The sequence below is a fragment of the Spermophilus citellus genome (assembly GCF_964194105.1).
Source record: "Spermophilus citellus genome assembly, chromosome: 3".
Classification (NCBI taxonomy): Eukaryota; Metazoa; Chordata; class Mammalia; order Rodentia; family Sciuridae; genus Spermophilus; species Spermophilus citellus.
This window is the reverse complement of record NC_138184.1, coordinates 34,921,893-35,066,071: the sequence shown is the minus strand read 5'-3', so window position 1 is coordinate 35,066,071 and position 144,179 is coordinate 34,921,893. Positions and strand designations below refer to the sequence as shown.

At 36.7% G+C, this 144,179-nt stretch overlaps 2 protein-coding genes across 19 annotated transcripts in view; both read right to left on the bottom strand.

Annotated features, from left to right (window-relative positions):
• Window positions 1-21,995, bottom strand: part of NEK10 (NIMA related kinase 10) — a 215,411-nt gene extending 193,416 nt beyond the window's left edge. For all 3 annotated transcript variants that reach the window (XM_081285043.1, XM_081285041.1, XM_081285042.1), the window contains exons 1-4: window positions 21,885-21,995; window positions 7,345-7,455; window positions 7,015-7,075; window positions 356-486 (exon numbers count right to left, since the gene is read on the bottom strand). In XM_081285043.1, coding sequence (XP_081141169.1) covers window positions 356-486; window positions 7,015-7,075; window positions 7,345-7,418 — 266 coding nt within the window. In that variant the 5' untranslated portion in view covers window positions 7,419-7,455; window positions 21,885-21,995. The remainder of the gene's footprint in view (window positions 1-355; window positions 487-7,014; window positions 7,076-7,344; window positions 7,456-21,884) is intronic.
• A 1,512-nt stretch (window positions 21,996-23,507) lies between these two features.
• On the bottom strand, window positions 23,508-135,879 carry SLC4A7 (solute carrier family 4 member 7). Of its 16 annotated transcripts, none has more exons than XM_081283587.1 (26): window positions 135,263-135,879; window positions 106,326-106,407; window positions 102,936-103,082; window positions 86,151-86,289; window positions 85,363-85,523; window positions 83,147-83,335; window positions 80,304-80,672; window positions 74,345-74,460; window positions 72,118-72,275; window positions 70,280-70,367; window positions 69,719-69,865; window positions 57,517-57,623; window positions 55,186-55,360; window positions 51,641-51,774; window positions 50,297-50,542; window positions 47,917-48,022; window positions 45,469-45,630; window positions 44,986-45,099; window positions 41,936-42,097; window positions 41,503-41,754; window positions 39,071-39,139; window positions 37,567-37,740; window positions 34,441-34,572; window positions 32,155-32,252; window positions 29,703-29,810; window positions 23,508-27,651 (listed from the first exon to the last, which is right to left on the bottom strand). In XM_081283587.1, exons 1-26 carry the CDS (start codon window positions 135,320-135,322, stop codon window positions 27,570-27,572), a joined length of 3,777 nt encoding a protein of 1,258 aa, XP_081139713.1. In that variant the 5' UTR covers window positions 135,323-135,879; the 3' UTR covers window positions 23,508-27,569. The 16 variants fall into 16 exon arrangements, with proteins under 16 accessions (XP_081139713.1, XP_081139723.1, XP_081139721.1 ...); XM_081283597.1 differs by having other exon boundaries at window positions 83,186-83,335; window positions 135,263-135,876; XM_081283595.1 differs by having other exon boundaries at window positions 135,275-135,871.
• Window positions 135,880-144,179: the final 8,300 nt, after the last annotated feature.

Sequence of the window (144,179 nt, the reverse complement as noted above, 5' to 3'; positions counted from 1 at the left end):
CACAGCAACTGATTCTTCTATTTCTTCTCATTACTGGAAAGATGTAGATTGACCAAAGACTCAGCAAAGCTCAGAATCAGCCTGGCCAGGTCACAACCTGGAACCACTTCCTCGTTGAGCAAATGCCAACTGTAAGTTAGCACAGTGTCCTGAAAGTCCCAGGTCAGTTCCACCTGTGACCATTAAGCCTGTTATTTATGCATTATTTCTGGGAATGGTTGAAGTTCTTAACTAAAAAGATTAAACCGAGGATCTCCATGGGAAATTTTGAAAACAGATTTTAAATGGTAGCTCCTGTCATACACATTAAGAAGCTATGGAGAACAGGTTGCTGGAGGCACAGGAGATTTCTTACCTAAAATTTTCAAGTTCAACAGCTTCTGTGGACTCGTGCCACTGACCTCGAGCTCTGTGTCCACCCGCCTTGATGGCGGGCTCAGACTTCGTCATGCTATTTTGGGCACTATCAAAGTTAATGGCTGGAAGCTACAGAAATAGAAGCACAGAGTACGTGCGTGAGGATCACAATTCAGCACAGGATAAAGAAAGTAACAAAATGGGGGGAGGCAGAGGGGAGGCCAAAGAGCACAAGGATTTTCCAGGTCAATAAGTAAGATGACAGCCCTGTTAACTGGAGGGGTTTTCTGAGAGTTGAGCATCTTTGACTTAAAACATTTACTCTCTACCTTACACTATTTTTAATTCATAGCTGACAATACTACTTGTCATATCTTATGGTTACTTATTATTTTCAGTCTCCTTTGCTTATCTTTTTTTTTTTTTTGGAGGGGCAGAGGTGGGGGCGGGGAGGATGCCAGGGAATGAACTCGGGTGCTCAACCACTGTAGCACATCCCCAGCTCAATTTTGTGTTTTATTTAGAAACAGGGTCTCAATGAGTTGCTTAGCGCCTCACCATTGCTCAGGCTGACTTTGAACTCGTGATCCTCCTTCCTCAGCCTCCTGAGCTGCTGGGATTACAGGCATAAACTACACCCCTGGCATTCCCTTGCTTATAATATCAGGAAACTTGTCCATTTTGGTTCAATGCTGTTTACCCAGCACTTGGTGCAATGCTGGGGACACAGGTCTGAGATGAGGCCTAGGCATCAGGGGATTTTGAAGCTTCTTGTGTGTTTTAGCTGCGGACCTGGAGAGTTTCTGGGTCCAGGGAGATCACTCTGGCATAGTGTGATGTGCCCAGACTGAGAAGGAGTCATCACATATGCATTCCATCTTCCACATTAGCCAAATATACACACCGCTTACCAGGTAGTGGGGATATGTTGATAAGTGAGAATCTATCACTTTTAATCAGTCTGAACATCCAATAGTATTTGTGAAAGACATTAAAATACTTATAAAAGTTCATCATAAGAAAAATAAAATTTAGCCAGGTGCAGTGACATCCAGAAACTTAGGAGGCTGAGGCAGGAGGATCGCAAATTCAAAGCCAGCCTCAGCAACTTAGCAAGACCCTGTATCAGTGGTGAAGCACCCTGGGTTAAAAACCTAGTATAAAAGAAAAAGAAAGAAAATCTGTTTAAATTAACCACAACAGCATGTCTCCATTTACCGAATGAACTGGAGAGTGACTCATATAATAAGTTGTCAAGTTATCAGTATTCAAATAGTTTCTCTTACCAATACTTACTATATCTGAGATAACCTGAGATTTATTTCTGATACCACATAAAATTAAGCATGGTATGGATAAATATCTTTTCCAAAGTACAAGTGAAGAGTGTTGTATAATTAATTATTACAAATGAGGTAAACAGAGGGTAATAGAACAAAAGAAAAGACACATTTTCAATAAATGATTACATTCTATATAATGACAAAATAAAGCACTTGTTGTCTTATTCCACTGAGATAGTTGATAGAAATCAACATGGAAACATTATTTCCATATCCAAAGAGAATATTCCTGACTCCCCAAAAGGTGCTCATCTTCTAGAAAAAAATACATTCTAAAAAGGACATTGTTTTATAGCTCACCAAAAAAAAAAAAAAAAAAAAAATCCTTCCTCATACACCAACCACGGTTGAATTTTCAAAATATTAATAAAAAGGGCTAGAGCGTGGCTCAGTGGTAGAGCACTTGCTTATCATTCAAGAAGCTCTGGGTTCAATCCCTGGCACTACACACACAAACATATCAAACATTCCATCAGGTAAAACTTACCTTTCTATTTCAGTTCAGTCAGTGAAACCACAATATGCCATGGACACTGGAGGCAGCACTGTTTAGTGGTTAGGAGAACAAACTCTCTGATCAGCTCTGTGGGAGTCAATCCACCATGAGCTAGCTGTATGATTTGGGGAAATTTTCTTAATCTCTCTGTGCCTTAGTTTTTACATCATTAAAATAGAAATGATAATAGTAGTAATAGGACTGGGGCTGGGGCTCCGTGGTAGAGCTTTTGCCTTGCATGTGTGAGGCTCTGGGTTCGATCCTTAACACCACATAAGAATAAATAAATAAAGATATTAAAATATATATATATATATATATTAAAAAATAGTAGTAGTACTAGTAGCAGAAGTAGTATGTATGTATGTCAGAGTCATCGTGAAAGTTAAATGAATTACTATTTATAAGGCACTTGCTTTGTGCCAGGTATACTTCTACCTCTTTGCCAATACTCTTTCAATCCTCATAATTATTCCCATTGTTCAGATGAATTTGCCAAATAAATCAAATGCGTCATTAGGTGATTTTCAGATCTGAACTGATGACCCAAATGATATTAGACACAAAGCCACAGCAACAAGCAAATTTTCCTGTGTTAACACGAAATGTTACAACAGAGAGAAAATAGGAAGCAGGTTTTCCAGATCCAAGGAATTTCAGATCCCCTTGCCACTGGCACGGTTCCTAGAATACTGTTTGCAAGAGAGAAAAGTAGCCAAGACAGAGAAAGCAAACTCAAGCCACCAAAGGAGAGGGCAGAAAGTTTCCATGTCCAGCGGTCATCGCCCTGGTGGGCAAAACAGGCAGCCAGTGTTGGGAATCAACTCATGGAGCTTCAGTGGATAAGATGAACTTGGCATCCATAGGTGCAACTTACACTTTTTTGTTGAACCCGGAACTCAATGGTATTGTTAATACTAGCACATATCAATTGTACAAATTAATGGGTTTCATTGTGACATTTCCATACATGCATATAATGTGCTTTGATCATATTCACCCTTTCTATGACCCTCTCTTACCCCCCTCCGCCCTGGAAAGACCACAGCTTAACAATAGGAACCTTGAAACAACCCATCCACTTCAGATGAAAGCAATGTGAGTTCAGAACCCTGGAGCATGTTCCCTTGCCTCCTCAATGCCTCAGACCTGCTGGTTATCTGACCTGTGGGTATCTGACCTCTCCATGCCTGGGCATGTGCAGCCTGTAACTGATCACGTTCCAGGGCTCAGTTCAAACAGCCTCCTGGTGAGCACTTATCCATGCCTTCCTGGGGAGAGCTTACCTCTCCTCTTACAACACTTATCACAGTCTAGTACAATGTCCAGTTTACAAATCAGCGTTCTGGCTTTGAATTCAGCCACCCTGTAGGGAGCGTCACCTCTAACAAATCCTGGCATATAGTAGATACTCAAATAGGAAGCGGCTGAATGAATGCCCATTTCGTTCCCAGACAACTAACTCATCTGAAACCACCTCCAGATGAGTTCACCCAATCAGCACACTTGTTGCAGACACATGGTGTGCCAGACATTGTATGAGAATCTGGATATACAGTCATCAGAACAGCCATGGCCTCTGCCATCAAGGATCTTATAGTCCCCCAGGTGGTGGGAAATTGCAGACAGTAAGCAGGCTTGAGAGACACACTGCAGAATTAGTGAACAGGGGTTTGTCGAGGTGGAAAATAAAGGAGGAAGCTCAGGCACTATGGACCAGAATGGAAAGTAGAAAAGAACAGCGAATGCATGCTCAGCTGGAAGGTACCTGTGTAGCTAACGTGGAGAGCAAGCTCTGCAGACACAGGGAGCATACAGTCAGGACAAAGAGCAAAGGCAGAGCCCAATAACACAACGAAACAATGAGGGACATGGCCTGGCTCATCAGAGATCCAGCTAGAGAAGCATTCAGTTCTCTACAACTCTGCCTGAACCCACAGGGTAGATTTCCTCTGTAACCAGCAATTGGTCATCTTGACCCATTTGCAAAAAGAAAGAAAGGGGGAAAAAAAAACCCAGGCCATATCATATCTTATTACAGCATAAATTCAGGTGAATGGGACTTAATCTCAAATTTCCTTTCCAAATTGACTGCTAAAAATCTCAGAGCCAAATTTGAGAACTACTCACATATTTTATTGGGCATTTCTGCCTTATCCCAACTCTACTGTGCTCCCAGCCTTTGTTTTACTTTTATTGTTGGTCCTGTTTTTAATTTGATTTAGGGTAACCCATCATACTTCATGCATATTGGACGGCAGGATCAAGTGAGCCAGCAGGGCTCACCATTGGACGGCTCTTCTTGGGGGATGGGGGAGTTAGTCTTTGGAGCCGGGGCCACTCCCAACACTTACAGACTCCTTACATTCTCTCTGGAACAAGCAAAGGTATAAATAAATTCTCGAGTTACCTTCTCCAGAATATTCCTTCTGCTATAAATCTCTCCACACTATTTTATGAAATAAGAATACGTACTCAGAATAACACTTATTAGTTCAGAATTACAAATGTGTGAAAGTTTTATAAACAGAATTAGGCATAAATCTTGTGAGCCTTGGGAACCTTCATCCAATTGAAGACAGTTATTTTCATTTTGTTTTCCTTATAGCTATCTACTTTCTGAATAATTCAAGCATTACAAATATGTGTTTCTGTTTGTGTGAAATATTTAACAAAAAGATATGCCATGTGAACGTGTCAGACAACGGATGGCCAATTCCAAAGATGGCTAAAAGGGAGAAATCGTTAAATTAACTTTAATTAAGCCTTCCAGGTGTCAAGAAGGAAGTGTAGAATGGGGACAAAATAGAACTATTAAGGATGAACTTCAAAGTTCATCCTTTGAGCTAAAAAACCAACAAGAACCAAGACACCACCATCATATTTCTTTTGCCTGGATCAGGGGCTTGTACATATTCATGGGGTGTCACAATTCAGTTAGGAAAAAAAAAATAACCCCAAACTCACTGAATTAGAGGATACAGTGAACCAGAGAGAGAAGTCAATATTGCTGGCACTGGGAAATGTCCATCTTGTTAGGAAATAAGATACGTGGACAAGACTTTCCAAAGTGAGAGGAAAAATAATGCTTTGCTGGTGAGAGAGCTGCCTTGGGAAGACAGTGGTCACTTTGGGCATGGCAGATATGCGGAGGTGGTATCATGAGATGTGGGTTTGGGAAATAGGTTAGAACTCATAGGGAAGAAATCTGGGAGAAGAGAATAGTAAAAAACAAAGAATAGAAGTCTTCGGTATTAGGATTACATCGCAGAAAGCACAATGGGAATCAATGAGAGCAACCAAAACAAAAATGTCCCACCAAAGTCTTAAAATTCTCTCCAAGGAAGCATGGGTTTCAGATTATTTTGGCAGTACAGAGACAGACAAAGGGCAGAGTGACTGCTGAAATAGGTACACAAGAAGAAAGTTTTTACCCAGGGCTGTAGCATTAATAACAGAGAAGAATGGGCTCACAGAGGAAAGGTATTTTTTTTTTTACTGCAAATCGATGCTCACCAACAATTTCTTTTAACTATAATTTTATTTTCCAACACATTTAAAAGATATCTCAGGGCTGGGGATGTGGCTCAAGCAGTAGCGTGCTCGCCTGGCATGTGTGTGGCCTGGGTTCGATCCTCAGCACCACATACAAACAAAGATGTTGTGTCCGCCAAAATAATAAAAAAAGAAAACTAAAAAATTAAAATTCAATAAATAAATAAATAAATGAAAGATATCTCAATGGTTAGAGACACGTGTTGCAAAGTGGGAGTGCCTGGTCCAGAACTATGACCTTTGGAAATCCTTTAATGTCTCTGTGCCTTAGTTTCCTCATCTGTAAAAAGGGTATTTGTAAATTATTAAGCAAGATAATGCAGGTAGAGCACAGGTACATAGTAAGTGTTCCCTAACTATATCATTATTCGGCCTTCATATGCCATCAAATCATTAGAAAATCAGTCTATAGTATAAATAGATACATAAAAATGCTATAGTTCTCTGATAAGTTTGGTTGATGAAACAAAAACCCTTAAGGTTGGCATTATTAACCACATGGGCTCTTAAACAAAATTGACCTAAACAATTATAATTTAATAGACTTTGGAGCCAGAAGACGAGGGTTGAAGTTCCATCCCTGCCATTTACTAGTTGTGAGCGCTACATAGCTGTAATTGTTGTTATTAGCATTGCTACTTTGTTCCCAAACCTCCTTGAACAGCTTCTAATATCTCATGACTTTCCAAAGTCTTCATAGAAACAAAACCAAAAAGAAAAGTTTCGAGATAAATTAAAGTGGGAGTACCATTCCTTCCTTTGCTGTTCAAAATAACCAAAGCTCACTCCTCTCTCCTTTTTGGTGGGATATGATTAGCCCCAAGCCCCAAAGCTGCACCATTAACAGCAAGGGCAGGAGCAGAGGGAGGAGGAGGAGGAGGAAAACGAGGTAACCATGCTTTGGAAAAACCAATTTCCATGAAGCTCTGAAGAGGCCGATTTGGGCATTCGATAAAAGAGTTTGCTGATTATAGAGTGAAGAGTAAAAGCTTTGCTCGAGAGGATCCGTGGGGATGAGCAGAGGAGAAAGGCAAGGCGCCCGCAGGAGAGGAGGATGAAAAAGCTGTAGATGCCAAGTCTTGGCAGGGCCTGAACCAGGAACGAGAGAAACAGCCAGATGAAGCAAGAGAAGACACGCTAAGAAAGAACAAAGAAACTGGACATATCGTGCTTGTAAAGATGTTAAATGGATCCCTTTGGAAACACCTGATTCTCTTTTATTAAATCATGCACATTCTTTGGAAAAAAAAAAAAAAAAACTACCTGTTGTTTGCTTGATTGAACGTTCAAAAGGCACCGGAGTCTTTTAAGATCTGAATAGTCCCTAGGAGAGAAAATACCATAACGTCAACCAACAGAAAGCGCCAGGTGAATGGGGTCATATTACCCACTGGTGACACTGCTACTTGCAGGCCTGCTTTATAGACCAACTCGGACACACCCACCATTTTTCCCTTGGAACTCCACAAAGGGTCAAATGTTTCAGTGGGCACTGTAACCGCAATAGCAGTTGTTAGGAGTCTACACTATTTCTCAAAAAGCTATTCAATCTGCTCAATAGTCACTGCCTCGGTAAAGAGCATATGGGGTTACCTGCTGGCGACTCCTTGCTGTTTTTTATCAGTTGATTTTTCTGTGGTCTTCACCTTTTTGTCTGGATCAGGCATTGTAAACCATCAATGCCCCAGAATTAACATCGCATTCCTTTCAAAGTAAAACGGAGGGAAAAATGTGAGTTGGTTTGGGTGAATCAGAACATTCTCGTTTAATACAGACAATCACTTACAACATCTATTTTAACATGCAAACACTCATATCTATTTCTAATACAAGAACAAAAGTGTTCACATGGATACCCTCTCTCTTCAAAGAGCTTTGGATATATTTAGGCCATAGGTTATAGTGGCCCCCTGAGCCTGTATTTTCTGGGTGTTCTTGATTTCAAGGATTCTGATCTAGTGCACCACAGGTGTTCTGCATGTCAGAAAACGTATGACCACTCTGGGTTTCCAAAATGTACGTCTTTGAACAAATATCTAAAGCTCAATTGATGCTTTTATGCTGTCTCACTTGCCTTTCTCAACAAGAATCCTTAATTATATGCTGCCAATCATAGGGTTCCTTTGTCATCATGGGTCATGTCCTTAATAGTCTCAGAGAAAGTCCCACCCACTCATAAATAACCGCTCAGAGTCAAGAGTAACATTCAGAAGCCTGGTGTATTTCCAAAATTCCTAAAGTTACCTGAAGAGCTTCACACGCCCTTCTGGAAAGCCTGGGCCAGTCCTACACTCACCCAAGCATCTGGCAGAGAGGCTGGCCAGCCTAGAAAGACAGTCCAATAGCCATTTCAACCTTCTGAATTAAGCTTTTTATGATGGTCATGGTCACTTTCCCTGGTATTAATTTTAATACTACTTCTCATCCCCACTCCAAAAGTAAGTATGCATTCATCAACAGAGAACAATTTGCTTTTTTTTCCTTTTTAACTAATTTCTATGGTCAATTGTTTTCATTTCCAGAATAGAAATCTAAAGATACAATACTTCTTATAATATAGCAAAATACCAAACTCGATATTATGTTGGTTTCATTCAATTAGATGCAAAAAAAAAAATTCAGTTGTGTTTCAATGCCACAGTTTAACTTCTATGTGTTGTTCAGGCATGAAAAAGCATGTATTATTGTCTTATAATTGCATGCCTCAATGTATTGTGAAATCTATGGTCAAACTCCAAGTGTTTCAGAGGTATTTAGAAGCAAAGCAATGTGCCAATGGGTGTTTCGCTGCAACAGAATCTAGTGAAATTTAATTTTCTGAAATGCACAAAGACACTTTAAGGATTTAAAAAGGATTTCCCCAATGTAGTCATACTTGTGACAAATCATTAACCAGAATTAAAAAGAGTTGGGAACCAAGATTCTCATCACTGGTGCAAAACAAAGCACAGTATTGATATTTTAAGATTGCGCCAAGGATATAAAACCACAGACCCATTCATTCAACAAATACTTATTGAATATTTACTATGCCTAATTTCAGACTGAGGCTGCTAAAGGTAAAAGAGGCTATCATAGGTATGCAAGTCTATCACTAGCAAAAGAAAAACCCCACTTATGAACTCTAGGACACGTTTTGTGAGTAGTTCAAGTAGAAATTTGATTTCGCATCTTCTTTACCCTTAAAGAAAGAGGGAAGAAACGAAAGGAAGAGGGAGGGCAGACAGTGAGGAAAATGGAGAGAATCTGTCAATTGATGTTTAAAAGCAAAAGACCCCAGTGGTTTTTGTATGTAGATATGAAAGTGTCCCCCCAAAGTCTTAAAATCAATGGACATCCAGTCAAAATGTGTAGAATCTAATTTTGGTTTTTCCTCAAGGAAAGAAAGAAAGAAAATGTCACCAGGATACACCAGCTGCTATTGGGCTTCCGGTTCCTGCTCAGCCCACAGCTACAGGCTGTTTGAGGAGTTGGAAATCGAGGACGCGACACTGTGTGCTTGAGAAGGTGTGGGAAGCTCACGGCCTCCCATTGGAGGGAGATCACGTTTACCACTATCAAACCCTGTTAAACATCCTGTCTTATTCTTGCTTAATCTCCATAATTTTATTGACTGGGTGTGTGAACAGGAAATAATCACCTAATAGTTTTATCTCTTTGAGATTTGCAAGTACTCTGTGAGCTGGAAGAGTGAATACAGATAACTCTCTGGAAAATGTTTCACTTAATTAAACAAGAAACAAATTCACCAGAATCAGTAGAAACAGACAATTGCCTTTAGGATCAAAAGCAAAATCCTTTCCACTTGATGGCTGCTAAAATGGAAACTATTCCCGCGCCCCCCCCCCCAAAAAAAAAAAAAACACTTTTTTTTTCAGAAGTTGGGAATGCTTTAAAATATTTAATTAAATTCCATTTTAAATTTTTTTAAAATGATGACACTATATTCACATTTATAATCCAGATGGGTAAAGGGGAAAGGAAGGGCAATTAAGTCACCCAGAGGCCAATAACATGTTAGCAGGGCAGGGGTGCAAAGGCAAAAAGTCCCAGGGGGTAGCTTCAGGCTCATGTCACAGAGGAGCTAGAGAGTTAAAACTATGTTCCTGTGTTATCTAGACCTGAGAGAAAGGAGCCTTCAGTTATGGGTTACAAACCCTTAGAGGAGGGCCCAAGGCATGCCTGTCTAGGGGTACACCTTTACCCCAGGCATACCTACGTAGAGCTAAAAAGATCAAGTGGCTTGTGGAATGTCCTTTAAATCACGAGCCCTAGGAACTACCTATAAGAAGGAAGAGAACAATAGAGCCAATACCTGGGACAGGCTAACAGTCACAAGAGATCACAGAGAATCTCTGGGCAGAGAGCCCATATTGTCCACGATGCTCACCGACTCTATGGGAAAGAGCTGTGGATGATGGGAGGAGTGTAAGAAACTTTGCTGTGGGTACAAGCTGAAGAGAACTTACTACAGTGGCTCTGGAATACTGAGTCAATTTCCCTCCTCCTGGGCTTGGGCGGTCCAGGTGCTAGAACACCCTGGGGCCTACCAGCAGAATTAGCCCTGCACCCTCTTCTCTGTCTAGCCCCTCTCCTTACCCATCTTTTGCAATCTCAAGGCTTTACATACCATCCATAATTTTAAATTTATATGTCCAGCCCTAGGCCTTCCCTGACTGCCTGGATTTGCAAAGTCACCATCGGGATGTCTAATAGGCACCCCAAATATAACATGTTCCAAACAGAACTCTGACGCCCGCTCCCAGCACCAAAAGTACTTAATGCTCGCCATTACAGAAAATGGCACCACACCACCTGGATACTCTAGGCAGAAGTTCAGAGGCCATTCTGGATCCTTCTCTTTCCTCCACCTCCTACATTCAGTCCAACCAGCAAAACTAGCCTGCATTCCCTGCTCCCCACTGCCATCGCCCCAATCCAGGCTGCCATTTTCTCTCACTGGATATTGCCAAAGCACCCTCTCATCTCCTTGTTACTATCCTTGCTCCTTTCTAGCAAGAATCCAAAGGATTCTTTCTGTGTAAATCAGATCATACTCTTCTGCGGCTCACAGTCTCTCTAGGCCCTTTTACAGTACTTGGCTTCTTATCCCGACTTCCGCCTCTCTGGTCTCTCCTGTCCTCTCCCTGTTTCTTACTCCACTTCAGCCATGCTGACTTTCTAGGGAGAAACATGAGCCCACAAACATGGCAACTGCTATGGCTGAACATTTGTTCCCTCCAAGACTCATGTGGAAATTTAATTGCCACTCTAACAGAGTTAAGAGGTGGGACCTAGGAGAGGTGGGTTTAGTGCCTTTGAAAAGGGGATTCTAGAGTGGCTCTTCCTCTCTCTGCCCTTCCTCTCCCCTGCCATGTCAAGAACAGAGCCCACGATGGATTCAAGGCATCATCTTGGAAAAGTAAAAGAATGGGCCTTCACCAGAATGGCACCTTGATCTTGGACTTCCTAGCCTTCAGAACCGTGAGAAACTAACTTTCTCTTCTTTATGTATTACCTGGTCTGTGCTGTTCTGCTATCGCAGCACAGAATGGACAGGTGCAGTTTGTACCCAGGGACATGCCAACCTTCATACTTGTGCTTGCTCATCCCTTCCCATGTTCTCAGCTATCCTCTAGGTCCTCTGAATTTGAGCTCAGGGTCCCTCCTAAGATTCGGCCCCTCTGATGAACTTCAGCAACATGTTCCTCCGTGCACACTAAGACTCACCACGGACCCTGCTTCATGTCCCCCGGGGGGTTGGTTCATCAACATTGGCACCGTCTCGGCTGTGCATGGGTTTCCTTGAACTAGGTCATGACAGAGACTGTCTGTTTCACCCACAAGTGTACCTCATATACAGAACAGTACATAGCATCATAGGAGCACAGCGTAAGCAGTCAAAAAAGATCTGTGTCATAATCTGTAAGGAGTGAACTGAGTTATTTTTACCATTTGTGAATTATTAGCTTTCCAACAACTCCTTAGTTTTAGACTTAGAGACTCTTCTGACCTCTCAAGCCTGCTGCTCCTCCCTGATGCCCCCTGAGCAGCCTGCCCTCCCTGCATTGCAAACTTAAGCATTCCACATTGCGACAGCCTCATTACCTCATAAGGCAGGGACTGGGCTGCTCTTACTCACAGACACATGATCGGCAGCAATGAAAATGTACTGAATCAAAGACCTAATAAAGGGATGAACAGATAAAAGGACTATTTTTAAATAGTAGTGTCACTACTCTTTTAGTTCAATGAATATCTCATAAAGCCCTTTATAAATCAAATTAATCGGTGTTTATTGTACTCCCGAATGCATTCAGGAATCATGTTGTTCGGTGGTTAGAAAGAAAATTAGAATTCCATACAACAGTGCTTCGGAAACTATCCATGATGGATAACTTTTTGTTTAAATTGCCAATCTATTACAGAATGATAAGTTTTGTTTCAAATCCTGTTCAGTAAGAAGTCCACTGATCATGTGTTTGGATGTCACAACAGCGTCACATTTCTGTAGAACTTCTGTAATCATCTCTTCGTGAACCAGTAACCCTAAAGACTACCTGAATAGCAGTGATCTAGTTCTGAAACCTATCTTCTTAAATAAGCAGGCTGTTTTCACAGTAACCCTAGATGATTCTCTGATGGAGATCCTGGGTCCCAAGTATAGAGCCTGAGAGGACTAACCCAGTAACTGTCAATTTTAAGACAACCAGGAGGGGGCGGGCATGAGCCCAGTATGCTGGGAGAACGGTGGCCAAGTAGTTGAGGTTGACCTTGAACCCCTCACTGAGATGGAAGCTCTTCCTTTTCTGCAGCTCTGGGTACCATTTTATCAGAGAAAAAGTTTCCACTGCTAAAAATAAAAACAGAAAACCACTGATTCTCTAACACTTATTTTGCAGACGAGATGAAGCTAAGGAAATTACAACACATAACACTTGTACCAACAAGGATTTTCTTTCCATTCCAATGGGAAAACCAAAATTTAGCTTTTGGTTGTTTGTTTTTTTTTTATTAACATTTATTTTTTAGTTGTAGGTAGACACAATACCTCTCTTTTATTTTTATGTGGTGCTGAGGATCGAACCCAGGGCCTCACGCACTCTAGGTGAGCGCTGTTCCTCTGAGCCCCAACCCCAGATTTTGGGTTTTTTTCACCTGAGGGAGTGGGGCCTCCTAGGAAAAGCAAATGCAGTTACTTTACAAACAAACTCTAAGGATCTTTGCTTGTCCACCTCAGTAATGGGACCCAAATACTATCTCCATTGGGAGAGAAAAGATCACCATACTCAAGGGCTAGCCAGGGGGGTTCATGTTTGCAGATGTGGCCACAGTTTTAACTCATTCTTAAATTTTTACATCCATTTTGAGAAAAAAAAATATCTCAGGAGTAATTCCTTTCTCTATTGTCATTTAAAATGTAGGTTAAAGCTAAAGAAGTCCCTGGAGATACCTTGTTTGCTTGTGATCTCTTGTTAATTGGCAGGGTAAACACCTTGACAGAGAAAGAAATCCATGCCACAGTAAAATCACCTAAATGATTGTAATTAATCTAGACTGTGAACATAAATCCACTAACTAAATAACCTAGTATTTGTAATATGGTTTTCAGATCCTTCCTCTGAAAATCCTTTTATTCCAGTAGTTGCGGTAACTACTCAAAAGATTGTTAAGTGGCCCCATCCTTAGTAAATATAAAGCAGAAAATCATTTAAGTCATTATGAGAAATAACTTCAAATCCCCAAATGCCTTTTTTTTTTTCCTATCAATGTTTAGGTTGCCTCTTTCTATATGCTCCATTTATTACATTGACCAGTGGTTAAAAAAAAAAAATAGGACTTGTTAAGTAATAACAGTAAAAAGTTCAGCATGACTAACATTAATCACTTTGGCTATAAACAGATTTATTATTTTTTAAAATTCACTAAAATAAACTGCTCTGAAACCTACCACAAAAGGAAGTTAGGACTTCCTTGTGGGGGTATAGCCCATTAGTAGAGCACTTGCCTCACATGAGCACAAGGCCTGGACTCAATCCACAGCAGCCAGAAAGATCTTCCTTGTATCCACGGTGTGGGGTCTCTATTCTTTCTGATGAACTGTGGTTAGCTTTTCTCATTAGGGGTAAAATTGCAGTTCTGTCTAAACTCAAGTGGACAGACTGAAGAATTTATAGAACATTCATCCCCATAACTTACTAGCAATGCAAAATTAAATATTTTTTTTCCAATTTCTTTACTGTATTTTTTCTTTAAATTTCTCTATCAATGTACTGGTCTTAAAAAAAAAAAAAAAAGTAGTAAAAATAGGCTGGGCCCAGTGGCCCACATCTGTAACCCCAGCAGCTCAGGAGGCTAAGGCAGGAGGATCACAATATGAGGCTAGCCTCAGAAACTTAGTGAGGTTCCTAAGTAACTTAGCAAGACCCTGTCTCAAAATAAAAAAATAAAAAGGGCTGGGAATGTGGTTCAGTGGTAAAGCGCTAATGGGTTCAATCCCTGGTACTAAAAAAAAAAAAAAAGTAATAAAGATAAGATAAAATTCATATAGAGCAGCCCAAAATAAAACAAACATGCTAAAATGCAATGATTAATTATCAACTTCTTAATTTTGATGACCATACCATGGTGATGCAAGATGTTAACAGAGGAAATGGAGTGAAGGGTAGGTGTACTATTTTTGCAGTTTTTACGTAAGTCCAGAATTCTTCCAAAATCAACGCTTAAAAATGCATCAGTCACTTGGGCAGTTTATTTAATTAAAGTGCTTTGAGAATACAGTCTTCTTTTTACAAAGAATATTTGCACTTAAAAGATCCACGATGCTTGGTCTTTCCAAATTGTTTGTGTTTTAGAACTGTATATCCTCTGGAGAAACTGTTGAGTTAAATTGATCAAATTGTTGGAAAATAACACAAATAAACACACACACACACACATACACACAGTGAGGCTCTCTAATCTACACGGTAGTTTACACCATGTTCTATGGTGCTATGGTGTGTTATTCCACATTGCTATTTTTTTCCAATGGGAAATCTGTGCAGAATTAACAGAACATAGATGGTTACTGCAAGAAAGAACCTTTGAGGGCATGCAGTGTCAGGGGCCTAACACCTCTAGGCTCAGGAACAGAATGTCAGTGAAGAGTAGACAACAGAGATTGGTGGCACTCAGTCAGACCTGAAAAGGGAGACATACCCTCCCCAAAGGGATTCCAAATTGCACTTAAAAAAAAATGAAGTAAAACAAGACAAAACACTCCCACAGGATAATAAAACAGATTTACTGGTCATCACTTATAAATCATGATTCGGCTCCTTTCATTTTCCAGGTGAGGAAACTAAGGCCCAGAGAGGTAGAATGTGTTCAAAGTCACACAGCACTTTTAGGACAAGAAGGGAACAGAACCTAGTTCACCTGTAGGGTCTAAGACTCCATAGACAACTCTAGGGTGATGGGACAGAGAGCTTACTGATATTGGCCCTTAGTCAAGGGCAAAGGGTAATACAATAACAATGGATGTATGTAGAAGTTCACCTCCTGGACCCTGAGCTGCTCACAAACATCCATTCATTTATCCTGGATCCTACGTGTGAAATACGTAGGTGGTGAATTTTAATATCATCATATGGGGAAGAACAAAGACGTAGCTGGTACAGAACCTTCAGCATCGGGAATGTGAAGCCACCTAAGGCAAGTATTATCATGGCCTCCCTCCTCCGTCATTACTCTTGATACCTTTCTTGTGCAAACACTTCATACTTTAAGCAATTTCAATTTTATATTAAAACAAGCACTTGGGAATAAAAAAAGCCCAAAAGTTTCTCTAGTAGAAATGGGACCCTCTCCCATTCATTCCTCCAGATAGGTACTGACCATGCACTGTGACGATAGATACTGTTTTAAGCACTGGTCTTCATTTGCTTGGCCAATACTAACCCAACTGGGTCTGAATGCTGCTCCAGAATTAACTGGAACATGTGAACAGATACCACTGTAATCTCCTTATTTTCATGGTTTATTTCCATTCAAATCCAATGGGAAATATTTGCATATAGATTCTGGAGATCCTCTCAACTCTCATTTAATAATATTTTCAATATTCCATATTTGTGGCTGCTAATCTGAGTCAACCTGCAACACACCTTATAATGGAACTATGTCAGAACAGATGAGCCCAAGACCCACATGTTAAGAAGCAGTATTGGGAAGGGGGGAAAAAAAACTAGATGATGTAAATGAAGAATTTATATTAACCAGTCAATAACAATAAGAAAGGTAGCATACTATATTTCTCTTTTATCATTAGTCCCAGGATTAATGTAGAATTATAGAATAATAAGACTACTTCCTATTCCCCATTTTTATAAGAAAGAGAAAGGTGACATTCATTCTTCCAATAAATATTCAGTGGTTTCCTAGCATATACACCAGGCACTGAGGATACAGCACTGAATAAGACATGGTCAAAACTAAATTCCAGAAAAAACAGTCAAACATCATCATAATAAGTCATAAAGTAAATACAAATCAAATTCCTAGAACTTCCACCGGTGAAGGGAACACTGAGTCAACGAATGGATATTCATAACATTTGGTGACACTGCAAAGACTAGAAGTACTTCCTGAGCTATAAAATAAAACTAAATTGCATCCAACAATATTACATGTTAATGTTACATTATTATTTACTTTGCTCTGACTATGCACAAAATACCACCGGGCACTACAAAACAAAAATCTATGCTCACAACTTCGTGTGTGGGGAAGTCATTAGAAAGGTAGGCTAACCCATAGGAAACTGCTGATAAGAACTCTTTCAAAAGGAACAGTTTTTATGGCTCAGGCTACTATGAGAAGTTACGTAAGAATAATAGAAATGTCAAAAAGCAGGAAAAAATAATTTCCAAATGACATTATAAATTAAATGAAATCAAAGGGAAGAAAGATCGCTGTAGGTTGAAGAGCTGTAGAATAGCAGAATGAACCGGGGACTTGAAGATGGTCCCTGAGGATGAACAGGGTGGGTGGACAACATTCCAGAGGGGTTAGCAAAAGGATGGAGGCAAGATCCAGAACGTGGTGCTGGGAGACAGGGAGTAGATGAGCTGAGCAGGAGCTGAGGAACTTGGCGTGAGGTGAAGGTTGGGGAAATGGATACGGGTGGCTTTCCACCAACTTACAGAACTTCTAATAAATGAGGAGTTTGGAAGCATTGGTATTCTTCTCTGAAATTTAAAAAAAAAAAATATCTACACGTGGATCATTCCATTTATTGTCACATTCCATTAACCTTTGACCAACTCATTTGGATAAAGAGGAATTTAACCGAAGTAATGATAAAACCTTGATGGAATTCAAATGAACTGCAGCTCGAAGCAGAAAGACTGAGGTCATTATATTAGGCAAGAAGAACAATATTACAGTGTCAAATAAGATAGTCTAATTAGAACAGAGCCCTTTGCATGGACCTCAGAAAACGGACACCTTCCTCTTCTTTACTCCCCATCTGACAGTCTTGGTTGTTTTTCTACTAAAGACAGTTCTTGTCTGTAAAGATAATGAAAACAATCAGGAAGTGAGAACTTTGCCCCAGAGGAGCACCAGTAACTACAGAATGTTGGTTTGAAAAAAAAAAAAAAAAAAAAAAAAAAAAAAACCTCTTTATAAATGCATAATATCAGGGCACAGTGGTGCACATCTATCATCCTAGTCTCAGGAGGCTGAGGCAGGGGGATCACAAGTTCAAAGCCAGCCTCAGCAACTTAGTGATGCTCTAAGCAACTTAGTAAGATCCTATCTCAAAATAAAATATAAAAAGGGCTAGGGATGTGGTCCAGTGTGTAAGCACCCATGGGTTCAATCCCTGATACAAAAATAAATAAATACAAGGAAGCCACAGAGAATATATTACATTTATGTTAACTACAGACCACCTCAAGTATCCTAAATAGGATAATTTCCTAAGAGAAGTATTCATGTTACCTCAAGTGTAGCATACACGTGAATACACATATGAATGACCTACTCTCCGCTGATATGAGTTTGTACATTTGGGAATATGAATTCTTATGGTTGGACCACTGGGATATGGTCAGAAGGAGCAACAGCTCAGAAAAGACCTGGTTTCCACTTGTCTACTGGGTGGCCTTGGGAATGTCCCCAGACCTCTCTGGTTATTAGTTTCCTCATTTACGAAAAGTTAAAAATAACACTATCCCTATGGCAAGCTGATAGTTGGGATTAAATACAGCAAAGCCCCTTTTAAAATTATCAATGGATATGGAAACTTAAGTTGTTATTATTATGATTCCTGGTATACATATTTTCATTATATTACCACTTCAATTTGTTTATGTTAAATCATGTCTCTCCTTCATTCTTTGAATCACTTATGAAAAATACTAGGCAGAAAATGAAGAATAAGTTTTGATTTCAATGTCAAATTCGTCATTTCCATTTTTAAGCCTATCAAGGCTTATTCTTTTTTAAAAAAATATTTTTAGATGTTGATGGACCTTTATTCTACTCATTTATTTATATGCAGTGCCTCACACATGCTAAGCAAGCAGCTCTACCCTTGAGCCACAACCCTAGCCCCTAAGAAGGCTTATGCTTAGCCTTTTTAGCACTTTTTAGTTAATCCTCAAAACAACCCTATGAGGTAGGTAGTACTGTATCTCTAAACTTACAGAGGAAGAAACTGAGGCATTAAAAATGTAAGCAAGTTGGCCAAGATCTTATATCTAGTAATAACAACCATAAAAGCAAACGCTTTCCTGATGGTTACCCTAGGTAGCACCATTCTGAGGACTTTCCATGCATTATCTAATACAGTAGTCCTAATACATCTGTAAGGTGGATACCATTACCATACCTGCTTGACAAATGAGGAAAATACAATGCAGAGAAATTAAGTCATTTGTCCGGATCACACAGCTGTTAAGTGGCAGAGATTTGAAGCCAAGCAGAGCCCTGCCTGTTCTTCTAATGCTATGCCAACCCCCTTTCATTGGTGGTATTTATCCAGCACTCTGTGTGTCTAAGTGAATTTTCTAGATAAATGTCAACTTCCTTAATACATACTGATACATACTTCTTTCAAATTAATTAACTTCCAATCTTTTGGCAAAATACACTAAATACTGTGTAACTTTCTCCTGATGGCCTAGGGTTCAATGTTCCAGTTGCTGAGCCTTATCTATTCTATTATCTATTATTTTTAATTTGTATAGAAGGTTTTTTTTACAGTCTCTTTTCTTGATACAAACCAGCCAGTTATTGTTTTGTCACTCTGACCCTGCTGACTACTTTGAAGCTAGAATATGCTATGTTGAATAAAAATAACCCGAATATGAGATTTAATAAGCTGAGTACATGACCTTTATTATAATAACTGTTATACTTTTAGCTGAGATAAGGAGAAAACATAAAAATATGAGCAATTGTTTTGCTAAATGAGAAATAATGCTAATACTGCTCATATACACGTTTTGGGTTTATTATTATTTTTTTTTAATCTTGATACCTGTCAGGCATATCATGAGTTCACTTTCCTCTGAAAGGTTGAATCTTCCAAAACTGGAAGACTCATTCCCAAGACCAAGCCACACACACCATCCCCAAACTAACATTTCCTATTCTCTCCTTCTGCTTTATTTTTCCCTGATTACTTATCTCTCTCCCCTAAGTAGAACATACTACAAATAATTAACTTTTACATGACACATCCTCTGTACCCACTAGTGTTCTAAGAATCCTATCTGTGTTAATTGATCCGGTGTTCACAACCACTACGTGAGGAAACAGGTGCAAAAATTAAGGAACTCATCAGAGGTCCCATATCTAATAGTGGAGGAGCTAGAATTTGAACCCAGGCGTTTTGGCTAAAGAATCTGGGCCCTGTGAACTCTGCTCCACTTCCCTGAGAACAGTGACGGGAATGATGCCTTTGTTCTGTTCACAAATGAAAACCCAAGTGCTAAATTTATTAACTGTCTGCAAGAACTTCTAGCTCCTCTCTGCTACCCAAGTGCTCAACTCAGTTCACTGTGCCTTCAAAGTCTGAGTAACTTCCAGACCCTTCATTCACTTTCTAAATTACTCTACTGGTTACACTTTCTTTTGACCCACCAGCTAAGGGGCTGGCATGGAGCCCTGGACCCACCCTATGGTCAATATATACTCAATGAATGAATGAGTATCTTACCTATATCAGAGCTGTTGCCATACACAAAAGTTCTTGGTCAAGTGGTATAATGACATGATGGGGTCCTAGAAATTGCTCTTGACAGAATCAAAAGATTTCTACTTTTTGTGAACTGACCATGGAAATAGCACAAATTCCCAACCTTCAGTGTTTTTAGTTTTGACTAGTATAAGGTACTATGCACCTGGCATAGATTATTCACATTTCATCTTTAAAACAATCCTATGAGGTAGGTGCTATGATCGGCCCATTGTACTCATGAAAAAAGATGACTAGAAACTAAGTAACTTGTTATGGGCCACAGCCGAAGGGGCCCCAGCACACTTCCAGGTCTTGGAAAGCATACTGCACTGTCATTCTCTCTTTAATAATCTTATGGTATGTATGATGGAATCTTACAGCTACCATCACATGTGTTATGGCATGAAACTATAGTCTGTGAATTGAAATGGTTTCCACCCACCAAGGGACTTGAAATTAGAGTAAAACCTATAAACAGATCATCCTTCTTTTGTAAGCAAAAGTTTCATTGGCCAGAAGTGATCCTGATTTTTCTGAAACTACCTGTCATGAGAAAACAACTCCTCATTTTTTGGAGATTCATTCATTTAGTGAGTATTTGTGGAGTACCTGTCACTTGCCTGGTGATACAACGATGGCAAGTAAGATTCACACAGTTCTGCCTTCACAGACATGGCTCAAAGGAAGAAGCAGAAAAGTAATTAGGCGACACACAGAAAATGCTTGGGGAATGAGAGAAGTAGGGAGTGGGGGGAAAAAGCCCTCGACGAATGGGGGGGTCCATTTCAGGCTGCTTGAATGACAGGTTAAAAAACGCAGCAGGAGAAAACATGGCATATTCTAGCAACAACCAAGCTAATGGAAGGCCTGAGGACTAGATTTAGGGTAATGGGGAATAACCGCATGACTTCAAGCAGGGAAGGGAGACACCCTGATTTTTTTGTTTTGCTTTTTGGTGCTGGGGATTGAACCCTGGGCCTTATGCATGCAAGGCAAGCACTCAGCCAACTGAGCTATATCATCAGCTCCTGACACCCTGATTTTTAAAATATCAGTCTAATGACGGGAAGAAAAATGAATTAGATAGGGACACACTAAAATCAGGGGAGACAGACAGTTGTCAAATACTGTAACCAATGGATTAGTGGAATTTGTTAGATAGGAAGAATGGAGATGCAGGAACTGATTCAACATCTATTAAGAAGGTATATCCTTTAAAATTGAGAGAGATGTCGAAGAAGAGGCATTGTCACAGATGCTGCCTAGGATGTGGTTTTAGGGAACTGAGCAGATGATGGGGTCAAAGATAGGGAATCCCAGGGCAGTAGCAGGCTGGTGGGGGGTGGGCCGAGATGCCATGTAGGTTGGTGGAGCTAACTGGCAGTCGGATCTTGAGTCTGGGGCATAGGAGAGCAGGCTAGGCTGGAGGCAGAGGCTTTCTAGTCATCAGCGGAGAGATGGTGCCTGAAGACACAGCAAGTGGAAGGGCTCGCCCAGACTGAGCAAAAAAGCCCAGGGGCAAAGAGCAGCAGCATGTGAAGGGAAGGCAGAAAAGGAATGTTCATAAAGGAGATCAGACTGAGCTTCCAGAGGCATGGGAGCAGATTGGAACAGACACACTCAGACTCCATTTAACCAGAGTAACTTCTTGATCCAGCGTTGTGGATGGCACTTTCCGCCCGTCCATCCGTCCAACACAGACCCATCTGCTTTGAGGAAACTGGCTATCATGGCTCCCCTTCCCAAGCCAGCCCGCATTCTCTTCCCCGCCCCCCGTGGAGTGAAGCTGGCTCCCGAGGTTGCCGGCCGCCGCTCCACCCGGACCTGAGAGTGACTCCCTGGAGACCCTGCTACGAACCGCACGCCCACACAGCAGAGCACCTGCTCCCGCCCCACTCACCACGCGGGAGGGACGGTCCCTCCTTCAGGACAATCTCCAAACCGTCGTCATCTTTGATGCTGCTGCTACCCGCTGCTTCGGGTCCCACCCTCCCCCTAGCTCTCTCCGGTTCCCCTCAACCTCTGGAGCACCTCAGCCCGCTGCACCGTTGGTTTTTCAATCAAATCCTCCTTCAGGCCACCAACCGGCGCTGGCTGAACCAATGCCGAGGCATCTTCCTCCACCTTGCCGAGCGCCTCAGCCAATCCGGAAGGGCCATGCTGCAACGTACAGAGCGCCATAGCGACGGGTGACGCCTGCCAGAGTTGCCCTAGCAGCCAGAGAACGCTCAGGATCCAGCCCCAAGCTGCAGGCACAAGAGGTGGCAAGAATTGCTTAGCACTCTACTGCAGTCTTTGCCTGGACATTAAACAATCTATGAACAGGTCTCCAGTCTTTGCCTGGACATTGAATAATCTATGAACAGGTCTCCCAATCTGTGCAGATTTTCCTAGACTTCTGATGCCTAATCTTTAGCAACTGAAATAAAATGGGTGGGAAAGAGCAATCTGGGGGTATTTCGGGAAATGCTGTGGACTCAAAATCAAATTGATTCTCTCCCCAAGCAAAGATCTAATTTGAAAAGGAAATCAATGCAACATGCTACTCATATGGCACAAAAACATTCTCAGTTGAGCATGCTGCATCTTGGGCAATGAGAAAATGGTGCTGTGAAAATAAATGACCTAGGATTCAAGAGGTCTTTACGATACAACTACCACTAGTTCATTTTATGTCCTTGGGCAAGTCACTTCGCCTTTTGAAATCTGCAGATTCTTAAAGAAAAATTCAACTGCATTAGATAAAGGAATAAAAGGATACAAACAGCATGGAGCTTTAAGTATCAAATTTATTGAGTGCTAAATTTTGTCCCAGATATATTCTGAGTTATTTCCTCATATTATTTCACCCACTCGTCACATCCTTTTTTCATCCTAGAATTGTAAACAAATTGCCTGAAGAGCCCAAAGTGACAGAGCTAGTAAGTGATGGAGACAGTAGAACCTATGCTGTGACTGTCTAGAGTCCTGTCTTAACCACAAGGATGCTCCCTTGACAATTTATTCAGGTATAGCCTTACCTCAATCCTACCTTAACATCCCTCAAAATGAACATTAAGTGTATCAGCACTTGACAAAATCTCCCAACCTTGATTTAAAATGAATATGGTGCACCCTTCCCTAAAATTTCTCTGATATGAATAATAAGTGAACCCAAAGATACATCAGTACTTCAGGTTGTGTATTGTGAAAGTATTCTTATTAAAGAAAATAAAAAGAAAAACAAAAGGAAAAAATCCTATTTCAGGAACACAGAAAAGGGATGAAAGCCAAATCCAGGTGAATATACCAGAACTAATTAAGCTTCAGGGGACATAAAACCATCAGGATTAATGCTGCTCTTCAAAAATGGGTACACTATTTATTTCAGTGTCTTTTCTGATTCTGCTTTTTCTCTTCATCTAAAGTATACTGGGAGGTAAGAGGCAGAAACCCCTCATTTTCCTTCCTCTCCTACCCCATATATCAAGCTGAGAAAGCTATGCCACTCTTGGAGTACAAAGTCAAGACAATAACCAACAACTAATTAAGTAGACTTTTATTGCTCTTTCAACTTCAATAACATCTACAAAAAAATAGTTTTCTTCTAACAATTATGAAACAAATTTGAAAGGCAGGATCATTCACATTATAGACTTGGGTAGAGACTTGTACTTCATAAAAATGAAATATAACAGTTCTACAATTTAATGTTTAATTTACTTTGGATTTTATTATAAAAGAAAATATCACTGTAATTATAAAAGTCATAAAAATTGTTAACTGTACTGTGAAATTACACCAAGGTATCAAATATTACACAAATGAACAATAAAATTCAATTTTTAAATGTAGTAAACACTGGAAGATGCCCTCCCTCCTGCAAAAACAAAAACTTTGATAAAGCAACAAAAAGCCACAGCACAAAAACCAATCAATGTGCAAAAAATTATGATTAAAAAAAAACTGGGGCTTAACGAGTACTCTAAATATGAGCTAATTAAATGTAATTTTAAAGATAATCTTTAGATGATTCCATTTCCAACTGTTTTCCTGTAATTGACACTTATTTTACTTTCTAAAGTTAGAAAAGAGACTTTCCATTAAAATTGCCAAATCTTAAAATTTGAACACCATTTTAAACCTTGAAATGTCTTTAAAGTCTTTTTAAATTTACTTTCTAAAAATAAATAATTGTTGGAATAAACAACAGGGCATTTCACATATTTGCACTGCATATGATAACAATGATGTGATATACATAAATAAATTTAAAATATTGCTATTTAATATAAACATTTTGAATTACAATGTTATATCCATGGCTTACATATCCAAAATCTGAGCACTTTAAAAACAGGATTCACCAACTGTTGAGCACATTTACAGAACTCATGTACATGACATAATCCTCTAACTAGCAAGCTCTGGTGGTATACCTCAATTTCAGAGACCATTTTTCTTCTTACAGAATTTTGAACCTGCCTTTGTGAAAGGAAAAAGTTAGAAAGCTATTTTATTCACACAGATACTCTGAGTATGTGGAAGAAACAGAAATGTTTTTTGGATGTAGAAAACAAAAGTTATTAAGTCTGAGTGGTAAACAAATCTTTATAAATACATGCATTAGCACATAAAAATTATATCCTACACATTTTACAGAAGACTTGGCAAATATGAACATTGGTACGCCACATCTTTAAACAACCTAAGAGATTAAGATTGATAATATCACACACATACACACACAACACACTCACTCAACACACTTTTGAAAGACTGTGCTTCATTTCGACATACCTAGTATTATTAAAAAATATATAGAATCATCCTTTTATCATAAGGAAGTTTCGTTCATTGTTTTCTCAAAAGCTGCTATTTTAGATTGAAACAGCCATCAGAAGAAAGTAAATTTCAAATGGTCAACATCAGAATTTATTATAGTCTTTGTAAACAGACATCTATAAATAAATAAAAATATGGTGGAGAAAAGAATATCCTGAGGCGGCTCTATGGCCAGGGTATTCAGTAGCACTAAGCTCTATTCTGAAAATCAAGGCATCTAAGAAAGTGCAGGGCTGTTTATTTGAATTTATTTTGTAAATGGAATATGTACAGGTTTAACTATTTTGCACCTTGAGGTAAATCAGTACATAGCAATTACCACTGCTCATATACACCTATTTAAGGCAACATTTAAAAATCAATATATATAGTAAATTATATCTTTCACTGTCTTGCAATGAATGCTATCCATGATTGTAATTTTCAAAAAGTGGAAGAAATACCATAATCACTTAAAACAAGCAGTCAATTACTTAAACATGAGTTTACCTTTGATCTTCAATGGAGGAGTAGTCATATCATATCATTTTGCAAGTCAAGTAGTCAAAAGCAAGCAGAAACCAATAAGGAATCAGAAACACCGTAAATATTTTGAATGCAGAGAATTTTGCAAGTCATGGTTTTTCTGGCACTGGACAATTACTATACATAGTTAAATAAAATCACAGAAACACTATATCCCAGGTAGTTTTCAGTTTAAATTTTAAAAATCACTTCCTGTAAAATAAGTACAGTTGCTAACCCTTTGATGTCCAAACACAAGGAAATGATGTGAGGAAATCCTCTAGTTTAGATACATCAGGGTATTTTTAAAAATAGCAGCAGATACCGGGACTTTGGAAATGACTATGCTGCTATGAATGAAAAGGAACCACTGAAATGGAAGCTCATAACAATAATCAGCACCATGGGTAATACTCTCCATCAATTGCCAAGAGTCTAAAACTCTTTTTAGGCAGTACCAAATGATGCCATCTACAATTTTCTAAAGAAAAAGCAGCTAGATTTCCAACATCTCATCTGAGGCAGAAGTTGAATCTATTATAAACTCTGACAAAACAGTCTCAGATGGGGAAATTACAATAGTTATTATTTAGTTCAGAATGGATCTAAACACCTCAGAATTGCTAAAATACCAGCTTTTGGCATTTCTCATGATCTTCTATAAGATCAATTACTCATACTTTTATACTTTCATTATAAATGAATAAAGGGAGCATTGGAATTACATTAAATTTTTCATCCTAATATTCATGTCACCATCTTCAGTATTTCTATGGCTTCTCAATATTTACTTGGATTTTGTAAATTATTCTCTTGCCAAATCAGTTTCACAACCCCATTCATCCAGTCCTACAGGCTTCACAAGAACATTTATTTATTTTGTGTGGAGCTAAGAGTATATAAAAGATAGCTAAAACAATTTTCTAGAAGTTAAAAAGGCAGCTCAGAAAAACTAAGTAACAAACACTAACACAAAAAAGGAAGAATGCCATCAATCTGAGCTATACATAAAATGTCTAATTTCCTTTTAAAATAGAAATATGGCAGTGCTTTATATCAAAGATGTAAAATCTATCAACTGCTTTTAGATAATAAACATAAATGCAAGTGAGCACCAAGTATTTACATTAATGATTTACTCTCTATGTATTACCTTTTCAAATGTTTTTATAATATTTAAGTATTGTATCAATTAAAATAAATAAAATATTTTTAAATGAAATTGTGTTTAACCACCTATTAAATACAATCTATGCAATAGAAAGAATTAACAGAAAGTAAAAGGTCAGCCTTAATAATTAATACTGATCACAAACCCATTCGAGAGAATTCTGACTCCTGATTATTAAATCATACTACTTATAAGCAAGAACTTGAACCTGATATAAACTAAACTACTTTAAGAGAGCAATGGTAAAGAACAGAGTGGAAATTGTGAATTTTTAAAAAGTACAGCTATTCAGAAAATAATTTCTACAAAGGTAGCAAAATTTAATTACTGCAAACTGGTATTTTATAGTTTCTAAAATTCATGAAGTTACCAATGGTGCAGGTGCTATTACAAATCATTTGCAATTTTACTTGACTGTCAGAAAGGAACCCTAGATATTAAATTTTAAGCTTTAAAAAAAATTCCTAAAATATAAAGGTTAAAAACTATAGCTTCCTTTCTAGAAAGTTCCCGCTTGACCTCTATGGTCAAGAAAATTCCATCACTTGTGAAACATGACGGGACTCTACATAATGAAATGCACGGAGAAGCCACGGCATAGTACTTTACCATAGCATGGGCATACTGACTCCCTGTTCTTCCTATAAAGCACTAACAAAAGTGAAATAGTCTGAAAATTTTTAGAAACTCAAGTAAAAATTATAAATATATGGACTAAGTACGTATCACTTGAGGTTGATATGAATTGCTGCTGTGAACAAAGAGATTTGAGAAAAGCAGATTGAATGCATTTCCCCACGTCTTTCTATTGCGGAACAGAAAAACTTTCCCCCAACAGAATAAATATTTGAATAAGAACCATGTACCTCACTTCCAAGAGACCATTTCATTATTACACACAATATCCATGGTGCCTACTACAAACTTCAGATTCTACTTCAAAACACCCAATGGTCATGCATAAATAGCATGACATACAATATTGTTATACATAGTGACATGACATACACACACACACACACATACACACACACATTATATATAGAGATATATATATATCTATATATAATTCCTGTTGGTTTAATTCTATAACGAAGTTTCAGCATCCATGTATTTCTTTGATGGTTCATCTTCAAAATTTATTGTCACACTCACAGGTTTTTCTGGACTGTTTAAAACAAAGAATGAGAAAAAAATGATTACTGAAAGAACAAAGACTGGATGTTGAAAACATCCAACAATAAGTATCTGTAATAAACCTTTTGAGATGCTCATTAACACTACTAATTTATGACTTCCTATTATAATTTTACTTTTTTTTAGTGTCAGTAAGTTGAATTAAAAAAGCACAGTAAAAATCCTCAAGTTTTTAAAAATTGCATGTTTTTGCTCGCAATTCATATTTTTCTTATAACTAAAGAGAAGTTATTTAAAGTGAGCCTGTATGTGACTACATTTGATTTATGTTTTACTTCATGTGTGAACACAGTTGTAGTACTGACTTTTACTTCACTGACAAATCCAGCAATATATAAACCTTTGTTAATATAAGCATCAATTTCTTACAATAGGTAACAAATTGACAAAACTGTTGCCCCTAAATCTGGTTTACAAATACAAGACCAACACGCCTACTTATATGCATATATATATGCTTTTTGTTTGTTTGTTTTTGGTACCGGGGATTAAACTCAGGGGTACTTAACCACTGAGCCACATCCCTAGCCTTTTTTTATATTTTACTTAGAGACAGAATGTCTCTGAGTTGCTTAGGGCCTCTCTAAGTTGTTGAGGCTGGCTTTGAACTCATGATCCTCCTGCTTCAGCCTCCAGAGCTGGACAGAATTATAGGCATGTGCCACCATGCCTACTTGGCTTATGTGTTCAAGTTAACATCAAACGCTCTGAGACTCCATGTATATGGATTCAATGATTGATTTTTATTCTAAGACAGGAATATCAGGATTCTGAAAAAAAATTTTACTGAAAAGTACAGAAATACACTATGGGTTGCTGCCTTATTCAAAAAGTCTGAAGGAAAGGAGGGCTCCCAAAGATTTTTCTGTTAAATGACATAGCCAAGACATTATTTTCATGAAGGGAGGAGCAATCCAAATGAAAGGCAAAAGTATAAAAGATATGTTAATATTATTATAAGGCCTTTATGTTTATCATAAAAAAAATTGCAATCTGGCCCAAAGGTGCTGACAGGAGTGTCAGTAAAAAGAATATGAGTTCGGGACGATCCAAAATGACAAAGAATTTAACTTTAAAACTTTACAAAAGAAAGAACCAGCTCAGCTTAGAAAGATAGGACTTGAGAAACAATGATTGAAAAGAAAGACATAAGATAGAGATAATTAGAACAAAGGTTCTAAAGAGAATAGAGAAAGAATGAGAAAAAGCTAATTAATTTTTATCACAAGACAAGAGTTCAGAAAGATAGCAACTAACCAGAAATAGCTACACTGCTTGCATGCCTGGAAATGTTTTGATCTGAAGCCCAGGCAGAATACTCCAACACCCAACACAGCAAGTTATACGAGAGACTTTCTGAATATGAGTAGGACAATGCCTCATTTCTCCAGAGACCTAAAGAATTCCTGAGGTCTCAGGCCTCCAAGTGAGAGCAAAAAGAGAAAAAAGTGTTCCGTAACAAGAAACAACATCAAGGGTTCTCTGAGTTTCAATACATGGTCCATTATGAAACTAAATGCTTTTATATCAATGAATTAATTTTCTTTCCAAATATCTTTAGGGAAAACATTTACCTCACCCGAAGAAATTATACACTTAAAAAAAAAAAACCAGCAGAGCAAAACAAAATGAAATCGTTTTTCTTTATTCTTGGACCATCACAAAACATGACTCAGGTGGTATTCAATTGGAATGTTTAATCTCTTGTAATTATCTTTCTTTATATAGTTTTGACCTACATATTTTTCCATATTTTACTATAAAATAGCTCAAATTAATTTCAAATGATACAACTATAAATTTAAAAAGGAAATTACAAAACACAATCATTATATACATCTGATTATTGTCACAACAAAATGATGGATGAAAGCAAAAAGGGAGAGAAGTAAAAAGGAAAGAAGAGTGGTTTTGATAAGCAAGAATATAAATTAGGTTAAATGTAATGGTTTTACTGCATCAATATCAACATGTTAAGTTGAAAACTGCCAAGTTTGAAAAGGCATAAATAATCATAACTACCTCGTGTTAGATCTGGTTACTTTGGCATTCTCAGTATTCATGGAAAGTGCCTTCCACTGTGCAGTTTTGGCCATTTCATCTGATATATTAACAACTGAGGGATCAACACTGAAGAACAAACACACTTTTCGGTTAGTATATGCAAAAGCATTAATATTGTCTTTCTTTTTTATCTATGTCATTATTTGCTTTCATCAACTTAAAATTGAGAAAATCCTTGCCATGCACTTAAACCAAGGCCTACGAAGATATCAGAATTTGGGGGTTCTATTACAAAGTTCCCATGGAGAATTACATCTTCCTTTATAATCAAAAGGAAGAGTAAGATGAATTTGGCTTCACAATTTGATTTGGGGCATCAGTAGTACTCCTGCAATGATGCCCTGCAAACATCTTGGTCACAAGTAAATTATTGAAATAATATAAAAGGATATATTAATGTGCTTAGGAGTTAAAAAAAACCATAAAATCAATTAGAAAGCCTTTATAATTGGTACAAATTTTAATATCAAATAAATATTACAATATGTAAGGAAAATAATTTTTAAAAACCCTTGTTTTTCATAGCCTTTACAAATCATTAAAAAAAATATTAGAAAAGGTGACACTTCACAATTAAAAATAAACCTCTGAAAATATTTTGACAAAGAAAAACAACTTTATAAATATCACTTTTAGCTGGCATTTACATTTTTGTGTCAAAGTGTTGTTTTATCAAATGTATCAAAATCAAAAGAATGCCCATTTATTATAAGGGACAAATGTAATCATATTCTATGTTTCTATGAGTTACTGCAAAAATGACTTCCCGACCCCAAATCCAATGATGATGATATCCATAAATAATTAATTTGAGGCTCAAGGATATCAGCACAAGTAATATGAAAGTATCATGAATCATGAAGTTATCAGAAATATATTTGCAAGTCCTTTTTTAATGAAAAGAAATGTTTCATGCAAAAAAAAGCTAAAAATGCAAATGTGAAATTAGATCATGTTAAATTAACAATGTGATGGCAGCTGGGTTACAAAAATAATAAATAGTAGTCACTTAAAAGATGTTATCTTTGTTTATACTTTAAATCAGAAAGTTGTTTCAAATTCAAGATTACAGAAAGTGTGACATGGTCACTGAGAAGTCTCTAGGAATGGCGGCTGTACTTTTTACCAAGACTTCTTTTTCAGAAGTACATAAAATGTAAGTGCCCAGTCACAATGGCAGAGCCATCCAATCTGAAACTTTTGCCTAGCTGAGCAAACAATTTATTCACTTGGTTGTGAATTTCAAATAATGAAAGAAAGGAATTCCTGAAGAAGTTTCCTCCTTCAAGTAAGAACTTTCCCATTAGATCAATCTTTTTCAATATAGCATACATTTTACTGAGCCTCAAAGTAAAACTAAATGGAAATTTTTTTCTATATAAATTTATTGTTATATATTTACATTGTTATATAAATTATTTTCATATTTTATAAGACTTTAGGTTTTCCAAATGCTTTCATATTATTATCTCATTTGATCTTCATGGCAAGTAATCCAGAACTATTTAAGATGTAAAACTCTGGCAAATAAACAGGTTAGCCATTTCTTGGCATTCTCAAGGTTCAATTTTTAAGCAAAGCAAAATTATGGTTCATCACTTAAAAGACAAAAGGAAAAACTCAGATATCCATTCTTTTGGTTAAATATCAGACAGTTAAAAATAAAAAAAAAAATTGAAGCAGGCTAATCAACTGGTCAGAGATGTGCATTCTAAAACTGAATTCTCTACAGATAGCTTATCAGAAATGGAACAGATATATGGGAAAAGGTATCGACTCCCCCCCAAAAAAGTACAAGTTTGCATTTCCCAAACTCTGCATCTTTTGTTCTTAAATTTAAATAAATAATGGTTCACCAAAATAAAAACTGATGAATTATACAAAAAAAAATCTATTAATACGTTTTCCATAATATGAGCCCTCAGACCTTTGAAAACTAGAGAGTGCTATAGGGTCTCAAAACATAGGTATATCTGGAAGGTTACCATATGGATTACAATCATTTTATTTTCCAGTGCACACTGACTCCAGTCCTGATAAAGGGTAGAAAGGAAAAAAGCAAAGCTTCCAAGAAAATGGAAATAGTCTGAAACTCGTGTACTGATTTAAAATTTCACCAGGATAGAAAGAATAATAGAAGACAAGTAAAATATATTAGCTTGACATGAGCTTTCATGTAAGGCTCTGGTCCAAGTCCAGCTTTTTCTTCGTTTCTGCCTGTAACCTGGTTGGGCAAGGACCAAGAGACTTCCTTTTCAAACTACAGGAAGCTTCCCTTTAGTTGATAAGATACAGATTTTATCATCTTTTTAAAAACAGATATCACTATTTTAAAGAAGCACTACATGACTTACTCATGGCACCTGACATGTGCATATAATAACTTTTACAAAACAAAGTTCCACCTCACCTGTATTTTAGGGCCTTGACTGGAATTTGCAGGAGACTTCCTCCTTCAAATGGAAGGTGCACAGTGTCGTCATCATCCTGAAGCATTCGTTCAGCTTCCTAAGAGCACACAAGAAGGGGTTACTTCTCCCAGAATACTCCCAGAAGGGGCAGCTACTAAAGAACACCTTAAAGACTTGGAAACCCAAGCTGAAAACATTATTTAAATACATCAACTGTAACTAAAGACTTCATTTTATAATTATGAACGCATACTTGTAGAATAAAGATTAATTTTAAACGGTATAACTTTCGTTTCTGAAAGTGAATCACTAATACTATTTGAAAATCGATTTAACTACTTAAGTTTGAGTGCCAGCTATTATATCGTTATATGATAAGTTAAAATTTTGTGAAATCTCATGTCTCTTATCATATTATGAGGTGAATAAAGCTTCATTTGTATACAGAAGGGTTTTTTAATCTCAGCAATATAGACATTTGAGGCCTAATAATATTTTTCTTATGGCAGGGGAGATAGGGGTGGGGAGATCTGTATCATATATTTTTCAGTCTCCTAGGCATCATCTACCCATTAGATGGCAGTTTGCAGCCCCTTCAGTTGTGACAACAGAGTATTACAAACACTGATAAATGTCTTCTGGAGGGGAAGCCATCCCAGGGTGAGGACCACCTGCACAGCACACATGGCATCAAATTATGGCATGCTAATAATGGAGGCAGGGGATAAGGCAGTAGGAGAGACTGAAAAAGCATTTATATTCTTCTTCCTTACACAGAAACCCCACTTATTTGGAGGTGGCAATATGCCCTGATTTTTAAAATGAAACAAAGAACTCCTACATTAAACTTCCCAGTAACTCAATGGGGCCACATAGTATAAGTAGGACTTACTGAATGAAATTTTTGGAAAGATTCCTTCCTTAAAACACAATTCCAGGGTAAAGTCTACTTTGCCTTTGGTCTTTCCTTCTTCCTGCTGCCTCTAATGCTAACATGATAGCTAGAGTTTAGGAGCCATATTGACCCATGAGGAAAACCTGAGGATGGAAACTACATGATGAGGATGAGAGGAAAGTAACAAGATATCCCTAATAACTGTGGAGCCATCACACTAGTTTGAGAGTTCTACGTGGGAGAATAAATCCTTGTTTTGTTTTATTTTCCCTATTTTGTGCCACTGGGCCTTATTCTAACTGAACAAAAGTAATAAACAGGCAATTTGGCCTAAGTATTTTATAAATAAATTATACAACATTTGGGGAAAAAAAAAATCACCAAAAGTTAATACATTCTCACATATATAACTTTAAAGAAAATAACTCTTAATTTTAAAATTTTGGAGCCTCATTCCAAGTAATATCCTACTTATAATTTTCGTTGAAAAGTAAAGAAAACCAGTAATTTTTCTAGTTCTACTTAAGAAAGACTAACTTTTAAAAAATGTATATCTTTCTTATCTTTGCTTCTCAAAACTCTGAAAAGGAAAACTGAGCAAGAAATTAGAATCAACAAAGCTATATGTTCTACATATACAATCTCTACTTCTTTTTATTAAAGTGACGACCACATTAATAAAAAATAAAACTCAGATTATTAATATTTAAATCTCAGTATACAAATCAACTAGTGGTACATAATAGTACATAGATAAAACCTTTAGTTGGATGTGATGGCACATGCCTATAATCCCAGCTACTTGGGAGGCTGGATCCCTTGAGCCCACAAGTTCTCAACCTGGATTACATAGCTGGGCACTACCTTAAACAAAACAAACAAACAAACAAAAAAAAAAAAGACTAAAGCTTTATTAAATTTTTTTAACAAAAAGATATTTATTTAAATCCCCTTTGATATATCAGATTATTAAAATGCCTTTAAACCTAAAATGTATGCTAAAAATAATATAGTTCATGTATTTAAGGTTAAATCAGATGATAGAGCGATATAGTATTATTTTCTGTTGTCTTATGTTTCAATATGTCTATGTTTCTTTCAAAAAATTCTAATTTTGCTTTTGTTAAATGCACATAGTATGTAACTTTTTAAAAGTATCCATGTGTCAGAGCAATGAGGGGCAAGAGGGTGAAATGAGTAAGAGCTAGCATTTGGGACACATTACTTAACTTCTCCTGCCTCATCGTTATTTACAAAATGGAGATAACAGTCCCTACTTTATAAGCTTCTTATGAGGATTAAAGATATTGATTCAAGTAAATAGTGCTCACTGTATGGTACAAAATATTAAAGAAAGGAATAATGTAAATCTATAATTATTGTTTTTTACCTCTTTTTCTTTTTTCTTTTTGTCATCTTCTTTCTTTTTCTTACTTTCTGGCATGAGATCATCAAGCCAACTAAGTTCTCTCTTTGTGAAACACAGGTCCATGAGCTTTCGTACAAACACCAATGCCAGAACCTTAAAAAAGTGGGGAGGAGAGAAAATAGTAACGTATAATATGAATTATATAATTTAGAGAGGAAAGAAGTATTTAATAAATCTTCTAAATGACAAGAAATATATTTTGTTTAAGATTATTTCATACATTGTCTTATTGCAAAGAAACTGAGTCATATATCTTTTTGAACTGTCTGCTCAAAATTTAAAAAGTACAAAGAAGAAAAAAAATTGACATTCTCCTGAATAAATCACTCACACTCTGCATAGAACTTATAAAGGTTAGTAAGCATTGTGAATATCATAATAAAAAGATGATTTTTATGACTTTACATGAAATTATGTATTAAAAAAAAAAAACTTGCAGTTCAGTGCAGCATGCCTGTAATCCCAGAGACTGAGGCCAAGGCAGGGGACTGCAAGTTCAATGTCAGCCTCTGCACCTTAGCAAGACCCTATATCAAAATAAAAATAAAAAGCAAAAAGGGCTGGGGATGTAGCTCAATGGTAAAGCACCCTTGGGTTCCATCCCCAGTACAGAAGAAGAAAAAAAAAAAAAAAACCCACCTCCTAAGCAACATGATGGTTAGAGTACCTATTGCCAGCACTAGGTTTTAATTTTTCAAACACACTGCAAAAAAGGACATAAAATTGCTTTTCTTTGACTGTGAATAAGCATTTAAACCGCTTGGTTTCTCTCACTTGTTATCTCCTTTCTTTTCCCTGTATTTTCCTATTGGTTTTTATACCTTCTGTTTATGAATTCATGAGTTCTGTGTAACTGGGATTCAAATCCTCTACCTGCCTTGTGTTACATATATTTCTCCCAGTTCACAATATCATTTTCCTGTTTATCATGCCTTTTATGATATAAAAAAACAATTATCTTTTAGGTATACAAATACTCTACTATAATTTTTTTTTTACCATTTAAATCCTGAATTCATTTATATACATGACAGATAGAGTACAAACAAACGTACTTCCAAGAATATACTTAACTCTTCCAACACCATGTATTAAATTTCACCTCTGAAATAATCTGCTTATGATACTCAAGTGATAGCACTGCCATATATTCAGGTAAATTTGTAGGTGTGTTAGTTATTAAGTATTCAAAACAAAGAACATGCTATACCTATTGGTTCAGGTCTTATTATTCTATATCCTTAAATAATGTTGTGAATTGAATTTTGTCCCATACTAAACAAGTTGAAATAATCCCAACTACTTAGGAGTCTGAAGCAGAAGAATTGCAAGTTTGAGGCCAACCTTGCCAATTTTTTGAGAGTCTCTTTCAAAATTAAAGGGAAAAAAATGGGCCAGGGACGTAATTCAGTTGTATAGTATTTGCCTAGCCTGTGCAAGGCCCTGGGTTTAATCTCCCCATCCCCACCCCCTGAAAAGGCAAGCTGAAGTCCTAACCCCCGTATCACAGAATATGACCTTATTTAGAAATAGGAATATTGCTTATGTAAGTAAGCTAAGGTCATACTGAAGTAAAGTGGGCTTCTAATACAATCCGAGTGGTGTCCTTGTAAGACAGTCGAGGGACAACGCAGACATACAGGAAGAACCATGTCACAACAAAGGCAGACAAGAGTTAATGTGGTTGCAAACCGAGGAATGCCAAAGATTGCCCGCAAACCACCAAAAGCCAGTTAATAGGCAGGTACCAACTCCCCTGGGTTTCCAGAAGGAGTAGGGGACTGCCCACACCCTGGACTCGGACATCTAGTCTCCAGAATTGTGAGACAATAAATTTTTGTTTTGAGCTATACAATTTGTAATACGTTGTTCCAGTGTCCTGAGGAAACTAATAGAAACACTATTGCAAAGCATCTTTTCTTTAAATTTCTTATTTTCTTTTTTTCATTTTAGTTTATTCTTAAATATTTCATGGATTTTAGTTATTATTATGAATAAGATGTTTTCTGTTTTTAGCCCTACTACAGAGATAGAAAATATCAACTCATTTTTGTCTTTTTAATTCTAGCCACCTTAATACAATTCTCATTAATTTTATTAAGAGTTTTTAGTCTTTTTAAATTCAATTTAAACCTGGCTATATTTATTTTACATCTTCTTGAATAATAAAAGCAATGCAGGATATACATCTTCCTTTGAATATAACAAACTATGTTCAAAGTTTTAGAGACACATTGTTATAAAAGTCTCCCTTTTGTTACTTTATATAGATTTTTAGCTCAATTTTCTATCCAAGGTCAAATTTCCAAATATGTAAGGTTATATTAATGCCTTTTTAACATGCAATTTAATTGCAATCAGGAAATATTACCTGGATAATTTCTATGGTTTAGTTTTTATAAGGATGTTTACAGCCATGTACATAACCAATTTTTACATGGTATTTATATAAGTCATCTACAGTCTTTATAACTTTTAAACTTCTACATCTGTCAATTTCTGATAAAGATACATTGAAATATCTTATTAAGGACTCATTCAGGGATGTAGCTCAGTGGCAGTATGGGAGGAGACCCTAGGTTCAATATCCAGCCAGAAAAAAAAATTTTTGTTTTAAAGGCTTCTGTCAGGCAAGATGGTACATGCTCTAAATCCCAATCAATTGAGAAGCTGAACCTGCAGGATCATGGGTTCAAGCCCAACCTCGAACACTTTGCCAACAAGGGAGACGGGGAGAAGGAGAGAAAAAACCTGTTGTTTTGAATGCTTTGCTTTTTACATCTGTCTATCTCATTTGTTCAACAAAAATGTTCTAAATTCTGAAATTGTTAAAAAAAATACCAAAGCAGAGCTCTACAGTACAGAGATTTAAAAGTCATTTTTTTTAACTGACCAGAAAATTCGCATTGGAAAACAACTGATTTATAGCTAGAAACAGTTAGTCCACATTGTCAGACATCCAAGAAGCATTAAATGGGCTATTCCTCTTTTCAATAGCAATTATAAATATAAAGAGAATTACAATGAAAATATACATAAACAATCATGTTATTAGACAGTGACCAAAAAAGTCTGAAAAAACCTTACCATCATGGGAAAAACTACTGCGGCAGCTGAAGCCTTTATCACCCATAAAAGAACCAGACAAGTAAGCTGAATGACTGTGAAAATATGGACCTTCCAGAGAGGCACATAGCGGAGGTAGATCAAATCAGGCTGATGCTTGGCAGGCATCCCAAATAACTTTATACGGTCAAAAAACTACATAGAGAATGGAGAAGAAAAAAGAAAGTTTAAACAAAATATCGTTTCTGGTATTTAGGAAATGAAATTCTACCCAATTTTAGAGTTTTCTGTATTAAATTTAAATGGTATGTTCTGATAATACCCGAGATTACTTTCTTTAGCCAAAAATCTCTGGATCCAAGTAGAGAGAGAAATAAATAAATAAAGGCACTGACTTCAACTACTACAATTAACTTAATCAGAAAATTCAAAGCAAAACATTTTAATTTGGGGGGATTAAAATAGATCAATTCACTGGTCATTTCATCTCTTTAACCTTGTTTTCTAATATGTATGATTAAAACAACAATCTGAATGACTTCTAAGGATCTTTCCATATATAACATGGCTTATTTTATAAAAACAACTCAAAGCAACAAGTACTAAATCTTCATTCACTGAAATGAAACTTTGAGCAAATTCATTGGTCTTTTTAAGCTTTAAATTCCTTAATCATAAATTGGAAATAAAATGAGCCCTACCACCTCAGAAAACTGTTGTGAAAATCAAGTGAGATAATTAGATTATTTCTTGACCAATGGGGAGAAGACCCAGGCTAAACTAAAAAAATAAAATAAAATGAAGCTGGTGTCTCTGAGAAGTCTTGCCAGCCACCAGCTGGCACCTTAGAACACAGCCTTGGCATGAGAAGAGGTGATCAGGTGAGGCTAACTATGCTGATCTAAATGTTTTCCATTACCATCTGTGCAAACCTGAGTAAGTTTTATGAGCTTGTTCTCCAGGAATTGTTATAAATAAGACAAGAGAAGGGAAATCACTGGCTACACTGCCTACTTCCTCAATCCCTCTATTTCTGTTACCTGAATTATGAAATTAGGATGTCTTCCTTTCTCCTTCACAACTATCATTTTGAGGATCACAGGAAATATTTTTTGTGCCAGGTCTTCAAATCACATTGTGCCATACAAATGGCAGGCATCACCATTTTTATAGGGAAATTAATACCTACCTTTTCTCCTTAAGTACTGAAACTGCCATTTTACATGTTAGAAACAACATTCCAATCCTTTTGATCCTCCCTCTCACTATAGTAGTCTTTAGTGAGTTTAATTAAAGACAGATGAGGATCACATCAATTCCTGATATCATTCTTTACAGAAAAAAAAATTCGTTGTAAGCAATAATCACTTGGCAAATGTGGATTCAAAGTCATCAGTTAGAAAAATAACCAGCTCTTAAAATACCAAAGAGTTGAGAATAAGTCAGTACCATAATGAAAACAGTCTCTTCAAATTTAATATAGGTTTAACTTTTTCTACAAATTCACTAAATACTTAAGACTTGCCTGAATTCCTTTCAATGAGGAAACTCCCATATAAAGGAAAACACCATACAGAACAGGCATTGGAATAAACTGTAAGTAAAAGGACCACAATTAGAACTCATGCTACAAAAACCATTTCACAGAAATGAATATATGGTGACAGAAGTAAAAGATCAGTGATAAGGATTAGAGCAATTTCACATTTTTACATGTAAGAAACTGCTAATAAACAACAGATCCTTGAAAAATTGCTCATCTTCTACAAAGCAACAGGTTCAGCAGTTAAGATCAAAAGTACGATAGAATACGTGGCTTAAAAGCCTAGGTAATTTTTTTAAAAAAATATTTCTGTAGTGTACTTTCTACATCAGATTGCTGTGAAAATTAAATTACTTCATATACATTTAAAAAACCTGAAAAGCACCTGAAACTCAAAGAGCATTTGTATTACTATGTGCATACCTCCCCTTCATTGCCAATACTGTACATAGCATTTACTAATTACAATAATTGAAATCCACCTCTGGAATAAAATCCTCATTACTCTGGTAGTTAGAGAGATCCCAAATCACCTATCTGGCCCATACCTAGGCATTTGTAGTGAAGCCTGGCTATTAACAGTCCCCATCAATTTACTAAAAAGCATAATGACCCAAGGGAGAGGCCTGTAAGAAAAAAAGATTCAGCAACTACAAAGGAAATTCATATATACCTCAACTCACCAACCTAGTATGTTTTTTTTCTAAGGAGACCCTGGAAGAAAAAGCAGTAATTCATCACCCTTAGAAAAGACCAACTAGGCTGGTTAATTGAGGTGTTAGATAATCAACTCCCCCAGGGAACCTTTTAAAAATATTTATCCAAAAAGCAACTTCAGAATGCTAAGGAACGGGAATGACCAGAATGAATAATTCCTGGAAGTTTTTTAAAGATATGATTATCCAAGTAATTAAAAACAATTCTGTAATAATAATTTTAATAAGTCTAAAAATCAGTGTAATGATATAGAAAATGGTAGAAAAATTCTCTAATAGTGAGATGTGAGGGAATCAAAATGTAAGAATGACTTCAGAAGGTCTGGGATCTGTTAAGCTTGGGTGGGGCGTGGGGTGGAGAGGCAAAAGTACCTGAAGATACTAAAACCAAACAGATACATAAAACTGGCCTTTAGAAAACAGGGAAACAATGACATTGAGGGAGGGAAGGAGGAAGGGAGGCAGGGAAGGAATGAATAAATTTATTTGGTTTTGATGCCTGCACTGTTATTTTTTTACGCAGTAGGATTTAGTGAAATAAGGTGGAGTTCCTGGCCAATACACTGCTTAGTCCTCAGTAAATATTTTTATCATCATAATAGTGATTATGAGTTTACAGAAGATTTACTTTTTTATGATTTAACTTACTCTAATGCATAGAACACTTAATTATAATGACAGCACAAAATGTTAGTACCTTTACAATAAAACTAGAAGTATAAACCACGCAAGGCAGGCGATAAGAGGGAGTGTGGAAATGGAGGATAAACACAAGCATGCTAAACTCATCCTGAAAGATAGGCTTAGATTAAAGGTTCTCAAAGATTTTGATGTCAGAACCCCTTTATACTCTTAAAAATCCTGAGGACTCCTCCCACCCACATCTCCAAACACTTCTGTTTGAATGTGTTAGAAATATAAGATATTCATCATGCTAGAATTTAATTTTAAATTGCCCCTCCCCTTTTATTTTGATACCACAGCCTGAACCAAGGAGTGCTTAATCACTGAGCCACATCCCAGCCCTTTTTATTATTACTATTATTTTGAGACAATGGCTCACTAAGTGGCTTAGGGCCTCACTAAATTGCTGGGCTGGCTTTAAACTTGCAATCCTCCTGCCTAGGTCTCCCAAGGCCCTGGGATTACAGGCATGTAATTTGCTATTTTTAAATTAATTTGATAATAATAATACTAAGCCCATTTAGTGTTTTTATAAAAAATTATAATTTCCAAGCCAGGCTCAGTAGTGCATGCCTGTAATCCCATTTTTACTTATTTTCTAATGAGTGTTTGTTACCTTTGTTTCATAGAGTGCATCAGACAGAATGCATTAACTTCAAAAATAGCATTTTTTAAAAAAACTAGTCAAATAATTTTCATCTATTTTTCAATATGACTTCCTCTAATATTTATACAAAATTCTGAGAATAGTCTCTCCTTTTAAATCATAACTAAGCATTGATCAACTCCTCCCAAAGCTAGTCTTTAATACTACCCTTTTACATTACTTTTAAAATGGACACACCCAACACTGAAATGTTTACTATGCTAAAAACCTTACCAAATATTATTTCCAAAGTAAATTACAGGAAATGAAACTGATTTTTTAGATACTGATTTTAATGTCTCATTTTCATACAACTAAGTATAAATGTTATGATAAATAAGATTTTTAAATGCTACCAGAGACTTTACCTTTAGTACTGAAGTCATGAACACAGAGAGGCCCATTAGAATAAAAATCATTAGTCCTGTAACTCGCTGTTCACGAATTCCCAAAAACTTGGGTTGTTCCCCTGGAGCAGAACATTCAGATTCAACTTTCAAGCTGTTGACATGACTTATTGACAACACCGTTGCAGCCACAAACCATGGAAGTCCCATGACAGAGCAAACTCCCAACATAACACCAACCATGAGCAAATCAAGGTGGTAGCCAGCTCCTTTCTGAAAAGTGAAATAAACATGAATATCTATTAGTCTAAACTGGTCTTTCAGCTTAAAATTATATATTAGTTATACAAAGGGAAGAAACTAATTTCCATCTTCCATCGTTTAATGTTCTAATTTGGGAACACCATAAACCTTTGAAGAAATCTCAACACTTAAGGTAAAAGTTGGAAATCACCTTCAATTTGTGCTCCTTTCTGTTTATGATGACAGCTGTAATTTGTTGATCCATAAAGATGAGAATGGTACAGAGCAGGGCTGGAATAGCAGCTATTAATAAGGTCCACCAAGGATTATCTCCCAATGGGCTTATGATCCAGCCCCTATTTGGATCAGTAGGCTGTTAAAAAAATTAAAGAAAAAAAAGAGTTTCATTGCTCTACTGCACTAAATCTCCACAGCATAGACTGGGTCTATTCCAAGAAATACTAAGGGATAGAAAAGAACTGAATTAAATCTTGGGATATGTACTCAATTATTTGTAAAGAGTGCCAAAGGACGTCTTCCCGTTTCTACAAGCATGCCCCTTGCCATGTGACTTAGCCACTTTATATCTAGAGGCAGAATTTATTTCCCTTCCCCTTGAACCTGGGATGACCTTAAAACTTTAACCCATGAAATAAGGCCAAAGTGACACCGACTTCCAAGTCTTGACCTCAAGAAAACCTGCAGCTTCTTCTCTTAATGCTCTCGGAACCCTAAGATGATTATGCTGTTGAATAAGCCTAGATAAACTAAGCTTCTTGAAGACAAGAAGCAATGTGGTGGGGGAGCCAGGCAGGAGGGGTGGGGCAGACTACAACCACTCCCTCTACTTTGACCATCAGAGCTGAAGCCCCAGATTAGTGAATGCAGCCATGCTGACATCAGGAAACCATCAGATGACTGCAGCCACGTGAAAGGTCCCAGGTGAGATCCAGAAACTAGACTCCTACTCAGCTAAGCCCAGTCCCTACTGGCACAGAACTACGAACACACAAAGAGCTGTTGTTTAGAGATCATATTTTCAGGAGGTCTGTTAAGCAGCAACAGGACAAGCAAACCAGAAATCAATCTACCTACTTGATCAACTCCCAAATTAAACTGCTATACAGATCCTGTGCTAGTGATCTTAGCAGGATGGTACTGAATCTGAATCAGCCCTTTGGACAGTATTTTTCCAAAACAACTACTGACAAAAAGCTGGCATCAGATATTAACACATTTTGATGATGTTAACATGAAACTTATTTTTGTAACAAAAAATTTTAAAAGACTGTTAAGAGTTTACGGCTCTTGGAGGATACTGGATGTATTGAAACTTAAATATATTTTTATTACCTAGATTTAATATTCAGGCTATTTTTCATGAAAGCATTTGACAGTACAAAAGGGAAACTTAATACTTTCAACGTTCGGGTATTCCAATCTTCCTACAGCTATATATAAAACTGCTTCATACTTCTATATCTGAATAAAAATATTTTATTTACACAGTGCTTTCATTCTTAACTATTTCTTGATTTATCTCCCCAAATACATTTGATGCTTCTCAAAATTGAGACTGCTATCTGAATAAAGAAATAAAGAAATAACAGAAATATATTTAGGAACCAGAATTATAGAAAATTATATCAATATTTTAAATCAACATTAATTTAGTTTCATTTTCTTATATACTCTTATAATAAAACTTGGTAAAAACAGTGACTTTCCTATACTAGCCATTTCTTCACAACCAAATTTAGCAACAAAAAATTAAAAATAAACTGTACCAAACTGCTCTATACTCACTCATATACTATATTACTATACCTGTAACAAAGATTAATTTTTCTTATTTTTAAATTTAATATTGTTGGTAGATTATTTTCCATCCATGCACGCGTACTTTGGAAACCACTGGTTTTTAAAATAATGTTAATTTTTTGATCCCAATAAAAGATAAAGCATACTAAAATTATTTCCATTATATACCTTGTTTCAGATCCCCTTAAGCCAACTTCTTCCAAAAGAAGTCACATAATTTACTAAATGCAAAAATAAATGTAACCAGTAACAAAACTTAAAAGTTGCTTCCTCTTATACATCACAAACAGAGGGAGATAGAAAAAATTATAGACCAGAAAAAAAATACAGAACTGATGATTATCCAGTATCTGGGGAGGATTGGCTGGGGCAACAATCTCCTTGTGGTCAAAAATTCCAGTTGTAACTTTTTTTGTGGGGAGTGAGGGGACAAAAATTGAACCAGGAGTATTTTACCAGTGAGCCACATCCCCAGCCCTTTTAATTATTATTTTTTTTTTTTGAGATAGGGTCTTACCAAATTGCTTAGAGCCTAAGTTGCTGAGGTTGGCAATAGTAGGTACTATAGTAAATTTCAAAATTATAATTTAATACCCCATTCTTTACATTTATTTACACCTCTCTATGAATGATAGCATATATAGTCTGTCTGCATATGTTTTGATAAATTTTTATTTTTTACAATAAATTTTTGTGTTATTTTACGGTAATGAGTAATAAACCATTGTGTAAATATACATTATGCATTCATGGCATAACTTTTTCTCAATTTTTTCAATATTTCTTGGTCTTTGTGAGTCCTTTGAAAGTGCCCCCCCCCCCCCCCGATTGCAGCAACCCACCACCCCACACCCCAAATCAGCATCTAAACTACACAGTTCCAACACAGGCTGTTCAATAGGATACAAGTTTGCCAATGAAAGTAAACAATTCAAATGAAGGCTTACATTAAATATTTTTCTTATAGAAAATATTTTATTTTTTCCTGATTTTGCTGGAAAATGTTACATGGAGCTTTCCAATTACTGTCAGATACATGGCCCTTCTAGAAATTTAACTAGGATCCCACTGTCATTTTTCTAAATTCAAGTTTAGGTTACTTCTTTGAAGGATGTTTCTTTTCCCCTGGAAAACACACTAAGAGATAGATCCAACTAGGAAAGCAGAGTCCATTTTTAAATGGCTCCCAACTCTTCACCATGGATGTTTTCATTTGCTTTGATGTATGAACTTTATACTTTTCCTAAATAGGTTCTCTTGTCTCTTTTTTTATTTCATTTTTTCATATGTGAGAAATACACATATAATTTTTCCTGTCAAAGCATCAGCTCTTCAAAAAGACTACACATACTAAGGGAGGAGTGTCTCATTTTTAAAGTAGTTGTAAAGTAGTTTGACATTCCCAAGGAAGAAAAAAAAGCCACTTGTTTCAATCCTTACCTCAAATTTTTCAGGAACATGAAGTTTAGGAGATGGAACTCCTACAAGGTAGTCAATTGCAACCATTATTACTATTGTGAGAAATACAGCAAAGTCACTGATTGTCGATCGCACCTATGTTAAAGGCATTATGTTAATATAAACAAAAAGTATGTCCCCTTTCTAAATAATTCATCTCTTTCACAGGCAAAACATCACTAAAAAGTATGAATGGAATTTTTAATTACTGATAATGGCAGTGACATACATTTATACCTAATTCTTTCCAAATGATTACATAATTCACAACTAACCTTTGCTTTCTTGGTATCAGTATCTTCCCACTGTGAGCTCAGACACATACCATACATTTTTAGTATAAGTAATTTATAATTACTTGGCAAAGTATTAACCTTAAATGATATACTGCTATTTTGAAATAAACCAAGAAAATGAAAACCAAAAACATGATAACCAGAAATCCCAAAATTACATCCCAGTTACCTTGGTAGGAAAATAACGCTTGGTCTTAAATTGCTTGAGGAATGAAGACAGAAAAAATGTTGTGAAAAATAAGATGACACACCAAAAGAGCACATCTGGAATATAAGGTCCATGAGGACTACAAGCTGATCCTACAAATGCACCATGAAAGGTTTTACATTCCTGAAAAAAAAGGGGGAGGAAAAAAGAAAATAGAGGAAGTTTTCAAACATCCAATAAAATTAATAAACTTCATTGACTCTAAGATGTAAATTTTATGCTTCACTTTGCAAGAAAAGGCACTGCAAAGTCAACTGTATATAACACATCATCGATGAACTATAAGACAGCACCTAAGTTCAGAGATGCTGTGACTTGTCTAAGTCAATGAAATAAGACTATTTCACTTATGTCCTCCTTTCCTTCAATTATATATTCCTTTTAGTAAAAGGACTATAATGAGTATTATTTATGAAATGTTTCATCTTCATTCTTGTTGGTCCACAATTTACTGTCTTTCATGTATTTTTGAATAGGTGGCTTATACCAAAGCAGCAGACAGAAAATCAGTCTTATGCCCTGTTACAATGCTGAATAGAGATGGCTGCAGTAACAAACTGAAATCAGTAACAAAATCTGTGGCTGGATTTTCTGAATCAAACTCAAGATCTTAGAATTGAAACCATGTTCTTTCATGAGGAAGTAATCATTAAAATAATATATCCTTTGACCAAATTTATAATATAAAATATATCATATTTGATAGAAGTCCATTGACTTGATTTTCCTTTAGAAGAAAATTTAGAGATTAGAGGAAGTGCCCAGTAATCATTAAAATAATATATCCTTTGACCAAATTGATAACATAATATAAAATATATCATATTTGATAGAAGTCCATTGACTTGATTTTCCTTTAGAAGAAAATTTAGAGATTAGAGGAAGTGCCCCAAATATAACTCATTTTAACAACAATAGCGAAAAAAAAACTATTAAAAGAAAATTTTAAAGATTCCATTATTTTAAATTCCAATCCATGAAATTAAAGGCTATAAAAAAAAGAATGCCACCACCAACATGGCAAAATGAATGTCAAAAAATATACTGGAGCCTGGCGCAGTGACGCACACCTATAATCCCAGTTGCTTGGGAGGCTGAGGCAGAGGGATCACGAGTTCAAAGCCAGCCTCAGCAAAAATGAGGCCCTAAGCAACTCAGTGAGTCCCTGTCTCTAAAAAAAAAATACAAAATAGAGCTGGGGATGTGGTTCAGTGGCTGACTGCACTTGAGTTCAATCTCTGGTACCAAACAAAAAACAAAAAAACCAACATATATTGGAAAGACCTGTGTCTCTAATGTCAAGACAGGATGCCCATCAGGAATCAGAAATCAAATTCTTTTTTTTATTTTTTTAAACATTTATTTTTTTAGTTGTAATTAGATACAATACATTTATTTTGTTTATTTATTTATTTTTTTAATGTGGTGCTGAGGATCGAACCCAGAGCTTCCCACATGCTAGGCAAGTGCTCTACCACTGAGCCATAACCCCAGCCCCAAAGCAAATTCTTTTTAACAAGTCACTTTTGACTATTTCAATCAGCTATACCTCTTCCACAACAAAAAATAACTTGCTAATTACAAAACAGTAAAACATGTCTCTAAGTTGCTATGAATAGTACTAATTCATAAGAGAATTCCTGTGATGGAAATGTTATATATCTGCACTGTTTAATACAGAAGCCAAACGGAACTTTTTATTAATTTTATTTAAACTTAGACACATGTTAAGGCTACTGTTTGGATGGCACAGCCTTAAATTACCAATAGGATAAAATTTCAGATATTTTTTCAAATTATTTAGTTAGGGGCTAACTATCACCTTTAGTGAGAAAGGATGGATTCAGTTACTTATATAATCCCCCTATTTAAAAAAAAAAAAAAAAAAAAAAGCCTCTAGAGAATTTCAGGGGATCTTTGTTTTAATTCTGACTGCTGGCTTCACTTAATATGTTTATGCCTAGCTCATAAGCAACACACCACGGATATTACAGAGCAAGGACAACATTTCCCAACATAATACAAGTGCCTATAATAGTATTCAATATATAGCAGATACTTATAACACATTTTGCCCTTTTTCCTTCCTGTTTTCTTAAGAGCTTGAATCAGACTAGACTCTTGAGTTAAACAAAGTTCACAAGTATGTTCACATCTTTTTAATAACTTTTTAAAACATCTGAGAAGTGCAATACATTCTTTTTATCTCCCTAACCTTCATTCTTTTTAGCCTATAATTTCCAGTGCATGATACACAAAAAAGTGGGACCTCCTATTTGGTTAAAACACTATATTTTGAAAACATACCATAAATCCATTGATCAAGAAGAAAATAAGAATAATCTGAAAAAACTAAAGAATTAATTTAATACAATATTTATAGCATCCTCCATTTTTTAATATACTTACAGAAACAGTGAGATTTCCCCAGGAAATACTGTGTGCTGTTATATTCTCTTTCTTCCATAGCTCTAGAGTTTCATTACTAGGGTCAGGAGGTTCAATACATACACATCTGAAAAATCACAGTAGGTGAAATTTTTATTTATTTAATTAATTATTTAGTACCAGGTATTGAACCCAGGGGCACTCAACCACTGAGCCACATCCCCAGCCCTTTTTATTTTTTATTTATAGACAGGGTCTCACTAAGTTGCTTAGAGCCTCATTAAGTTGCTAAGGCTGGCTTTGAACTTGTTATCCTCCTACCTCAGCCTCTCCAGCCACTGGGATTACAGGCACTGCACCCAAAATGGTAGGTGAATTAAAAGTCACGTATTTCATGCTTACATTTTACTCAATCAATCTCACGGTGTGGTAGCTTTTAATTTCTTAATTTTTTTTCCATGTTGCAAAGCATGGAGACTAGAAACGACACATATCAAACAACAGAATGGAATAAGACTGGTATGATATTAATAAAATTAGTTCACATAAAATATTTACTTTATAAAATTGGTTAAATATATCCCTTGGGGGGAACATGTTTGTTTGTTTAATCTAAGAGGACAAAAAATATTTTTAAAATAATTAAAAATTTTAAGATACCACCGTGTTTGGCAAGATTATTCTCCATTAAATCCTATCTCCTCAATCATCACAGCAGTCACTGTTGTCTCTTCCTATCCCTGCAATACAACATGTATTTATTCCCAATAAAAGTTACACTGCTATTGATTTTTTGTGCTTGCACTAGACCTAATACTCATATTCACCCTTTAATAAATTTAAGATTCACTCTCAAATAAATAAAAATTTTCATCAGGACAGTACTAAGAAAAATAAGATCAGAGTTCAGTTCATATTTAGAACTATCTCAACTGCCTAAATAAGCTAGAAACACTTAGCAAATGAACCTCTAAATATAAATTTAAAAAATAAAAACAAACATGATTACTCCCAAATTAGATAATGAACTGTTTGAGAAAAGATGAGAAGATGGATCTGGAGTCCACCCAGGTATTGTTACTTACTAGCTGTTTAATCTAAGGCAAGTTTTAACCTCCAAGAGCTTCAGTGTCTTCAGACAAGAAAGGGGCTATGGTATTAACACCGTCCACTAGTATATTCACAAGAATTAAGAAACACTCTGAACACAATGCTCGATGCTCACAAGCTGTATGGTGAGTAGATGCTGTTCACATGCAGCTACTCAGTTAATCAAAAGGAAACATTATTCTAAGGCTGGTACTAACAATAAAAGCCATCATTCAGAGGTCAAAGGAAAAAGTGTACAGAAAGAAAGAAAATGAAAAAAAAAAAGTAAAGCACAGCATGTAAGAACAAAGAAGACAGCATATCACAGATTTAAAATCAAAGTATCTCTAATGTTTTCAAATAGGTCAGTACTTATACAGAATTTCATACCCTTCCCTATTTTATCTATCAAAATTGAGGGTATACTAGGAAGACAAAGAAGGAAAAAAGTAACAAAAGTATGAAAAAAGGGGAAGATACAGGATCTCAGGTCAGGCTTAGGTGGAGAGAAGGAAAAAGGTGTGCACCCTTTCTATTTTAGATGACCACATATCCCTATATGTGTCAATTAAATGAAACACCACATTTATACCAAACAAGATTTTGAAAGACAACAAATAGAGACATTTCTTTGATATGTCTAGTTTTAACAGTCTGCTTTACTTTTAACTAAATATATTCACCAATCTTTTGTAACTATTATATGTCACTTTTCAAATCCTATTTTATTCTAGAGTTTTAGATCATGTTCATTTCATTCCTTCTTCTAATCTTTCTTTTTTTTTGTCATCTTGGTGGTTGAATAATACTTTTCTTATTCACAAGGAAAACACTCCATTAAACACAAAATATACTAAAATTAAAAATATACTAAAATTCTACCACAAAACTTCACTATATGATAACAAGTTTCAAAAATATTAAGACACAAAATGTGAAGAATATACAAATATAAAAAATAATGTAGTTAAAGAATTAAAATCTAATATTATTGCCTAAAGCAAATATACGGTAGGCTAATTGCCAAAAAAATTTAAATAGACCAATACAATTCAAACAGAAGACTGAAAATACATATAATTTATTTCAGTGAACAAAATGAATGAACTTGATGAACTACATTTATGTCCTCTGAAAGCTTTGGTAAAATCTCACCTGAAACAAATATAACAACTACTAGATGGCTGGTAGTTGTTGCTAGATACAGCAGTGGGCATTATATTGTCAAAAAAGAAAACACAAAAGGCATTTTTCTTAGGCTCTGACATCTTGACAAAAATATTTTTTAATATTAGTGAGAAACAGCACTTACGAGTAGCTGGTCAGTTTATTCAAGTTGTTGTGCATATTAAATGCATATATTTCTCCTAAATGAAAAAGCTTCTCCAAAGCTTCATAGATGAATATGATGCAAATGAGAGCTGCAAAAGCCTCTTCTGTAAACCGAGTGATGTAACAGACAAGGCTGCTCGCATCTGTTGCAACCAAAACAATGCACAAGAAAGAAGTCCACAGACCAATACTGGTTCTTAAAGACAGATAGGAAAGGTGATAATCTCTGTTCAGAAATAAAAATGTGAACATAATCAACATATATATAAGGAATAGTACTTGTACCTTAAAATTTTCATAATAAACAATAAGAACAAAACATGATTCCTAAAAAAAGAGAGAGAGAAGGAATTATAGAATAACAAAATAATGATTAGATAATGCTCTACTTTTCTACTTCAACTGAATGAAGACTTACTGGTTATTACATTTATATAAAAGATTCATAGTACATATCTATTAGGCAATAAATATTTCAAAATTAATAGACCTCATTTTAGGAATCAATTATGAGAAGTAAATGACAGATAAAAAAAGAATTCTATTTGACTCCCTCTAAAGACCAGGAAGCTACACATAAATACAGTAAAAACATAGCTCCAGTGTCTTGCCATCACCACCGCCACCTCCTCTCCCACTGTTATAACCAGAGAAAGGTGATTTCTTTTTTTAAATTTCAAACAAGCAGTTACTATATTTCAAGTCATGACAGATTAGAATCAGAGTCAGCTTGTTTAGTGGGTACAAAATCAGAACAAGAATTAGATGAACCAATTATTTAAAAGAGTCTCAAGTTGTTTCAGGCTAAAATGTTCAATTGCATTTATGTCATAAAAAGACAGTATTGGCCCTGTTGAATTCAAAGCATACCAACTCCAATCCCCTGTATTACCTCCACACCATAAATAACCTAGTCAGTGGAAACTGACACTTCATTCTGATTGCTTCAGTCTCATATCTGTTAAACAGGACTGACTGGTAAAATTACCTCTTTCTAAACTTCCTGTATAACAACAACGTATTTAACAAATAGTTCAGATGAATATCTACTTATGGTTGAAATTTGCTAGAACAAAGGATTTTTATGATCTGCTTATCAGTACTCAACATACATTGATTTTGCATTAATGGGCACTCTTATTTTCCTCATCTCTAAGTTACTGAGGTGGGGATGGTGGTAGAAGCCTTGATGGGGCCAACCACAGTGCAGCCCAAAAAATTAAAAATGCAGATATTGATCAGAACTTTTCAGTTGCTAATAAACAATAATATATAATTGTACATATATGCAAATACACGTGATGAATAGAGAACTATTACTTACCTGCAGAATTTAAATAAAATTTTTTCAAACACTAGAACTGGACCTGTGCTCCCCAGTATTGTTAGAGGTTGCCCAGCAAACAATGAATAGGCAATCCCAGTTAATGATGCTCCAAAGAGAGACTCTATTGCACTCTGTTCAAGGAAAAAAGAAATGAATAGAAGCAATACATCATAAACACATTTCTTACCTAATATAATACATGTTAGACAGCTGTAAAATAAAAATACAAACCAAGTAGTTAAAAATATAATGGAAGCACAAACTTATAGCTCTTAAAATTAAAATTTCATTACTGAAAACTACAAATACATTCCAAATACACAGAGAAAACTGATTTGTTTTGGTATATTTAAAAGTGAATTTTTTGCAATCATCCTTAATTCAAAGCAATACTGTGAGATGCAAATAGTAAATGGAGAAGACACATATCAGGGATTCAACTCTATCTAAAGATGTGTGTTATTTTTAATATCTCTAGCATGTCTGAAATAGTTCATTAAAAAACACATTTAAATGCTCAATACAGAGGTACAAAAAAGAATCTTTCAAATAGATAAGGAATTAACATTTGACCCTATTTTTCAAGCAGATTTCATGTATAAACTACTGATAAACCTAATCAATTGATATCAAAAATGACATACTTAACATAAACAAAATCTCCATAAAAAAATTCATACCAACCATAATAGAGAAAGTATCTTATCATTAAAATTTGGCAAAAAAAAAAAAAAAGATGAGAAAAATGTACCACCACCACTATAACATCCCAACTAATTAGGTTATGAGATGATAAGGGATGATGATACACCATACTACTAGACAAAGGGAAGGGGTCAGAAAGAAAGAATAGTTTACCATTCACAAACACCATAGCCAAGTGGAATGTACTACCCAGAGCGGGAAAGCAGATACACAGTTGGTAAAGACAAGAAAAGGAAGTTTTCAAGACAACACTCCTGAAATGAGAGGCAGCAGGCAAAGAGAGCAGGGCTTCAGGACCAGATCCAAAGTGGTAGACTGGTTAGTGCCATGCACTGAGCTCACAACCTTTGAAAACCAAAGCTTTCTCATTTTTAAATGGGAGGAGATTACAACTAGGAGACCTTAGTGGTATTTGTAGAAACACCCAGCAAGCACAGTATATGGCACCTGGAATGTATTTAATAAATAATAGCAGTTCTCATTATCAACTGTAACAAGTATCTTCCAAAATCAGAGCAGTCACAAAGTAACAAAGACAACAAAAGTATAATTCAACTATCAGAATAAAAACAGGATGAAACACATACAAATTTGTCTCTTGGCAACATAATGGAGAAGCATCCATATTTATTAATAATACATTTGTTAACTGTATGAGATAATTTATTTTCTTGCCTATGGGAAACCAGTTTGTGCTAGAAGACACTGGTAAGCCACCACAAAATATTTAGGAATGAATTCTGGTTAAGCTTAAGGGAAAAAAGTGTAATTGATATTGAGGGGAAAAGAAACTGAGAAGAGGAGAGTAACAGATGAAAAAAAAGTTAACAGGAGCAGATGGGCACAAAATTAAGGTTCCCCTCCCTCAACCTTTGTTTAAAAAACAAATGGTGCCACTGAAAACCCTTCCTCACAGCCTCACCTCTTCCTCACTGCCATAGCTACAAAAGCAAAACATTCCCTTATCCAGATCTATTTTTCCCCTTACCCAGACTATTTTTTTCTAAGTTTTGCCCAACTTCTAGTTCATTCCCAAACTAAAACCTGTCTTTCCCTTAGGAAATCACAGCCCCATTGCAATGTCTTCTCTACCACACTCTACAGTTATAAGTTTCCATTATGCCTATCAAAAGCCCTCTTCACACCTCACTACTGTTCTCCTTTATGACTATACTAAATCACTGAACACCTCCTTCTAATTATTCCTCCTCAAAACCTCTAGTTTGGCTTCTGCAAAATTACACCATCCTCATTTCTCTTCTAGGGCTCTGGCTATACCTGTGTCCAATCTATTGGGTCATTTTCCTTTTCCACCCTCCCCCTCTACCCCATCTCTCCTCCATTCCATAAATCCAGGTTACTTACCACTTTTCCTTCTCCTTCTCTCCCCATAAATTATCTTCCTTGTTAACCTCCACTATTTTCAGTTTCAAATCTCATTTATGGTTTCCCAATCTGTACATTTCCCCCTTTATCACTCTATAAACTCTGAAACTGTACCTCCTAGTATGTCCATTTCTACCTAAAGTTCAACAAAGCAAATGAAAACAAATGCATGATATTCCTGATTTTTCTATTTATCTTACTCCAATTCCCACCGCTCATGTGGCACAGCAAACCACAGTGTAAGAACCATGTATATATTATCATTCTCTTTCACTTAGGTTAGCATCCTGAGGACAGGAGACACATGCTCTTATACTAGTCTGCCCTCCTCCAGTGCCTAACACACATCACATGCACATGGTATCAAACAGCAGAAGGAGACGGGCAGGTAGTGACAGTCCACAAGAAAGAAGCAGCACTTTCATGAAAGTAACAGATAAAACACATTTCCACAAGGACCAGCAGTTACATGTACAATTTGTGACAGCATTTATAGCAACTTACTAAAAATATCTGCTTTTGATATACTGAATACAGAATAAGGTAAGAAGAATCTAAATAGTCAAAAATAAATTCAGAGTTGCATGAAAATTTTTGTTTTCAGATTTATCTTGTGTTCAGGTCATCAAATACTTCAAATGAATAATTACCATTACTTAGCTTTGGATATTTTTTTTAGCTTTTATCTATAAAAATATAAATTTTAACTCAAGAATAAATATTATTAGGTAAAAATACACTTACAAATTATAAATCATCTCATTTAAAGGTCATTAAAATACATGAGCCCCGCCCCCCAAAAATACTTTTCAAAATTTTACGAAGTACCACAGCTCCTCATACAGTAATACATTAAAAATTTCATTTTAGTCATATCAAAAGAAAGAGGCAATTTTCAATTATATTTTCCAAATAAAAGCCTTTGCTACTTTCACACAGATTTGTTAATAGCAAAATTAAAATAAATATCACTTCAAAAATCCATCATCTCCACAATTATGTTCTATTCTTCCAAATAGTCTAGCTTGGGCCTACCAGCCAGGGCTGATGGATTCATATTAATCATATGATTCTAACTAATCCTATGATACCTCACAGGGTGAAATAGCCCCACTGATGAATTCCCCCACCCACAACCCCCCACAATCCACCCACCCACCAGGAGACAATGCAAGCCTTTTACTCAATTATAAAACCATTCCATCCAGCAAGGCAGGATAAGTTTTTGTTGTTGGCTTTTTGTTTTTTACCTCAACTGTGCATCTTCTCCTGTTCAAATGGCTTCCCCATGTTTTCCACAGCAATTACCTTTGGGGGAAGTCTGCTTTGGGACAGGTTAATCTTGCTGTGGGTAGACTCTTCAAATAAAAGTACCAATAGTGAGACAAATGCATACAGACACTTGCCTCTGAAGAGCTAAGAGCCTGGCCACTACCAATCTTGGTACTCACTATTCTGCCTTCTGTAGCTTCTCCAAGCAGCCCTCCAAAAGTGATTACAGGAGACATACAGGCACAGTATAGGAAAAGAATCGAGGCCAGGCACTGCAGGCTTAATGCATCCTTGAAGTCACTCAAGAAAAAAGGTGCTTTCCTTTTGATGTCAAGTATCAAACCACCAAAAAGCCTAAATAGGTGAGATGAAACTCGTCAAACTGTACACTAGAGGATTCTAGCTAGTTCACACTAAAACTATGGGCTACATAAAACTGCTGGTGCCTAGCGTTTTCTCAACAAAAATTTAAATCCAACTTAAAAACAACAGTATAATTTATAGAAGATACACTCATTTAATCTACTGATGATAGAGGAAAGATAGATCTCATTAAGCTAAAAGAGACAAACACATTTTTTAATAGACTATATACTGACAAGACTGCAGGCAATGATTTTATATGAGTAAATGTAACTTTGGACACAAATGTGCAAAGAAATATACAATAAACAAAACCTAGCCATTCATGAAAATATGCATAAGCAATTCTACTCATTATTGTCTACATTATATATCTTAAAGGCACTGTTAGAAATACAAAGAATGCAATTATAATCAAAGTATCCTTTAAAATGAATGTAGTATGCTGTACTTAGTTGCACAAATAGTTATTAAATAATTTTAATAACTTCAAAAAATTTGTGCTTCAATTATATAATTATTTCTGTCTAGGGACAAAACCTAAAAAGCTATTTCAGTATACTTAATTTATTACATATGTAGTCAAATTAGTACATATATTAATAAACCTATGAGATTAAAATCTATATTATATTTATAAATGCAAAGGGGTAAGGATGTAGCCTAATGGTAGAGCAGCTCTGGGTTCAACCTCCACACTACAAAAAAATGAAAAAAAAAAAATTCAGACTTTTAGATACATCTAACTTGAAAATTTCCCCAAAATATATAAGCTCCACAAGAGGAGTTTAGTAACCTATCTCCATTGTCTAAAATACTACTTGGGGGATAGTAGGTACACTCAATAGATGCTAGTGACTCAATCCATAATTCAAAAAAGTTCTGTGTCATAAAATAGGTAATAATTCAAATACCAATTGCAAGAATTTTTTTACAATTAATTAAGAAATTAATTGTAAACTTTCAAATGCTTTGGATGTTCTGAGCTTTCTCATTCTATTTATTTTAAAGCTAATAGTGAAATACATCCTAAACACACCTTTACAAGTGTTGGAAGTTATTCTATAAATAATCTGATAGCAAGGGAAATCAGCTTACAATAAAAAGATGCCAATGTATCTATAACATCAAATCAATAACTAGTTATTTAACAGATGGCTTATAGAGGCTCTAAGGTGACTGTGAGATTAGTGGGGGGTCTAATTCAGAGAATAACCCTATCTCCATATAAAGTTCAAAGACATGATAGCTAATAGACCAGCACTGTCTACACAGCAATGGTATTTTATTCTTTTATATTCATAGAAACTAATACATTAGTCAATGAGTCACATTGTGAGTTTAATCTATACCCAGTATGCCCATTGTTATTTTTCTTATACATAGGACCCTTTAAGACATGTCATCAAAATCCCTAATACAGTGTCTATATATGATATCCTAGTTTTATAAGCAAAGATTTTAAGATTCACGATTTTTGAGTTCCATACTGCTCCCCAGTAGACAAAACAGCATCAATACCCATATATATGGAAACACCACAGCATTTATCTACTTCTACAAAATATTTTAAAACACTGTAAAGATGTTTATACCTGGCAACAATTCTATTCTTTACTCCAAAAGTTAACTTTTTACTTTTTCTAAAAAGGTTTCCACAGAGAATATTACAATTGAATCATGCTTGTCCATGTAATTCTATAGTATCTCATGATATTTTACATATATGTGTGTGTGCAAAAAAATAGTATATATAAATCTATATGTAATACAAAATCATTCATTATAATTCCTCTTCCCAAAATTTGATATGATGAACTCTATAAGGACTCTAACCCTTCATTAATAACCTTAGTAGAGGCAATGAAAATTAACCTATATACCAAATAACTGCAATTTCTAAATATATGGTCCATTATTTCCATTTTAAACTAAAGTTTGGTATGTACTATTAAAATTACTTTTAAATGCATATAAAATTTGCTCAGTACTATAGAACTTATACAATAATATATATTTTTTAAAACACAAAAGAAAGACTGTATAATATTAGGTTTCAAATACTTGGAAAGAAAAACAAAATGTTCATGATTTTTTCATCAAATCAAACCCTGGTTTCAAAAAGATGTCAGTATCTGGGTACCCACCGGCCAGTCCTCTGCAGCTCAGGCCCAGCATGATGAGCAGCCTCCTTAGGAGTCTCACCAGATATAGGGGCAGATCCATTGGGAAACACTGGAATCTTTCTCTTTTCCTGAATTTCATAAAAACACATTTTCAGAAATCTGTTTTTTAAAAAACTGAAGTGGTACCTTTAATTGAAGGTAACATCAGACCTTATATGGATTATATATCTAATCAGTGATCTAGAAAAATGCTTCCTAAAGTAAACTTCTCATTAAATAAATTACACTGTGAAAAAATAAATTACACTATGAATAGAATCTAATGTATTCTGAATTTATGATTAGCTTTTTGTATCTTATATTCTAAACATGTAAACATACAATTTCATTTACTCTTCAGCAATAGCTATGAATAGTCTCCAAAAAAAACCTCTCTCTCACCAGAAATCTTTAAATATTGTTCATATCAACTACTGAGAAATGTACACTAATTTTCAAAATGCTGTTTTTCTTTCACTAAAATACTTCCCTTTAAAAAGTAGCACAAGAATTGTTTATTAAACACGTTTTAATGAAAATCAATTTCCTGCTATATTTCATTTTAAAGAGTACCATTGCCATGACATAGGAGAGTCTCTCTCACAGTGAAGACAAAGGATTGAGCTTTTAATTTGTTATCTCAAGAGGTAACTAAACTAAAAGACTATGTACATGTTTGCATACATATGCACATATATGCAAGGAGAAGGAGGGAAGCAAGGGAGAAAGGAACGAGACAGAAAATGAGGCAGAGTAAATGTGGTCCCAGGAAGTCACCTGAAGTCAAAGGCTCTGGCTCAACCACAGACTTATATGGCCTGGTTTACATATCTAATATTTATAAAATTACAAGACTCGTCTGTAAATATAAGATTACCACTTGAAAATGTCAAAATTAAAACCACCCTAGGGTAAAGGGGAACCAAATTTATAGAATTCCTAGAAAACAAAAAACGATGGAAAACTCTACATTGCATTTAAGTATATAAAAAATTAAGCACTCATATTACAAAAAAAAAAATTAAGATGAATCAAATGTGAAAGGTAGCAAATGTAAAAACAAAAGTCTTTCAAACAAATAAAATCAGAAACAGGTAGGAAAAAAAACTCTTTAAAAAAAAGGTAAACTGCCAGGCTGTCTGATTCGCGCGGCCTGCCCCGAGGCTACAGAAGGCGTGGCGCCCCAGAGAAGGGGTTAAATAGTCAGCAGGGAATTAAGTGGCTGCGACACGGTGGTATCCCACCAGCTAAGCCCAAGCCCGCACTGACCCCCGGGCTGAGTTCGGGATTGTTGGCGGGGACGGAAGCGGTACAGCCCCACCCCCCACAAGGGACACTCCACTAAGGTAACCAGCGGCCACCATCTTGGACAGCGGAAGTAAACACCGCCACTCGCCGACAGATTGCAACAACAAACAGGTGTGTGTCACCCAGCTCAGCCCCCATACATAGGGGGATTTCGCTTAAAATCTCTCCTAGACTTTCAGGGGGAGGGACTATCAGAGTGAGCCTGCATAAAGACTAAAGGAGAGCTAGAGGCACCTGACCCTCAACCCCCCCCCCTCCCATCAGCGGCCAAAACAAAACCTGTCTAGCCAGCGCTGGGGAGGGGCAAGCAGAAAAAATCAAAACCATAGAGTGCTGGGGATCCCAAAAGCCAACGGTGTGACCCCGGAGATCCAGGCTGTCTGATTCGCGCGGCCTGCCCCGAGGCTACAGAAGGCGTGGCGCCCCAGAGAAGGGGTTAACGAGTCAGCAGGGAATTAAGTGGCTGCGACACGGTGGTATCCCACCAGCTAAGCCCAAGCCCGCACTGACCCCCGGGCTGAGTTCGGGATTGTTGGCGGGGACGGAAGCGGTACAGCCCCACCCCCCACAAGGGACACTCCACTACGGTAACCAGCGGCCACCATCTTGGACAACGGAAGTAAACACCGCCACTCGCCGACAGATTGCAACAACAAACAGGTGTGTGTCACCCAGCTCAGCCCCCATACATAGGGGGATTTCGCTTAAAATCTCTCCTAGACTTTCAGGGGGAGGGACTATCAGAGTGAGCCTGCATAAAGACTAAAGGAGAGCTAGAGGCACCTGACCCTCAACCCGCCCCCCTCCCATCAGCGGCCAAAACAAAACCTGTCTAGCCAGCGCTGGGGAGGGGCAAGCAGAAAAAATCAAAACCATAGAGTGCTGGGGATCCCAAAAGCCAACGGTGTGACCCCGGAGATCCAGGCTGTCTGATTCGCGCAGCCTGCCCCGAGGCTACAGAAGGCGTGGCGCCCCAGAGAAGGGGTTAAATAGTCAGCAGGGAATTAAGTGACTGCGACAAGGTGGTATCCCACCAGCCAAGCCCAAGCCCGCACTGAACCCCGGGCTGAGTTCGGGATTGTTGGCGGGGACGGAAGCGGTACAGCCCCACCCCCCACAAGGGACACTCCACTAAGGTAACCAGCGGCCACCATCTTGGACAGCGGAAGTAAACACTGCCACTCGCCGACAGATTGCAACAACAAACAGGTGTGTGTCACCCAGCTCAGCCCCCATACATAGGGGGATTTCGCTTAAAATCTCTCCTAGACTTTCAGGGGGAGGGACTATCAGAGTGAGCCTGCATAAAGACTAAAGGAGAGCTAGAGGCACCTGACCCTCAACCCCCCCCCCTCCCATCAGCGGCCAAAAGAAAACCTGTCTAGCCAGCGCTGGAGAGGGGCAAGCAGAAAAAATCAAAACCATAGAGTGCTGGGGATCCCAAAAGCCAACGGTGTGACCCCGGAGATCCAGGCTGTCTGATTCGCGCGGCCTGCCCCGAGGCTACAGAAGGCGTGGCGCCCCAGAGAAGGGGTTAACGAGTCAGCAGGGAATTAAGTGGCTGCGACACGGTGGTATCCCACCAGCTAAGCCCAAGCCCGCACTGACCCCCGGGCTGAGTTCGGGATTGTTGGCGGGGACGGAAGCGGTACAGCCCCACCCCCCACAAGGGACACTCCACTAAGGTAACCAGCGGCCACCATCTTGGACAGCTGAAGTATCCACCGCCACTGTCCGACAGATTGCAACAACAAAACAGGCACAGAGTACAGTTTGAACTGCCGAGAATCATCACTGAGGGGAAATCTGGTCTAGCAGGAGAAACCAAGGCTAGCAGGAGAAACCAGGAGCCTAGAGGCAAGGCCCTCGCGACTGGGCAGCTGTAAACTGCAGGCCCACCGGCGACAGTTCACCCACTGCCCGCGTAACTTGGCGGTAGGAGAACGCCCTCCCGTTGGTGACGGATCACCTGCCCGCGGCCTGTGATACTGGGCGGCTGGAGTCTACCCGCCTGCCACGACCGGGAGCAGAAACCACACAGAGACAGTCCAGTCACACCCCCCCATTAGGGCACCCCAGCAAGGAGACTGGGGCCCGTCATAGCAGAGTAGTGTCGTCACTGGAGCTCGAACGTCGGAATTCCTTCCCAGCGGAATCCACGTTAGCAGTCATACTTCAACAACACAAAGGAGAGACATCAGAGTAATACAGAAACAAAACAAATCTATAGAGGAGAGCAGAAACACGACAATCAAAAAGAGCTGGAAAGTAACGTGGACAACATGAGAAAACAAGGGAAAAAAGGATTAAAAACAATGCAAGACTACTCAATTCTACAGGAGGACATAGAAACTTCAGAAACAGGTATAGGGAAAGAACTCAAGGCATACCTAACTCGAATGGAAAGGAATATTAGAGAAGACATGAGACAGCAAGTCCAAGAAATAAAAATATATTTTGAAAATGAATTAAACAAACAAATTCAAATGGCAAAGAACGAGCTCTACCAGGAGATAGAGATATTAAAAAAAAAATCAAACAATAATCCTAGAATTCCAGGAAACTATAAACCAAATTAAAAACTCAAACGAGAATATTACAAATAGACTTGATCAAGTAGAAGTCAGAACATCAGATAATGAAGACAAAGTTTATCAACTTGAAAAGAATATAGTCAACACAGAAAAGATGCTTAATTCCCACGAGCAATCTATTCAAGAGATATGGGATGTCATAAAAAAAACCAAATCTGAGAGTCATAGGGATAGAAGAAGGCACAGAGATTCAAACCAAAGGAATGGACAGCATATTAAATGAAATAATTCTAGAAAACTTCCCAGAGATGAAAGATGGAATGGATTGCCAAATCCTGGAAGCCTACAGGACCCCAAACATTCAAAACCATAATAGACCAACCCCAAGACATATAATTATGAAGATAGCCAACGTACAGAACAAGGAGAGAATATTAAAAGCTACGAGAGAAAAGAGGCAGATTACTTTCAGGGGTAAACCAATTAGGCTAACGACAGATTTCTCATCACAAACTTTGAAAGCGAGAAGATCCTGGAATAACGTATTTCAAAGGCTGAAAAATAATGGATTCCAACCAAGAATACTATATCCAGCAAAATTGAGCTTCAAATTTGACAATGAAATTAAAATCTTTCACGATAAACAAAAGCTAAAAGAATTTGCAGCAAGAAAACCAGCTCTGCAAAGCATTTTGAACAAAACACTACAAGAAGAGGATGTGAAAAATAGTGCCCAAAACTAACAGCAGGAAGTATCTCAGTAAAGGGGGAGGAAAATAACCAAAAAGCAAAACTAACCAAACTAAAATAAATAAATAAAGAAGCATGACTGGAAATACAAATCATATCTCAATTGTAACCTTAAATGTTAATGGCCTAAACTCACCAATCAAGAGACATAGGCTAGTAAACTGGATCAACAAAACAAATCCAACAATATGCTGCCTTCAAGAGACTCATATGATAGGAAAAGACATACACAGGCTGAAGGTAAAAGGTTGGGAAAAATCATACCACTCACATGGCCCTCGGAAGCAAGCAGGAGTGGCCATACTCATATCGAATAAAATCAACTTCAAACCTAAGTTAATCAAGAAGGACAAAGAAGGTCACTATATACTGTTAAAAGGAACCATCCACCAACAAGACATAACAATCATCAATTTGTATGCACCCAACAATGGAGCTGCAACGTTCATAAAACAAACTCTCCTCAAATTCAAGAGTCAAATAGACCACAACACAATAATTATGGGTGACTTCAACACACCGCTCTCGCCATTAGACAGATCCTCTAGACAAAAACTGAATAAAGAAACTATAAAACTCAACAGCACAATCAATAATCTAGACTTAACCGACATATATAGAATATATCAACCATCATCAAGTGGATACACGTTCTTCTCAGCAGCACATGGATCCTACTCAAAGATAGACCATATATTATGCCATAAGACAACTCTTAGTAAATATAAAGGCGTGGAGATAATACCATGCACCATATCTGACCATAATGGAATGAAATTGGAAATCAATGATAAGAGAAGGAAGGAAAAATCCTACATCACATGGAAAATGAACAATATGTTATTGAATGATCAATGGGTTATAGAAGACATAAAGGAGGAGATGAAAAAATTCTTAGAGTCAAATGATAACACAGACACAACATACCGGAATTTATGGGACACAATGAAAGCAGTTTTTAAGAGGGAAATTCATTTCTTGGAGTTCTTACCTCAAAAAAAGAAAAAACCAACAAATAAATGAACTCACACAACACCTCAAAAATCTAGAAAAGGAAGAGCAAAACAACAGCAAATGTAGTAGAAGACAAGAAATAATTAAAATTAGAGCAGAAATCAATGAAATTGAAACAAAAGAAACCATTGAAAAAATAGATAAAACTAAAAGTTGGTTCTTTGAAAAAATAAATAAGATAGACAAGCCCTTAGCCACGCTAACGAAAAGAAGAAGAGAGAGAACTCAAATTACTAACATACGGGATGAAAAAGGCAATATCACAACAGACACTACAGAAATACAGAAGATAATTAGAAAGTATTTTGAAACCCTATATTCTAATAAAATAGAAGATAACGAAGATATCGATAAATTTCTTAAGGCATATGATCTGCCCAGATTGAGACAGGAAGACACACACAATTTAAACAGACCAATAACAAAAGAAGAAATAGAAGAAGCCATCAAAAGACTACCAACTAAGAAAAGCCCTGGACCAGATGGGTATACAGCGGAGTTCTACAAAACCTTCAAAGAAGAATTAATACCAATACTTTTCAAGCTATTTCAAGAAATAGAAAAAGAAGGAGCTCTTCCAAATTCATTCTATGAGGCCAACATCACTTTGATCCCAAAACCAGACAAAGATACTTCAAAGAAAGAAAACTACAGACCAATATCTCTAATGAACTTGGATGCAAAAATTCTCAATAAAATTCTGGCGAATCGAATACAAAAACATATCAGAAAACTTGTGCACCATGATCAAGTAGGATTCATTCCTGGGATGCAAGGATGGTTCAATATACGGAAATCAATAAATGCTATCCACCACATCAATAGACTTAAAGACAAGAACCACATGATCATCTCGATGGATGCAGAAAAAGCATTTGACAAAGTACAGCATCCCTTTATGTTCAAAACACTAGAAAAACTAGGGATAACAGGAACTTACCTCAACATTGTAAAAGCTATCTATGCTAAGCCTCAGGCTAGCATCATTCTGAATGGAGAAAAATTGAAGGCATTCCCTCTAAAATCTGGAACAAGACAGGGATGCCCTCTATCACCACTTCTATTCAATTTAGTTCTCGAAGTACTAGCCAGAGCAATTAGACAGACAAAAGAAATTAAAGGCATAAAAATAGGAAAAGAAGAAATTAAACTATCGCTATTTGCGGATGACATGATAATATACTTAACAGACCCAAAAGAGTCTACAAAGAAGCTGCTAGAGTTAATAAATGAATTCAGCAAAGTGGCAGGTTATAAAATCAACACGCATAAATCAAAGGCATTCCTATATATCAGCAACAAAACTTCTGAAATGGAAATAAGGAAAACCACTCCATTCACAATATCCTCAAAGAAAATAAGATACTTGGGTATCAACCTAACAAAAGAGGTGAAAGATTTATACAATGAAAACTACAGAACCCTAAAGAGAGAGATAGAAGAAGATCTCAGAAGATGGAAAAATGTACCCTGTTCATGGATAGGCAGAACTAACATCATCAAAATGGCGATATTACCCAAAGTTCTCTATAGGTTTAATGCGATGCCAATCAAAATACCAACGGCATTTCTTGTAGAAATAGACAAAGCAATCATGAAATTCATATGGAAAAACAAAAGACCCAGAATAGCAAAAGCAATTCTAAGCAGGAAGTGTGAATCTGGAGGTATAGCGATACCAGAGGTCAAACTGTACTACAAAGCAATAGTAACAAAAACAGCATGGTACTGGTACCAAAACAGGCGGGTGGACCAATGGTACAGAATAGAAGACACAGAGACTAATCCACAAAGTTACAACTATCTTATATTTGATAAAGGGGCTAAAAGCATGCAATGGAGGAAGGATAGCATCTTCAACAAATGGTGCTGGGAAAATTGGAAATCCATATGCAACAAAATGAAATTGAATCCCTTTCTCTCGCCATCCACAAAAATTAACTCAAAATGGATCAGGGAGCTAGATATCAAATCAGAGACATTGCGTCTGATAGAAGAAAAAGTTGGCTACGATCTACAAATTGTGGGGTCGGGCTCCAAATTCCTTAATAGGACACCCATAGCCCAAGAGTTAACAACCAGAATAAACAAATGGGACTTACTTAAACTAAAAAGTTTTTTCTCAGCAAGAGAAACAATAAAAGAGGTAAATAGAGAGCCTACATCCTGGGAACAAATCTTTACCCCCCACACCTCTGATAGAGCCCTAATATCCAGAATGTACAAAGAACTCAAAAAATTAAATAATAAGATAACAAATAACCCAATTAACAAATGGGCCAAGGACCTCAACAGACACTTCTCAGAGGAGGACATACAATCAATCAACAAGTTCATGAAAAAATGCTCACCATCTCTAGCAATCAGAGAAATGCAAATCAAAACCACCCTAAGATACCATCTCACTCCAGTAAGATTGGCAGCCATTATGAAGTCAAACAACAACAAGTGTTGGCGGGGATGTGGGGAAAAAGGTACACTTGTACACTGCTGGTGGGGCTGCAATATGGTGAGGCCAATTTGGAAAGCAGTATGGAGATTCCTGGGAAAGCTGGGAATGGAACCACCATTTGACCCAGCTATTGCACTTCTCGGACTATTCCCTGAGGACCTTAAAAGAGCGCACTATAGGGATACGGCTGCATCAATGATTATAGCGGCACAATTCACAATAGCTAGACTGTGGAACCAACCTAGATGCCCTTCAATAGATGAATGGATAAAGAAAATGTGGCATCTATACACAATGGAATATTATGCAGCACTAAGAAATGACAAAATCATAGAATTTGCAGGGAAATGGATGGCATTAGAGCAGATTATGCTAAGTGAAGCTAGCCAAGCCCTAAAAAACAAATGCCAAATGTCTGCTTTGATATAAAGAGAACAACTAAGAACAGAACAGGAAGGAAGAGCATGTGGAAAAGACTACAGATAACAAAGACGAATGGGGGGAGAGAAACGGAGAGAGAAGGGAAAGCATATGGAAATGGTAGGAGACCTTCAAGGATACATAAAATTACAAGAGGCTATGAGGGGCAAGGGGGAGGGAAAAAAAGGGAGAGAATTGAACAACAGCAGGGGAGATAGAGAGGGAAGATGGGAGGGGAGGCGAGGGGAGGGGTGATAGTAGGGGTTAGGAAAGGTAGCAGAATACAACAGACACTAATATGGCATTATGTAAAAATGTGAATATGTAACAGATGTGATTCTGCAATCTATATTTGGGGTGAAAATGGGAGTTCAAAACACAATTTGAGTCTAATGTATGAAAGATGATATATCATGAGCTATGTAATGCTTTAAATAATCAATAAAAAATTAAAAAAAAAAAAAAAAAAAAAAAAGGTAAACTGACATTATTACCCTATGTGCATATGATTACATGTCCTGTGTACGAGACGAATGAAAAGTTATACTCCATTTATGTATGATGTGTCAAAATACATTCTGTTGTCATATATATTTTTTAAAAGCTGCTGTTTAAATATGATAGATGATTAGCCGCTAGCTAAAGACAAAAACTTCACAATCTGAGGGAAAATATATAGAGCAAGATGCACAACTGTTTTAAAATAAATTAAAAACTTGGATGAAACAGATAATATACCAGAAAAGCATGATTTATAAAAACAAATCCCAGGAAAAAAATGGAAATTACAGAAACCAAATTCCACAAAAGAAATAAGCAAGATGTTAAACTCTATCATATGACAAAAGATGCAAGATCAAATTATTTTACAAAGTAATTCTTCCAAACTTTTGAAACCAAAATATTCCATACCATTTAAACTGTTTAAAAACAGCAGAAAAAAGAAAACTAATGTTTTTATGAAACAAATGGAATAATGATATCAACACATGAAGATAGCATAAAAATCTGTAGACCACTCTACTTACAATGGCGCAAACATCTTAAATAGAATAGGGACACAGCCTACTAGCACTTTAAAGTCCAAGCTGCACTCACTCTAACAATACTAGTATTTTATATTAAGAAATCTACTAATAAAATTTACCAAACAGGTGACAAATAAAATTAATATAATTCATGCCACAGGTGCTTGAAAGGCATTTGATAAAAATTCAACATCCATTTTATACTAAAAATTTCAATAAAATAATAACTGGTACTTTCTTAACATGATAAAATGTACATTTTGGCCCCAATATCAGTATCTTATTTAATAAGGGAAACACTAGAGACACTGACAAGAATTAGAAGCAAGATAAGGACTGCCCTTATTTTAAAGCCACTGCTACTTAATACTTAATACTCGTCAGTTAATACAATTAGACAAGAAGAACATTAGAGGTAAAAGATCTGAAAAAGTAGGGACAAACCTCTCTCTTATTACAAACAGTATGACTGAAGACAGCCTACATTCTACCTTCAATGTGTATTCCTTGTTTTATCCCAAAGGCCTCTCACTCTTGAGATAGGCCATATTCTGCCTTGAATATGCCTCTGCTTTCCTAAATAAACCTTCTTGTTTCTGAAAACAATAAAAACCAACATATACAATAAAAAAAAAAACTAAGAAGGGTTTTAGGACAAAAAACACATACATGTAAAAACAGTTCACACACACACACACACATACACACACACACACACACACACACACACAAATGAAACTAAGACCTCATTTACACTAGAAACAAAGTATTCTATGAATATGCTCTCCAAGAAGCAGGCAAAGTATAGATAAAGAAAACTTTGACATTCTTTGATGCAAAAACCAATGTGAAACAGAAAATTGACTGGGGATAGACATATGTTCTTGAAAAAAAAAAAAGATTCAGTGTCAGAAAGATGTCAATTCTTCCTCAGTTCACTGGGAAATTAACCATAATTATAACTCTAAAAACCAGAAGGTTTTATTTCTGGACAAAGAAAGCAAAGTTTATATAGAAAACTAAACATGCAAAGACAGTCAAGAGAACTGAGGAGGAAAGGAAAAAGAAAAAAAAAAAAAAAAACAGGCAAAAACAAGTCTGGACCTGCCAGATATTAATATATACCAAAAAGCCACAAAAAAAAATTAAGTAGTATAGAATTAATTCATGAATAAACAGAATATAAAATAAAAGAAATTCAAGAATCAGACTCAAATGTAGATGGAAATTTAATTAATGTGAAGGCCACATCATTAATCAAAGGTGTAATGTTTTAATGACCTGGGATAACCAGGCAACAATGTACAAAAAGAAAAGATAAAGTCTGATGCATAATCTCATATGACACACCACAACAAACTCCAAAGGATCAATGAATGATTTTCAATGGTCAAAACAAGGTGGTAAAGGGCAATGAACAAAACAATAATCATTGTACACTCAGAAAAATGAGAAATTATATCCCATCCATGTATGATATATCAAAGTACATAAATGCATTCTACTGTCATGTATAACTAAGACAAATTTAAAAATTAAAGACAATAATTATGAATATTCAACCCCACTCATTAAAGAAATGCATATTAAAACCTCATTAAAAGATAATCAGCAAGATAAACATACCAATCAGACTGAGAAATACCTGAAAGTTTGTTAATGAGGATGTAGGGAAACAGGCAGTCCTCTATCACTGAGAGTTTCAAAAGAGTTCAAGATGACAGGGGATTCTGGTAATATCTATTCAAATTATAAATGACTCCCCCTTTGAACCAGCAACCTATTTCTGGAGACCTATCCTAAAGATATATTTATGTGAGGCTAATAAAATGGCCTGTGAGTACCATGGTACAGTTTGTAATAGCAAAAGACTGAAAATAACCAGAGCCCAGGAGTAGGATAAACAATGGTACATCCATAAATGGAACAGAATGTAGCTATAGAAAAAAGAATAAGGAATAGCTCCATCATTACTTATGAACACATCTCCAGGATATACTATTATACAGGTTAGTATTCCTTATCCAAAATACTTGGAACTAAAAATATTTCAGTGTTTTTTAAATTTAAACATATTTGCACAGATTCTACTGGTTCAAGATTCAAAATCTGAAACATTTTAAGTTTCATGTCAGAATCCAAAACATTTCAGATTTTAGAGAATTTTGGATTTCAGATTAGAAATGTTCATCCTCTATAAAAAAAGATATACAATATTATATGTAGTATGAAAACCTTTGGTAAGACAGAGGAATAAATAAAACTGTATTATGGGGCTGGGATTGTGGCTCAATAGAATAGTGCTTGCCTGGCATGCAAAGGCCCTGGGTTCAACTCCCAACATTACAAAAGGGGAAAAAAAAAAAAAAAAGAAAGACAGACTATATTACATGTGCATACTTCCATGTTCTGAATTAAACTAAACACAACAAATCGTCACCCAGAGAGGTGGGCATAAGGGTAAGAAGATAAAGGAGACAAGGTGAATGTAGCTCTGCCACCTACCAACTGAGCCGAGAACCTCACACACTAGACAGTGGTACATGCTCTCCCACAGAGCAATGTCCCAATACTTTTAAGACTTTTTAATCATAGCAATGTATAATCTGAAATTTTATCTAGTTTTTTTTTTTTTTATTAAAAAAGTAACTCATGGAAGAAGAGCTCTGGATGCTTACCTGAGAAGGAACACTTTTGGGTGGCTCTATACGTATGGAAGGATCCCACTCTCCTGGAGGCAAAACAGTTACTTGATCTAAAAATTCATCAATTCCAGATAAGAGGTCATTTCTGTCTTTTGCTTTATAAGCTACATCATGAAAAATCTAAAAAGAAAAACAAATTGGGTATAAGAATTTTAAAATGGTAAATTCACTTTAGATATCATAAATAAGTTACCCACCCTGGGCAACAATCATAAAAGATAACTGAATGAGGCCTGATCTCATAATAAAAAAATAAAAAGGATTGGGGATATAAATTCAGAAATTTCTTGAAATCTAAGCTAGGAAACCTTTTAAACCTCAAAGAAAGTAGTCAATAATTTCAAATGTTTAAAAAATAAGAATTAAAAAATATCAATGCTCACTGATCCTTACCAAAGACAAATATTTGAAAAGTAAATATAAAATTATAGAGACATTAAAGACAATTTATAAGCTGCACTATGAAAGAGAAGACTATAATTTAATCCCACAGTAACTGTGTATTTCAAAGGTATTTAACTGTTATTTCAGTACCTCATCTGTCATGAGAGTGGCTATGGATCTGCCAATTTCATGGTACTGTGGTGCCTTGCCTGCTGGACCCAGTAACAAAAACAAAAACCTAAGGGAAGATTAAAATACATAAATTCAAAAACAAAAAGCATACACATGAATCTATACAAACTTTTGTTGAAAAGATCATTCAAATGCAAACACAGAATCAACATTCAAACCTCTTTTTCAATCCCCTACAAGAACCACTAAAACAATGGCAACTCAAAGTAAAGCAGATCACAGAGCTAAGCAAAAGCCTTCAAAATTAACTATCTGTGCAGCAGTCAGATCACATCACCCTTGGGGCCAAATAGTAATGAAGAATGTGTTTTTCATTTAATCCCCATCTTCTTTTGGATTAAACAAATCTGGTCTGAATTAACAACAAAAATAAATTAGTATATACAATGAATATCAATCCTATTAAATATCTGTGAGTAAGTTCTGTCAAATAAGTAGTTAGAAGTATACACACAAAAAAACACAAAATTTGTAAAGAAGGGAAGAACAGAGGGAAAGGAAAGAAAAACAAACAAGCGTGTACACAAAAAAATATGCAATTCTTCAAATCTGCAGTTCTCAACAAAAACACTTAATATTATAAATATTATAAATGTGATTTTAGTCAACAATTCCCTTTGAAGGGAAAAATAATTTTTACTTACACTCCAAATTTAACATAAAAACTCTATTTTTCTAGTGACTAAATAAAAAGTATTTCATTTTCTCTTTGGTTATAACCATGCTTACACTACAGTAAAATATTAATATTCACACTTGTTCAAACTTAGAAGTATTCACCCTCCCATTTTATGAGAATTTACACATGAATCTGCAGAGTTATTTTTCTCACTTATCTCAATACTTGCAACATTAATGAAAACTGAAGGCTGAGGTACAGCTCAGTGGCAGAGAACTTGCCTAGCATGTGGGAGACACTAGGTTCAATCCACAACACAGAAAGGGAGAGGAAGAAAAAAAATCCCTCAGTAAAGCAAACTGAAAATAAGTATATTTCCATCAAGTTCCTATTAATTCTTTAAATTCATTTATAAAAAAAATATATATTTTAGAAATGAGATTCATCTAAAATTAAGCTCCTAAATCTAACAAACTATAGAACTGTCTCTTGCATAGCTAACAAACTGATTAACACAACACACAACTTGCAAATTTTTCTTATAGATATTACCCTCCTCTCCACCCTCATTTACTTATGATGTTCACTGAATAGAAAATTTTTACTAGGACAGAACAAAGCATTTTGTCTAATTCAAAGGTATTATTACATTTAACCAACCATGAGGTGTCCTCACTTCATAAATAAAATAGAAAACTTAAGTAAGGCTTGACCCCACTTCCATAAAAAGAAGGGACAGAGAAAGAATTCAACTCCATTTTCTCTGACTACAATGTTTTGCATTACATTAAATAATATGTCTCCAATGCTTAACTGGGCATGGGAACATAGCTCAATGGTACAATAGATACTTAGGAGACACCAAGGCCCTGGGTTCAATTCCCAGCACCAAAGTAAGTAAACAAATAAAAAATTAAATGGCTCACTGTTTTCAAACTGAAGATCCTAAGATGCCAAACACACGCGAATTTTTTTAAAAGAATGATGTTATTTTATTTTTTATCTCTAAAAGAAAGATAACTGTTATGCTCTAATACTCAAAGAATTTTGGTACACAGAATGAATATTAATAATTTAAAAACTTTCATCACACAAAGCAAGATGCTTGTTCTTTCAGTGAATAAAAATTTTTAGGTTGGAACATGCTCAGAGAATGTTAATTGGAACCAATTTTTACCTCGTAGGAACAGGGACCTCAGTCAACCCTGAGAGGAGGACGGCGGGAGCTAGTCTAACAAAGGCAATTATAGGTCTTTCCAAAAAGTCTACTTCTCCCACCAGGACATTGGATGCCTCAGCTCCCGTAGGAATTTTCCTCATGAAATTCATGTCAACCTATTGACAAATTCATGATAATTAAAAATAAAGTTTGCATGATATTTATAAGACTATCTAGAGGGAAATAGGCAAGAAAATTGCTTTTCAAGAATACTATACTTGTGATCTAAAAGATGTATAAATGCCAAAACTTTCACAAGAATAGAGAATGAAGTGGACGAAAAATGCAAAAGCAAGCAAAATACATTTATCAATATTACTATTTAAACTCTCACAATCTTTACTACTTGAAAATCTATATCAAACACATAAACTTAAGAAAATTTTCAATGAATATAGCACTATTCATTAAAAACTATTAAGGACATGTAGTTCACAAACTAACAATGGTTCATGAAATTATACACAGTGCTAAAATATTCAATATTTTCTATTATTTAATCTTAGAAATGATTATTTCCTTTATATTTTTATAAGTTTCCCTTAAAAAAAAAAACAACTGTAACATTGCCCAGTATTTTCATTAAATGGGAGGAAATTGTCATTCATAACTAAAATCTATAGTCTTTATTGGTTCAGATTTAGCATAATGCCATAATAAGTGAAATTTAGTTGTTGCCTGTGTATAATTACAAGGAAAAGGTTACAAACATGATACTAAAGTATGTGAGCTTCTTTATTTATACAGTTTCACACAAGTCACTAAACAACCACTTACAGGGCTATCTATTAAAAATAAAACCAGCACTTACAGCGGGCCTCTTGAGTCCCACACCCAGTGTGCCACAACTACAGTGCCAGGAGGCAGACTCCTGCCCAACAGGAGACAAGGAGGTGTACACAAGGATAGGCCAAGTAAAAAAAGGTAAAACTGTGACAGAGGAACAAAAATAAACGGCAACTGCCATGTCTAGAGGAGATCTATACTATAAATCACATTAATCCATTCATTTAACAAGAATAAAATGCAATTTAGCTATGAACACTTTTCACTGAGCTGAAATAATATAGCACCAGTAAAAATAAGAATAAGTTGGGCTGGGGATGTGGCTCAAGCGGTAGCGCGCTCGCCTGGCATGCGTGCGGCCCGGGTTCGATCCTCAGCACCACATACCAACAAAGATGTTGTGTCCACCGAGAACTAAAAAATAAATATTAAAAATTCTCTCTCTCCTCTCTCACTCTCTCTTAAAAAAAAAAAAAAAGAATAAGTTAGCATATATTAAAAGTACAACAGACATTCTGTATAGCTAAACTCTCTAATCCAGGCTTTCTATAATTTTAGAGTCTGACTCTCAGCAAAGTTACAATGCAAATCATGTAGATTTCTTTTCTGTAAAATGTGACTTGCAAACTTTGCATGACAGAATAAAAGGCTTTAAAAAAAATGGATCTTGCTTGACATAATCACATTTAATAAAAAGCCTTACATTGAATGCAAAAATATTACAGTATCATGAGTATCCTGTAGCAAATTAATCATAAGAAAAGACCAATGCCTACATGTAATCAAGCATTTATAAGAAGGATTCATGAAGTATACTATAAATTCAATTGTTGTCTGAGTTGTTTTATGCCCTGTGCTTTCTAAATGTCTTCCCCCATTTCAATCTAGCAAATTAAAAAAGCACAGTTAAGAGTTATATTATACACATATATTTTTTAAATCCATGCCACAAGGAAGCACCAGTATTTTTCCCAGTGGCATTCCAAAGAGCAATAACACCATGAGACAGTAATTCTGGGATGGCCCAGGAAAGGCTGGATCATTAGTACCCTAACATCAGTCCCAGAATTGACCTGTCTAGTGGTGGTAGCTCCAAAACAAGTTCAAAAAGTACAGAAGTGTCATATCTATGGGTAGGTATAGATGGAAATACTGTATTACTTTCATATTATTCTTTCAGAATTGTTAAAACTAATAAGCATGTATTTATTCAAACTCTTGAAATTAGCCTTTCTCACAATTTCTGTTCTTAAGTGAACATATCACATATATCACAAGTAGGTATGTAAGCACCAAGTCTGCCAAAACATTTTATAAGCAATGCTAATGAAGCCACAAATGGCTAGTTATTTTCTCAGAATGATTATGAAAATTTAAAGGTGATAAATGGCAGAATTACCTTGCTGAAGTCAACAGTACTATTTTCTCTGCTTCCTCCACTTCCATTACCTTTAATTTCTCCACTTTTACTATTGTCCAAGTTTCCGGGAGCTGACTGTGGAGAGGCCAAAATGCCTATTTTTAAGAAAAAACATAATTCCAATTAGTAAGGGGAAAATTCACTGCATAGCCTAACTCTGTTCATATCCTGAAAGTGGTGGTTTTATTATAAAAGCAAATGTGCAAGGTTTAAAAAAACAAAGTGCCAGGTGTTAGTACATATCAGCAAAACTAGAATGACATTTTAAGCAATGAAACTGCACATCTTAGTATGTAAAATAATATAAATGGTGGCCTTTCCAAAAAAAGAAAAAAGTGAGTCAGTGTGGAACCAAAGATGAAAGAAGACCTGAGTCTGATCACCACTACAAATACATAAGGAATACACTTTTCATAGCTATGACATACATGTGAATGGCATCAGGCCTAGTGATGACTAACTACACTTAGCATGCTCACGCTAATAACAATATAAAGTCTCTCAAAGTTTAGGAGTTCCTAAATGTATGTTGAATTTATCACTATCTTTCATAATCTTAACAATTTGCTTAAGAATTTTCATTTTCCTGTAGTAGTTTTATTATGTACAAAGACTACTGTCATTTTTCCTACGAAAAATAACTTTAAAGTATGATAAGCAAAGTTTTTACTTTCCCGGTGCAAAGGTCAGAGGTTTCATATCAAAGAAATCTATATTAAAATAAATACTACCATGGGTTGTGGAGGCACAAGCCTGTAATTCCAGAAGCTTGGGAAGCTGAGGCAGGAGGATCGTGAGTTCAAAGCCAGCCTCAGCAAAAGCAAGGTGCTAAGAAATTCAGTGAGACCCTGTCTCTAAATAAAATATGAAATAGTGCTGGGGATGTACTCAGTGGTCAATTGCTCACAAATTCAATTCCTGGTACCCCAAAATAAATAAATAGATAGATGGACAGATAGATACTACCACTTTTAGCCATGTGATTAAATAATTTACTCAATCTCTTCATTCAGATAAGCCTATCAAATTAGTTTTAGATTAAAAATGATACTTGTGTGGATTACATGATAGAAATATATGTTCAAGCAACAATATATTCAAGTGACATTGAACAGCAACATTTCACAAGAACAAAACAACTAAAAAACACCACATAGTATGAAAACCCAGCTTACCATTACAAGTTTGGCAAAAAGTTCAAATATCAAAAATTTTAAATTCAAGTGGATTGCACAAAATTCTACAATTAAATGCATCTCACTTTTTTCAAAACACCAAAGATTTTCTAGTCAAAGAATATGAACTATATTAAAAACACTGAATATCATAGAGGAAAGGGCATTGAAATACAACAAATACTACTTTTAGTTTTAATAGTGCCACTTATAATAAGCTCATGATCCATAAAAATTAGCTTAAAAATTATTTTATGCTTAGATCTTTGAGATTCATATTGGTAGTCAGGTTCATGAACTTTAAGCACAAGAGATGTACTTGATGCAACCAAGAGTTTTTATTTTCATAGCACTTAAAAAAATTAATTAATTAATATTGAAATTAAATCTTCCGGGTTTATCACCTAAACTCAGTGACCTCTGTGATATCCATATCTGTTAAATACATAAGTGAGGATATCATGGTGACTTAAAAATCTTAGTACAGGGACTACGATTGTGGCTCAGAGGGAGAGTGCTCGCCTCGCATGCATGAGGCACTAGGTTTGATCCTCAGCACCACATAAAAATAAAATAAAGATATTGTGTCCACCTATAACTAAAAAATAAATATTAAAAAAAGAATAAAAAAAAAGAATCTTAGTACAAAAAGTAAGCACACTCTATTCAGCTCATTCTCTGGAAAAGATAAACAATTCTGAAATAAAAATTACTTCCTAAGACAACTCATTCTTCATGTTAGGTTAACATGGATATGCTGTTAAGATTCCTCTGCTTTAACCTTTGTCCCTATACTTCCAGAACAGTGTCTCTCCTTTGCCCAAGGAGGGAAGAAAAGTTTACCAGCATTCTTCAGTGGTTTCCACCTATCTCACATTTAAAAAATCAAGAAGAGTCTAAATAAGGCCCTAGTGGTGACTGCTACTATTACAGACTTTTAAGTGCTAAACTGTCTTTAATCTGTGGATATACAAGCTGTTTAAGACATAGTTTTCCAGAATAATTCTAACCACCAGATTTGGGAGAAAGAAGCAGAATGACAGGGCTGTGCAGGAAAGTGAAGACACAAGAAGAAATGATGCAGAACTCAAATGAGGGGAAGACAAAAATGATGTGGAACTCAATGGTGACAAAGCTAGAGGATATGACCTGAAGTGACTTGGCTAGCCTCATTCTTCTTTCAGAATTAGCATGGCAGGTGTACATTAGAGCTTTCCACCTTAATCCTCCTGGGTAGTTCTTCCAAATCTCAGCTAAGTTAAAGCTGTTGTCTTAATCCATTAAGCAAATCTCCCTCCTCCTACAATGAATTCCTAGGGGTCAGAATTAAGTCACCAAAAAATAAAGCTCTCAACCATTTGCACAAATAACTCAGAAAGACTGTATTTATTTGCTTAAAAGAGACTCTGAGGAAAGAATAAGATGTCTATCAATGGGGTCCACATCTTAGAGGATGTCAGAAAGGGAATTTTCAGATCCTTTCTTCTACAACCTAGCTGCTCAAGTTAGCAAATATTCACTTCATCTTCTTAGTAACACTGCTTCTCTTTAAAAAGAAAAAAAGAAAGTCAGGCATAGTGTCTACAATCCCAGTGACTCGGGAGGCTGAGGCAGGAAGATCACAAGTTCAAGGCCAGTCTCAGTAACTTAACAGCACTCTGTCTCAAAATAAAAAATAACATGGACAGGGAACGCAGTTCAGTGGTAAAGCACCTCTGGTTTCAACTCCCAGTACAGGAAGGAAAGAAGGAAGGACCAAAGGAAAGGAGGGAGGGCCGGAGGAAGGGAAGGAGGAAGGGAAGGGAAGAATGAAAGGATTATATAAATAAAATCAGCAATGGTTTTTAAATCATACTCTGGTAAATCTATTTCACATATTGTTTTTTTTTTTTCAAATAGCAAGTCTAACAGAGAAAGATAACTCAAAGGTATCAGTTTTCTGTTATTACAAACTTGAAAGCAGAAATAAAGCAGGGGCTATCAACTCAGGAAAACTATGCCCCAAGAGACATCTAGCAATATTTAGATATAGTTGGTTTTCAATGAGGGGTGATACTGGCAGCTGGTACACAGTGGCCAGAGGCTGCTGAACATCCTACAAAACACAGGTCTACCTCCTCCCACCTAACCATCCAGGGAAGAATTACTCAGTCAGAATGTCAACAATGCAAGGCTGAGAAATACTGAGTTTGGAAAAATACTCACTAAATATGTCTCTTGCAAATAATTATTCTCCCAAGAATAACTGATAGAAAACTACCTCCTTTTTTATTATGGATATGCACAAATCATGACTTCATGACACACAAGTCTACCACATTAGCCTTTCCAATATGATGCTGGGGCCACTCTCCTCCTGGAAGGTGGTATCAGACATCAAGGATATTCCACTAGAGTTTCCAGGTGCTTTAAGCACCAAACTTGATTAAACAGGAAATAATGTATAGCAGTTTTTGTTCTTTTTCTTCAGTAAATACCAACCTTCTACAGATGTCTTCTTAACAAAAATTATGAGTTTCTTTTTGCCTTTAGAAATTCCCCCTTCCCTCCATTTTAATTTCTTCTCTTCAGAAAAGCTGATAAACTCACTGCCAAAAATTCATAGCATGGTTGGACAACACTTGTGCTTCTCAATTCTCAGCTAATTGCTTCTTTTATTTCCTTAGGATGGCATAACACAACACTGTGAACTCTTATGCCTCCCCCTTTTTACCTAAAATTTCAGAGACCCTTATTTCATAACAAAGGAGCTGATAAAACAAGAAACATTCAGAATTACCAATCAATTTGACACAGGTAAAAATAAATGAAAGTTGAAAGTCATTTCTGACCCAGAAAAAGGAGAAAATCTTCCTAGCTCTTTTTAGTTAAGAATACTCATTATTTCTAAGTAATTGTTTCTAGGTGTTTTTTGTCTTCTTTATGTCCAGTTACCTCATTGTTAATCTACACTTTTCATGAAGGAGTAAAAGTCACAATGAAATATGACACAATAGATTTTGTTTTAAGTACAGCCAAGTTCAAATCCCTGCTTTGGTCATTTACAATATGATACTGACAGTTCTGTTTTCCCTTCATTTGTAAAATGGAGATAATACCAAACTTAAAATACTATTACAAATTTAGAAATATGATATCTGAAAAACACCTAGGTACCTACTATCAAGCAATTGCAATTATGACTACAATCATAATTAATCTTACAACTATTTAGCCACAAAACTTCATTGGTACTTCTAAAAGTGTGCATAAATTCTTTCTGCAACTAGAATAACCTTTGATTAAATACACTTGGTATATCTAGATAAAGCAATAGGGGGAAAGAGTTTTTTCGTAAAGTGGTAGTAAACAATGATTAGTAGAATTTAGGCTTCCACTTACTAGCTGTGAGTAGTAAGACTCAGATAAGTTAAACTAACTTTGAGGGGCTGGGGATGTGGCTCAAGCGGTAGCTTGCTCGCCTGGCATGCGTGCAGCCCGGGTTCGATCCTCCAGCACCACATACAAACAAAGATGTTGTGTCCGCCAATAACTAATAAATAAATAAATATTAAAAAAAAGAACAGTGGGATTGGGGAGTGTCCCCTTTAAAAAAAAAAAACTAACTTTGAGTTTTTTAAAACGGGTGTACATACCCAACTTACACAAATCTGTATATTGAATAGGGTAACTGAATCTCTGTACTGCCACTGAAGTGTTTAAAACCACAATTAGGCCAGGTGTGATGGCAAAAGCCCATAATCCCAGCTACTTAGGAGAAAGAGGCAGGAGGATCACAGGTTGGAGGCCAGCCTCAGCAACTTAGGGAGACCCTGTCTCAAAATATAATTTAAAAATGGAACTGGGGATATAACTCAAATGATAGAGCACTTGCCTATAATGCATGAGGCCCTAAGTTCAATCCCCAATACTGCAAAAAAACATTAGTTAGTATTAGTATATATCATTGATGCTTATCTGAAATGTTTTTTTTAAGTTACTAAAAGCACTTTCTTTTTTTTTTAACTAAAAGTACTTTCTAAATACAAATTACATTTAAAAAACTATGAGAATAAATGTTCATATAACCAATGTATAAGAAACAACCTAAATTACCATAATCTATAGTCCTTAAATAAGCTATAACCCTTTATGCCCATTAAGAAATAATTCCTAATTTACACATAAATAAATAAATATATCTCCTAGACATAATTGTAGGAACAACTCTGGTGCTGCAAATCTTACAGATACTTTGGATTAAAGTTGAATATGACATTCAACAAGGGACAACTGAACTTTGTTACAAAATATAAGAGCAGCTTTGAAATTAGAATTCCAGAAGTCAGTTATCAGAGAACCTCAAACTTCTCAGAGGCAAAATGAGAAAAAAGAACATAAATCCTGCCTTTATTTTCATCTCACTGTCTTTATACATATATGCTCATTTGCCTTATGAGTGAACTGCTCAAGAAAAGCCACCATTCTTAAAAAAAAAAAAAAAAATTAAAAGGAAAATTAAAATCTTGACTGCCTTGACCTCTAAAATTTCAGTGAAAAGTTTTGAGGGCTTAAATTATATATAGTCTTCTTTGAATTCTTTTTAATAACATAAATTTTTAACAATTCTACTCTTTTCTACAATAAAGAAAAAACATGCAGAAGTCAAGATAAATAATTAGCATTATCTACATATGCTGCTCAAGTTATGTGCTGAAAGGCATTCCAAGTGCAAGTGATCCAGAGGCAGAAAGCACCACACATGGAGGATTTGGGATAGTTGCCTGGAGTTAAGTCAACATTTTCCTCATTCTTCTGTTCCTGGCCTTTCAGTGCTTCTAAGTCTTCCTCAGGCGGATGAATAACTACTGTGGGAATATCATCACTGGCAGGTGAAACCAGTAGTTCTGGGGCCTGAAGCTGACTCTGTTGGGAACTTCTGGAGGTCAGGCGACTGATGCTAGGGCTGGAAGGAGGACTGTTTTGAGGGGTGGGAACTGGGGTTGTACACCTTGAGCCTGCAGGGGTTCCACCTCTTGAAGAAGGAAGAAGATGACTGAGAAGAAGAGATAAAGGCGATTCTCCTCGCAATGAAAGGTTTGAGGCAGAGAGACCTGTTCGCAAAGAATGGCGGGAGGCTGAAAGGCCTTCCCCTGAGATAAAACAAATAAATGAAAAATGATGAAGTTCACTGCAGACGGCATATGTAGACACAAAAATCAATTTACACCATAAATCACAAGCTTTAAAGGCCCAATATTTCAAATTCATGCTGTGAGGGTTAGCAAATCAATCAGATTTTAAATGTTAGAAAATCACTGAAAAGTTATTTAAATGGCAATTAATTCCCTGAACATAGATTTTTAAAAAATGTTAATGATAGATTGTAGGGGACAATATTCTGTTACAAATTAGATGACCAATACCCTGTCATTTTTACAAGGAAGAAAAATCAATATAAAGTTACTGCTTAAATAATAAATGGCAATTGAGAATACAAAAATAATATAAAAAATAGAATCCAAACAAAAACTTACTAGAACTAATAATGTATATTTAGTGCATTTTTCCTACATTATACAAAACAGCTGCAGATGTCTTAAAACAAAAGCCCACATTAATATTACCTAAAAGTTCTAACCTAAAATTTCTAATCTAAAAATTTCTAACCTAAAAAATTTCTAACCTAATATTAATTATTTATAACATTGAGCCAAGGGCTTGGTAGTGCTCAAGTTAAGTTTAATATGTAAGATGTATCAATTATTTTAAAAAGAAAATTAGGTCAATTTGAAAGGATACTACTAATTATTGAACTCTCTAAAGATATTTATTAATAAATGTCCTAAAGTGTTTGTTTTAACATAATAGGCACGTTTAACCATATACAATCTTTAAATTAACTAGAAAAAAAAAAGCATTTTACCCACAACACAATAAGATAGTAAGTCTATAATATTTCAAAATGTCATGCAGACTTAAACACCCTATATTTCTTTTAAGGTACGTCTTATGGTATATTTAAGCACAGTTTAAAAGAATACCATTCTTTTTTAGGAAAAACATGAGAAATACAACAATCAATCCCATATGACCAAAATGATCAAAGCTGCATGCTCAAGAAACCCAAGAAATATTAAAAGATTAACCTTTAATCCATAAACAACAATCATTTATTTAAGAAAAATGAGGTACATGCAGAAAAACTGTTAAATTACAAATACAACAAAATAACATGATGAAAGAGCATTTACAAGAAAACAGCTGTTATCTTATGATTAAAAGGAATCAAATTACAAATGGGAGGATAATCAGAAACCATTGCATAAGAGGAATAAAGATTTAATAGGGTGCCTCAGGGTAAGTGAATTCATTTTGCCAAACGTGAGAACATACACTATATGAAAGGTGAAAAAGAAAGGTAACTGGTCCCATACAGCTTGCTTTTAATTAAACCTAAGTTTTTTACCCTACTCTAAACTTTTTTATCCCATTCTAAAGGTTCCTTGAATGCACCAAGGCATAATTTTCAACAGATTTAAAGGAGTCAGATTAAGTATAATACACTGAGCTGCAAAAGATGATTACTGTCAACTTGACATATATTAAACTCATGGCTATTTGCCCATACAACACTTAAAAGTCATACTATTATTTTAGGTCAGAAAAGATGAACAGACACTGTATGCCACACTCCACTCACCATGACTGTAATCCTCATAAATTTTGGGTAACAGTAGCAGTTAGAGGCAATAATGACCCTCCCTAAGCCACTCTAATCCTCATACCTGGGTCTTCCAGATTCGCTGTCATCAAAGTACTCCTTGAGAACCAAAATAGAACCTCAAGAAAACAAGGAAAGGCGACCCTTCCAATGTGCCAGCCTTAAGACACGAACAGAGGAAATGGATATAAAAACGCTGTTTCCACATCCCACATGACCTGCTACCAGCCCAAAAAAGAGGGTGGAGAGCTGAGGCATGTGTACCTGGGCCTGAGCCATTCTCAATATCCTGAAAGACACCAATAGGTCACCCTTGGTGTAAGACAGGCCTTGTCATAAAAACCTTCCACAAACTGTATAAAGAAAGAGCAGTGAAATCAGAAACACCAAGCCAACAGCTCTTGTTTTATGCCCAGAGAATATAATATATTCAGGTGGGGGAAAAATTATCAGGAAAAAATCTCATACAGGTATAAAGGTTCAACAAGATTTAGAATTTTTTAAAAATTGAACTAAAATTATAAAACGAAATGTATGCCTCTTTAATCAAGTATACAACAAGTCACCTTGAATAGAAACAAAAAAGCAGAAGGAGAAGTAATTCAGGGTAAGGAATCAGTGGTACCATTTAAGTATTACTTAAAGGAAATTCGTTTGTTTCATTTTAACAGAGTGAAGGCTTAATTGTTTGTATCCAAGTGATTTCTAGAGATGATTCTATCATGTTGTAAAAAAAAAAAAAATGACATTTCTAACAGGCACAATAACGAATTATACTAAAAATTATAAAATGACCTATACAATTTTCTGGAAATGTCATCCTTCTTTTCCCAAATGTTAACTGTAACATACTGGAATGCTGTTAGAGTGTTAGCGAAAACTGGATGCCACAACTTATCTCACCATTCCTTTCAAGCAAGTGAGGGTCAGAATGTTTCTTGCCTATATCTGCAAAAGATCGAACAAGAGGAATCCGACTGGTGAATCTTTTCTCATTCTGGTGATGATGCCTCTTCAGGAGAGCTTCTCTGACATTCTCTCTTATGGACTCGTCTAGCTGGCCAGAAGCGATCATGTTGTCTAATACCATGTCTATTCAAAGGAAAAACAATAGTTATTGTGGCTAAGCAAACCCTGAAATGACTGTAACAAAGGAAAAAACAAATTCCAAAGTGAAATCTCAACAAAAATGAGATCCTTAGATTGCTCCAAGAAGTATTACTCTCTCCTAATAGTGGATAATATGCATAAAGATAAATATGAACATTTCCCATTCAGTAAAAATGAATAAATTACTGAGACCCTTATTTCACTAAAAACCATTACATTTACAGAGAAGTTACTGTTTTACACTAATAGCCTTCCTAAGGTGGAAAGTGCTTTTCTGTATGGATGCAATGAACTCTACCAAGCTGAGTATTTCATAATATTGACTTCCCAAGATGACAATATTATTAATATTATTAACAATAATATTAAAATATCTCATATTTCTCCTGCAAATTGTTCCAGTAGATGAATAGCTGGACACATTCACTCAGTAACTTTTTACTAAGTGCTCACAATGTGCGGGGAACACAGAAGTTTACAATAAAAAGCAAAGTAAGTTTCTGCTCTCACTCTTTCAGAGGTATAAAAACCAATGAGGAAATAAGTAGATAAAACGTCATGAAGCAATAACTCCTAGGAGGAGGAATAACCAGGCTCTGACAGGGATGTGAAAAATGAAGACTGATGGCAATGCCACCTTACACATCACCGTGGTAACTGGGCTATTTTTACTTTACAAAGTATGCATAAATATTTTCAAACAGTGGCACTAATTTGAGATTTTTTTTAAACAGTCAAATTATCAAAACTATAATAAGATTACTCTGAGAGAAAACTGGAGGAACCAACCTAGAAGGTAAACTATAACAATAACACAATGACAACAGTTTACCATACAAGTAAACGCTGAACTATACTATATTTACGTTGTATTACATGTTCAATGAGAAACCAAGGTAAGACCCATATGTATACATTCAATATTCCTAATCCTAATTCAATTTTTGACCATTTGTACAAGACAAAATAAGAACTTCTACAATTTAAAGATTTCTAGCACATGGTTAAATCTAATGATCAAGTAACCTTGAAATATTCTAGTCTGAAAAATTCCAGTTAGTTTATAGTTTTCTTGAAGATCAAATGCTACAGTGAAAGCCAAACTATCAAATATACTATCTCTGAACTTCATTTTCATTTCTAGGAATTTTAGTTAAGTGACCAAATAGCTGTATCCTAACCATCCTTTTCTACTTCTATTTCCACATTATCCTCTAAATCTCTCTCCTTCATTTGCATTGCAATACCTGCCACAGCTGACCAATAGAATTGTTTCTAGCTTAGTCTATCCCTACAGAATAAAAGGATGACTGACTTCTGTTCTAACCTCTTCCTAATCTAAAGCTACCCTGCACTATTGCCAGAACTCCTTGAGCATACCTCTGGATTTCACTGCCCTCAAACTTAAATACCACTATGATCACCAAAATACCTACACCTGATAAAACCCAATTGTCTTCCCCCAATAATTCAAAATTCATCACAATCTATCTTTATTTTCCCAATATAGCTCCCACTACTTAAGATATGGATATACACACAGAATTGGCTTTTCTGGGATTCAAACCTATCTATCTATACTTCCCTAGACTTTTCCTCCCACTGCCTCCTCCTTTGGAACACTTTTTCTCTTGTAGTCCCTGCTCTTTATTCTCATGTACTCAAATTCTATGAATAAATTGTACAATTAATGTTCTCTGTGGATCTTTTCTAGACACCTTGATCCAAAACACAAAGGAAAAAAAAAAATTCATTCCTCTGAATTTGCAGAGACTCCATACTTGCTTATGGTATTAGTCACTCTCTTCTTGATACTATAGTCATATCTGTCCATTTTAACATTCTAATCCCAAAACTTCTTAGAGACCCAAAAAAAGTATCTTTATTTATATGTCTATTTCTCCTACTGCCTCTGAGAACAGAAGTTTAATAGAATTGTTACATAAATGTATAAAATGCCACTTTATTTTCTTAATGCCATTATTTCTCTTTTTATACCCTTTCAATACCTGCTATTTCATCTAGAGTGCTTGCTCTCATGTCTAGCATGACTGTTCCATTTAGGATGCAACTCCTCAGTTCAAAAAGACTGTGCAAAGAGAGAGTCGCCACATAAGGTTTACTCCATCGGTCACCACCATCTTCAACATCCTCTTCAAATTTCAGCCATCTAAAAGAATAATACATAAAAATACTTTATAAATAATGACTATTCCATTTTTTGAACTTTAATAAACATACACTTTCATTTATAAAAAGAAAAAAGTAGCCAAAAAAACCCATCCCCGGAACAACATTTTCACTACAAACACATTTTCACAAATTAGGCCAATGGTTCACAATGTTTCTTTTTTAGTTATCATAAGTCAGCCTACAAAAAAAAAAAAAAACAAACTTTAGTGTTTCATATTTTCCACTTCTAATCTTATTTTAAACTTAAAAGAATAAAGGACTAGGGCTGGGGTTCTGGCTCAGAGGTAGAGTGCTCTCTTAGCATGGTGTGAGGCACTAGGTTCAGTCCTCAACACCACAAAAAAATAAAATGAAGGGGTATTTACTGAATAAATAAATAAATAGATGAAGGGTTAGTTAAGGAAACAGATTTGAAAATAAGGAGAAAAATTAAAGATAAATTTCCAGACACTGACAAGGAAATTCTCTGTTAACTAATTTAAAGCACTTGATATATCCCATAATTTCAACTTAATATATTTATTATCAAAAGAAACCAAGTCAAGTCAACTCTTAACAATCTATCTTTATTTTCCCAACATATAAGAAGAATCAGCAGCGTTACCTGGCAGTTTCTTTCCACTCATATTCTTCTCCATCTCTGTAACATAGTTCATCCATTTCCGTGAAGAGATCGTGGGGAATGTGTTCTTCATCATCATCTTCAGTACCAAGGATGAACTGAACTCTCTGGGAGGGTGTATCTTGACAAAATAAAATTTAAATACAAAGTTTTCCTCCACTCACTCAAATATATATTCACAGTTCTCAAAGTGAAATAGTTGCTATAAACAAATATATTTCATCAAAATTTTCTTTTGATTATTAAAATATTAAAATTTTAGAAGAAAACTAGGACCAACAATCCAGACCCCCCCCAAAAAAAAGTAATCACAAGATCACCATTACGAAGAAGAAAAAATATGTTTAAAAAAGTCAAACTAATGTATAACTAATCTAAAACAAACAAAAATAAGCAACATCCAAAACATGCAGTGCTACACTCAAAGTCAGGAATTTTTTCTCATCAAAACCACCATTTGGAAGGCAGAAGATGGCGGCGAAGGGAGTGCATCACCCCAGTGCACCGCTTCACTGTGCGGGAGAAAGACGAGGTGAAACAGCTGAAGGCTATCTTGTTGGGAATTTCCAGTGAAATTGAGGTGCTCCAGAATCTAGTGGACGGATTTCCATCACACGAGGTTCGGCTGCGGGGGCTCAGACGCGGGCGATTTCTCCGCATGGAGGGTCGCGCCCCGCAGCTGGAGTCTGCGGCGCGCTCTGGGAAGCGGCAAGGTGCCAGAGCGGGGGTGCAGCGATGCGGATTCTGGGGGCTCCTGCCAGTGGTGCAATGGCCGTGCTTAGTGTGAGTTCTGGCTTTGAGACAGAGGAGAGAAGCGGTCCAGTTCGGTTCTCGACACCGGTCGGACCACGGAGGAGGACAGCAGCCGCCATCTTGGAGAGCTGATGTAATCATCCCTGTTTTCTACTGATCTCAGCTCATTCAGCTACGGAACAGGTGATTTCAGACTGGTATTTGCCTGCGTCTCGCAGACAGATCGCTCAGGCTCGGGGCTGGAGAACCAGTGGAGAATACTCCTAGGGGCTCGCTCCTGACAAAGCGTGCGCCGGGCTCTGAGCGGCCGGAATCTGGTTCCCGGGGCTGCTTTGGCCCAGGGCTGGGGAACCTGCGGAGACTGCGTGTTGAGGCCAGATACAAGTGGAGCGTGCGCTGAGCTCGGGGCGGCTGGGTTCTGACTCCCGGAACAGTTTTGGCCCGAGGCTGGGGAGCCCGCGGGGACTGCGTCTTTGAGCCTGCTCCCAGCGGAGCGTGCACTGAGCTCGGAGAGCTTGGAGTGGCCGGGCTCTGGCTCCCGGAGTTGCTTTGGCCTGGGGCAGGGGAACCCGCGGGGATCGCTCCTTGGAGCCTGCTCCTAGCGGAGCGTGAGCCAGGATCGGAGAGGCCAGGTTCTGGCTCCCGAAGCTGCTTTGGCCCAGGGTTGGGGAACCTGCGGTGACTGCTTCTCGGTCCGGGTCCTGCTGGGTGCTGTGGGGGCCAGGGGGACAGAGTGGAGCTTCCGCCTGCGCCCAGAGCAGGCCAAGTGACCCGCCGGCATGGTATCACGACACCCCAACTGAAGCTGGGGCTGAAGAGAGTAGCCGCCCACACCTAGAACAGGACCAGCGACCCGATGGTGTGGTAGCCAAGTCACCCCATTTGGAGTAGGGGCTGTGCAGAGCCACCGTCTGAGCCTGCAAGGTAGGCAGACCTGCGACCCACTGGCAGGACAGGCCTGGTAGCCTGCCAGCGTGGTGGACACGTAGCACCAAGGCAGTCACGTCACACTGGTTGGAGCAGGGGTGGAGCAGAGCCGCCGCCCGTGTCCGGAAAAGGCCCAGCGCCCAGCGACCCGTTGGAGAGGCAGTCAGGTACCCCCATTGGCAGTGGGGGCTGAGCAGAACTGCCTCCCGAGCCCGCAAGGTAGGCAGACTTGCGACCCACCGGCGGAACAGGCCTAGAGGCCTGCCAGCGTGGTAGACACGTCACACCAATTGGAGTAGGGGCTGAGCAGAGCCACCGCCCACATCCGGATCAGGACCAACGACCCCAGGGCGTGGTAGTTACGTCACCACAATTGGAGTGCGGGTAGAGTAGAGCCGCCACCCGCGCCCGCAGGGTGGGCAGACCTGCGACCGACCAGAGTGGTAGACAGATCACCCTAATTAGAGGAGGAGCACAGCCACTACCGGCCCTGCAAGGGAGATTTTCCAACTATACAAGAGCAATATAAATAAATAGGGGGAAAATTTCAAAAACACAACAGTTTCACCAAGCAGAAAGAAACGCGAGCAGTATGAAAAGACAAGGAAAGAAAGGACCACAAGCAATGCAGGTCAACTCAACTTTAGAAGAGGTAATAGATGCAACAGATGGAATGTCAGATAAAGAGTTCAGGATATACAAGCTTCAGATGATCTGGAGTCTCAAGGAAGACATGAGACAGCAAAATCAGACAATGAAAGATCACTTTGACAAGGAACTACATAAACAAATCCAGGAAGTAAAAGATCAATTACACAGGGAGATAGAGGTAATAAAAAACAAACAAATAGAAATCCTAGAAATGCAGGAAGCAATAAACCAACTTAAAAACTCAATTGAGAATACTACCAGCAGAGTAGATCACTTAGAAGATAGAACATCAGACAATGAAGACAAGGTATTTCAACTTGAAAAGAACATAGACAGCTCAGCAAGACTGCTAAGAAACCACGAGCAGAACATCCAAGAAATATGGGATAACATTAAAAGACCAAACTTAAGAGTCACTGGGATACAGGAAGGCACAGAGCTCCAAACCAAAGGAATAAACAATCTATTCAATGAAATAATATGAGAAAACTTCCCAGACTTGAAGAATGAGACAGAATCCCAAATCCTAGAAGCCTACAGGACGCTGAATGTGCAAAATCATAAGAGATCCACACCTAGACACATTATAATGAAGATGCCCAACATACAGAATAAGGAGAGAATTTTAAAAGCTACAAGAGAAAGGAAGCAGATTACATTTAGGGGTAAACCAATCAGGATAACAGCTGATCTCTCAACACAGACTCTGAAAGCTAGAAGATCCTGGAATAACATACTTCAAACACTGAAAGAAAATGGGTTCCAACCAAGAATCGTGTATCCAGCGAAATTAAGCTTCAGGATGGAAGATGAAATTAAAACCTTCCACGATAAACAAAATTTAAAAGAATTCGCAGCTAGAAAACCATCTCTTCAAAAAATCCTTGGCAAAACATTACAGGAAGAGGAAATGGAAAATAACAATGAAAACCAACAGTGGGAGGTAGGACAGTAAAGGGGGGAAAGTAATCAAAGAGGAAAACAAATCAGGTTTAGTAACATTAATAAACAAATATGGCTGGGAGAACAAACCATATCTCAATAATAACCCTAAATGTTAATGGCTTAAACTCACCAATTAAGAGACACAGGCTAGTTGAATGGATCACAAAACAAGACCCAACAATATGCTGCCTACAGCAGACGCATTTGATAGGAAAAGATATACATAGACTGAAGGTGAAAGGTTGGGAAAAATCATACCACTCATATGGACTGTGGAAACAAGCAGGAGTGTCCATACTCATATCTAATAAAATAGATTTCAAGCCAAAGTTTATCAAAAGGGATAAAGAGGGACACTGCATACTGCTCAAGGGAACCATACACCAACAAGACATAACAATCATAAATATATATGCCCCAAACAATGGTGCAGCTACGTTCGTCAAGCAAACTCTTCTCAAGTTCAAGGGTCTAATAGACCACCATACAATAATCATGGGAGACTTCAACACACCTCTCTCACCACTGGACAGATCTTCCAAACAAAAGTTAAATAAGGAAACTATAGAACTCAATAACACAATTAACAACCTAGACTTAACTGACATATATAGAATATACCACCCAACATCAAGCAGTTACACTTTTTTCTCAGCAGCACATGGATCCTTCTCAAAAATAGATCATATATTATGTCACAGGGCAACTCTTAGACAATATAAAGGAGTAGAGATAATACCATGCATCTTATCTGATCATAATGGAATGAAACTGAAAATCAACGATAAAAGAAGGAAGGAAAAATCATGCATCACTTGGAGAATGAGCAATAGGTTACTGAATGATCAATGGGTTTTAGAAGACATCAAGGAGGAAATCAAAAACTTCTTAGAGTTAAATGAAAACACAGACACAACATATCGGAATCTATGGGACACATTGAAAGCAGTTCTAAGAGGAAAATTCATTGCTTGGAGTTCATTCCTTAAAAAAAGAAAAAACCAACAAATAAATGATCTCATACTTCATCTCAAAATCCTAGAAAAAGAAGAGCAAAACAACAGCAAAAGAAGTAGAAGGCAAGAAATAATTAAAATCAGAGCTGAAATTAATGAAATTGAAACAAAAGAAACAATTGAAAAAATTGACAAAACTAAAAGTTGGTTCTTTGAAAAAATAAATAAAATCGACAGACCCTTAGCCATGCTAACGAAGAGAAGAAGAGAGAGAACTCAAATTACTAGCATACGGGATGAAAAAGGCAATATCACAACAGACACTTCAGAAATACAGAAGATAATCAGAAATTATTTTGAATCCTTATACTCCAATAAAATAGAAGATAGTGAAGGCATAGATAAATTTCTTAAGGCATATGATCTGCCCAGATTGAGTCAGGAGGAAATAGACAACCTAAACAGACCAATAACAATAGAGGAAATAGAAGAAACCATCAAAAGACTACCAACTAAGAAAAGCCCAGGACCGGATGGGTATACAGCAGAGTTTTACAAAACCTTTCAAGAGGAACTAACACCAATTTTTCAAGCTATTTCAGGAAATAGAAAAAGAGGGAGAACTTCCAAATACATTCTACAAGGCCAACATCACCCTGATGCCTAAACCAGACAAAGACACTTCAAAGAAAGAAAACTACAGATCAATATCTCTAATGAACCTAGATGCAAAAATCCTCAATAAAATTCTGGCGAATCAGATTCAAAAACATATCAAAAAAATTATACACCATGATCAAGTAGGATTCATCCCTGGGATGCAAGGCTGGTTCAATATACGGAAATCAATAAATGTTATTCACCACATCAATAGACTTAAAAATAAGAACCACATGATCATCTCGATAGATGCAGAAAAAGCATTCAACAAAGTACAGCATCCCTTTATGTTCAAAACTCTAGAAAAATTAGGGATAACAGGATCATACCTCAACATTGTAAAAGCAATCTATGATAAGCCACAGGCCAGCATCATTCTGAATGGATAAAAATTGAAGGCATTCCCTCTAAGATCTGGTACAAGACAGGGATGCCCTCTCTCACCATTTCTGTTCAACATAGTCCTCGAAACACTGGCCAGAGCAATTAGACAGACGAAAGAAATTAAAGGCATAAAAATAGGAAAAGAAGAACTTAAATTATCACTATTTGCAGATGACATGATTCTATACCTAGTAGACCCAAAAGGGTCTACAAAGAAACTATTAGAGCTAATAAATGAATTCAGCAAAGTGGCAGGATATGAAATCAATACGCATAAATCAAATGCATTCCTGTATATCAGCGACAAATCCTCTGAAACGGAAATGAGGACAACTACTCCATTCACAATATCCTCCAAAAAATTAAAATACTTGGGAATCAACCTAACAAAAGAGGTGAAAGACTTATACAATGAAAACTACAGAACCCTAAAGAGATATATAGAAGAAGACCTTAGAAGATGGAAAAATATACCCTGTTCATGGATAGGCAGAACTAACATCATCAAAATGGCGATATTACCAAAAGTTCTCTATAAGTTCACTGCAATGCCAAACAAAATCCCAACAGCATTTCTTGTAGAAATAGATAAAACAACCATGAAATTCATATGGAATAATAAAAGACCCAGAATAGCAAAAACAATGCTAAGCAGGAAGTGTGAATCAGGCGGTATAGCGATACCAGACTTCAAACTATATTACAGAGCAATAGTAACAAAAACAGCGTGGTACTGGTACCAAAACAGTCGGGTGGACCAATGGTACAGAATAGAGGACACAGTAACCAATCCACAAAACTACAACTATCTTATATTTGATAAAGGGGCTAAAAGCATGCAATGGAGGAAGGATAGCATCTTCAACAAATCGTGCTGGGAAAACTGGAAATCCATTTGCATCAAAATGAAACTGAATCCCTTTCTCTCGCCATGCACAAAAGTTAACTCAAAATGGATCAAGGAGCTTGATATTAAATCAGAGACACGGCATCTGATAGAAGAAAAAGTTGGCTATGATCTACATACTGTGGGGTCGGGCTCCAAATTCCTCAATAGGACACCCATAGCACAAGAGTTAACAACTAGAATCAACAAATGGGACTTAATCAAACTAAAAAGTTTTTTCTCAGCAAAAGAAACAATAAGAGAGGTAAACAGGGAGCCTACATCCTGGGAACAAATCTTTACTCCTCACACTTCAGATAGAGCCCTAATATCCAGAGTATACAAAGAACTCAAAAAATTAGACAATAAGATAACAAATGACCCAATCAACAAATGGGCCAAGGACCTGAACAGACACTTCTCAGAGGAGGACATACAATCAATCAATAAGTACATGAAAAAATGCTCACCATCTCTAGCAGTCAGAGAAATGCAAATCAAAACCACCCTAAGATACCATCTCACTCCAGTAAGATTGGCAGCCATTAGGAAGTCAAACAACAACAAGTGCTGGCGAGGATGTGGGGAAAAGGGTACACTTGTTCACTGTTGGTGGGACTGCAAGTTGGTGCAGCCAATTTGGAAAGCAGTATGGAGATTTCTTGGAAAGCTGGGAATGGAACCACCATTTGACCCAGCTATTCCCCTTCTCGGTCTATTCCCTAAAGTCCTAACAAGAGCATGCTACAGGGACACTGCTACATCGATGTTCATAGCAGCACAATTCACGATAGCAAGATTGTGGAACCAACCTAGATGCCCTTCAATAGATGAATGGATAAAAAAAAGTGACATTTATACACAATGGAGTACTATGCAGCAATAAAAAATGACAAAATCATAGAATTTGGAGGGAAATGGATGGCATTAGAGCAGATTATGCTAAGTGAAGCTAGCCAATCCTTAAAAAACAAATGCCAAATGACTGCTTTGATATAAGGGGAGTAACCAAGGACAGGGTAGGGACGAAGAGCTTGAGAAGAAGATTAACATTAAACAGGGATGAGAGGTGGGAGTGAAAGGGAGTGAGAAATCGCATGGAAATGGAAGGTGATCCTCAGGGTTTTACAAAATTACATATAAGAGGAAATGAGGGGTAAGAGAAGAATAATACAAGTGGAAGAAATGATTTACAGTAGAGGGGGTAGAGAGAGAAATGGGGAGGGGAGGGGAGGGGAGGGGAGGGGGGATAGTAGAGAATAGGATAGACAGCAGAATACATCAGACACTAGAATGGCAATATGTAAATCAATGGAAGTGAGCAATCTGTATACGGGGTAAAAATGGGAGTTCATAACCCACTTGAATCAAACTGTGAAATATGATATATTAAGAACTATGTAATGTTTTGAACGACCAACAATAAAAAAATAAATAAATAAATAATAAATAAATAAATAAATAAATAGATATTTTTTTTAGAAAACCACCATTTGACCCAGCTATTGCCCTTCTTGGACTATTCCCTGAAGACCTTAAAAGAGCATGCTACAGGGATACTGCCACATCGATGTTCATAGCAGCACAATTCACAATAGCTAGACTGTGGAACCAACCCAGATGACCTTCAATAGATGAATGGATAAAAAAAAATGTGGCATTTATCCACAATGGAGTATTATGCAGCACTAAAAAATGACAAAATCATGGAACTTGCAGGGAAATGGATGGCACTAGAGCAGATTATTCTAAGTGAAGCTAGCCAATCCCTAAAAAACAAATGCCAAATGTCTTCTTTGATATAATGAGAGCAACTAAGAACAGAGCAGGGAGAAAGAGCAGGAGGAAAAGATTAACATTAAACAGAGACATGAGGTGGGAGGGAAAGGGAGAGAAAAGGGAAATTGCATGGAAATGGAAGGAGACTCTCATTGTTATACAAAATTACGTATAAGAAGTTGTGAGGGGAATGGGAAAAAAAAACAAGGAGAGAAATGAATTACAGTAGATGGGGTAGAGAGAGAAGATGGGAGGGGAGGGGAGGGGGGACAGTAGGGTATAGGAAAGGTAGCAGAATACAACAGTCACGAATATGGCAGTATGTAAAAATGTCGATGTGTAACCAATGTGATTCTGCAATCTGTATTTGTGGTAAAAATGGGAGTTCATAATCCACTTGAATCTAATATATGAAATATGATATGTCAAGAGCTTTGTAATGTTTTGAACAACCAATTAAAAAAATAAATTAATTAATTAAAAAAAAAACGCATGGGAGGGCAGAGGCTGGGGCTCAGTGGTAGAACGCTTACCTCACATGTGTGAGGCACTGGGGTCAATCCTCAGCTCCACATACACAAATAAATAAAGACATTGTGTGTCTATCACAAGTAAAAAAATATTTTTAAAAAAATTCCTGGAAGGGCTGGGGTTTTAGCTCAGTGGTAGAGCGCCTGCCTAGCAAGTGTGGGTTCAATTCTCAGTGCCACATATAAATAAGTGAACAAAATAAAGGTCCATCCACAAACAACAACAACAAAAAAAAAAGGGAGCCAAGTGCAGTGGCATACACCTATAATCCCAGTGACTCGGAAGGCTGGGGCAAGAGGACCAGGAGTTCCAAGACAGCTTCAGAAACTTAGCAAGGCCCTAAGCAACTTAGTGAAACTCTCTCAAAATAAAAATTTAAAAAGGCTTGGGATGTGGCTTAGTTTCTAAGTGCCCCTGGATTCAAAGCATGGTACCAAAAACAATTAAAATGAATAGAAATGTTAGACAAGACAGAACATTTAAATATAGCTATATTTTATATTTTTCTTGACTTTAGCTAAGTTCAAGAGAAAAAAAAAAAGAAAATCTCCTAGTGTAAAAAAACAATGAAAAACTCAAAGTTACAAGTATACAGGAACTAACTTTTCTAACTGTCCCTACTGCCATGGAAAAAACAAAGCTATGAGCTAGGGGTTGAGAGGTAGGACAGGTCACTGCAAGAAGCAGATATCCAATTGACAACATCTAGAAATAGACAAAGTGTGTAGTATAGGATCCCTAAAGACAGAAACTTGCATAAATATTAGTTTGGGACAGTTAAGGGGCCTAAGGCTTTCAATGTGAAAAAAAAAATCAAACTGCTGAATATGAGGAATGAGTTCACACTGAACATTTAAGCCTAAGTAAATGTCCTCCAGGTATTTGTGGATATAATAAACAGGACATGACAACAGGTTAAGGAGCAGATCAGAGAGAATTGTTAAAGGAAAAGACTGATCTGAGAAAATTATACAGAATGAGAAACAAAGACGGAAAACACAAAAGGTTAAGCAATATGGAACAGAATATAAAGGTCTAACAAGAAGAGCTCCAGAAAGAGGAAAATATAAGGAGAAAGGTGAGAGGCAATCTGAAAAATTTCCAGTATGTATATGACATGGTCTTCATACTGAAGGAATACCCTGGGACCTATACAGAAGAAATAAAAACACATGACTAAATTTTTCTACTGTTTTGAACTTTCTAGCATTTAGATCTTGCACATTTGTTGCCAGTTATTCTTAAAGAATATTACTAGTGCTACCATAAGTGGCACTGTACCTAGAGGGAAAAAGAACTGATTTTATAGACTGCAATCTTATTAGTTCCTTCCACATTTTGGGAGGCTGTATGATCCTGTATCTGTAATAAAGACAATTCAAATTCTTTCATAGTAATCTGTATGCCCTTTAGGTGCTCAAGTACAATACGATATAAAAGTGGTCAAAGAGAACATCTTGCCTTTTTCCTAATCATAGGGGAAAAGCACTAATCTTTCCCCATTAAAAGTGATACTGAAAGCACACACCTGAGGATGAGGCAGGAGGATCACAAGTTTGAGTCCAGCCTCAGCAATTTAGCAAGGCTGTAAGCATCTTAGTGAGACCTTATCTCAAAATAAAAATAAAAAAGGCCAGGGCCAGGCATGGTGGCACCTACCTAAAATCCCAGCAACTCAGGAGGCTAAGGCAAGAGGATTTCAAGTTCCAGGCCAGCCTTAACAACTTAATAAGGACCTAAGCAACTTAGTGAGACCCTGTCTCAAAATGAAAAATAAAAAGGACTGAAACTATAGCTCAGTGGTAAAAACACCCCTGGGTTCAACCCCCAGTACTGGTTTTATTTTTTATCAGCTTGACATAGTTTCTGTCTATTTCTAGTTTGCTTAATTAAAGTTTTATCATAAAAGGGAGTTGAATTTTGTTAAAGGTTTATTTTAGATGTATTAAAATTACTATATAAGTTTTCTCCTTTGTACTACTTACTTACACTGATAGATGCTTAAATTTTAAACCAACCTTACACTCCCAGTTGGTTATCAAATTAGTGTCGTATTTTTGCCATAACAAATTACCAAAAACTTGGTGGCTTACACAACACAATTTTATTCTCTTATTAGTGTTTTGTAGACCAGAGGTCCAAAATGAGTGTTACAAAGCTAAAATCACAGTGCTGGTGGGGCTGGTTCCTTCCAGAGGATCTAGGGGAAAACCTGTCTCTTAACTTTTCCAGATCTGAATACTACAACCACTTTTTTCTTTCCTCACATCTATTCCCAGTCTGATATGCTGACCTCCTCTATTACCAAAGACACCTATGATTATATCAGGCTTACCTGCAGAATACAGAATGACATCCCCATTTCAAAATCCTTAACTACGTCTACAAAGTCCCTTTTGCCATCTCAGGCAGCACGTACATGTTCCAGAGATTAACATATAGATATCTTAGAGGCATTATTCAGCCTAGGTCTGTCTATTACGACATATTATTCTTTTTAAATATTGCAGGATAAGATCTGTTTTTATTTTGCTCAGGATTTCTGAATCTACAATCACAGGAAGTATTTTGTCTGTAGTTTCACTTTCTTGCAACATCTGTCTAGTTTTGATATTAGGGTAATGCTGAATTCATAACATGAAATTACAAAGTGTTCCCTTCTCTTAAATTTTCTAGCAAAGACTATTAGTTCTTTTTTTACATGTTTGTTTGAAATCATTCCTGAAACCATCTGGCAGTAAATTTATTGTGACAATGTTTTTCGACTATACAAACTCAATATCTTTAGTAAGTTTATACATTTCAGCTTGGTCATTTATATCCTATTTCGTTTCCTCCCTCCCCTTCCTTAGTCCCTTCTTTCTTTCTTTTCTTGAAGTGCTAGGGAATCAAACCCAAGGCCTCATGTACACTCAACAGGCACTCTACCACCAAGTTGCAATCCCAGCCCTGTGGTTTATATTCATAAAGGATTGTGCCCATTTCATCTAAACTATCCATTTTGTTGGCACAAAGATATTCATAATGATTCCTTATTAGCCTTTCAGTGGTGTCGGTACAGAAAATTATTTTATTCCCCCTAACTTGATCAGAATGTTTATTAATTTTACTGATCTTTCCAAAGAAGCAGACTTTGACCCAAATGAATCTTGAAACTATTTTTCTGATTTTTATTTTATCCATTTCTATTTTGATTTTGTTGTCTTTTCCTCATTTTGGATTTAATTTGTTCTACTTTCTTCCTTAGTTTCTTAAGTCAAAAGCTTAAATCACTTTCATCTTCCTTTTCTGATGAAAGGATTAAGTGGCACAATTTTGCCTCCAAGCAGTGCTTCAGGTGCATTTTCCAGTTCTCACTTTGCACAGTGCCATGCTGAAAGAAACATGCATACCTCAGAATCACATCCCCTCTGGAGAAGACTCTACATCAGTTACTTGCCTATAGTGTGTTTTTATTTCAGTGAGTTCGAAATAGTCTCTACTTCTGTCACGATGGCTTCTTTAACCCATGACTACTAAGAGTTTGCTAGGTTCCATGCAGGTCCCCCTCCCGTGTTGTGGCCTGGAAACTATGTTTAGGCAATAAACTCAAGGCAATCTCATTTGCTTCTTTTAGCTATCACAGTCCTGTGCTGCCTGTTACCCAACATCTGGAACTATAACTTGTTTCCTATATAATATAACTATAACTTGTTTCATATATTATATCCAGTTTTCTATCTATTTAAAATGGAAGATCAGGTACAATTCCAGTTACAAGAATATTAAATTCTGAGGACCTAATATACAATATGGTAACTACAGTTAATAAAACTGAATTGAATATTTGAAGTCTACTAAGAAAGTAGACCTTAAATGTCCTCACCACACACAAAAAAGCAAATATGTGACGTGAGAATATACTAATTAACTTGACTGTGGTAATCATTTGACAATGTATTCATACATCATGTTATGTATCTTAAATACATATAATTTGTATTTGTCAATTATACCTCAATAAAGCTGGTGAGGGGTACACTCATACATTGCTGGTGGAACTGCAAATTGGTGTAACCACAGGACTTAAAATCAGCCTACTACAGTGAGGCAGCCACATCAATGTTTACAGCAGCTCAATTCACAACAGCCAAACTATGGAACCAACCTAGATGCCCCTCAACAAAAGAATGGATAAAGAAATTATGGTATATATACACAATGAAATACTACTCAGACTTAAAGAAGAATGGAATTATGGCATTTCTGGTAAGTGGATGGAACTGGAGAATAACATGCTAAGCAAAATAAGTCAATCCCAAAAAACCAAAGGACGAATGTTTTCTCTCATATGCAGATGCTAATTCACAATGGGGACATGGAGAATAGAGGTACTTTGGATTAGATAGAGGGAAGTAAAAGGAGGGGAAATATGGGGGTAGAAAATAGAAGCAATTAGACATCACTACCTTGTGTGAATATATGATTACATGACCAGTGTAACTCTACATTATATACAACCAGAAGAACGAGAAGTTATACTCCATGTATGTATGATATGTCAAAATGCATTCTACTGTCATGTATAACTAATTAGAATATTTTAAAATGTTCCTTTAAAAAAAGTAAAATTAAAAACTAAAGTTAGTGGCAGAAGAACCAGTGGAAAAATAACAAAAAGGATAAAGTACAAAATAAAATGGAAGAGAAAAGTCAGTCCTTTTTATTCCATTATGTCTACAATCAAAAATCCTGTGTAATCTTTTTTTAGAAATAAGAAAGAAGGACGTCATTCATAGCACTTTAGAGGACACAAATTGGTAGTTAATAATTAAAATAAATCCACTTCAGGGACATATATCTTTTCTAGGAATAATTACTATATAAAAAAGTCAAATACTTCAACATCATAATTTATTTTTCAAACCACTATACTTAGACATTTAATCCAATATCATTGCTTGAAAAATCAAGTTACCCAATCAGGAAATTCATATGGAATAATAAAAGACCCAGAATAGCAAAAACAATGCTAAGCAGGAAGTGTGAATCAGGCGGTATAGCGATACCAGACTTCAAACTATACTACAGAGCAATAGTAACAAAAACAGCATGGTACTGGTACCAAAACAGGCGAGTGGACCAATGGTACAAAATAGAAGACACAGTAACCAATCCGCAAAAATACAACTATCTTATATTTGATAAAGGGGCTAAAAGCATGCAATGGAGGAAGGATAGCATCTTCAACAAATGGTGCTGGGAAAACTGGAAATCCATTTGCATCAAAATGAAACTGAATCCCTTTCTCTCGCCATGCACAAAAGTTAACTCAAAATGGATCAAGGAGCTTGATATTAAATCAGAGACACGGCGTCTGATAGAAGAAAAAGTTGGCTATGATCTACATACTGTGGGGTCAGGCTCCAAATTCCTCAATAGGACACCCTTAGCGCAAGAGTTAACAACCAGAATCAACAAATGGGACTTACTCAAACTAAAAAGTTTTCTCTCAACAAAAGAAACAATAAGAGAGATAAACAGGGAGCCTACATCCTGGGAACAAATCTTTACCCCACACACTTCAGATAGAGCCCTAATATCCAGAGTATACAAAGAACTCAAAAAATTAGATAATAAGATAACAAATGACCCAATCAACAAATGGGCCAAGGACCTGAACAGACACTTCTCAGAGGAGGACATACAATCAATCAACAAGTACATGAAAAAATGCTCACCATCGCTAGCAGTCAGAGAAATGCAAATCAAAACCACCCTAAGATACCATCTCACTCCAGTAAGATTGGCAGCCATTAAGAAGTCCAACAACAACAAGTGCTGGCGAGGATGCCGGGAAATGGGTACACTTGTTCATTGTTGGTGGGACTGCAAAATGGTGCAGCCAATTTGGAAAGCAGTATGGAGATTTCTTGGAAAGCTGGGAATGGAACCACCATTTGACCCAGCTATTCCCCTTCTCGGTCTATTCCCTAAAGACCTAACAAGAGCATGCTACAGGGACACTGCTATATCGATGTTCATAGCAGCACAATTCAGGATAGCAAGATGGTGGAACCAACCTAGAAGCCCTTCAATAGATGAATGGATTAAAAAAATGTGGCATTTATACACAATGGAGTATTACTCTGCAATAAGAAATGACAAAATCATAGAATTTGGAGGGAAATGGATGGCATTAGAGCAGATTATGCTAAGTGAAGCTAGCCAATCCTTAAAAAACAAATGTCAAATGTCTTCTTTGATATAAGGGGAGTAACCAAGGACAGGGTAGAGACGAAGAGCTGGAGAAGAAGATTAACATTAAACAGGGATGATAGGCGGGAGGGAAAGTGAGAGTTAAGGGAAATTGCATGGAATTGGAAGGTGAGCCTCAGGGTTATACACAATTACATATAAGAGGAAAGGAGGAGTAGGAGAAAAATTATATAGAAACGATTTATAGTAGAGGGGATGGAGAGAGAGAAGGGGAGGGGAGGGGAGGGGAGGGGGGACAGTGGAGAATGGGATAGACAGCAGAATACATCAGTCACTAGAAAGGCAATTTGTAAATCAATGGAAATGTAACTGATGTGACACAGCAATCTGTATACGGGGTAAAAATGGGAGTTCATAACCCACTTGAATCAATCTGTGAAATATGGTATATTAAGAACTATGTAATGTTTTGAACAACCAACAATAAAATAATTAAAAAAAAAATCAAGTTACCAACCTTAGTGAAAATGTAAACATAGTTTAGTAAAAAAGTATTTCCATTCATAAAAATATTATGTGCTTTTATTGAGTATGAATTATAGAAGTTTAGTGATCCTCTCCCAGATGACACTAAGATATGCTAAACTGGACAGGTACATCATATGGAATAGTGAAATATTTCTAAAATTACTTCATATTAAAGTTCACAAGCCATCCTTTTTAATTGGTATCCATTTTCCCTTTGCCAGTTACATGGCCTTTGCTGACTACACGTCCATTTAATATTTTATTAGGTCATCACTGTCTCTTAGAGGTTCTAAAGAGATGCCTGTCATTTAACCTCTCTAAAGTTTCCTAATCTATAAAATACATAATATCTATCTTTTAAAACTGATGAGAAAGGTCTGAAGGTGTAGTTCAGTGATAGAGTGCTTACCTAGCAAGTAGGAAGCCCTGAATTAGATCCCTGGCACCACAAAATGACAACAAAAAACAACCCTATTGCAAAAATTAAATAATAGCACATGTCAAAGGATAGGTGGAATGTTTGTAACTGAACATTTTTTTTAAAATACATGACAATAGTGGAATGCATTACGCTCATTATTACCCATATACAGCACAATTTTTCTAACTGTTTATAAAGTATGTTCACGCCAAATTATGCCATTATTTTACTAGGCCATCAGTATTTGTCTCATGTTCATGTCGTAGCTATATTATACATGGTAATTTTTTCATTTTATGGTTCTTCACAAAAACCTTGCTTTAGCATAGCACACAAGTGCCTGTAAGGGTACAGCTCACACAGCTTTACTAGAAAGCACTCACTGAGACTATAGTGCAGACATGGCCACATGGGCCCATAACAGCCTACAAACTGAAGACCTCCTGTATGTCAAGGAAGTATCGTGCCTGCACAGTTATTGTTTTGGGGCTCTTCTTTCCCACTGAGTCTCAGGGCCACTTGAACCACCACATTCAATCCCTATGACATTAGAGATTAACATTCTCTTTCCTTTACATCTATATCTATATCTGCTTTCTGTTAGCACTTACATACTCCTCTGCTTTTATGTAACAAATGAGTCCCTATTCTTCTACACAGACAATACTGTCGAATGAGAGCACTCTTTTCGGAGCAGATACTCAAGTAATATAGCCTCATGAATAAAAGCTTCTAGCCAAAAATTATGGTTTAAAAGGACATAAGGTTCCTGTAAGGAACCTTGGTATTCCAGATGTCTGTTCAATACATATGCAAGTAATTAAATATATGGCAGAGAAAAGGAAATAAAATCCTCCTAAATTGAAAGATAAATGACAAAACCCACCTTTTATTATGCCAAGGTTGAAAAACAATGACGAAAACAAAGCCCTCCACCTTTAATTTTTCATTTATACCAAGATCTTCACCTATTAACCAAATATCTTTCTTGTTCAAAGAAAATTCTGTAATTGGTATCTCCAATGTACATAATGTGGCTAAATTACCACAGATAATACAATTTTTAAAAGAATGGGTTCAATTAAAAAGTTAAGATACTTTCCAGGATAAGAATTCAAACTGTTAATAGATCAACTGTTTTCTCTTACCGTAAGAAGGAGATTCCCGTCCATCTTCCTTATCTGATTCTTTATCTTTCCTTCTCCGGTGGTGATGTTTGTGCCCACGATGCCTGTGCCGCCGCCGACTCTCCTTACTAAATGGGACGTGAACTCCAATATACACAGCTCGGTGACCTATTAAAAGATTCAGAAACACACTGATGGTTTCCAAAAGAGAAAAGTGCTGGCATTCACAAAAGTGTACCAAAATTTCCTGTTAACAAAGAATTATTTAAAAGTTCATAAAACTAACAATGAGAGTCTTCGTTACCCCTCTTATTTTACAGAGTACTACACAGAATGCTATGCCCAAGGGGTAATACCACTAATTATTATAAGATATATAGATTATCTATGTAAATAAGCATTATTTTGTACCTCTAAAAAGATATTTTGAGAAAGAAGAGCTAAGCTCATATGAAATAGTATTATACAAACATAAGTTTATTCAACATTTAAAGCTAACCTTTGAAGGGTACATTTATTGATTATTAAATACTTTTCAATACATTTGAAATGTTAATAATCATAAATATTAACTTATTTTAGATGTTTTGGATAAAGATCCAAATTAGTAAGGATTGAATCAAAGGCAAATGATCCAAACACTCCAACTAAAGGATAGAAACTGTCCGATAAAAAGCAATGCAGTTACTGTATGCTGTTAAGACAGAAAAAGCTACTACTAATACTGTATGATCCTGATTACATTTTAACCAAGAAAACCAAGTTATGAAAGGTAGTATCTGCTTTCGCTCACTAAAAGAAACTGAATCAGGGAACAAAAGAGCAAGTAGCAGTATGTCAACTGTTGAGAGAAAAGGATATGACTTCTTTGAAAAGTTTAATAAGAGAGGTTCCTATCTAAGTTGTGTTGAGTAAAGAACAAGGTTCAGGTTCCATGGCTCATAGTGACTCAGAAAGTTGAGCCAGGGCACCCACAAGATGAAGGCCATCCTCAGGAACTTAGACCCTTTCATTTAAAAAAGGAGCGGGGGAGCTGGGGATATAGCCCAGTAGTAGAACCCCTGGGTTCACACCCCATCCCTTTCCCCTAAAATGAGGGACACAAACAACAAGTTGAACTAATGAGTCACAAAAAACATCTGATATAGTTACTTTTTGCCTTTATATACAAAATTTTAAATATGCTGAAATAATAAATTTAATGATATTCTTCTCCTAACAAATTCCATTAAGATGATGAAGAAATAAATATTTATCAGTCATTCATTCTATATTTGTAAATTTTATGACTAAAATTTCCTTGGAACCCCAAAATCAATACTTATAGAGATACTGAGTTCATCTGTGGACACACACAGAGTAGCAAAAAGTTTGGATAGTTGCCTAAGGTTCATGTTTCCAGCTAAGGCGAAAAAAGCGACACTGATGTCTTTTTCAGTTGGCAATACATTAATGTCAATAAAGTGCATAAGCAGCCAAGCATAGTGGTATGCACCTGTAATCCCAGCTATTCAGGAAGCTGAGCCAGCACTTTCTCTAGCACATAGTAATAAGCATCTGATAAATCTGTATAGAAATTAAATCTCAAATTATTAAAAATAAAATTTTATCAGAAATTTCTGAATTTCAAAATTATTGATATAGGACTTCTTTGGGGAATGATAGAAATTTCCTGGAACCAAAGCAGTGACAGCTGCACAACACAGTGGATATAAACAACGAAGAGCATACTTTAAAGGGGTAAATTCCACTTCATAAGAATTATACCTCAGCAAAGAAACAATGGCAAAATTCAGTGACTTCACCATTTTATTTCAGTGAAAATAAATATTTCCTTCTGAATACCAAGAAGAATGGAAATTAAAGAGTAAAATTCCTATCCCTGTGCACTGGGAATTATAAAGTTGTTACTCTAATTAGTACTAATGGGTCTTGGCACACAAGCCACAATGCACCAAGATAAAAATAAATTCTATGAGTTTGCAGTTCAGAAAGGCCAGATAAACTAGATAAGAATACTCCAAAATCCAAAGATTAGAAGATTGGGCCTTATTGCTTTTTCTGCTTTTGTTTTGTCTTCAATGTCTTCTGTTACAGATTGTCTCCTTCTTCATAGAAGCCCTACTAAACCTAGACTTTTAAAGTTATTTGAAAATAAATAAATCTCAGGGTGTAAATGAGAACTCTTATTTGTCTCTTTCCACCTCCTTCTTAAAAGCAACAGATTAACAGTCTGTATACAACCAGCTCTCAGATTTTAACATGCAATTCCTAAAGAGATCCCAAAAATGTCTATCAAAACATTTTCTATGAATAGCGACTTAATCAAGTGTTCAACATTGACATCATCAATAAGTCATGTTGCTGTCATGCTCACAGACATTCCTTCCACAGTCATTATCCATGTCAGTCTATTCATGTGACAACATCAGACAAACCCAAACTGAAGATCATTGTACAAAATATTTAATCACTCCTTTTCAAAAGTGTTATAGTCATGAAATACTATAACAAGAAAAGACTATAACATGAAAGACTTCTTTCCTCTTCTAAAAGGAAAGAAGGAAAACTGTTAAGAGACTAAGGAGACATAACAACTAAATGTACGGTTGAACCCTGAACTGGATCAACTGGATCTTGGAACAGAGAGGAAAAAAAAAATTATGGAGAAAAATTTGTGAATTCTAAATAAAATCTATGGTTTAGTTAATAGTAAACTAGCAGTTAACCAATTACTAATTAAGTTAGTAATTAACCTAGCTCATTTCTATACTTTCACTAATGTACAATGACTATGCAAAATCAACATTCCTGATACTGGGAGAACCCAGGTGAAGTGCTTACAGGAGTGGCTTGTACTATCTTGGCAGCTGCTCTGTGTATCTAAAATTATTTCTTCCTGCCTAGAGAAGGTAGCTGGACCAGTAACTCCCTTGTTTGACAATTTTGCACAGGGGTTACTATAGCATTTTAAGAGGCTGATGTAACAGACCTATAAAATAAGCATGTAGATGACAAGTAATGATAACTATGGCTTATTAGTCGGGCACTCCGGCATGCTTATAATTCAAATTAACCAGTCTGCCAGAAATGAAACAATAGAATTAACTGATTTTGTAACTGTGGCTCTATCATAGCATAAGATGGATTTCAGAGATGCCATGATAGAGTCTGTCTAGCAAATAAATAATCAGGGAATGTTCCATTTCTAGACACAGATGGTGGCTGCATTGGTGTTTGCTACACTGTTATTCTCCACACTATACTGAAAAAGTGTCCAGCCCTCTTCTAAATGTATGCTCTCCCCCACAACAGTAAAGAAAAATGTCTCAAGAAATAGTAGGTAAAACTTAAAGAACAAATAATCAGTAATTTAAGCTGCTAATAAGCATATTATTTTAACAAACTTACTTTCTAGTTCTTCTTTTTCAAACTTGGTGTTTACAGTTGAGCTAGTTTTGCCAAGATCCACAACAGCTTCTTCATCAGGACCCTAAAAACAAATCATTATTATTGTGAAATAAAATATATACTGAGAACATACTGTGTACATCATTCAAAGTGGGCAAAAAATTTTAAAACAAGACTATTTTCTCTCAAAGAAATGAATTCTTAGAGCTAACTATAATCCTTATAAAGAATGTACTTTTAAGTCCACAGACCATTCAAAATCTCACAGTAAGAACAGAGGTGGCAAAGATTTTCAAATGGTCTTCTGCGTAAGTTACTTTATCCTCAATAGAAAGAACTTCCAGGACCAGAGATTCATGGAAGTCTGTTGTGAGGGGAACACTTACATGTTAATATGGAAGGCTTTCTTGATTTTTGCTCTTACGCTTTCTAACAGCAATATTCTAGACACAAAATTGTCAAATATAAGTAGATCCAAAATATAGTACCATTTTCACTTATAAAATAACTAAACCAATAAAAGCTAGGATTTTTTTTTTATTTTCCCACAAAAGAAAAGCTGTGCCAAGTTGGGCATGGTGACACATGCCTATAATCCCAGTGGTTCAAGAGGATGAGGCAGGAGGATCTCAAGTTCAAAACCAGCCTCAGCAATCTATCAAGGCAAATCTCTGATACCAAAACAAAAGAAAGAAAAGCTATACCAAAATTTTAAACTCTAGGGAAATTCTACCTTTCAGGTGTGAAAATTCACCTTTATCAATCTTTTTATTTTGTTCCATTCTTTAGTACAAGAAAAAAAAAGCATGTTTTTGTAATATATATTGTAAATTTTATGTTGTTTTGTTTTGTTTTGTTTGGTGTGTGGTCTGCGGATTGAACACAGAAGCACTTACTTTACAACTAAGTTACATTCCCAGCCCCTTTTATTTTATAGGGCCTTGCTAGAATTGCTGAGGTTGGCCTCAAACCAACCCGCAATCCTCCTCTCTCAGCCTCAAGAGTTGCTGGGATTATAGGCATTGCACCACCACACCCAGCTACACAGACTTTTTTTTTTTTTTTTTTTTTTGAGAGAGAGAGAGAGAGAATTTTTTTAATATTTATTTTTTAGTTTTCGGCGGACACAACATCTTTCTTTGTATGTGGTGCTGAGGATCCAACCCGGGCCGCACGCATGCCAGGCGAGCGCGCTACCGCCTGAGCCACATCCCCAGCACCAGACTATTTTTTAAATAGAATTTCAGTTTTAACTTCCTTGTCAACTTCTAACAACTCTGAAAAGAATATTATAATCATCATTAACTACATATTATGAACTTAGTACACATGATTGTGTGTCACAGATGAATAAAGCCCATTCTCTCAAAAAGTTCAATTCTAGGTTCAGATAGGATCAGCTGTAGCTGGCTCTGGATCAGTGTTTAGCATGAGCTGTTGGAGGAGTCCTATAAGGGAACACCTGCCCTAAACTTAACAGTGCTAAACCTTCAGCTTGAAGCCTTCTTTAAGCATATATAAAGTAATCTTATACACAATTTTCCTTCACTATCCAAATTTTTTTTTAATTTATATTAATATTATTACTATTAATCAGGAATTGAACTCAGGGGTGCTTAACCACTGAACCATATCCCCAGGCCTTTTTTTATTTTGAAACATTGTCTCCCTAAGTTGCTTAGGGCCTCACTAAATTGCCGAATCTGACTTTGAACTTGAAATCCTCCTGCCTCAGCCTCGACTCCTGAACCATTAGGATTATAAGAGTGTACCACCACACCTGGCTCACTATCCAAACTTTTAATGTCTAAATTCACACTATCTAAACTCAAACTGAATTGATTTGCTAAATTTTTCAAATAAATTCCCTGTTGTCCAAACTCCACTATTTGTTACCCAAAACTCAGAACCAGGCACAGTATATTAAGACCTTCTAATATCCAAAAAAAAAGGAGATCTGGATATCAAGAGATACTTGTACATGATTCTGAAACACTAATATTTGATTTATACAGGAAAGTAAGAGAAGTTATGACTTGCTAAGGCTCCACATTTAAAGGAGGGGAAACAGGCTAAATAGAATAGCAATTTCACGTAATGGACTATGAAGGAAGGCAGACAACAGTATATATGTTTAATCAAACGGCTTCATAGTTCTTCACACTTCCTTAGAAATAAGGAAAGGCCAAGCAGGAAACCAAACCTAATGCCAAAAACCCAAGAATGAGTAGCTATTAATTACCAACTACTAACGAAGTCACACTCTAAATAAAACCATTAGCTAGCCTTCAACAACAGCATGTCATCCGATTCCTAAGCACATATAGGTACAAAAGACAAATTCTCTCCTAGAGACAGAAATTGTATCCTGAGAGGCAGCATACTGTCTATTCCAAAAGGAATTAACGGTTCCCGTTTTAAACTTTCATTTAGCCAGCACAACTGCCAGGATAGAAAGCAAAACAATACAATTAACTCTCACCTTTAGACAAACAAATCATTTATTTCTCTGCAACCATACTTACATATTGAGATCTACTAACAACCCTACTTAGTTAACACTGAAAATAGTTTGCTAGGCAATCTATTATTTATTTTATAATAAATTCACATTTTATCACTACCTTATGTTTAGTTTTAAAAAAATACCCTTTGACCTTTAAACATCTATCATAGAAAAATATTTCCATATGTGTAAAAACTGGAATGTAAAAACAGGGTGCTCATCAACATCTCTCATGCTCTACCCAGCTTGCTCCCACTAGACACTGTCTGTGAAGCCTGGGGCAAGTCATTCAACCTCTCTGAACTCTTATTTTCATTGTAGCAGATGCCTAATAATGAAAAACATGGAACAAAAATGTGTCAATAAAAGGAAGATACACTAAGGAACACATAGTACACATAGTGTACTAAGGAACACTATGACATTTTGAAAAACAGACCTAAAAAAAAGTAAATAGATCTAAATGTACTAATACAAAAAGATCAAGGGTACAGATTCAGTGAAACAATACATTATAGAGAAATAAGATCACATGTTAAAAACTCACAGGACTAAACAGAAATTTTATTTCTATATGTTCATGTCTCCATACGTATTTACTTATATTAAGGAAAATATCTAAAAGGACCCATACCAAACTGTTTAACTACTTGTTTGTGGGAAAGGAACTGGGTTTGAAAGACAATCAAGTTACAATGTTATTTTATTGTTATCTTTAGTTTTCAATTATAACATTTTCATGTTTAACTTGCCTTACAAACTAAAACTAAAACTTTTAAAGCCTAAAAATCTTATAGCACTAACATTGAAAAAAAGGGGGGGGGAGTGTTACACATGCCTTTCTTCCCTCCTTTAAAGCATCACCAGTTTTTTGACTGTGAAAATGAATAGGAAAGGCAACATCTCCTATAAATGCCAGCATCAAGCGGGCTACACACACTAGCCATGGCTGGGGGCCGGGCACGAGGGCGGGGTGGGGGGGGTCTTTACAGGGTATTGAACCCAGGGGTGCTTAACCACTGAGCCACATCCCCTATTTAGAGACAGGGTAGCGCTCAGTTGGTTACGGCCTTGCTAAGTTGCTGAGGTTGGCTTTGAACTCACAATCCTCCTGCCTCAGCCTCCTAAGCCATTTGGATTACAGGCATGTGCCACCATGCCTGGCCACAATGGCCTTCTTGATACAGGGTAAATAATCCAAAAGTCTGAAGATTATATATGGCTACATACTGAAATCCCTGAGTAGGGTGGTAGGGTATTTCAAGGGGTCAGTACTTTTCTAAAAGAAGCATGTGTATCTTAAATCCTATAATTTTAGGGAAATACTTTATATGTCATATTTCTTAATAGAGAATAAGTTAATACTCCATGTAGAGTACAATTTTGTGTTCTTTTTTAAAAGTTTACAAAAACTGTATTTACATATTAAACATCTGTAAAGGAAAACCTGGAACTGCTAAAATCATCTCACTCTGGTAAAAAGGACTAAAGTGCAAAGACAATCACAGTGTTTCACTTTTTATTACATCAAAGATTTTTTTAATTCAAATTTCCATCCCCTACTATTATCTTAAAATTTGGATCTAGAAAAGACTTTTCTTTCTCTTTTTGCTTCCAAAAATATAGTAGAAAACTAAAAATGGTAACCGTAAAAGCAACCCTTGACATCAAAATGTTTCATTTTAAACCCAGCTAAGTCTCAAAGGTCATTACTTATAAAGCCTACCTAGAAAGAAAGCAAACCATGGCACTAGGAATGTTCAAAAACACAGAAGAATAAAGACATCCACATTATACCAAGGTAGGATAGAATCCTCCTAAAGGAAATTATTTAGACTTGTTTTCAAATTTGCATTTATACAATAAGGTAATAATGCTACCACTGCACTTCAACATAAAGAACAGCATATTAATTAAATATCTAAAATCACAAAAAAAAAAGTTTTAAATCTCTCTATACGAAATGCACTACTACAACAGTACTTGTGATAGGAAAACCCTGGAAATAACCTTAATAGAGGAATAGCTAAATAAGCTATGATACATGACTCAGAACACAAGCTACTCAATCATTTTATAAATAAAATTTTGAAACCAAGGCTAAATAATTTCTTTAGTATTAGAGTGAGTCAATCCTGCATATTAACATACTTCGGGCATCTTTTTATTCTTTCAGATATTTGAGTTTTTCTTTTTTTTTTAATGAAGCTTTTTATGATTTTTTTTTATATTTGTTTTTTAGGTGTAGATGGACACAACACAATGCCTTTATTTTTATGTGGTGCTGAGGATCGAACCCGGGTCCCACCCGTGCTAGGCCAGCACGCTACCGCTGAGCCACAATCCCAGCCCTCAGATATTTCAGTTTTTCTAGTGCCATGGCTTTGAATTGAAATTTGAATTTCAATTAGACAATCTGAATTTGAAGAAAGTTTCAAAGGACAGGGGGAAAAAATCAAAAAGCAGTAATAGCCTCCAATAACAAAGAGGATCCATGCAGTCTAGAGACTGTTACAGAATACAAGAGTCACAGACAACTAGAGACCTCCTCAGTTTTCTACCTGAAATTATAAAACAAATACTTGTCACACTACTTCCATGAGGAGATGCAGACACTCCAAGTGTTAATCAGTAGACACACACCAAGATACACACAGGAATCCCATAAGGGTTATCAAGTATGTATATATTCATTGGCAAAAATGATCTCTTTCCAAAGATGGTTACTTTATAATTCCCTCTTAACTTTTTTTAATAATTAAAATGTAAAGAAAAGCAAACATTCTGCATAGAATCAGAAAATGTTTTTTTCAGAAAAAGAAGTTCTGCCAAGATCATTCTGAAATATTTTGCCAAGGTCCCCCATCTTCTATCAGCTTGGGGTTACCATTAGCTGGGTATCCTTAAGGTTCTACTACAATCTTCCTGCTGAAACCCAACAGGAGAGGAAGTGAGGAAATCTCTCAGTAATATGGTCTTTTGTTTATCTGTGCTTCCCCTTGATAATACCTCTGTTCCCCAGGAATCCTTAACAGTGAAAGAAGTCTTACTTCCTTAAGGCATAGGAACTAAAGAACTCAACCATTCATTCAACAAAATTTATTACTCCACATACTACAGATACCTCAGTGAATGAAAAACTGTCATATAATCAAATGTCCAGCTTAGCACTTAATTTACAACTAAGAAGTGACTCTCCATAAAAAAATCTATCTTTGCTATTCTTTTTTTTTTTAAAGAGAGAGTGAGAGAGGAGAGAGAGAGAGAGAGAGAGAGAGAGAGAGAGAGAGAATTTTTAATATTTATTTTTTAGTTCTCGGCAGACACAACATCTTTGTTGGTATGTGGTGCTGAGGTTCGAACCCGGGCCGCACGCATCCCAGGCGAGCGCGCTACCGCTTGAGCCACACCCCCGGCCCATCTTTGCTATTCTTAATGAATAAACAAGATCTCATAGACTCATAGATTATAAAATGGGCTTTATTTTTTTCCAGTTCAATTTTTTTTCTTTTTTTTAATCTAGAAAAATGAAAGATATACACAAAGTCTAAATGACTTGAATAAGATCACACTTTCAGTGAAAGAATTAAAATTAAAATCCAGGTCTCTAGAGTGCCAGTTATATGAGTTATTAATCAATTACACTACAGAACAAGGTCATTATAATATATGCCAAGAACATATAGCATTTTTCTTTATTAACTTATAATTACAAATTTATGAAACAACTTTCTTAACTGTCTCCCAGGCCCACACAATAAGTTACAAGAAAGAAGGAACCCTGCCTGTCATGGTCACCACTACATTTCCAGACTCAAGCAGTATTTGTCTGCCATTAGTCCTTTAATAAATATGCATTAAACAATATGTTTCAAAGGACAAGACTGCAAAAAACTTATATTGTATCCACTCAAAAATTCCTTGTGGACACAATTAAAGCTCAAATATAAACAGGCACTCAATATTTTAATATTTAATAAATCAGCTTATAATTTTTTAAAAATTCAACATCAACATATGATGAAACAAAATTCAATTCCCAAATAACTAAATGACACATTTTACAATTTAATTCCTTATAGTCATTTATCTTGCCTGAAAAAATTTCCATAATTTTTATACTTTGTATAAGCTCTATACTTTTTGTTGGTTAAATTACAAAAAAAAAAAAAATAAGACTTAGCATACTAAAGCCAAAGAATTAAGGAAAAAAAGAATGTTAATAGACTATTTTAAAATATTGCATTAATCTAGTATAATACCCTCTTTGACACCCTGAGGTTTACAAAATCATTATTAGAACAGTCATCAGAGATCCCTACCACAAACTAAATTTTCTATTATATAAGACATATGGCTATCACCCAAAACTAACATCTCCCATAAATTATGATTATCATGACTATGAATCAAGTAATTTCACAGCTATCAAAATTTCAGCTTCAAAACATACGTAACCACTAAGATGAAATGATTTCTTTTCTAATATCTTAGCCAAGCATTTTTTAAAGCTTCATTCAAGTAATTTTAACTATGGCAAAAACTAATCTTACAGAAGAATAAAGATGCTACAAACATTTCTAACTTTACACAGGATTTACTCTTCAGCAGATGACTTCCACAGCCAAGGGCACAAAGGATGATACTATTCTAAGCCAGTGCTAATCAAGTCTGACATTTCTCCAAGCTTCACTATTAAACTTTGAAAAATTCAAGTTTGCTTGTAAATAAAATATAAGACCTTAGCAAGGTAGTACATACAGGTAACTTCTCTTTCAGACGAAACCTCTCCATAGTAACACAGGAAACGCCTTGTTTTTGATAATATAATGCAGTAGTCCCCTGAAGTCCAGGGACAGTGAGTACCTATCTGATTTAGGTCACTGTGCTTTGCTGAGATGAATTCTTCTAAGTTACTTTTATGGTACAGCCAATCACTGTCTCCCAAGTTGCCTAATCTTCCAAGCTAATAACTACAACTTACGTGGGTCACAGCATAACAGATTTGGAAAGTAATAGGCCACTTAGAAATACTGAAAGATGAAAGCAGCAATCAGTTTTCAAGGGAAATCTTTATATAATATCAGTCTATGGGCATACTCTAAGGATATATGTGTATGGGTGTGTGTGTGTGTGTTGGGGTGGGGGGGAGAAAACAGATTTTCAACAATATGATGGGCTTAATCTACCCTTGTCACTTAATTTCAGAAAAGACCCCAAAATTTAGAGAACTCTGCCTTTTTCAGTATTTCTCAATTTTTACTACCTAATAGGTTATTACTAATAATAATATTAACAAATCATATGGTTTACAGTATCATTTCAACCAAAAATTAAATATTCATATGGATAATGGCTGGAAATGAGGAAATGAGTAGCACCCTCTAACTTTTGGTCTCAGGATATCTCTCTACTCAAAAATTACTGAAGACCTCAAAGGACTTTTTTTGATGAGTTAGGTCTATATTTATCATATAGAAATAACACTGATAAAACTTTGAAATATTTATTTAGAATCATTTTAAAGATAATAAAAACATTGCCTGGTAATATATAATATTTTTAACAAAAAAAATAACTAATTTCAAAAATAAAACAATTTAGTGAGAGTGACTTTGTTTTATATTTTTACAAATCTCGTTAAAAATCTGATTTAACAATATGTGATAGCATAAGTCTGTAACTCCAGTGACTTGGGAGGCTAAAACAGGAGGATCATAAATAAGTTCAAAGCCAGCTTCAACAACTTAGGGACCCTAAGCAACTTAGCAAGACCCTGCACAAAAATAACAAATAAAAAAGGATGGGTATATGGCTCAGTGGTTAAGCACTCCTGGGGTTCACACCAGCTCCAAAAAATAAATAAATAAATAAATCTTATTTAAAAGAAAACAGCTGGATTCTCATCTCTACTTCTACAGTCAATCTGATGTGATTCATGATTTGGCTGAAGAATTTTTAAAATCCAGGTTCACACCAACACAAATAGAAAAAGAAGGCATGTTTCACTATTCTTTTCAGTAATTGTAGATATTCCTTTTTGATTCTACAAATTCAACTAGTATTCATTTCTTAAATTAGCTGCAATGTGGAATCTGAAAGTATTTTAAATGAACACACTGTAAATTGTTACAACAAAAACAAAATCCACTGGTCTTTGTTATACTGGGTTTCTAGAAAACAATACATTTATTGAATATCTATCAAGTTTAAACACTATGCCAAATACCATCATATATGTTCTGTCATACAGGTTAAACCTTCAAATATTCCATTTTATACTCAATTTTGACTAAAGGTCAGAGAGGTTAAACAACTTACGCAAGGTCCCAGAGCTATTACACAGTGGGTTTAGGATTCAAGCCCAGTCTCCCTCAGAACGTGGTTTTTTCTTCTAATTCCAACTACATTTAATGAAATTTAATAAAATTATATTTCTAACCATAGGGTTAAGACTGGGGGGGGGGGTGGTACAACACAGTGGTAAAGCACCTCTGTATTTAATGCCCCATACCAAAAAAAAATTTTTTTTTCAATGTAAATTAAACTAAAAATATGCTGTTTGGATTTGCTCACACAGATTTGCTCCTCTGTACCATCAAATTCTGTGTCTTAACAAAGCAAATAAAGGACATTTATTTCCTACAGAAATAATCTTATCTAATCCCACACACCCCCAGTCTTAACCCTATAGTTAGAAATATAATTTTATTAAATTTCATTAAATGTAGTTGGAATTAGAGGAAAAACCACATTCTGAGGGAGACTGGGCTTGAATTCTAAACCCACTGTGTACCAAGATCAGGATTTAGGCATACAGAGAGAACACTTGAGTTTCAAAAAAGAAATTCATAAACCACTGGAATAAAGAACAAGCAACTCCTGAGAAATCCAGCCCATATCCTTACACCTGCATCCTTGCCCAGTTTTATCAAAACTCAAAGACGGCCACAGACATCTAGGAATACACACATTAAAGACTCTGGTGACCAAGAAATGACTTTACTTTCATTACAATAGCAAGAGGCAGGTGGCTAAAGATGCTAATGAGACCTACAAGACAGGAAGAGCATGATTAGAAGAGGTGGGGGCAAAAAAAAGCACAAGAACACTGTGTGGAACTCCATACCCCAGCCCTGACGCCAGCTCCAGTTCAGGCCCCTTGCTACTGTCCCCCTACAGATGTTAAAAATCCAGACCAAGAGGAGTCAACTCACCAAGATGGCTCACACCCCACTTTCAAGTGTGTACTACTTTTCCTTCATAATAAATCCTCTTGCTCTACTACTCATACCTGACACATTCTTAAATTCTGTGACATGTCAACAACTTTCCACCATGTTTTGCCTTGGAGCCAACAGATCATGTCCTGAATCCTTTGAAATCAGAAGCCAAAATAAATCTTTCCTCCTCTTAGTTGTTCTTTTCAGGGATTTTGGTCATAGCAATGACTAACACTGTAACATAAAGGGTTATTATTCAAACCCAGGTTCTCTGACTTCAAAGCCCATGATGTTCCAAAAGGTCAAATACTCTGTCCTAAATTAAATTACACAAAATCTTATTTGCTCGAATAAAATTTTATTTATTCACATGTCTTATTGGGAGACTTATAAGTAAAACATTAATTATTCAATCACAAAAATATTCACTAAATTATTTTTAAATATTTTAAATCCACTAGCCATCAGTAACACATAATAAAATTAAAATTATTACCATAAATGTTAACACAGTACAGTAAGCCAGCATAAATATAATAAACATGAAGATATTATCTTAATTTGATTTCCACAGATAAATTTGAAGCAGTCAAGAAAAGAAATACCCTCGTAAAATAAATGGAAACCTGCCTCATTTTACAATCTATGTTTCAGTGAGGAACACTGCCAGCCCACATAGTTAAATATCCCTTACATAGTTAAATATCACTGTTGAGTTCACATTGCTTAATTTGGGCAACCATTTCAGCTTTCACCACCACTAAAATTTAGACTCCACCATGTAAGACCACCACCTAGTGGCTATTAGGAAAATGAAATTTTTTTCTCTCATGCTGTGTATAGGGTGAACACCTACTCCAAGCCAAGAAATTCTAAGTTTCAAAAAGCTCTGCGGCAGCTGAGGTAACAAATGTGGACATTTAATTTCATCCAGAAAAAACTTGATCATCACAAAGGCAAAGTACTATTAAATGTTTCAATTATCTACAAATGGAATTCAGGATACAGTAGATTATATATATATAATATATTTTTTGAGAGAGAGAGAGAAAGAGAAAGAGAGAATTTTTTAATATTTATTTTTTAGTTTTCGGTGGACACAACATCTTTATTTTTATTATGTGCTGAGGATCGAACCCAGCACCACTCGCATGCCAGGCGAGCACACTACCACTTGAGTCACATCCCCAGCCCAAGCTATATTTTTTAACATGAGCTTTTTATATGTAACACTGAATAATCAATATGTTACAATGAAGAAGATTTACAGCAATTTCTAAAAAGTTGTTTCACATGCCCACAGCATTTAAATAATTTTGTTTTGAACCACATTTCAAAATACAGCTATAATTTGATGTGCATTAAATAGTTGAAAAATCTAGTCCACAAATAGTTTACGTAAGGCAAAAAATGTCTGCCTTAACAAAAATGCCCCAGTAACAAGTATACTTTGCAAAGTATCTGTTTTAGTTGTTGTTGTTGTTTGTTTGTTTATTTGTTTTGGTGCTGGGTACTGAACCCAGGACCAAATACATGGTATTGAAACATTCTACCTCTGAGCTAAACCCCCAGTCCCTCTATTTTTCTTAAGAATAATATTTCAGAGGCTGAGGTGTAGCTCAGTGGTAGAGTGTTTGAATAGCAAATGTAGAGAAGCCCTGGGTTCAATCCCCAGTACTACAATGATGAAGATGATGATAATGTAGTAATAATAAAGACTTCATACTTAAATACTAGAGACAGATGACACAGTTCGACTTACATTTCCATTGAGAAAATGCTTATTAACTTAGAGTACTCATACCAGTTTATATAAAGGTGTAGGTGTCACCTTGGGCTACAATTTGTTAGAAAATTTTATCTAAGAAATTACAAAATAATCTGGAAAGAACAAATTGAAATTGGTTTAAATATGCCATTACCAAAGTCAAAATACGGTTTAATATTGTAAACTCATATATAAATAAATTCAGGCTTTCAGTAGAAATGAGCTCTCTGGGCTGGGGATGTGGCTCAAGGGGTAGCGCGCTCACCTGGCATGTGTGCAGCCCGGGTTCAATCCTCAGCATCACATACAAACAAAGATGTTGTGTCCACCAAAAACTAAAAAATAAATATTAAAATTCTCTCTCTCTCTCTCTTAAAAAAAAAAAAAATGAGCTCTCTCACTTCCTCTAAGGCGTTCAAGCCAGTGAAGAGTGTCTAACTTTAAAAACTTATTCATTGTATTCTTTATTTGAAAACTTTTGCTCTTTTTGCTCTATGATTCTTGATTCTAATCCCTCAGAACAAGAGTTCTCAGATCTCAACACTACTGACATTTTGAACTAGGCACTTCTTGGTTGTAGGGGCTGTACAACTAAAGGATACCTTGTAGGATGTTGGGCACCATATCTGGTCTCTATTCACTAGAGGACAGTAACACACACACAACACACACACATATCCCATTATGATAAACAAAACTGTCTCCAGATATTACCAAAAATGTCCCTTAAGGGGCAAATGTCCCCCTGTCCCTGTCCATACACACCCATTGAGAATCAACAATTTAGAAACAAGTAGGAGATACTATCAATTTCCAGCACTTATTTTCCTGAGGAAAAACTTAAAACTACCAGGTTCTTACCCAAATGCCAGTATGAACATGCACATAGGCAAACATTAACTAAAGCCTTCATGCATCTTTTTATGAAAGCTTAACTATGCAGGCTGAAATATATCTTAAACTTGCATATAAGAGTTTTACTGAAAATACCTGTTCTCTATGTATAGCAATCTCAATGACGTCATATGAATAATTTTACTCTATAAAATACTTGTACTGCAGTTTTAATAAAACACTTAAACATAATAAAAGCAGATTGGAAATCCATTTTTAAATGCAATTTTTAAAAACATTACAAAATAAGTCTTCTGGCCTTATTTATTCCCTAAACTTTCACATTACAAAGTGGCAAAGTACTTCTACATTAATTCATGTATGTCTCCTGAACACAACAGAAAAATACTTGGCCAGGTATTTTATGTAACATTTTCCCAAGTTGGGATAATCCAAAACTTTCCCAATATTCTCCATATTTGTTCTCAAGCAACAGGTATTATTTTTATGTAATGAGTGATGTTGCCTAACAATAATACACAAATTGATGCTTAAAGAAGTCAGGCAAGTTTAAAAATAAAACCATTAGAGGTCATCAAGTTCAACATCAAAGATTTGGGTATGAGTTTCTCTTCTCCTCACAATACTTACTAACATGATACCAAAGTAATTTTAACAGGATAAATTGACAAGGATAAATAATAGGAGAGAAGATTATAAATGAGGAACTTCATAAAATCTTTGGAAGATATAAAGTTAATGTAGAACAGCTATTGCACTCAGAAAATCAATGACAACTTTAAAAGCTGGTGGCTTTTTCTACAAAGAAATGAAGTAAAATTCCAAAAAGCAAAATCACTGTGACAAAATAACTGAGATTTTAAAAAAAAAGGCCAGGTAAGGTGGCACACACCTGTAATCCCAGCTACTTGGGACAATAGGCAGGAAGATCACAAGTACTGAGTGTGACCTGGCAATTTAGCAAGATCCTTTCTCAAAATTTAAAATAAAAGCTGGGGATGTAGCCTTGTGGTTGAGGACCTCTGGGTTCTATCACCAGAACCATCAAAAACAAATAAACACCTTACAATGTGTAAAAGTTTATTTTGGTTCAAGATATTCAGTCACTGTGGACCTGTGGTGAGGAAGAAGATCACCATTGGGAGCTCTCACCTTGGGGTACCGAGGAGGAGGAGGCAAGGATGGGAAGGAGCCAGTATACCATTTCTACTTCAAGGGCACACCTTCAGTGACCTATTTCCTCCAACTAAGCCTCCCAACAGCACCCCAGGCTGGCCAAACCATTATACATGGCCTTTGGTGGACATTTCAGATTCAAATGAAAACATCATGTTTAAAAATACAGCACTGCATAAATTTAAGTGATTACAATAATATATGTATTTAAAGAATAGTTTCTAATTATAACCCAGGAAATATCTCCACAAATTATATTAGGAAAAAAAAGAAATTATAAATGCAACAAATTGAGAAGACCCTACCTGCATGGTTTGACACTTTTAAATTAATATTTTTCAGAGTTAATATCAAAAGGTTTTCATACAAGATTAAAGTCTGTGTTTTTTAAAAAAATTATATTAGCCTAAAATTAAGACTACATACTAAAAATTATACCTATGCATATCTAGTTCAATTTGTCGACCAGTTTATTTTGGCTGCGGATAAAATATCATGTTCTAGAACCAGAATGACTAAATTCAAATCCTGGCTCTTGCATTCACTAGCTAGGTAGACCACTTAACCTCATTGTATCTCAGATTGTTTACTATCTGTAGAGAGTAACAATAATTGCAACTGATTGCCTATAAAATCAATAAGATATTGAACACAACAAGTTTAGAAAAGTTCCAGGCAAAAAAAATAAGCATTTTATTAAAACCAGATATTAGTGCCATTCTACTATTTTTTTTCATTTTTACTGCTCATATTAGGTTTATATTTTATATTTAAATGAAATAATTTATTCTATACATATTCACTTCCATTTCTCAACTCATTTAGAAGTTTCATATGCAAGATTTTAGCAATTCTGTCTGTATATAACAGATGCTTAGTGATGCCTGTATGTGATGATAAAAGCAAAACACAATATTCCATGCTAGAAATACTTGAATGATCAAGGCAAGTCACATATAGCTTCTTTGGGGGTTAGGGGGCGTCGCATTTACTGGGAACTCAACCTAGGTGCTTTACAACTGAGCTACAGTTCCAGTCTTCCTTCCTTCATTCCTTCCTTCCTTTATTTGGGATCAGGTACTACTGAATTACTAAGCGTCTTGCAAAGTTGCTGAGGCTAGCCTCAAACTTGGGATCTTCCTGCCTCGGCCTTCCAGGTTGATGGAATTAGAGGCACACATCACCATACCTAGCCAAGTATAACTTTTATTTGCCCTAATTTGAAGAACTGTGTCTTCAAATCTTCAGTATCAAGAAAGGAAAAACAAAACAAACAAAAAATAAACACCAATCCAATCACAGGACACTATTGTCACTTGCCTTTCATGTGTAACTCCCAGCAACATGGAGAGAAGAAGAAGAATATACAGCTGTGAAATATAATCAAAACCTGAATATGAAGATTTAGCACCAATCCTACCCCCCCCCCCCGACTCCCCAGCCCCACACACACACCAGGTGATTACAAGGTGAATGCCACAGTACCCAGTTAGCGCCAAAGTCACAGGCTTATTCAATACAAATGTTTTCCTAGTTAATTTATACAACTGTGTTACTAAAATTATAATATGCATTATTTTAAATATCCATGTTGTTTTTTCATTATCAGCCAATTCTTCAATTAGACAAAACATTTAAGTGCAATTTATTACTACTTGAATCATTTGCATATTTGTGTGTTGAGATATATTTCAGAGATTTTTTTTTAAACTAGCCTTCTACAAGACACTTACATTTATTCTCTCATTTACTCAGTCATCCAACAATATTTATCAAGTGACAAGGACACAGTATTCCAGAAATGAGAAAAAGTCCAGTATGTTCAAATAACTAGTAAAATAAGTTGGGTATAATTGCAATGTAGAACAGGAGGGAAAAGCAGTACAACAGAAAGAGGTGGAGAAAGGAGACAGTGCAGGCTCATCCCGAGAACAATGGACTGCAGACAGGGGAATGACAGGTAGCACTGTGTTTCTGCAATTATGTAAGCTGGAGGCCAAGGAGAAAGTTACTGCAGTATTTCAGGAAAAAGAGCAAGAAAATTAGGCCTAACCTATATGGTCAAAAGACGTGAAGAGAGGCAGACTGACTCAACATGGTTAGGATGCTGAATATACTGAATTTGGAGTTTGGATGAAGGGAGAAAAAAAAAATCAAGGATGCTGCTCACATTTCAACCACTGAGCAACCAAGTGAGCGGTGGTTTTATTCACCAAGGAAGGAAATGCAAAAGGAAGGAAAGATTCTGTTGAAGATAGGCTGAGGTATCCAGGACAGTGGTGGAGAACCTTTCTGAGTTTCTCCTGATTCTAAAGCAGGCAAAATACTGAAGTAGGTGAAATATTTACCAGGATTGAGGAGTAAAGGGAAGCAGCCTGAAGAGAGCAGAAACATTTAATGTAGAAAACAGGAGTTTAGAAAAACACAGGAGCAACCATGTTTGCGTTGTGGCCAGATAAAAACATGAATTTACAGAGTCAATCTATGACACTATGTATGACTTAATTTTTTCAGCTGTTTTGAGCAATCCTCCCTCACAAACCTAATTATTAAGGATTAGGGACTTAGTAAAATGTTGAATACAGATAAGCACAATAATTACTGACCTCAAATAACAAAAGAAAGACAGAAGATAAGGACTATGGATTCTGAGCTAGACAAGAAAGAAAGTGGAGGCAGCAGACAGGAAAAATAAGGGCGCAGTCCTACCTAAATAGGTTCTAAGAAACAGGATTATGGTAATAGTAGAGAAAGAGGGATGAAGGGGAAAAGTAGAGTGTAGTGAGACCCTGGATATCTAAATTTAGGAACAGGAATAGAGAGGCACTCCCAGGAGATAAGACCATGACAGTACAGAATGAAAATGTCCTAAGAGGTGAGAAAAATCAACAAACTGAAAGGATGTGATGGTAAATAAGGTAGATCACTCACAAGCACTCTTAAATAACTCAAGATAGTAACAGGCCTTAGACTGGCAAATCTACAAAAGACTGAAAATCAGATGTTGACATCCATGATCAGGAGTGAACAGAGGAAGTGAGAAATACATACACCATCCTAATACTAGGTTCCATTGAAAACTTCTCCCACAGTCATCAAAAGCTCAAACATACTAATTACACTTGAAAACCTCTTAAAGGAACCAGATGCAATGGCACATACCTGTAATCCCAGCAACTTGGGAGGCTAAGGCGGAAGGATCACAAGTTAGAGGCCTCAGCAATTTAGCAAGACCCTAGTTCAAACTAAAAACTAAAAAGGACTGGGGATGGGCTGTGGCTATGGCTCAGTGGTAGCATGCTTACCATGTGTGAGGTACTGGGGTCCATCCTCAGCACCACATAAAAATAAATAAATAAAATAAAGGTATTGTGTCCATCTACAAGTAAAAAAATAAATTCAAAAAACAAAAAAGGACTGGGATGTAACTCAGTAGCAAAGTAGCCCTGGGTTCAATTCCTAGGACTACATACATAAAGCTGAAAATGTTGTTATTTTTTATAAAAATTTTCTCAATGAACAAATTTACTCCTCTACTCAGATTATTCTATTTACTGTAGATGTGGAGAGAAGCAGCCATCTCTAATCACCTGAAACTCACCGCCAACAAAATACAATCTCAAATAACTCCTATTTGAAGTTCACCATCATAATAGAAAAGCACTAGCATATAAAATAATCCCTTAAGGCTAATACATCCAATATTCATTACATAAGCTTTTAAAGCAATTTATTGCTAAGTCAGTGCCATTAGCAGATGGTAGTGAAACAAGTTAACATATAAAAATTGAACCAATGACCAGGAATGGTGGTGCACACCTATAATCCCAGAGACTCAGCAGGCTGTCAAGAGGATCCCAAGTTCAAGGCCAGCCTCATCAACTTAGTAAGGCCCTAAGCAATTTAGACCCTTTCTCAAAACAAAACCAAAAAAATAAAAAAATTTTAAAAGGCTGGGGATGTGACTCAGTGTTAAGTGCACCTAGATTTAATCTCCAGTATATAAAAAAAAATTAAACCAATGATGTAAAATATGCAACTCACAAATAAGATGAAACTATGAACCTTTTCCAAAGTATAATTTATCATGATCATTCCTCAACAGAACAACAAGGAACTATCTTATGCCTACTCTGCCAAGCACTCTGCTAAGCTCTTCTGTCCTGCAATACCCTGTACACTAGTTTTGAAGGCTCAAAGGTATTTAAAAAGGTCCAGTAAGATCTCATCAACAGAATTAAGCTCTCTAGCAATCTCAGATATCAGAAACCCTACACTCAGAAGGCAGTCTGAGGAAGTAAATATTGTGTCCACAGGGTATGTAGGGGAGCTAATAGATAACCCTTCCCCCATCCTCGCTTAATAACTATATGGTTTGACTTATCTATAACAAATCTATAATAGATACATTCAATGAAGACAAAAATAGTTAAAACAGATAAATTGTTTAAAACAGCCTAAAGCTAGTTATAGTATGTTGTATTTTCAAAAGGAAAGACATCACATTTTAAATATTTTAAAGGAAAATAACTATATTATGTTTTAGGCTTCTAAACTATTTATCAAATTGTAATAATATTCTTTAACATCTGATGCTTAAAGGCAGAGTAAGTTCAGTGGTAGAATACTTTGCCTAGTATGAGCAAAGCCCTAGGTTCAATTCCTAGTACCACAAAAAAAAAAAAAAAAAAAGAAAGAAAAGAAAAAAGAAAGAAATGCTTAAAGCAATAAACCTATTTCTAATTCATGCTCACACAGCTTTCCAAAGAATATTCCAACACCAAGGTTTAAAAATAGTCAGGACTTTCTATTCTGTATTTCCTCAATCAATCTGTACACTAATTTCTTTAGAATGTTGCTTAATGTCCTTTAGAATGTAAGAGCACAGGATGATTATTAATATCAAGTTCCAAGAGAGACATACAGCATTTGATACACATTATTTTCCCTGATCACTGGAAAAAATCTAAAGAGATTAAGTAAAATAATTCTCATTGTACAGATGTGAAAAGTGAGGTTAAAGATGTCAGCAGCGCAAGGCCACCTGGTGGCAGAGTGGAGGTAAGGAACTCAGGTGTCTCTGAAACCCAACATGGGCTTTGTACACCTAAGCTGTGCTACCTCCAGATTTTACCCTGCTTTGAAAATAAGGGTCTGGATTTGTGTGGTTATTGACGCTCCCATTACTAACCAAAAATGACTTAACAAAATAAAATGAAAGACCAAATGAAGGCCAATTTTTAGTTTGAATGAATCCATTATTGCTTTGCTAACAAAAGGAAGACCAATTTGCCAGGAAACAAAAACTCATAACAGAAATTTATCCTGAGGACGCTGCTAATGGCAGTGTAAAAATGGATAAGGAAGCTCCTTGTGGACAAGTTATAAGGTCATTTGGGAACTATTATCCACAGCACAAAAATAAGTACTCAATATTATTGAACAGAGCCTACTAGTCAGTGCATTTGGCTAGTTCTAGCACCTGTACAAACACACATGGACAGGGAAATTAGGGAGCAGACTCCAAAAAGAATAAGGGCCCACAAACCTAAAATCACATGACTTAAACGCATGAGAAAAAAGAAAGTTCCATTATATAATAATTCTAAATAATACTATAGCACAATTTCAATATAGTAGCTGATAACTGATCTGGGACTTCAAATCCCTCTTTTTGTCATTATAATTATGTACATTAAAAGTCACTGCTAGGGCTAGGGTTGTGGCTCAGTGATAGGGTGCTTGTCTAGCACATATGGGACACTAAGTTCCATCCTCAGCACCATAAATAAATAAATAAATAAATTTTAAAAAGGCATTGTTAAATGTATTCTACTGCCATGTATAATTAAAAAAAAAATAAGAAGTCACTGCTTCATATAAAGCAAAAATTATATAAGGATTTATACAGAAACAGTTTTTCAACAACCTAATTAAATGTATCTAAAAACTTAAAAATATATTTCATAAAATTTTCATTTTACTGGTACTCAACAATCACTTGCCTAAAATCTTGGTTTAAAAAATTTATGTATATATTAGCTGGAGCATAATCCCAAGGTCATGGGAGACTAAGGCAGAAGGATCACAAGTTTGAGGCCAGTTTCAGCCCTAAGCAACTTAATGAGACCTTGTCTCAAAATAAAATATAGAAAAGGGCTGGGATATATCTCAATGGTAAAGTGCCCCTGGGTTCAATTCTGAGTACGCCTCCCTCCCCCCCCAAAAAAAGTTAAACACTCTTACACTGGGGACTAGGGATACAGCTCACTGGTATAATGCTTGCTCAACATGTTTGAGGCTCTGGGTTCAACCCTCAGCACAGCACCAAAAAAATAAATAAAAGAAAACTTATTTGGAATCGATCCAAATTGCAAATTCACTATTTACTCAATACTCCCAGCTCAATGGAATGAAGGCAATGAAGATTTTCTTCTACAAGCAGTTCTATCAAGTAAGATGTTTTTCTCAATGATTAAAATTAAAATTAAACCTTTAACTTATTTTTAGTTGATTAAACAATTAATGAGTCTATGATACCATCCTAACATTCATTCACTGAACAAGTATTATTTTTTCCTGAGAATTAAGCAATGACCCAAAAAAGTTTTATCACCAGTCCTGAGGGAATCTGGAGGCAAGACAGGAAATTTTCACTCAGCTATTAAATGTAATATTAGCAACTTAATTCACAAAATTTACAGTAATAAACACTTTTAAATAGAGAGAGAAACACCTATAGTAAGCTTTGAATTAACTGAGGCAAACAGAGCTTTCTAGTATCATACTAGTAAAATTATCTAATATGGTTAAATATTTGATACTGACAAATATGGATCTTCGATTAGTCTACACTAAGGAGAAATGGAAGGCCAGGGGACAACAGTGGTTTGGCACTGACCGTAAGGTTCAAGGCCTGGAAATTTTCAGAAAATGCCTCTGTTGGTGCATTCACATTTGTAACATAGGGATGATAATTGTCTAACTGAGATACCTAATAAAATGCATGGCTCAGAGCTGGCTTTCTCTAAAAAGTTAGTTACCTGTTCTCCACTGTCTTACACTGCAGCAAAGAACAAAACCATAAATCCTAGATTAAGTTCTGCATCAATATGAGAAATATGACATTCCTCCTGCCCAGTATGGAATGAGAAGAGGAGTGTGGTAGGGTTAACTATTTCATCAAAGAAGCTGTAAATGCAGGACACAGTGAACCACAATCATAATCCCAACTATTCAGGAGTCTGAGGCAGGAGAATCAGTAGTTCTAGACCAATCTGAGTAAGATAGCAAGACCTGATCTCAAAAAAAAAAAAAAAAAGTTTCCCCAAGAGGCTATAAATTGAATTTAACTGAGGTTTATATTCAAACTTAAACACAAAAATATTTCAAGAAGTGGGGGGAAATCATCTAATATTTCCCGAAAATATTGGCTTCTAAAAATTGGCTAAATAGAAACTATATCTAGGGCTTATTTCTAACATCTTTGAAGTGATGGACATTACACATGGTGCCTACATAACATTATAAAGAATGTATGATTTCAATGATGTCTTCCCACAGTACTACTCAGGGCTACAACCATTCCCATGAACTCAACTCCAGGGGTACCCTTGGAGCAAAAACAGGACAACCACGTGAATGGTGCCCCGTAAAAATGGGCCATAGTAATTTCAGCCAATGTAATAATATGGGTACATTCATGATCAAAAAGAAGTACAAAGACTACAAAGGAAAACTCTAGGTTGAAAAAAGTCTGAGAATAACCAAGCAGCTATTTCCTTATACTGAGGGACCACATTTGTAACAACACCACCCCAGTCTCTTCCCACACCCTGCCTTCCCTTTATATGTCACTAATCTAAACAAACCCCTGGATAGGAAAGTGTTGAAAGTGAGGAGGATCAGGACATCAGTAACATACAAACTCAACATTTCCAAGGGACTCGTGCATTCACTATATAATTTAGTTAGACAAATAGCATGTGATTTTACTAACAGGTATGTATTAACGACCTTAGTACTTATGGGATAACTTGGATAACATGAAAAATTAGGTAGATAATATACATTAGAACATATTAACAGTCATCCGTATATCTTTTTGTGGAGTAGTTGGTATGCCAACCCACAGCATAAAACAATGTAAGAAATTATCCTATTTTACTTAATAGCTAACATTTTCATGGCTCATCTCCCTAGTGTATTGACACAAATACTAAAAAATACAAATACACACTTACGTTCCCATTAGAGAAAAGAAGTGTATAATCCAAACTCACATCTTGCTTTTTGTTGTTGTTGTTATCAGTTCAGCATCCTCCATAACAGTACATCCTCATTCTTCACAAGCTATAGTATCACACAATGTGAATAGACCATACTCATTCAACCAGTGCTCTATCAGGTTGCTCCCAAAGCACCTTAAGTGATAAATTTTTCAAATTTATACTGTAACAAAATGAGTTCTAATTATAGAGAAAAAACTGAATCTTCAAATAGATTTAGTCAGTAACACAGGAGTTGCTTTCTTAGACCCCTGACAATACAACATATTAATGACTACTGTTTTTACATATTTTTTAAGAACCACCCAGAAATACTAACTTACATGGCTGCATTCTCTTTTCAAAGTTAATCAATATGGGGGGTAGAGAGAGAAGATGGGAGGGGAGGGGAGGGGAGGGGGGATAGTAGAGGATAGGAGAGGTAGCAGAATACAATAGTCACTAGTATGGCACTATGTAAAAACGTGGATGTGTAACCGATGTGATTCTGCAATCTGTATACAGGGTAAAAATGGGAGTTCATAACCCACTTGAATCAAATGTATGAAATATGATATGTCAAGAACTATGTAATATTTTGAACAACCAATAATAAAAAAAGAAAAAAAAGTTAATCAATATGTTTTGTTCATTATAGGATTTCTTGGAGCCTTTAATATACTATTATGCATTGTGACATACCCCACATTTATTTGGCTACAAAACAGATTTTTAGCAGAATCACCTATAGATCTAGTTAGTATTCTGTGAAACAAACTAATGAAATGTGAGGTCAATGAATCACTAGTGACAACTATTTCAGTAAAATATAAAACTATGAACTTTTAAAAAGACATGAAGCCAAACTGAGTTAGTCTTTAGAATACATTCTTTAAGTCAGGTGGTGGCATGCCTATAATCCCAGCAACTCAAGGGGCTGAGGCAGGAGAATCACAAGTTGAAGGCAATTCTCAGCAATTCAGCATGACCCTAAGCAACTTAATGAGACCATGTCTCAAATTAAAAAATATAAAGTAGCTGGGTGCAGTGGCACACGCCTGTAATCCCAGCAGCTTGGGATGCTGAGGCAGGAGTATTGCAAGTTCAAAGCCACCCTCAGAAACTCAGTAAGGCCCTCAGCAACTTAGCAAGACCCTGTCTCTAACTAATATATAAAAAGGGGTGGGGATGTGGTTAAGTGCCCCTGGGATAAAATCCACAGTAGAAAAAACGAAAATTACATTCTTTAGCTGTTTTTTTGGATTATAAACCTCTTCAAAACTGAATGTAAATCTATTTGGCCCTCTTGCAGAAAGAATGCACACAAACAGAACATTTTTCAGTTTCTGGGGATTCATGGACCCTTGAGGCCCATCCACAGAATTCAAGGTCATCTATTTTTTAAAAGGAATTTTAACTAGACAGTGCCATATTATCTATGGCACCATTAATACTCCAAATACAAGGATACAACCCAGAGCACTTCTTATGCAAAGTTAATGAAAAAAACAGAATTCATTATAAGATTTACTGTGGTACAAAGCAAAGCATACTCACAATGATCATATTTAACAATCATCAAGCAAAAAAAATCTATAAGAACTGTTACAAGGGATTGTAGTCTAAATTTTACGCGATACCTCATATTTCAAATAAATTAAGATTTTTACAGGCTGAAGAAAATTGACTGTTAATTCATTCTAGACAATATGAAAATAAGGATTTTTTTTCCTTTTTTTTTTTTTTTTTTTTTTGACTCAGGACCTCACCATGTTGCACAGGCTGGCCCTGAATGCCTGAGCTCAAGCAGTCCTCCTGCCTCAGCTTGCCTAGTAGCTGGGCACCATTCTCACCACCATGCCCAACTTCAAAAATATTTTTTGGAGCACAATATATTTCATATTCAACAACAGCAGCTACTACAAAAATAATCTTGTGCACACCTGTGATCCCAGAGACTTGGGAGGCTAAGACAGGAGGACTGCAAGTTCAAGGCCAACTTCAGCAACTTAGGGAGACCCTTCTCAAAATAAAAAGGATTGGGGTATGTAGCTCAGCGGGGAAGGGCTCCTGGGTTAGAGCCTCAGTAACCACCTACCCTCTAAAAAATACTGCTACAAATTTTAATGTGGCAGCCCTGCATGTTGGTGTACTACTTAATCCTGTTACTAGGGAGGATATGGCAGGAGGTCACAAGTTCAAGGCTAGCCTTAGCAACTTAGCAAGACCCTGTCTCAAAATAAAACAAAAAGGGCTGGAGATGTAACTCAATGCTTGCCTAGCATGTGCAAGGATCTCAGTTCAATCCCCAGCACTGTAAAATAAAATTAAAAATTTTCAATCCCCAGCACAGAACAACAAAATTGAATTGAAGGTGGCAATATGAATGCCCAGACGCAATAAGGAAAAAAAAAAAAAAAAACTGGGAGTTTCAAATGTAAATCAAAGAAATCCCAGGCATGATTACAACTCACATCTGGTCTTGACAGTAGTACAAGAGGAAGGCCAGTGAGAGCTGAAATTCAACCCAGGCTCCTCTCAGCAAGCTTCATGCTACCTTGCAGTGCCTAAAGAAGGCATCCATAAAATTCATACTCTCCAATTCACCTCTCCTTTTCTGCACTTCCTGACACAACTTTCTCCCTCCACCTAACCAAGCTCCACCCACTCATAGCAAATAGGGTGGGTTGAGACAGGGTCTCACTGATTTTACAATGTTCTCAAATTGTAAAAACTCAAGCAGGAGCATCTCAAGTTCTAGGCCAGACTGGGTAATTCAGTGAGACCTTGTCTCAAAATTAAATTTAAAATATGCATGATAGAATACAAATCTTGCCGAACATGGTAACACACGCCTGTAATCCCAGCAATTTGGGAGTTTGAGGCAGGAGGATTACAAGTTCAAGTCCAGTCTAAGCAATTTAGCCAAACTCTGCCACAAAATAAAAGGTTAACAACAACAACAACAAAAAAAGGCTGGGTATGTGGCTCAGTGGTAGAGCACCTATGGGTTCAATCCCCAATACAAAAAAAAAAAAAAAAAAAAAAAAAAAAACACACAAATCTGTATCATAACCACATCATTTTCCTACTCTCAAGTACTGAAGGAAGTACTTGGCCACTTTCATAGCAGTCATTTGAAGATATGTAGTCCATGGAAGAAAACAATCATTAATTCGGTCAACATGGCTCTATCCTGGTCAGCTAGCCCTCTGCCTTCCAGAAGAATGTTAAAGGCAACACTACTAGACCTGTAACACAATGTCAACCATAGGCTCCTTGGTGGTTTACCACATGCATAATTACAAGTAATCCTCAATGTTCTCAAATTGTAAAAACTCACAAAATGTGCAAAAAAAAAAAAAGGAGGCAAATCTCCATGTAAACTAGAACGTTGGAATGACTTTATTATCATACATGCTCATCGCAAAACTGAAAATAGTGCATGAACAAAAAAAATAGAAACTGCTGAAGCAACTATAATCACCAAGAGGAAACTACAATATAAGTCAAAATGATGCTTGGCATGGTGGCGCATGCCTGTAATCCCAGTGGCTTGGAAGGCTGAGGCAGCTGGATCCCAAGTTCAAAGCCAGCCTCAGCAACTCATGGAGGCCCTAAGCAACTTAGCTAGCCTCTGGCTCAAAATAAAATGTATAAAGGACTGGGGATGTGGTTCAGTGGTTAAGCATCTCTGGGTTCAATCCCCAAAACCAAAAAAAAAAAATCATAATCAAAATGACATTGATCCATGACTAACCTGTAACATTCACCTCATGAAACACCTGAATGCTCCTTTATAAAAATGACCCATTTTGTCAGCTGCAGATCTGATCTACTTTAAGATATTTGTGGTAAGACACAATAAGAAAGGGGAGGGAAAGAGGAAGAAAAACAACCCTTTACCGGATGTTGACAAGTATAACTACCAAGGTTTTAGAATATATTGGTTAGCACACCACATACCACTAAAATAATATACCAGTTTCCTCCAGTGCCAGGTTATTTTGGCTTTCAATTTTAACCTACTCAACTAACAGGAGTTTAGTGTAACAAAACTAAAATATACCCTAAGCTCTCTTGAAAGAAAACCTGTCTTAACTCCCAGTTCCAATTACCTGACAAAACAATTCTTCAATCCAACTTAACTGTTCTACAGTTTCATTTGGAGAGAGACAGATTTGTTGTCTCTCCCTTTCCTACAACTCCATGAACTGTGGCCCAAAGATACCAAGAATAATGCAAAAAAGGTAATAATGATAATGGTAATGCCTGGGGTGCCATGTCTCTAGAGCTATCAACCAGTTCCCCAAAGAAAATGCTTACTTGCAGGTACACATAAACCTTTCATTTTAGCCATCACCAATAAATCCAAACTGAGTTAATATCTTTCATCTATTCTAACGACTTTAAGTATTTCTAATAAACTCAAGAAATGTTTTAACTGGTACTTATAAATGACATGTAAATGCTATCACTGTGTTCACTCCAAATGCCAAAATAAATTCATTGAAGGCAGGACCCTGCCTATCTTGTTTATTTCCCTAGCATCTGGCACCCATGAGATACTTAATATCCACAAAATGAAAGAAATAACAACAAATTCCATGGTACAGTCCCAAAATTTCAGTGGTAACAGAATTATATTAAATCATGTACACCTTAAAAGAAAGATTATTTGCTAAAATTTAGCAATCTTTTAAATAGTTATCTATTATAACAGAATTTAACCTGTACTAGAAAATAAGACTGTCAATTTTGATCAATTGTGACAGCTACAATGATGAGTTTTCTACCAAAGCAAACAAAACTTGCATGTTCGTAAGATAAATGACTTTCTTCCCCATTGCCATGAGTGAAACCAAAGAATGCAGAAGAAACCTTAGAACCTAAATTATGGAACAGATGGGCTCCACTTTGAGTAATATAAACTGCCATCAATCTATTCAAATTCTTTGCATAATTACAAAGATGACTTTTTATTAATATAAATTTATTCCTATTTTTTAGCTATGCTAAGCAGACTATGAGTTAAGTTATGACTGACAAATATCATAATCTCGCTCTGATGACTTTCATTTACCAGGAAAAAATGAGTAAGGAAAGATTAAAGTTGTGTTTTTGTTTTGTTTGTTTGTTGGTACTGGGGATAGAAACCAGGAGCACTTTACCATTGAGCTACTTAACCAGTCCTTTTTCATAAGGAGCCAGGATCTTGCTAAGTTGCCAAGGATATCCTTGAACTTGGGATCCTCCTGCCTCAGCCTTTCTAGTTGCTTGGATTACTGATTGTGTGCCAGCATACCAATATTCCTCTCCAGTTTTCAAATCATACTATTTCTTGTTCCTCTGTTCCATTTTTAGGCTGATAGCTTGCTATATTTGAGTTCCATTATTGATTTGTATAGATCACTATAGCCAAGTCTTACTTTCCACAAGATTTAAGAGGTACATCTTCCAACTCTCCTCCCTGCCACGACATCAACAGCTATTGAGAATTCCTTTGCCATTTGCAGCATACACAAACCACACATACATACACACACACACACACACACACACACACACACACACCTCCCTTGAATATAACTTCTGTGAGAGAGAAGAAGCTGGTTCTGTTTTGTTGGACACTACAGAATAGGTCCTAAATAACTGGTTTACATTGAATGAATGAATGATTTGGAGGGCAATGGTCTTACATGCTGCTTCTGCTAAGCAAGTAATATGTGAGAACACATGAATTTCTGTCCAGCTTTATAAAAACTCAGATGCAAATAATAAAGCTAAGAACATGCAACAGTGTATTTGATACACACCTTTAGAAAAGGTGCTATACAACAGTTTATTCAAAGACTACAGAAAGAATTACAGAAAATTCCATAGGAGCTTCCACTTTTCCATTACTAACAACGGGAAGGATCTTCCCAACAACCACTGCTATATGTCTTCCCTGTCTGGAAACAGTTTTCCGCTACATTTAGGAAATATGAACATTCTGAAATAACGAATGACTCCTTCCCCAGGCCTTGACAATAATCTTAAAATTAAAGGAGGGAGGAGGCAGGTTTAAGGAAAACTCAAATAAAAACACGTGAAAAGTGATTTTCCTGTTAGTTGTGAAAGACTGGAAAATTTTTCCTGCAACTTTCTCTCCTTGGCTGGTCAAAGTAATTGGAAGCAGGAAAATTTCTAACATGTCCTTTGAGTCACTAACTAGGAAGAGAAGAGAATCACAACCGTGGGGGCACATGTGCTCCACTTAAAAGCAGGAAGTGAGTCTGTTTCTTGAGGATGGGCTACTCGTCCATCATCCCAATGAGAGGTATAACCTTTTGGAAATTCGCCCCCACTCCCCTCTAACCCTAAATTCAAAGCCAGCCTCACTGGGACACGCGATTTTCCCAGGCTCATGAAGCGGAGCAGCACAAGGGGGGCTCGGAACACTGTCACCCTTCTCTTTCTACTTGGCCTGCGACAGGAGGATACTCCTCCAATTCTTGCCAGAAGAGGAGGAGGCAGACCTGGCAGTCAACAGGGAAAAGAAGCCTTGGCCGCGAAGGAAGACGACTTGTCCACGCGGCCAGAAAACTCACCGAACAAAGCACACCATGGACCGGGTGGGGAAGCTCAGAAAAAGGAGGAAAGATTCACACCAGTTCTTCCCACTGCCTGGGACAAGAGACAGGTGAAGTCGGGGTCCTCCTTAGGAAAAGATGGGTTTTCCAGGGGCTAATGTGAACTCCAGCGCCAAAGCAACCTGAACCGCGACCCCAGCTAGAGAGAACACCGGAAAATAGGGGAGATGAGCGTGCGGAGAGAAAGGATGGAGTGGTCGCGGTCACTGCGGGCCCCGCGGGTGGCTGGGTCTCGCTGGAACCGGGCGGAGGATGCCTTTAGCGAGGATGCCGGTGGCGCGCAGCCGTCGTCCCGACTGGGCCTCCCAGGCGCCGCCGCCCGCCCCCTCGCACCCGCGCCCCGGGCGGCCACACAAAGGGGATGGCGAGGCGCGCCAGCCGCCGGGAGTCGGAGGGGGCCCGGGACCAAGTGGCCGTACCGCGACGCCTGCCGCACCCCCGCCTTTGTCTGCCTCGCTCAGCACCCTGCCCCCGGCCGGGGAGCCCCGCCGCCCGCGGCGCCCTCACCCTGCTGGTTACCCGGGTGAGTAGCGGTCTCATCTGTTCGCCGGCCCCATCCGCCTCCATGGCCGGCCCGCCAGCCCGCGGCGGCCGCTACAGTGCTGCCCCGCGCGCTCCGCCAGCCGCAGCCGCTGCCGAATCCCCGGCGCGCGAGAGGGAACGAACGTGCGTCCGTGCGCGAGGCGCGCTCCGGGAGAGCCGGGCGCTGGGCTAGTAAGCCGCAAGCCGCGTGTATCCGCGCGGCGGCCGCGGGGCGGCTAGTGCAGGGGAGTGAGGCCACGGCGCGGAACGTGGAGCTAGAACTGAGCGAGCGCAGGACGGAGCGAGGAGGAGGAGGTAGCGCGTAGGGCTGGGGGCGGGGCCGGAGGCCGTGACGCCATCGGCGCCCGGGACGCCCCGGCACGCCCCCGCGGCACGCCCCCTGCCAGTTTGGCACCGCCAGCCTGCTCTGCGCGCCCGCGGGCCCCGCCGGGAGGCCACCCGGAGGTGGGGCGGGGGTGAGACAGATGGACATTTGTCTTAGCCAATCGGAGGCTCGCAGGGATCCGCACCCCCCCAGCCCCCCCTCACACACACACACACGCACACCGCTCCCCCCAGGCCCCGCCCCTCTTTGTAAAAACTTAATGGACCGAGGCCTAGAGTCTAACTAGTTTTTCGGGTCGGAAGCTCCCCTGACATTCGGAAGTGGGGTGGGGGTCACTACCTCCCCTGGTTCTGACCACATGTTTTACAGGAAGGCGGAAAGTGGAGCCCCTTCCCCTTCCCTTTCAAGGAACTTGTGGGTCTTCACGACTCCTACAATTTTTTTTTTTTTCTGTCTGTACTGTAGGCATAAACTCCAACTCTGTGTCTGTGAAGGAAGGGTACACTTAGCCAGGTATCTACATGTGTTTTCCCTGCTCAAGTGCAACACTACAGCTCCCGCACTCTTGAGTCCTCCCCATAGGGCACTCTCAAGTTACTTGGAGATGATCAAGGAAACTTTCACACAGCATCATTGAAGAATTAAGTGACTATCTATCATGAATGTGCTTGCCACATAGCATGCTTATTATTGTCATTGTTAACAGGGTTCTCTTCTTTTTTAGTTAAATAAAGATAATAAAAGTTTTAGTTGAGAAGAGCTGAATCCAGTTACGGAAGGAAACAAATATGCATACCAGAGGATCTGGACCTCACATCATGTCCATCTCTAACAAGATAATTAGTAAAGCCCTTTGTCATCAATAATTAACTAAGTTTATTGGATGGCCCATTGCTGGTTTGGGTCCTAAATCTCTTTTGTTCTAAATTTCCCAGAGACTTACAGTTAGGCTGTCATATATTGTTCACTAACTATACAAAAAGTAGTTATGCTTCTGTTAGTACTAGCTACCATTTAAAGGTATATTTAAAGACCTACAATTAGGGATTGTGACATTTTGCAAGCACGTTTCATCTCTAATCCTCACAATACCACAAAATATGTTTGCTCTGGTTTGAATGTGTCTCCAGAAAGCATATTTTGGAAACTTAATCCCAAATGCAACCATGTTGAGAGGTGGAGCCTAAGGAAAGGTGTTTAGCTCACAAGGGCTCCAACTTCAAGGGTGGATTAGTGATGATTATAAAAGGGCTTGAGGCTGCAAATTCTGTTTCTCTCTCATACATGCTCTTCTGCCCTTCTGCTTTAAGAAACGGGAAGCCACAGGAAGAAGACTCTCACCAGATATAGCCCTTCGACCTTAAACTTCCCAGCCTCTAGAAATGTGAAAGAATAAATTTCTTTATAAATTACCCAGTCTGTGTTATTATGTAATACCAACACAAAATGGACTAAGACGAAGTTGCATCCCCATTTTACTGACAAAGAAGCTAATGCTCACAGAAATAACAGGTTTTAGTTTCTAACAAGTAGAACTTTCTATCATACCATTTTAATGCCTTGCTAAATAAAGTGGAACAGCTGGACATGATGTCACATGCCTGTAATCCCAGCAGCTCAGGAGATTGAGGCAGGAGGATTGTGAGTTCAAAACCAGCCTCAGCAATTTAGCAAGGCCCTAAACATCTCAGGAAGATCCTCTAAGTAAAATATTTAAAAAGGAGCTGGGGATGTGGCTCAGTGGTTTAGTGCCCCTGAGTTCAATCCCCCGGAAGGAAGGAAGGAAGGAAGGAAGGAAGGAGAACAACCTTAAAGAAAAAGAAATGATGGTGCAGGCATGATGGCGCATGCTTGTAATCTCAGCTACTCAGTAGACTAAGGTAAGAGGATCACAAGTTCAAGCCAGCCTGGACAATTTAGCAAGACCCTGTCTCAAAATAAAAAAATAAAAACAGCTGGTGAGGTGGCTTAGTAGTAGAGTACCTCTATGTTCAATCCACAGTACCATGCACACACAAAAAAGAAGCAACAATGAAAAAGCATAAGACAGAAAAAGAAAAGAGAGAGGTGGGAGCAGGAATATCTTCTAAAGCTTTTTAAGGCATCAGTCATTTGTGACTATACCATCATTCTCAAAGTGAGTATAATTTATATTGAAGAATGTGGTTTGGTCTCTCATACAAAGCAATATCTTCCCATAAAACCATAATTAGTATATATAGAACAACCTCTGTTCCCTTTTCTCTGCTTGATTTTTTTTTTGCATAGCACTTATCTCCTCATAACATTCTATGTATTTTATGCTTTATTTGGCTTATCATCCATCTACACACACATACACAGTGAGAGAGGAGAGACTAATGTGTGCTCCAAAGTTTTGTGTGGGCAGCAATTAATTGTTTTGTTATCATATCCTTAATGCCTACAAGAATGCTCAGCCCTTATAAACTCTCAGTACATGGGGTCATTGAGCAAATATACAGGTGGGACACAACCTCCATTCTTCTTAAAACCGTAAGAGCATCATGGGTGATGGTTGAGCCTGTGGTCAAGAACAATGCAGGAGCCAAGACCCTGGCTACCAGAGTACAAAGTAATTAACAGTCAACTTGAAATAAAAATATATGTTGGGCTGGGGATGTGGCTCAAGTGGTAGCGCGCTCGCCTGGCATGCGTGCGGCCCGGGTTCGATCCTCAGCACCACATACAGACAAAGATGCTGTGTCCGCCAAATACTGAAAAATAAATATTAAAGTTCTCTCTCTCTCTCCCTCTTTCTCACTCTCTCTCACTCTTTCTTTTAAAAAAAAAAATATATGCTCCTCAGATCTTGCTAAATAATGAGGGTTTCTCTTCATCCATTTTGTAAAATGGAAAAGAAATGAATTCATGGTTTATTGAATCTACAAATAGTTTTGAATGACTTCTGTAGTGCCATATACTTTTTTTTTACTCCTCATTTCATCCCAACTGCTAGAGAAAGAAGGTAGTAAAAGTCTGAATTATGGAATTTATTACTCTCAGTTACCCAGTTCGTCCAAGCTCTGCCAAAATTCATCCTGAGGTGATGGTATAGTGAGTAAAGAAGATATTGAGGCCAGGTGTGGTGATGCATACCTGTAATTCCAGCAATTTGGGAAGCCAAGGCAGAAGAGGTCATAAGTTCCAAGTCAGCATCAGCAACTTAGCAAAGCCCTAAGTAACTTAGTGAGACCCTGTCTCAATATAAAATATTAAAAGCTCTGGGGATGTGCCTCCGTGGTTAAGCATCCATGAGTTCAATGAGTACAAAAAAAAAAAAAAAGATAAAATTGCTTTATTCAAATGTAGATGGCTATTGTGTTTCAAGGTGCTGAAAGGCAAATTGTTCTCCTAAGCATTTTAAATATTTTTTTCTGAAATGTAGCACAGGGGAATATTTGCTAAATAGATGTGAACATGAACCCAAATTCATCATTAAAAATGAGCTAGTGCCAGGTGCAGTGGTACACATCTGTAATTCCAGTGACTCAGGAGACTGAGGCAGGAAGATTGGAAATTGGAGGCCAGCCTCAGCAACTTAGTAAGACCCTGTCTCAAAATAAAAAATAGAAAGGGCTGGCATGTAACTCAATGGTAGAGCATCCCCCGGGTTCAATCTCCAGTACCATTAGAAAAAGAAAAAGTTGAGCTGGTAGTAACTAAAATCAATGAGTTTTAATTGCATCCTAAATTCAGGACACTTCCTGAGTTTCTGGAATAGTAGGTAATCCTAGCAGGGACTTGGCAAGATCTTCAGCCTGAGAAGTGAACCATCTTCCTGCAACACAGTTCTCCACGAGCCAACACAAAGACAAATAGCAGTTTCTTTGTCATTTTGAAAAGCCTGAAACCATCTTTTAAAAAAAATTTTTTTTAGTTGTAGATGGATACAATATCTTTATTTATTTGTTTGTTTGTTTTTATGTGGGAGGATTGATAGGATTGATCCAAGATTTCACACCTGCAAGGCAAGTGCTCTACCACTGAGCTATAACCCCAGTCCCTGAAAACATCTTTAATCTTTAACAGGAGATCCTTTGATAACTATCTTCCTTGCTTCTTCATATAATTTAAATGTTCCTAGTCATCTGATCCTACAAGGTGCTAGGGGAAGAGAAAAAATCGACAGCAGAAATAAATCGACAGCAGACAGATTTACAGGAGAAAATATCATTTTAATTACACACATATGCATGGGAATCCCACAAAACATGAGACTCAAAAGAGCCACATGATTGAAGTTTACATAGCATCCTGAGCTACAGAAAGGAAGAGGACTTAGGGTTAATAGGAGGGTGATGGGAGGAAATGTATAGTGAAAAATGTTTGTCTTGTTATGCAAATAGCCTCTCAGGTTAATAAAAGTAGCCAGGGAGCAGACTTGGAGAGAATAGGTAATAGTTTGTATGTCTTCTATCAGCCTTCAGTGTCTTCTGTGAAGCAGCTAATCTTCTCTAGTTGATGAGATTCCAGGAAGAGGATTCATGACAAATGAGTTCATTCTGGGAGAATCTACCTTTTAGGCAGATAAGGGAACTTTAGAGAAAGCCCCTCTCTGCTTTTGGAGGGAGAAAGAGAACCAGAGAGGGCTGGGATTGTGGCTTAGTGGCAAAGCTCTGTATGAGGCGCTGGGTTCAATCCTCAGCACCACATGAAAATAAATAAATAAAATAAAGGTATTGTGTCCGTCTACAACTGAAAAAATATTAAAAAGGGAAAAAGAAAAAGAGAGAGAGAGAGACCAGAGACAAGAGAAAGGCAGAGACCTTGGTGCTGAGACTGCTTTTGAGATTTTCAGTGTCCTTCAGTTTAAAACTCAGTGTGGGCCAGGCATAATGATGCACACCCATAATCCCAGTGGCTCAGGACAGCTCAGGAGACTGAGACTGGAGGATTGCAAATTCAAAGCCAGCCTCAGCAACAGCGAGGTGCTAAGCAACTCATTGAGACCCTGTCTCTAAATAAAATTTAAAATTATAAAATAGGACTGGGGGTGCGACTCAGTGGTTGAGTTTCCCTGAGTTCAATTCCGTTACGGGGGCGGGGGGAGAATAAAAAATAAAAAATAAATAAAAAACCTCAGTGTGGGCACATCCCTGTGATCTCAGCAACTCCACGTGTAAGGCTGAAAAAGATTGCATGTTCGAGGCCAGCCTCAGCAATTTAGAGAGGCCCTGTCTCGAAAATAAAAACTTCTAAAAAAAAGTTGGGGAATATAGCTCAGTGGTAAAGCATCTCTGAGTTCAATTCCCAGTTATGATAAATAAATATTCAGCATGCCAAAGTGCCATATGGGGGTATCATTTTCTGAAACCAGCAAAGGAAAACTAAAGTCTTTGGAATAGTGATTTCAAGAATAGCTTGTGCATCCTCAATCGAGGAAAGACAAATGGAAAAATGTGTAAGTAATCATTGTCCTTTATTTCATAGGCTAGGCATATAGATAAATTTTCCAAAATAAATAAATAATAATAATAATAATAATAAAAACCTACTCCCTAATCTGGTGGAATTCAGAGTGGAAGAGATTGATAGGGTACACTAATATCAACAATGTATGTAATGGGATAAGTTTTGCTGGCTCTGGAAGGGAAACGGGCTACCCACTGTGGAAGATGTATATCAAAGTGTATGGAAAAACTACAGCGAAATACAATAGATTTAAATTGATTCATGGTACTGGTACCAAAACAGGCGGGTGGACCAATGGTACAGAATAGAGGACACAGAGACTAATCCACAAAGTTACAACTATCTTATATTTGATAAAGGGGCTAAAAGCATGCAATGGAGGAAGGATAGCATCTTCAACAAATCGTGCTGGGAAAACTGGAAATCCATATGCAACAAAATGAAACTGAATCCCTTTCTCTCGCCATGCACAAAAGTTAACTCAAAATGGATCAAGGAGCTTAATATCAAATCAGAGACTCTGTATCTGATAGAAGAAAAAGTTGGCTCCGATCTACATATTGTGGGATCGGGCTCCAAATTCCTTAATAGGACACCCATAGCACAAGAGTTAATAACAAGAATCAACAAATGGGACTTACTTAAACTAAAAAGTTTTTTCTCAGCAAGAGAAACAATAAGAGAGGTAAATAGGGAGCCTACATCATGGGAACAAATTTTTACTCCTCACACTTCAGATAGAGCCCTAATATCCAGAGTATACAAAGAACTCAAAAAATTAGACAATAAGATAACAAATAACCCAATCAACAAATGGGCCAAGGACCTGAACAGACACTTCTCAGAGGAGGATATACAATCAATCAACAACTACATGAAAAAATGCTCACCATCTCTAGCAGTCAGAGAAATGCAAATCAAAACCACCCTAAGATACCATCTCACTCCAGTAAGATTGGCAGCCACTATGAAGTCAAACAACAACAAGTGCTGGCGAGGATGTGGAGAAAAGGGTACACTTGTACATTGCTGGTGGGACTGCAAATTGGTGCGGCCAATTTGGAAAGCAGTTTGGAGATTCCTGGGAAAGTTGGGAATGGAACCACCATTTGACCCTGCTATTGCCCTTCTCGGACTATTCCCTGAAGACCTTAAAAGAGCATGCTACAGGGATACTGCCACATCGATGTTCATAGCAGCACAATTCACAATAGCTAGACTGTGGAACCAACCCAGATGCCCTTCAATAGATGAATGGATAAAAAAAAATGTGGCATTTATACACCATAGAATATTACACAGCACTAAAAAATGAAAAAATCATGGAATTTGCAGGGAAATGGATGGCACTAGAGCAGATTATGCTTAGTGAAGCTAGCCAATCCCTAAAAAACAAATACCAAATGTCTTCTTTGATATAATGAGAGCAACTATGAACAGAGTAGGGAGGAAGAGCAGGAAGAAAATATTAACTTTAAACAGAGACATGAGATGGGAGGGAAAGAGAGAGAAAAGGGAAATTGCATGGAAATGAAGAGAGACCCTCATTGCTATACAAAATTACATATAAGAGGTTGTGAGGGGAATGGGAAAATAAACAAGGAGAGAAATGAATTACAGTAGATGGGGTAGAGAGAGAAGATGTGAGGGAAGGGGAGGGGGGATAGTAGGGGATAGGAAAGGTAGCAGAATACAACAATTACTAATAGGGCATTATGTAAAATTGTGGATGTGTAACCAATGTGATTCTGCAATCTGCATTTGGGGTAAAAATGGGAGTTCATAATCCACATGAATCTAATATATGAAATATGATATGTCAAGAGCTTTGTAATGTTGTGAACAACCAATAAAAATAGACAAAAAAAAATTGATTCATGATGGATGATGGTATATGGGATATAACATGGAATATATTTGGTCTTTGTTCCTGCTTCCTGTCACAGAGCTTTGTAAAGCCTTTAGAATTTCTTGAGTCATGCTACTGTTCTTTTGTTATTTAAAACAAACCACTTTGATAATTGCCTGAGCTTAAAATCCTGAGCTCACCTAGGATGGAGTTTAAGATAATCTCAGAATAGGATCAAGTCACCAAAAACAACAACAACAACAACAAAAACAAGTGATTGGAGAATCAAAGGGCTAGCATTTTCATCCTCACTCACTACCTCTGGAAGGGGTGGTGGGCTAGATCAAACTCTGTAACCTCCACAATTTAGTAAGACCCTGTCTCAAAATAAAAAATAAAAAGGACTGGGGATGTAGCTCAGTAGTACAGCACCCTGGACTCAGTCTCCAGTACCAACTGGAAGGAAGGAAGGAAAGAAGGAAGGAAGGAAGGAAAGAAGGAATAAAACCTTTGAAACAACAAGGTTTGATGAATTTCCACATTTCTGAATATGTGGAGGTTCTCCAAGAAGACATGAAATCTCCAGGCTTCAACCCTGATACCTTGCACTATTCATCTCTATCTGACTGTCCAATTGTATCCTTTGTAATACCTTTTATAGCAAACTGGTAAATTGGGTGTTCCCTGAGTTATCTGAGTCATCCTTACACATTATCAAACTCAAAGAAGTGGTCACAGGAACCCTTGTTTGTAGACATTTGATCAGAAGTATATGTGACAACTTACTGCTAACATGAAGTGGGAGCCGTCTCATGGAACTGAGCCCTCAGCCTCCAGGTAGACAGAACTGAGTAGATTAGATAGAAGGTAACTAGTTGGTGTCCTCCAGAGATTCTTGGTATGTGGGGAAACACCCCCACACATTTAGTCTCAGAATTCTGTCTTCTATGTTGAGTGTGAGAGTAAAGAAAAAAATAGGATTTTTTTTTTTGTGAGTGTCCTTTTAAGCTATAATTTCATTAAATAAGCGGGAGTGGAAGAGGCTGAAAGGGGCATTACAGGCAGAGATGACAGCAAGATCAACGGCATTGAGCTGAGGGGCAGGGTGACTCTGATGAAGTCAAGTTAGGCTCCAAGCTGATTCCCTTTGTGCCTGTAGTTTTATCTTTAGGCAAGTCTCCTCACCTTGATGACCTTTATGGAAGTTGTTTTAGGAATAAAAGTGACATCCTCCTCACAAGATTGCAATAAAGATTACAGGAGAGCCCCCACAC

What these genes read in the sequence shown, in the direction of transcription:
- SLC4A7 (XM_081283587.1), bottom strand. Translation starts at nt 135,322, where the DNA reads ATGGAGGCGGATGGGGCCGGCGAACAGATGAGACCGCTACTCACCCGG. An exon ending in ACGGGAATCTCCTTCTTACG is followed by an intron (nt 86,290 to 102,935) that starts GTAAGAGAAAAC and finishes TATTTTGTCAAG; the next exon opens with ATACACCCTCCCAGAGAGTT. An exon ending in CCAAAAGTGTTCCTTCTCAG is followed by an intron (nt 57,624 to 69,718) that starts GTAAGCATCCAG and finishes TATGAAATTCAG; the next exon opens with GAAAAGAGAAAGATTCCAGT.